This window comes from Schistocerca nitens, chromosome 8 (genome assembly GCF_023898315.1).
Source record: "Schistocerca nitens isolate TAMUIC-IGC-003100 chromosome 8, iqSchNite1.1, whole genome shotgun sequence".
Classification (NCBI taxonomy): Eukaryota; Metazoa; Arthropoda; class Insecta; order Orthoptera; family Acrididae; genus Schistocerca; species Schistocerca nitens.
In genome coordinates this window covers 437,933,383-438,077,561 of record NC_064621.1, presented here as the reverse complement: position 1 = coordinate 438,077,561, position 144,179 = coordinate 437,933,383, and the positions used below count along the sequence as shown (strand labels likewise).

The window sequence follows — 144,179 nt, the reverse complement described above, 5'->3', positions numbered from 1 at the left end:
GAAAACTCAGCTGTTTTACTGGCCTGATTCGGCAACAAGCTTCGCTTTAAGAACGAAACATGCCCTATTGCGTAACGCTTCAGAGAATTTCGATCGTTACCTACAGATTACGTCGTAGCGGCTAACAAGTATGACGTGCTCGAGAAGCCACAAGTGTCAACGCCGTGGTATAGATATAGCGCTATACCCTGAACGGTCTCGGTCAAAATGTAACAACTGATTCACTACTGGAAACTTTCAGCAGGAAACAAAAAGGCAAGGACCGGCTGACAAAGATGCATCTTTAAATGCTACTTTTAAAATAAATAGTGGACGTAATACTATACATAATGTTAAAGCTATTGTACGGATTCTAGCGAACACAGAATGACAAAAGAAAAGTGGAAAACAAAACAAGGCGTTGGCTGCTTCTCGCGAGGACATGTACTGGCAGGATGTTTACTATTGTCGAAAGCTAAGGATGGATAGCACACGTGACTTGCCATTGACGAATTTACACTCGTTCCCTGTTAACGTGCAAGGTAAAAATATGTTGACGAGCGTGATAATGCCATACACGGCTACAATGAAAGGTTACACTTGTTGCACGAACATCTGAGTGGAGGAGACCGCGTACAGATGTTGCAAGACGTATGGTTTCGAGATCTCGTAACTGAAGAAGGTACCTTTCGGAGAGCTCTTCTGAGCTGTTGAACTTCGCAGTGCACCACCGGAAACAGAACAGATCTCAATGACGATGACGCCAGCAGCAATCGTTGTCGCCCGTCTGCGAGGACATCACGCCGCGAAGAAGAGTTAACCTCCGCTGGTGAAGACATGCACGACTACGGCGATGAGAAGCAGTAGCACTCCGAGTAAGGAGCGCAGGAGATGCATTGCGTTGCTGGTGGTATCAGCGCTGCGATCGCGGTACGGGTAGGTGCCTCGCGCCATCATCGCGACGCCCGTCGCCATTAGGTAGACGGCAAGCGTGCCGACCGCCAGCGTGAAGAAGCGCGGCGAAGCATGAGCCTGCGCCATGCGCGACTCCGTGGCCCGGCCGGCGCCGCCTCCCGGCACCCACTGGTGCGCGCGCCTGTCGCGTGGCCCGAGTTATAATTAACGCCCCACACTACCCGCCGACGCAATTATCTGATTGGCTGCCGCCCGGAGAAATAGCTGACGCGGCACGGTGAACAACAATATCGCTGATGTCTCGCCGGCGCTGTGCTGCCCGAGGTCAGGAGAAATCGATTGTCGGACGGGCCGAGTGCGAGTGCGCATGCGCGGAATGCCTTTGCGGAAACGGTGGAAAGCGGCACGCCTGCCTGGCGCGTGACTCGTTGCTTCCACATTTAAAAGCATCTATTCGACACTGCGTAGGAACTTAGCTTGCGTAGCGATGTGAATTAACATCCGCTTGAGAAATATAGGTGCAAACACAATACAGTGCATCTTCACGACTGTAGTGCAGTAGAACCTCGCTAATGCGTCTAGTACAGGACCGGGAGCATGGCCGGAACGCAAAAAAGGCTGGATTATCAGATGAACACTTTTGTTGGCCCTTAATATTACAATGCAGTACAGCATAACTGTAATGTTCAACTTGAAATACTGTCTGAAGCATTGTTCCTTGTTAAAACAGTAACAAAACGAAACAAAAATAGTCACCCACTAAAAAATCTTATACGGAAGTGAAGTTTACAGAAGCTCGCATATTGTAGATTACATCTGTATCGTACGGTAATATAATGGTACTGCGACTGAAAGTTTAACATCTCAACATACCTTATTCCAGTACTGCATTGGCAGACAACTGATTTGCACTTAACTGTTTAAAGCGTGAAAAACTACACAGTAAAAAAAAAAAAAGTTCTTGTTGCAACTAGGGAGATGAAAGCCTGTAATGTCCTTTTGCTTAGCAGACGCCAACTTTGGTTTAGCCGCTGTGTTCCGCCATTTCCTAATCCACTAAATATCTATCGGGGTAGACTAGAGATATGTTGGCAGAAGAGCCCAACACCGTGTTACTAGTGGAGGCCGAAATGCACGCGTTTTAGCTCACGCAGGCTGGCGTGAGGAGGGGACTCTACTGACGTGAGGTCTGGAACATGACAAGGAATTAGAATTCAGAAATCGGACGTAATTAGTTTCATACTTAACTTTATTCCATTAATGATGAACGTCGCTCTTGACGGTACATGATTCACAATATTATCTGTTCAGAATAGTAACTGAATACGGCGCCTTGCTAGGTCGTAGCAAATGACGTAGCTGAACGCTATGCTAAACTGTCGTCTCGGCAAATGAGAGCATATGTAGACAGTGAACTATCGCTGGCAAAGTCGGCTGTCCAACTTGGGCGAGTGCTAAGGGAGTCTCTCTAGACTAGACCTGTCGTGTGGCGGCGCTCGGTCTGCAATCACTGATGGTGGCGACAGGCGGGTCCGACGTATACTAACGGACCGCGGCCGATTTAAAGGCTACCACCTAGCAAGTGTGGTGTCTGGCGGTGACACCACAAGAGATTTTTTCGATGTACTGAAGGGCCACACCAAACGCATCTGTATAAGATACTCGAGTCTTAGATTTATTGTTTTCGTTGTCGTCATCTTTCTCGTCCTCATCGGTTGTTCGGGTTACAGCGTCAGTGAGTTGGTCGTCAGTTAACTCTGCTTCCGTTGTGCAGTCGACATCAGCTGTGCTGATCATGTCGCTGGACTCATCGCCCACTTGTAAAGATAGCATCACATGTTTACGTTTAGTTTGTGCCATTTAGTTTTACATCTTTAATATGTAACAACAGCGTTGTCACTAATTTATTAAAAAGCGTGTGCGCAATAACACTTATTGATCGAGTTTGATCTAAAAGTGCTCGAAATGTTGCACCTAGCTACAATCAACTGTCTGCTGATCCACACCGCAGACGATGAGTCATCGACAAGTCCAGTACTGACTGCAGCAGTGGCTCGTGTAGGTAAACAGTGGGAATGGGACGGTCGGGCTAAGAGGTGAGTCGGACCACCCAAAGTCGGATTAGCGAGGCTGTACCATAGTTCAGCCTACCTACCCATGGAATATAAATGGATAATTAAAGTTGGCCCAGTCCATTAAAGTAAATTTTAAGAGGAGGACTGAAAAGATAAACACCTGAATTATTTAACCACGCGATTTAAGTGTTTTCGATGTATAGGTATGCGTGGTAGGTGTTCAAATAAATTATCGTGCTACCTATATCACTGAGCGATTGTGCTGGGGGCCGAATTTCAAACTTTAAAAAAAATGTGTGAATTCCTAAGGGAGCAAACTGCTGAGGTCATCGGTCCCTAGAATTACACACTACTTAAACTAACTTGTGCTAAGAACAACACACACACACCCATGCCCGATGGAGGACTCGAACCTCGGGCGGGAGGGGCCGCGCAATCCGTGACATGGCACCTCTAACCGCGCGTCCACTCAGCGCGGCTCAAACGTTCAGATGCAGACATAATCGACTCCTTGAGATGTAACACCGCTGTAACGGCAAAAAGTGTTTTGTTGACAATTTTTTGTGACAGAAGCAAATGTGATAGAGAAATAATTACTTGGGGTAGTTTTTGAGAATATACTTAAATACATTACGAAACATTCTTGTCTGAAAATATTATGAAACGACGACACTGGACGCATATTGAATGTGAGACGAACTGTGGTACCCTCTTTAACTGGTGCCAATTTGAATCTGGAAAATAGAAAAAAAAATCTACGTAATCTAAATAAATGTAGCTAGTGAGCATTGTAAGGGGACATTAGAAATATAGATTTGTGTATAATTGGCGACTGTTTGAATATTGTCGTTCGATTGTCACCAAAAAAGGACAGTCATTTGTTAATAAATATTGTTTCAGTTAACTACAGTAATCGAAAATCCCCGACGAGGTACACTTTGAAATACTATTTTCAAATAAAAAGGTTGAAAATGTTGGATTTACACTGCGTGCATTTTGAAAAATCATATACCAAAAACAAGTCGTCCGAAGTTTTGAAATTCTGCTTTTACAAAACTGTAGCTATTAATCTGCTATCGCTGGACTAGCCTGTCGTACTGTTCTCATTGCGATCGAAATCGGATCCACTAGCTTAACAAAGAACGTTGAAATATCGGCCGTGGCAATTCCATGAACACATAAAAATTAAAATTCCGTTCAGCCTCACTCCGAGCAGGCGTACTCAAAATAGTTCAAATGGCTCTGAGCACTATGGGAGTTAACAGCTGTGGTCATCAGTCCCCTAGAACTTAGAAATACTTAAACCTAACTAACCTTAGGACATCACTCACATCCATGCCCGAGGCAGGGTTCGAACCTGCGACCGTAGCAGCAGCGCGGTTCCGGACTGAAGCGCCTAGAACCCGCTCGACCACCGCGACCGGCAAGCAGGCGTACTGCTAGGACGATTTGACGGTTGGTCTCATGCGTTCCGAGTAAGCTTACTGCGTGGTATAACACCTTCTGGGCAGTTTGGGCAACAATAATTATTGTGAAACTTAAAGCGTAGAGGACTTCGTTCTTGCAACGTGATATCTGCATAGTGCATTTTACATTTCACGTATTGAGAAATACCAGCGAAAACGCCAGGAAAGTTTATAATCCTACAGCTCAATCCGTAATTCACTTCAAAGTCCTGGTCACTTTCTTTCAACTTCTGAACAGGGGCATTGACTGATTTATAGCTGCTCTCAGCATCGTGTCTATTCTTTGGACGCTTTCATGACATGCTGCTTCGACGACACGTTGGATGCGTTGTTTTCGTACATTTTCTGCCTGAGTACACTTTCTTGCCCCTCATTCTTACCTGAAAGACGAAACTGTATACTATAAGGTCAGATATAAACTATCAAAAGTCGTTACTGTACACAAAAACTAAGATTCTAAGCGAAAGAATTGACTTTATTGTTCACGTAGTGTCGCTTGCTGACGCCTAGTTAAAATATTATTGTTTAAAAATGCTTCTAACTATACCCAGACACTATGGGGGTTATCGAGTTGGCGCGGGTAGGCCGTTTTGATCATCCGAGGCGCTAGAGGAGTAGCTCTCAATTCCATAACACAATTTTTTTTCAGGAATTAGACTTTTTGCCTCATATTTTAGAAGGTTAAAAGCATCCTGTAAGCCACTAATAAATGGTTCAAATGGCTCTGAGCACTATGAGACTTAACTGCTGAGGTCATCAATCCCCTAGAACGGAGAACTACTTAAACCTAGCTAAGCTAAGGACATCACACACATCCATGCCCGAGGAAGGATTCGAACCTGCGACCGTAGCGCTCGCGCGGTTCCTGACTGTAGCCCCTCCAGCCGACACTAAGAAATGATTTTTTGAAAATCCTACAGTAGTGTTACTCTTTAAGAGGTGCGATCTTAAGTCAATGGTTCGCATCATTAAGACAAGTAACACAGTTATAAATAGACCTCGCATTTTAGGTAAAAAGCTATTTTGTTCCTCATTAAATAAAGGCAATAAAAGTTTCTCATACACGAATTACGCGAATTTATGATCGAAAACGCTAATTTTATAGCACCTATAAATATCTAGTTTCAGGTTAGTACCTGATTGTACCTAAATTTTAAAAATCCAATTAAATAAAACTGTTTATGACTAACATTCTCTCGTGGTCTTCCCAGCTAAGAATTAAGCAAATATTTTATCAAAAATTGTAATTTTATTGTACCTAAAATACCTAATTTCATGTTAGAACCTGATTGTACCTCATTTTTAAAAATCCTAAAAATACCTAATTTCATGTTACAACCTGACTGTATCTAATGTTTAAAAATACAGTCGAATAAAATTTGTATGACTAAAATTACCCTTCTCGTCTTCCTGGCTACGTGGAAAACAGTAATTGAATGACAACTTTTTTGTCTGCATGCGTGAACGCCAATCGTAAGACAGACGACGACAGCATACACCAAACTGTTCCAGGCCGCCCTGCTCCCCAGAGCGTTGTCGCTCGCTCTGAACCGTCAAATGGGCGGGCAGGGCACGGAGGAGCCTTGTGAACTGCCTCGGCGCCTTTCTGCCCTGTCGGAACAGACTGTTGCATAAATTCTTCCACAAAGTATTTCTCATTTCTTTTTGTTTTTAGGTACATTCCGAACAGTGGTCGCATTTAAGCCAGAATGTTGCAGGGATTAAACATCGGGCACATTTAAAAAATAAATCAAACACGAAACAAACGTGAACGGAATTTCATCGTGACCTGTGTCGAGCCACTGTCGTAGCAAACATACCATTCAATGCAGTTGAAACTAGCCATTTCAAAAGTTTTCTACAGAAATACTGTCACCGCAGCATTCCATCAAAATCCACACTGAGAAAGAACTATTTAGGTACTTTATATGAAAATACATTGAGTAGGATAAGGGAAGATATGGGCGATTCATACATGACGATCTCTGTCAATGAGACAACTGACAGACAAGGTCGATATGTGGCTAATATGATCCTGACACTCGCTCTTCCCCCATGAACCATGGACCTTGCCGTTGGTGGGGAGGCTTGCGTGCCTCAGCGATACAGATGGCCGTACCGTAGGTGCAACCACAACGGAGGGGTTTCTGTTGAGAGGCCAGACAAACATGTGGTTCCTGAAGAGGGGCAGCAGCCTTTTCAGTAGTTGCAGGGGCAACAGTCTGGATGATTGACTGATCTGGCCTTGTAACATTAACCAAAACGGCCTTGCTGTGCTGGTACTGCGAACGGCTGAAAGCAAGGGGAAACTACAGCCGTAATTTTTCCCGACGACATGCAGCTTTACTGTATGATTAAATGATGATGGCGTCCTCTTGGGTAAAATATTCCGGAGGTAAAATAGTCCCCCATTCGGATCACCGGGCGGGGACTACTCAAGAGGACGTCGTTATCAGGAGAAAGAAAACTGGCATTCTACGGATCGGAGCGTGGAATGTCAGATCCCTTAATCGGGCAGGTAGGTTAGAAAATTTAAAAAGGGAAATGGATAGGTTAAAGTTAGATATAGTGGGAATTAGTGAAGTTCGGTGGCAGGAGGAACAAGACTTTTGGTCAGGTGATTACAGGGTTATAAATACAAAATCAAATAGGGGTAATGCAGGAGTAGGTGTAATAATGAATAAAAAAATAGGAGTGCGGGTTAGCTACTACAAACAGCATAGTGAACGCATTATTGTGGCCAAGATAGACACAAAGCCCATGCCTACTACAGTAGTACAAGTTTATATGCCAACTAGCTCTGCACATGATGAAGAAATAGATTAAATGTATGACGAGATAAAAGAAATTATTCAGGTAGTGAAGGGAGACGAAAATTTAATAGTCATGGGTGACTGCAATTCGTCAGTAGGAAAAGGGAGAGAAGGAAACATAGTAGGTGAATATGGATTGGGGCTAAGAAATGAAAGAGGAAGCCGCCTTGTAGAATTTTGCACAGAGCATAACTTAATCATTGCTAACACTTGGTTCAAGAATCATAAAAGAAGGTTGTATACCTGGAAGAATCCTGGAGATACTAATAGGTATCAGATAGATTATATTATGGTAAGACAGAGATTTAGGAACCAGGTTTTAAATTGTAAGACATTTCCAGGGGCAGATGTGGATTCTGACCACAATCTATTGGTTATGAACTGCAGATTGAAAGTGAAGAAACTGCAAAAAGGTGGGACCTGGATAAACTGAAAGAACCAGAGGTTGTAGAGAGTTTCAGGGAGAGCATAAGGGAACAATTGACAGGAATGGGGGAAAGAAATACAGTAGAAGAAGAATGGGTAGCTCTGAGGGATGAAGTAGTGAAGGCAGCAGAGGATCAAGTAGGTAAAAAGACGAGGGCTAATAGAAATCCTTGGGTAACAGAAGAAATATTGAATTTAATTGATGAAAGGCGAAAATATAAAAATGCAGTAAATGAAGCAGGCAAAAGGGAATACAAACGTCTCAAAAATGAGATCGACAGAAAGTGCAAAATGGCTAAGCAGGGATGGCTAGAGGACAAATGTAAGGATGTAGAGGCTTGTCTCACTAGGGGTAAGATAGATACTGCCTACAGGAAAATTAAAGAGACCTTTGGAGAGAAGAGAACCACTTGTATGAATATCAAGAGCTCAGATGGCAACCCAGTTCTAAGCAAAGAAGGGAAGGCAGAAAGGTGGAAGGAGTATATAGAGGGTTTATACAAGGGCGATGTACTCGAGGACAGTATTATGGAAATGGAAGAGGATGTAGATGAAGATGAAATGGGAGATAAGATACTGCGTGAAGAGTTTGACAGAGCACTGAAAGACCTGAGTCGAAACAAGGCCCCGGTAGTAGACAACATTCCATTAGAACTACTGATGGCCTTGGGAGAGCCAGTCATGACAAAACTCTACCATCTGGTGAGCAAGATGTATGAGACAGGCGAAATACCCACAGACTTCAAGAAGAATATAATAATTCCAATACCAAAGAAAGCAGGTGTTGACAGATGTGAAAATTACCGAACTATCAGTTTAATAAGTCACAGCTGCAAAATACTAACGCGAATTATTTACAGACGAGTGGAAAAACTGGTAGAAGCGGACCTCGGGGAAGATCAGTTTGGATTCCGTAGAAATGTTGGAACACGTGAGGCAATACTAACCTTACGACTTATCTTGGAAGAAAGATTAAGAAAAGGCAAACCTACGTTTCTAGCATTTGTAGACTTCGAGAAAGCTTTTGACAACGTTAACTGGAATACTCCCTTTCAAATTCTGAAGGTGGAAGGGGTAAAATACAGGGAGCGAAAGGCTATTTACAATTTGTACAGAAACCAGATGGCAGTTATAAGAGTCGAGGGGCATGAAAGGGAAGCAGTGGTTGGGAAAGGAGTGAGACAGGGTTGTAGCCTCTCCCCGATGTTATTCAATCTGTATATTGAGCAAGCAGTAAGGGAAACAAAAGAAAAATTCGGAGTAGGTATTAAAATTCATGGAGAAGAAGTAAAAACTTTGAGGTTCACCGATGACATTGTAATTCTGTCAGAACCAGCAAAGAACTTGGAAGAGCAGTTGAACGGAATGGACAGTGTCTTGAAAGGAGGATATAAGATGAACATCAACAAAAACAAAACGAGGATAATGGAATGTAGTCAAATTAAATCGGGTGATGCTGAGGGGATTAGATTAGGAAATGAGACACTTAAAGTAGTAAAGGAGTTTTGCTATTTGGGGAGTAAAATAACTGATGATGGTCGAAGTAGAGAGGATATCAAATGTAGACTGGCAATGGCAAGGAAAGCGTTTCTGAAGAAGAGAAATTTGTTAACATCGAGTATAGATTTAAGTGTCTGGAAGGCGTTTCTGAAAGTATTTGTATGGAGTGTAGCCATGTATGGAAGTGAAACATGGACGATAACCAGTTTGGACAAGAAGAGAATAGAAGCTTTCGAAATGTGGTGCTACAGAAGAATGCTGAAGATAAGATGGGTAGATCACGTAACTAATGAGGAGGTATTGAATAGGATTGGGGAGAAGAGAAGTTTGTGGCACAACTTGACTAGAAGAAGGGATCGGTTGGCAGGACATGTTTTGAGGCATCAAGGGATCACAAATTTAGCATTGGAGGGCAGCGTGGAGGGTAAAAATCGTAGAGGGAGACCAAGAGATCAATACACTAAGCAGATTCAGAAGGATGTAGGTTGCAGTAGGTACTGGGAGATGAAGCTTGCACAGGATAGATTAGCATGGAGAGCTGCATCAAACCAGTCTAAGGACTGAAGACCACAACAACAACAACTCGCTCTGTACCTCATCTGATCTCAGCAAGGAGGTAAAAAAGACTAACCAGGAAACAATTGCTAACTTTGTTAATAAAACTTTCAAATTACTTTTCCCCAGCAGTCTAGATGAAAATAAAGTACTTGTAATCTGCACTGACGCAGCCGCATACATGATTGCTGCTGTTAAATTGCTGACAGTACAGGGTGTTTCAAAATGAATATACGGGTTTTAAGGCTTTGTAGCACATATTACATTCACCATACAATTATAAATATTACACTAAATGAAAGAGAAACACAAACAGTTCTTCTTACAATTATTCAGTGTGAACAACGATCAAATGTAGAGTAGATAGGCGAGTTGTTCCGAAACCTTGATCAATGTGTCAGGAGTAACTGTTACAATAACACTGTTAGGATAGATCAGCTGGTATTGCAGGCACATACACATAATCGCGTTAGGTCGTGTGTGGACGTGGAGGTCATGCATAAAATGCTGTGTCAACTGGCCCCTTGCGTCCATTTCACCGGTCGGATACAACGTCGTTTAATCAGTCGAGCAATGAGTTATGCCAGTGAGGCGGCGCACGATCTTGCTCCCAAATAAAGATGTGTTGTACAGCTTCTTCCCATTGAGGCACGAGCCATAGCTGTAGCACATCAAGATAAGAACCATCAGTTACAGTTGATTTACCGATAAAGAAAGGGGCTAAGTGTCAAAGGTACCGCACTCGTTCTTCAGTCCGGAACCGCGCTGCTGCTACGGTCGCAGATTCGAATCCTGCCTCGGGCATGGATGTGTGTGATGTCCTTAGGTTAGTTAGGTTTAACTAATTCTAAGTCTAGGGGACTGATGACCTCCGCTGTTAAGTCCCATAGTGCTTAGAGCCATTTGAGCCCGCACTCAAAAAGTGTTCAAATGTGTGTGAAATCTTATGGGACTTAACTGCTAAGGTCATCAGTCCCTAAGCTTACACACTACTTAACCCAAACTATCCTAAGCACAAACACACACACCCATGCCCGAGGGAGGACTCGAACCTCCGCTGGGATCAGACTGAGCCCGCACTCGTTCAACGCATTTGTCAGTCACCCTTTGTCATTCCATACTCTTCCCATTGCGCACAGGTATAGGAATAAAACTGTTTGAGTTGGTCTTTCATTTGGTGTGTTATTTACAATTGTAAGTTGAGTGTAATAAATGCTACAACGCCTTGAAACCGGTATGTTCATTTTGAAACACCCTGTATTTTACCCAGCCTTGCTCCAAATCACATGTCTTGCCCATGCCATGAATCGTGCAGCTGAGACTATACCTATCGAATTTTCACGTGTAAATAAACTAGTTTCAACCATCAAAAAGGTTTTTATTAAAGCACCTACAAGAATCCAGTTCTTTCGAAAGGAACTTCCCAACGTACCACTTCCAACAGAACCCATACTTACTCGCTGGGGAAGGTGGCCAGAGGCCGTGGTTTATTACAGCGAGTATTTGGGAGGCATTAAGAACATTGTTCTTATATTGCGGGAGGAGGCATTGAGCTGAAGATCTTCTTTCCAACGACATTGCATACATAAAATCTCATTGTGCATTTTTGGTCCCTATTATTAAAGTTCTAGAGTGTTCAGGGAAACCAGCCTACACGCAACTGCAATTGATAGAAGAGGTGGCAGAAAAAGTCAGGTTGGTCCCAGGTTCTATTGGTATGGAAGTTAGTGAGAAACTGAAGACAGTGCTACAAAAAAAAACAGGATTGACCACCTTCTGCACAGTGGCTGACATATTATGAGGTAAATCAACAGAACACGAGAATGCGGTCCGACTGCGCCTAATACTCCCATTCTCGGCATATAAGATGCTATTAACAGACAAGAGATGCAGTTTCTCAACGGAAAATCTGTAGACAGTGTTATTTATTGTGACTGTAATTAGGGACATGGACAATAATATAATGTGGATTTTTGTCAGTCTATTCTTTCTAGACAATTAAATGTCAGTTTTTGGTCACCTATTTTCTGATTTTTATAACTTACTTTTTTAAGTGATAGAACATATTTTAGGTACCTAATTTAAGATTTTTAGAACCTAAAAGTCCGAGGTCTAGTTATAAACTGCGAATATGTCTTGGGCCAGCATAACGCACGGCATGCAAACACCCTCGCTACATTCATCCAGTATTCGGGAATGAGAGCATTTAGCGACTTCCAGTAACCATTACATGTAATTTCAAGCCTTTGCGAAACTTTTTCTCGCTGACGTCCCCAACAAGATAATGAAAGGAAAATAGTTTATCGCTCTCTACATTTTCATTGTTTACACAATAAAACTGCCGCCAACAGGCATGACGTTTTGATTTATTTCTTCTTTACTACTAATTGTGTTTGCAATACATTTTGCAGACAGTGTCCACATACAACAGTGAATGTACCCGCAAAATTATATCTTTGTACGATTCACTGTTCAGGGGATTGACGTCATACACGTGGAGATGCTTCAAAAACTAGGTTTTGCTTAAAACAGAGAGCAAATTACTCTAAATGTACTCGTCGAGTGTTTGATAATGAGATCACTTTGCGACTTGTGAACATAATTTAAAATCTTTTCTAATTTCTTTGTTCATGTTCATGCTTAACGCCAAATATTCCACAGATTAACTCATTTGTAGGATAATAAGAAGTTTATACATGGGGGATTTACTGCTATAGTGCCACACGTTGGCAGTAAGGAATGCTTTTACTTTTTTACAAAACATTATTGTATACTAGGGATAAACCGAAGGAGCTAACAGCGTTGTAAACAGCCTGGCCTTGTAATAGGGAGAACGGAGCTTCCAAACCTCATCAGGCCAAACAGTACCTCGGCCAGCAAGGTCAACGGATCTCTTCCCAATAGAGAACGTTTGGAGCATTATGGGCACGCCCTACAAGTATCTCATGATTCTGACGACCTAACGCGTCAGTTGGACAGAATTTGGCACGATAACCCTTAGGAAGACATTGCATGGGGGCTTAATTAAAATAGAATGCAAATAATTTTAATTTTTTGATTCAGTAGCTGTCTGTTCGGTTACGAAGTCTCGTAACGGTTGGCCCTGACTAGTATTATTACGCTATCTGACTGCATAGAACAATAACAAGAATGAAATGGAAATTTTCATTAACACAATTAGTTAATTAAGTCCCCAGCAACTATAAAACCTACGAAACCAAAGCACAAGTATAACTGTTCTGTGTGTGGAAGTATGACTCAACGTACGCATCTGGCACGGTTCTTCTTCAATAACACAAGAAATTTTAAATATCATTTATACTGAATTAATTAAAGAAAATAGAAATACCATAATTACTCAAGAAAACCAGAATTACACTCTAATACAAGAACACAAGCCAGATGCTTTGTTGACTGAACCTGTAATGACGCATTATTCAGGACATTGAAATAATGAGAAAGAAAAGAAAAGTAGTTTGTTACCTTAATTTATATTGATGAAAAGCACTCTAGACATTACAATCTCTCCACACCGACTCGCTACTATCACATCTCAACAAGAACTTTTCAGTATCACATCTCAGCAAGCACTGCCTACTAGCTCATCTCAACAAACACTCCTCACTACGACATCTCAGCACTGACTACCACGAGCTCTCCCCAAGCACTGCCCACTACGAGTTCTCAATAATCACTGCCAGTGGAGGCGGCAGAACAATACTCTCTAGCGCGATCTCTGGCGCTGTGGCTCAGTGTAGCCACCTTTCAACATCTAACAACTCTATTAGTCAATGCCAAATTTAATAACTGCTCTCATAAGGACCACAGGTGGACCAACGCGTTATTGGCTTGCTCGGTTAATGAAGCTGTTTCTCTTGAATAAATCACCAATTTTTTCTGAAACTGTAATCATTTGTTTGTCTGTACACGGACATCACATCTACCGATTTCCGCCCCATTCGGATAATTCCTTCGTGCTGCATCGTTTCTTTTGTCTTAGAGTACATTATTCGTCCCATCACCAGTACACCAATGGGAGCCTGGCACTGTCGGTTTGCACGATGTTGACGCTTCCGCTACCTAAAGCATTGTGCCGGCCAGTCCTCAACGAGTGAGATATGTGGGTGACATTCAGCTTCGCGTGCCTTACGATGTGTGATGAAAGTAGTCGAATGACGGGCAGACTGAGGCTGGACAGTTCCAGGATACTTTTTAAAAAGTGTCGGCATGGTATGATTATACGCAGTCAGGAGCATGAATTCGTGTGTTCCCCGAGGGAGTATTTTGAGAGAGAGAGGGATGCAGGCGCACCTCGCCTTCCTTTGGACAAAGTACGATATACGATATTCCGTATTGCTATGCGGAGTTCCTTCGCATGTGCGTGCATGTCCTAAGGAATAGGCACTGAGGCGACTACAGCCGTTATGAAATACGGCAGTTGCGATTATGGACAACCGTTAGCTGTAGAATTGAATGACGACAGTAAAAATTTGGGCCGCGCCGGGACTCGAACCCGGATTTCTCGCTTAGTGCGAGCGGTCGCCTTACCATTTGGTTATCCGAGCGTGACTCACAGCCAGACCCAAACTTCCACACGTTGTCAACCACGTGACTTTCGCCAACACCGTAAAATGTCTCTCCTGTATATACATAATGGATGTTAAGACACATGGTTGACGACTTGTGGAAGTTTGGGGGTAGCCGTGGCTCGTGCTCCGATAGCCAACTGGTAAGCCGACTGCTCTCGATAAGTGGGAAATCCGGTTCGAGTCCCGGTCCAGCACAAATTTTAATTACATTATAAAGCTGATGGTTATCCACATTCCCAACTGCGAAGACAATTATTGTATTCGGATAAAGTGGTGGAGGGAACTGCAGTTTTCTACAAATCAGCGAACCATCAGTGATAAGAATCTAGAAGGAGAAATTTGCAAAAGAAGAATGAGGCGAGTTATCTAAACTGGAGACACTTGGGAAGAAAAGGCGCCTCGAGAAGTGGGTCAAAAATGTCGACTATTTTCAGAAAGATGGGATTCGTCGCCGGGTATATGTATATTATTCAAAGGAGGAGTATCCGATATTCAAAAACGTACATGATGCCTTTGTAGCAGCGGACTTATTTCAGGTTAGTAAATCGTCCCTGTTACGAGTCGTAAAAAAGTTTGGATTCCGGTGCAAACACATTTCTGGCCGCAAGTTATTAATGGAACACCAAGACATTGCAGCCTGGCGATGGTGCTTTCTTAGAGTTAGTAGGGACAAATTTTGATGATGTTGTTTGGCTTGATGAAACATGGGTGAATGTGGAACCAGTAACAAAAAATTTTTAAAAAATAAAGAAGGCTGGACAGAGGATACCATCTGCTGTAGTACGGCGGCTCCGATCGGGAGAGGAAAAAGAATAATTATAGCACATGCTGAAAATTCAATAGGGTTCATTTCTAATTATCTGCTGTTATTCTTTTCAAACAAGGCCTCCGACTACCACGAAGAGATGCATCACTGTACTTTAGTGAAATGGTTTGAAGACACTGTTTTTCAATACTAAACGAAATACTCTATAATTGCCACGGATTACACTGCATATCGTTCAGTTCTACAAGACAAGGTACCCCACAAAGGCAACGAAGAAAAACAACATTGTTTACTGGCTAGAGAAACTCATGATACGGTTTGACAGTAACTTCACAAGGCCAGAATTATTAGAACTCGTGTCGCAAAACAATCCAAAAAACCCAGATTACATTGTGGATGAAACGGCAAAAAAATATGGGCATAATGTGCTCGGATTGCCTCCCTACCATTGCCACTTCAACGAAATAGAACTGGTTTGGGCTCAGCTTAAACGTCATGTTGCTGCAGAAAATAAAAATTTACGTTGACCGAACTGGAATTGTTTTTGAAGGAGGCGGTTGAGCAAGTGAGACGAGAAGACTGGCAAAATGTAGCGAATTATGTGGGAGGAGTCATACAGGAACCGTGGAACAGTGTAGGTGTGTTACAACAGTGCATCGAAGACTTGATAATATCTACCACTACGAGCAGCGACGCCGATAGTTCCACTGACTACGAATCCATCGGTGTCTTCCTATTGTCTGATTATTGTGTAGTTAATAGTGAACTTTAATTAATGTCTTACTTCCATTAAGTCTTGCATTAGTCACTTTATTTCGATCAGTTTCTCTTTCCCGTTAAAAGATTAGGGAATACTGCTCAGTCACCTCCCGTCATCCCTTAGTAAGTTAGACTGCATTTTAAATATATTTTATTTTGTGTGGGCACAAAGAAGTTATTTCACGTGTGTAATAGTTTTCGACATACGTAATAACAAGAAGGAAACTTTTCCGAACGCAAAAATTTCTGCTGTTTCAATAAGCAACATAGCACTGACCCTAATCAACGTTGAGAAAATTTTTTTGACATGCTTAGAGGTACCTCTGAGAGCGATACTATACGTAAATTTTAGAATTTTTGCATTATTTTTGTAGGAAATAGAGATTTTAAACTTCTTACTTGCTACGAATTAAAATCAACACAATTGCATATGAAAATAAAATGATAGTAAGCCATTTATTTTCCGGGATATCCCCTTCGGGATTCGGCCACCGTATTGCAAGTCTTTTAAAGTTGACGCCACTTCCACGAGTTGCGTGTCAATGATTATGAAGGACACGCAACACCAACTCCCCTGCAGGGAATGGAACACAGGCCCCTTTGCTTGGTAGGAGGTGACGCCACCGCTGCGCTACGGAGGCGGACAGCGCAATTGCATAAAAACTCCGTTTTCGGAAGCATATACTGTGCATAGGAAACGCAGTGCAGTACGAAAATTTTAAAAGGTTCGTTACCAAGCGAGATATTTTAGTAATCAACGAAAAAAAGTATTGCTGTGAAAGCACTAGTTTTCTGAGATATGACGTGATAAGTTTGAAGCTGTTTACCTACAGAAAAATTTAATCTGTTTCAAACAAATTAACGTACGTCTCTCTCTCTGATTAAAATAAAGGACAAATTTTGACATGCTAGGAGGCAGTGTAGAGGTCTACATCGTATGTGAATGTCAGATTTTTTTATTTGATTTTTGTGGACGATAGAAACCTGAAAGTGATTTTCCATCACCGCGGAGTGCGTCGGGCTATGGTGGCTGCCTGCAGACAGTCTAGGCGCGACAACATCGCAACTTCGGAGCTTAAACGTCAAGTGACAAATAGTTTCAATCAGACTATAGGTGAATGAAACTCTAGTATTGCTAATCCCTCTGCCAAACGTTTAACCAATGTATCATCTCTCACCATATTCGCAGTACCCGCCAGTTGTGCTCATTTGGACATGGTCGGATGGGCGAATCTGAGCATATAAAAATTGCTGAAGTGTATTTATTGTTAGGGTAGTGGGGGAGGAAGGCGCAGTCCGCGCAGGATCACATAGGCTTTACTCTTCCCAGTTACTGAAAACAAGAGAAATAAAATCCTGACCACTTTTGCTCAGTTGGTCAGTTTCAGAGTGTACATGGCCTAAGTAGGTAGTGGTCCAATTGTTTTTCTGTTTTATGATGAAGAGACTTGTTATTCATAAAACGCACGGTAGCGCTTTCATTAGTGAAATGAAATTTTATTTACTGTTGCCTCCACATTTTATGTGAAACTAAAACATACATTTTAAGAAATATTACATAAGTACATGTTGCTTAATAGAGGCCCCACAGTTCAACATGCCTACGGCCCACACAGGTCCTTAAACTGGCATGACTTTAGGTTAAAAACAATCCTACTGCGTCACTAGAAATGCTGTTACTTTGTTATTACATTAGGGAAGTGTAATTCTATGCATGCTGGATGATTCTGTGATGTTACAAACTTTCAGGGGTGACGGAGAAGAGTGAATGTATCAATTTGAAGTAACTGACCCTATCCCGGAAACGACGGAGTGGAAAGCTGTAAGCGAAGATCGTTCTGATACCTCTGACAATGGAATACACTGATGAGCCAGAACATTATGGCCACCTGCTTAATAGTTGTGTCTCCGTCTTTGGGACGAAATACATCACGGATTCTGCGTGTCAGGGATCCGACAGTTTGTTGGTAGGATATGTGGCATCAGATGTCTATGCACAGGTCATGCAGTTCTCGTAAATAACGGAAATACGCGGTGATGGCACCCGATAGCGATCCAGATGAATTCCACAGGATTTACGCAAGCGAATATGGTCGCCGAGACATCAACGTAAGTTCACGACAACGCTCCTCAAACCACTGTACCGTGGTTTTGGCAGCGAGACGCGGACAATCATACTGCTGAAAGATGACATCGCCATCGGGTAAGACATCAAGCATGAAGGGATGCAGGTAGTTGACAGCTGTCAGCGTGTTTTCGATTACTACCACAGGTCCCATGGAAATGGAAATGAGCGTTTGGTGTCATTGGCCGGGAGGCCGCTAACAGGGCAGGTGTAGGTCTTATTACATTCGACGCCACATTGGCCGACCTGCGCGCCGGATGGGGATGAAATGATGATGAAGACAACACGACACCCAGTTCCTGAGCGGAGGAAATCCCCGACCCAGCCGGAAATCGAACTCGGGCTCCTTAGGACGGCAGTCAGTCACGCTGACTATTCAGCTATCGGGGCGGACACAGGTCCCATGCAAGCACGGGAGAATATTTCCCATAGCATAACACTTCTCCCACCAGCCTGTGTCAGTGGCGCGCTGTACGTTTCGAGCCGGCGTTCACGTCGATGACGCAGTTTGTGGAGACGACCATCGACATAGTGTAGCAAAAATGTGATTTACTGGAAGAGCCGATACGTTTCCATTGATCGACGGTCGAATCCCGATGGTACCGTACCAACTGCAATCGTAATTGATGATATCGTTGGGTCAATGTGTGAACACATAGGGGATGGTCTGCTGCGAAGCTCCATGTTCAATAGTGTACGATGAACGGTGTGTTCCGAAACAATTTTGGGTGTACCAGCATAGTGGCCTTTCGGTAGATATCACTTTTTATCCTACTTTACAGAACAGACAAGCCTCCGAACCCCACGCTCTGTGAAGAGTCGTGGACGTCCGACCATTTAGCGCCTAGTGGTAGTTTCACTGCCCTTCTACCTCTTTCTGTAGATGGTCACAGTAGCACTTGAACATTCGACCAGCTTCACCGTTTTCGAGATACTCGTTCACAGGCTCTGCGTAATAAGAATATGCCCTTTGCCAATCCGCTTAATGGATTTCCCCATTTGCAGCCCGTATCTTCTCTGGGGTGATGCCCCGTCCATGTCTGCACTGCTTACATACTTTTGTTACTAGGCGGCTTCCACCGTCGTGGTCGGCAGTGGTCATAATGATTAGCTGATCAGTGTACATGTACCCATACTGTTGTTGCTAAGATTGTAGGGTAGTAATCTTTCAGAGGTGGTCGTATAGACCGAAGCAAGAAAAAAAGTATAGTAAACATAAGCTCTAGAATGCATATGTTAAGAGCTATGAGCACTTTGTCTTCGATACTGTGAAACTCATCTATTCTTCAGCAAGGTCTTTGGGTTCTGTATTTTTGGAGGAGGTAATATGGACCAAAACAAGGAAGAGATATCCATAAATATGAGCACTAAAATGTATAACTTATGACTACAGGCTGCTGAAGCGATATGTTTCATAGTAGTGAAGAGGAAGAAGCGCTCATACCTCGTTACATTTGCATTATAGAGCCCATGTTTACCAGTCTTTTCTTTCTTATTTTCGTCCACACTGCAACCTCTTAAATTTGCGCACCCTACGATCTTAGCAACAACGGTACTGGTACATATATTTTTCACTTTTAGAGGAATCAGAACGACTTTCGCTTATAACTTTTCGACTCGGTTGATTCCGGTGAACCTAGGTCCCTTAACTCGAATTGATACATTTACCCTTCTCCATCATCAATAAAGATTTGCAGCATCATCACCGAATCACCCTGTATTTGAAAAAAAATATTACATGAATATATGTTGCTTATGGAGGCCCAACTGTTCGTCAGTGCGACGGGCCTCGCAGGTGCTTAAACCAGCATTACACTAGGTTGAAACTGTCCTACAGAATCATTAGAAATGCTACTTCTGTGTTATTAAAAGTGTCGAATGTATTTCTATGGATAGAGGCTGCGCAGATAAGAGAAGTGCTATCCTCATCCGCAGATAATATCCTTAACCATACCTTCAAGTCTTTCGTCGCCATCTGTGGATATTAAGATATTGTAAAAAAACTTTAATTCATTCAGTACATTGGGGATCTGGGAGTAGATTTTCTCCAGGCTTTAATTTTCGTCTGCTGAAGTAAGATTTCGTTAGTTGGCCTTTGTGGCCGAGCGGTTCTAGGCGCTTCAGTCCGGAACCGAGCTGCTGCTACGGTCGCTGATTCGAATCCTGCCTCGGGCATGGATGTGTGTGATGCCCTTAGGTTATTTAGGTTTAAGTAGTTCTAAGTATAGGGGACTGATGACCTCAGATGTTAAGTCCCATAGTGCTTAAAGCCATTTGAACCATTTAAGATTTCGTTAATTTCAATTCCATAGACTAAAACGTCCTCCCCATGAACCATGGACCTTGCCGTTGGTGGGGAGGCTTGCGTGCCTCAGCGATACAGATAGCCGTACCGTAGGTACAACCACAACGGAGGGGTATCTGTTGAGAGGCCAGACAAACGTGTGGTTCCTGAAGAGGGGCAGCAGCCTTTTCAGTAGTTGCAAGGGCAACAGTCTGGATGATTGACTGATCTGGCCTTGTAACAATAACCAAAACGGCCTTGCTGTGCTGGTACTGCGAACGGCTGAAAGCAAGGGGAAACTACGGCCGTAATTTTTCCCGAGGGCATGCAGCTTTACTGTATGATTAAATGATGATGGCGTCCTCTTGGGTAAAATATTCCGGAGGTAAAATAGTCCCCCATTCGGATCTCCGGGCGGGGACTACTCATGAGGATGTCGTTATCAGGAGAAAGAAAACTGGCGTTCTACGGATCGGAGCGTGGAATGTCAGGTCCCTTAATCGGGCAGGTAGGTTAGAAAATTTGAAAAGGGAAATGGATAGGTTAAAGTTAGATATAGTGGGAATTAGTGAAGTTCGGTGGAAGGAGGAACAAGACTTCTGGTCAGGTGACTACAGGGTTATAAACACAAAGTCAAATAGGGGTAATGCAGGAGTAGGTTTGATAATGAATAGGAAAATAGGAACGCGGGTAAGCTACTACAAACAGCTTAGTGAACGCATTATTGTGGCCAAGATAGATACGAAGCCCACACCTACTACAGTAGTACAAGTTTATATGCCAACTAGCTCTGCAGATGACGAAGAAATTGAAGAAATGTATGATGAAATAAAAGAAATTATTCAGATAGTGAAGGGAGACGAAAATTTAATAGTGATGGGTGACTGGAATTCGAGTGTAGGGAAAGGGAGAGAAGGAAACGTAGTAGGTGAATATGGATTGGGGCTAAGAAATGAAAGAGGAAGCCGCCTGGTAGAATTTTGCACAGAGCACAACTTAATCATAGCTAATACTTGGTTTAAGAATCATGATAGAAGGTTGTATACATGGAAGAACCCTGGAGATACTGAAAGGTATCAGATAGATTATATAATGGTAAGACAGAGATTTAGGAACCAGGTTTTAAATTGTAAGACATTTCCAGGGGCAGATGTGGACTCTGACCACAATCTATTGGTTATGACCTGTAGATTAAAACTGAAGAAACTGCAAAAAGGTGGGAATTTAAGGAGATGGGACCTGGATAAACTGAAAGAACCAGAGGTTGTACAGAGTTTCAGGGAGAGCATAAGGGAACAATTGACGGGAATGGGGGAAAGAAATACAGTAGAAGAAGAATGGGTAGCTTTGAGGGATGAAGTAGTGAAGGCAGCAGAGGATCAAGTAGGTAAAAAGACGAGGGCTAGTAGAAATCCTTGGGTAACAGAAGAAATATTGAATTTAATTGATGAAAGGAGAAAATATAAAAATGCAGTAAATGAAGCAGGCAAAAAGGAATACAAACGTCTCAAAAATGAGATCGACAGGAAGTGCAAAATGGCTAAGCAGGGATGGCTAGAGGACAAATGTAAGGATGTAGAGGCTTATCTCACTAGGGGTAAGATAGATACTGCCTACAGGAAAATTAAAGAGACCTTTGGAGATAAGAGAACCACTTGTATGAACATCAAGAGCTCAGATGGAAACCCAGTTCTAAGCAAAGAAGGGAAAGCAGAAAGGTGGAAGGAGTATATAGAGGGTCTATACAAGGGCGATGTACTTGAGGACAATATTATGGAAATGGAAGAGGATGTAGATGAAGATGAAATGGGAGATACGATACTGCGTGAAGAATTTGACAGAGCACTGAAAGACCTGAGTCGAAACAAGGCCCCCGGAGTAGACAACATTCCATTGGAACTACTGACGGCTTTGGGAGAGCCAGCCCTGACGAAACTCTACCATCTGGTAAGCAAGATGTATGAAACAGGCGAAATACCCTCAGACTTCAAGAAGAATATAATAATTCCAATTCCAAAGAAAGCAGGTGTTGACAGATGTGAGAATTACCGGACAATCAGTTTAATAAGCCACAGCTGCAAAATACTAACACGAATTCTTTACAGACGAATGGAAAAACTAGTAGAAGCCGACCTCGGGGAAGATCAGTTTGGATTCCGTAGAAATTCTGGAACACGTGAGGCAATACTGACCTTACGACTTATCTTAGAAGAAAGATTAAGGAAAGGCAAACCTACGTTTCTAGCATTTGTAGACTTAGAGAAAGCTTTTGACAATGTTGACTGGAATACTCTCTTTCAAATTCTAAAGGTGGCAGGGGTAAAATACAGGGAGCGAAAGGCTATTTACAATTTGTACAGAAACCAGATGGCAGTTATAAGAGTCGAGGGGCATGAAAGGGAAGCAGTGGTTGGGAAGGGAGTAAGACAGGGTTGTAGCCTCTCTCCGATGTTATTCAATCTGTATATTGAGCAAGCAGTAAAGGAAACAAAAGAAAAATTCGGAGTAGGTATTAAAATCCATGGAGAAGAAATAAAAACTTTGAGGTTCGCCGATGACATTGTAATTCTGTCAGAGACAGCAAAGGACTTGGAAGAGCAGTTGAACGGAATGGTCAGTGTCTTGAAAGGAGGGTATAAGATGAACATCAACAAAAGCAAAACGAGGATAATGGAATGTAGTCGAATTAAGTCGGGTGATGTTGAAGGTATTAGATTAGGAAATGAGACACTTAAAGTAGTAAAGGAGTTTTGCTATTTGGGGAGCAAAATAACTGATGATGGTCGAAGTAGAGAGGATATAAAATGTAGACTGGCAATGGCAAGGAAAGCGTTTCTGAAGAAGAGAAATTTGTTAACATCGAGTATAGATTTAGGTGTCAGGAAGTCTTTTCTGAAAGTATTTGTATGGAGTGTAGCCATGTATGGATGTGAAACATGGACGATAAATAGTTTGGACAAGAAGAGAATAGAAGCTTTCGAAAGGTGGTGCTACAGAAGAATGCTGAAGATTAGATGGGTAGATCACATAACTAATGAGGAGGTACTGAATAGGATTGGGGAGAAGAGGAGTTTGTGGCACAACTTGACCAGAAGAAGGGATCGGTTGGTAGGACATGTTCTGAGGCATCAAGGGATCACCAATTTAGTATTGGAGGGCAGCGTGGAGGGTAAAAATCGTAGGGGGAGACCAAGAGATGCATACACTAAGCAGATTGAGAAGGATGTAGGTTGCAGTAGGTACTGGGAGATGAAGAAGTTTGCACAGGATAGAGTAGCATGGAGAGCTGCATCAAACCAGTCTCAGGACTGAAGACCACAACAACAACAACAGACTAAAACGTGGAGGCCGATCATGACGTCATATTCTAGATACGTTATTTAAGTTACAACTATCTGCTGAAATTACTGAAATAATTTTTGTGAAACACTAGGAAGTCAAATGAAGTCGTGTTACAACTTATTGCCACACCTTTGGTTTTGTATACAGTTCTCAATATAATAAATGTTGCATTGTGTTTGTGCTAATATACAGAGGGTGACGGGTATAAGTGCAGTAATTTTTTTGTGGCTCCGTTAATATGTACACACATCAGTGTTGGTTCTTATTTCTCTGCATCGAACAGTCCTCCTGCAAACACGACACAAACTTTACGACCTGATGTTTTCTGAATGGTCGCAGCTGCACCATTAAGTGGACTTCACCTGTCCATATAGACTACAGTTTTGCGTCGACGTATTCGCACTTCAATACCTAACTGTTGCCCGGAGGAAACTAGGCATCAATGGCTTGCTCTTTCTACACGTACTTGGAGATAGTATCTGTGGTGTCACCGCCAGACACCACACTTGCTAGGTGGTAGCTTAAATCGGCCGCGGTCCATTAGTACATGTCGGACCCGCGTGTCGCCACTGCGTGATCGTAGACCGTGCGCCACCACACGGCAGGTCTCGAGAGACTGACTAGCACTCGTCCCAGTTGTACGACGACGTTGCTAGCGACTACACTGACGAAGCCTTTCTCTCATTTGCCGAGAGACAGTTAGAATAGCCTTCAGCTAAGTTAATGGCTACGACCTAGCAAGGCGCCATTTGTACCATTGCATGTATCTCAAGATACTCTCACTTGTATCATCAAGAATGCTGTATACCAAAGGACGATATAAAAGTTAAGTGTTCTAGTAGCTACGTTCTTTTCTTTATCACATTCATTACGAATCCTGTTCCAGACTTCGCGCCAGTCGGCGTGTGTGTACGTGTGCCCTTTCGGCTACCCGTCACTGTGGACTGGCTGCCTTGTCAGTCCACTACAGTATCCATCCTAAAAAAACGTACGACTTGTAATAGCTATTATTATTAGTCTGAAAATGACGTAGATACTGATTTAATGTTGTTCAGTACACCGTCCTCAGCTAACAAATGGTTCAAATGGCTCTGAGCACTATGGGACTCAACTGCTGAGGTCATTAGTCCCCTAGAACTTAGAACTAGTTAAACCTAACTAACCTAAGGACATCACACACATCCATGCCCGAGGCAGGATTCGAACCTGCGACTGTAGCGGTCTCGCGGTTCCAGACTGCAGCGCCAGAACCGCGCGGCCACTTCGGCCCTCAGCTAACACCCCCTTGACATATCTGTACTTAAACCCGTTACATCCTATGAGTATTTAAGAGTTTCTGGTTTCATAGCGCATGTTACGTGTAATTATGTTGTATAAAACACACATATAGGAGTCATCATGTCAAGGTGTGAAGATTACAATGGATTGAGCCTTCTAGAACAGCCTTGATGTTGCTTTCTGTCAACTTTTGGTAATTACCTGAGCTCTTTAACTTAAACTCAACATGAATGACTCAGACGTAAGGCAGTTGCTGACACGACGGAACAAGGACGTGCGTATGATTCTGCAGAAAACTCTAAGAGCTCCGCGGCGTGGCCGCGCGGTTTGTGGCGTCATGTCACGGATTGCGCGGCCCCTCCCGCCGGAGGTTCGAGTCCTCCCTCGGGCATGTGTGTGTGTGTGTGCTGTTCTTAGCATAAGTTAGTTTAAGTTAGTTTATGTAGTGTGCAAGTCTAGGGACCGATGACCTCGGCAGTTCGGTCCCTTAGGAATTCACACATATTTGAACATTTGAACGAAACCCTAACAAGATGGACTTGTTTCAGACGCCTACAACGCAACTATTATACAATCTCCAGGACACTATCCATTCAAGCCTTAAAAAAATAATGGCTTAAACTGTAATCATTATTATTATGGATGGCATGTAATGGAAACAGGCGAAAATCGTAGTATCTGCTCCGTCCTTTAACATTTACCGCAACTTAATTATTATTGCGGGTATCGGGACCCACGCAGTGCTTCATCTATGTTCATATTCATTTACTCACTTCTCTGTTATACCACATATGGTACCGAGCGAGGTGGCGCAGTGGTTAGCACACTGGACTCGCATTTGGGAGGACGACGGTTCAATCCCGTCTCCGGCCATCCTGATTTAGGTTTTCCGTGATTTCCCTAAATCGCTTCAGGCAAATGCCGGGATGGTTCCTTTGAAAGGGCACGGCCGATTTCCTTCCCCATCCTTCCCTCACCCGAGCTTGCGCTCCGTCTCTAATGACCTCGTTGTCGACGGGACGTTAAACACTAATCTCCTCCTCCTCCACATATGGTAAAAGTGCTTATAATACAGAACCACGAATATGTGAACATTTTACTCTCACGTGGGATAGTACAAAGTATCCTTGTTCCACGGCCATCCCTGGATACGCCATTCGTTAAACTCAAATTTAAAATGAATTATCTACTGAATTTCTTTCTTTAAATGACAATCGCTGTTGTAATTTTTTTTTAATTTATCTATCGCCTTCGGACATAAACCACTCTGCCAGTCTCCAACACATGATATGTTACAAATTAAAAGGCATATCCAATCACATTTATCTATCGCCTTCGGACATAAACCACTCTGCCAGTCTCCAATACATGATATGTTACAAATTAAAAGGCATATCCAATCACATGCACACACACATACATCCAACTAGTATTGAATATTTACATTAAGTGCATACATAAAAATTAAATCTTGATGCGTTCGGCCGCCAAAAAGTTATAGAGTATGTATGTGTTTACAGTGGCGCATCACGCCCCACGAGCAGTGTCTTTACTCTGTCGTCAACGAAGCACCGAGCACTGCAGCAATTCGGTTGTCGCCATTCGGTTGTCGCCTTATATCGCAGTGGGAAACCGAAAATGATGTGGGTAATGTCATTTCCCGTTCCACAGTCACATAGAGGTGAGTTAGTTGTAGCCAATAGAAGTTCTGTCTAAACCATCCGTGGTTAAAGCGGAGGCGGAACATGGCGTGTCTGGGTTCTCGCATACGTGCAAACTGAAAAAAAGAAAAAAAATGAACCAAATGGCCATTTGCACATCATTACGTGTTCGTCAGTAAACGACTCACTTGTGAATTCATGTCCATATTGTACTACGAAAAAAGTGGTGTACCACTTGCAAGACACTAATGTTCAATACTAAAGTTTCGGCCTATGCACAAAAAATGATGTTATGCTGTGAGAAGGAAGTAAGGAAGGCGTCGTGTTTTACAAAAATGTTTTCCGAGAACGTGACTATAATTGCTGGCATTTACTGCCGACAAGTCGGACGATTTGCTGTCGCACGTGAGAAAAAACGACCTGGTAAACTATGCCAGGTGTTGCAAGCTACACGATAGTGCTCTTTGAAAAATGACGAAAACTTGGACTGGTCGGTGATTCCAACCCCTACCCCCCCCCCCCAACCCCTCCCCTATTATCCCGACATCGCCCCCACTGAGTTTCGCCTTTCCCGTTCTATTAAGCAGCAATTTTCGATGATACTCCTTCGATAACGAACATATTTTCAGTCTTTACTCGACATTTTCTCCAACGTCAGACATAAAATCGAGAGAGGAAGCCAGTGTTTTAGATGCTTATAAATAACACTTTATAAATGCCAATCTGTGTCCAAGCAACCAGCAAAGTTATTTGTAAACTTTTAGCTCAGAATTTCCAAACAGCTTGACAAGTGCTACTGTTGCATGACGGGGATTTGACTGAAGTACCGATCAACATGCACAGAGGGCTTATCGTATTAGCTTATCGTATTATTAGATTATCGTATTATCTTATGAGCTTCATTTGTCGTGATGGATCACACTGGATCCATGTCAGTACAGTAACTTCCCACTTACTCTTTGAAAATATCTAACGAAAAATATTTAATGATGGAAAATTGCGGAAAGCATCTAAAAAAATGAAAATTGCTTCCTTTGGAAATTTCTAATTAAAGAAATTTTGATTATTGACAGTTTAGAATGAAACTAACCTTGTCGCGGACATCTCCACTCACAGTGGTTACACATTAATTATCGAGAATGTGTTCACGTCTCATTCAACTCACTGCACGCAACAAGGATATCTCCTTCCAAATGAGTTCTGTAATTAGGCCCTGAAGATGCCTTGCTTATGACGAACGCTCGGTTTTGTTCTATAACAACATAGAGAAAAGTGCTGCGCTGCGTGCTATAATTAACCGCTTGTCAAGAAAGACAACAACCTATTCACTAGTCGTTTTGTTCATTTGCTAACAATGTTCTTAGTATTCAGTGCGTTTAAAATGTTCGTCATTTAAGAAAAAGGACAGGAGGATTATAAATGAAAAATAAAATGAAATCAGAATTTATTTAAGTTTCTCAGAACCGCAAATCTAACATTTAAACTCCTTTTAATAATACTATTCATTCTTTTTAACACCAAGCATTATCCATACAACTATACAATAAAGACAAGTCGACTTGTAATATTGTTGCCAAAAATATCAGAAAGTAGCTGACCAGTTAACTTCGAATTTTTGTACGACATTCTAATAAACATTGTGGCTGACATAGGCTACACATTTTTAGCATATATGGTACAGAAAGATATATTTTCAAATATATGTGTATATCTATACCAAAAATCTCGACGAATTCTTGACTGACTTACTTCAAATTTTTACATAATACTCTAATACGCATTCTGACTGTATTTTTAGCATATATGGTATACAAATATATATTTAAAATCTATACTATTTTATAAGAACAAGTCAATGTTTAACTTTCTTACCAAAAATATCGAAAAATTCGAGACCAATTTCCTTCCAATTTTCACACAGTACTCTAATAAACGTTTGGACAGCAATAGGGTACATATTTCTATCCTTAACAGAAATCTCGGAAAGTTCTTGACCATTTACATCAGATTTTTACACAATACTTCAATAAAACTTTGGATGGGCATTTTATTCGATACTCTAATATGCTTTCAGATAGACACATTTACCATCACCGCTTTTAATGTAACTCTTACTTTGTGTCTTTAACTGAAATTTACTTAATTCTGATCTCAGGAGGCACATAAAACACCACTGCATTCTAGTTACTTCATGTGTGAGAATGATTAACGTAATAACTGAGGCCCAGAAATTGTCGTTGATTTATTCGCTGAATTCTGTCTTCAATAAAACTGTTAAATTATTAGAAGATCTCAAACATATCTTAACTATTACTTTCAGAATAGCAACTGCCCACAGTCTGCATGGAAACAATTCGTTTGGTTTAATTCGCTGACCGCGTTAATATCAACTTTAACTGTATGAATCTTAAAGTTCGAAAAGACGATCGGACTCCTGAACAAATAAAAGTGACTGCAGGTTCTGTCAGATTTAATTAATGACAGTTAATAATGTCGTAATTGACAACTGGGGTTAAACACCACACCGCAAATGGAAAGCTTCCGTATTTAATTGTCTTACGTTTTGTAATAGGTTTGAACTTTCATGTTTAAATAATTGGAAAGGAAACTCTGAAGGATAAAATCTTGTTAAAATTAAACTACCTCGTTTTAGTTGTACCACACAGGTATCTACAAAATGCAGTGCAACAACTTACGTTAAATACTATCACATCACCAAAATGAGAATATAAATGGAATGGCCAATTACGCCTTTATTTGTTCCTGTTGTATCAGAGTACATATGAGGATTTTCCCCTTTCCTTCACTTTACAGTGATAGTAGTACAGTCTTTATGGTGGTCTCCATGAACCATGGACCGTGCCGTTGGTGGGGAGGTTTGTGTACTTCAGCGATAGAGACAGCCGTAGGTGCAAGCACAACGGATGGCTATCTGTTGAGAGGCCAGACAAAAACGTGTGGTTCCTGAAGAGGGGCAGCAGCCTTTTCAGTAGTTGCAGGAGCAACAGTCTGGATGATTGACTGATCTGGCCTTGTAACATTAACCAAAACGTCCTTGCTGTGCTGGTGCTGCAAACGGCTGAAAGCAAGGGGAAACTTCAGCTTTAATTTTTCCCGACGGCATGCAGCTTTACTGTATGGTTAATGATGATGGCGTCCTCTTGGGTAAAATATTCCGGAGGTAAAATAGTCCCTCACTCGGATCTCCAGGCGGGGACCACTCAGGAGGACGTCGTTATCAGGAGAAAGAAAACTGGCGTTCTACGGATCGGAGCGTGGAATGTCAGATCCCTTAATCGGGCAGGTAGGTTAGAAAATTTAAAAAGGGAAATGGATAGGTTAAAGTTAGATATAGTGGGAATTAGTGAAGTTCGTTGGCAGGAGGAACAAGATTTTTGGTCACGTGAATACTGGGTTATAAATACAAAATCAAATAGGGATAATGCAGGAGTAGGCTTAATAATGAGTAAAAAATAGGGTGCGGATAAGCTACTACGAACAGCATAGTGAACATATGGGGTGTTCAAAAAGTCTCTCCGCAGTGCTGTATGATTGTTTACCGCGCGTGCCGTATGCCGCAGTGAATATATCGAAATGAAACTGTGAAATACAAGTTATTAGTTTATTGAATATTCATTTTTACTTACAAATTTTCACATTAAGTGTTGAAAGTGTCCCTCCTGTTGTTGAATACACAATTCAATTCGTCTAATCATGTTTCCAAACACGAGCTGTAACATTTTTTCCGTAACAGAAGCAGTGAAAGTGGATATTGCAATTTTCAATTTATCGATGGATTCTCAACGGTTTTTATAGACAGTTGCTTTCGCTGTACCCCAGAAGAAAAAGTCAGGTGGTGTTAGGTCAGGCGATAGTAGAGGCCAAATTCCATGTGAAATTATACGATCACCAAAAACGTCAGCAAGCAGTGACATTGAAACACGGGCTGTATGCCCGGTTGCACCATCTTGTTGAAAATAACCGATCAGTATTTCACTTAACACAAGTTCTCCTATGAATGGGTACAGAATATCACTGCAGTATCGTTGTTCGTTTATTGTTTCGTTGAAAACTATGGGACCCACAATCCGACGTCTAGAAATTGCAATCCAAACTCGTATTTTCACAGAATGAAGTGGTTCCTCATGAATAGACAATGGATTTGCAGTACTCCACAGACGAGAATTTTGCGAGTTCATGTACCCGGATAAATGAAAGCACGCCTCATCAGTGAAAAACGTTTCATTAGGAATATCCCTTCCATTTTGTAGAACGAAATTTTTGAACCGTTGACGATAATTCAGTCTCTTGCCATGATCAATATTTTTCAGTTCTTGCACGACTGTCACTTTATGTGGGAAAAGTTCTAATTTTTTCCTTACAGCTGTGTGGGCCGTTCCGACACTAACATCGATTTCCTGGCCGAGTTTTCTTACTGACTTGTTCGGACTCATGGGCATTTTATCGGAAATATCGAGTAGTTTATCCTCAGACAAAACGCTAGGACCACCACGTCTCGGTGCATCTGTCACTGAACCCGTACTTCGAAATTTGTTAATCAAATCTCGCACAGTATCGCGAAGTGGGAGTGTTGTCTCCGGGAAAAATGAATTAAATGTTTGACGAACTAAAACTGTGTATTTACCGGCAGCTTTGAACACTTGTTCGACTAAAAACACACGTTCTTCAACGGTCAGAATTTTAAAAGTGACAAAAACGAAACAAACGAACAAAGGAACTAAACTTAAACGTTCACGTCAACACGTGACACACACCTACGATACTACTGAAGCTGGCTGAGATATAAACGAAACAGTGGAATGTTGGGAGAGTCCACTTGAAGGGATGTAACCCAAGTAGGCGAACAACCATACGGCACGCGCGACTAACAATCATACGCCTCTGCGGAAAGACTTCTTGAACACCCCGTTATATTGCTGCCAGGATAGACATGAAGTCAACGCCTACCACAGCAGTACAAGTTTATATGCCAACTAGCTCCGCAGATGATGAAGAGTTTGAAGAAATGTATGATGCGATAAAAGAAATTATTCAGATAAGGGAGACGAAAATTTAATAGTCATGGCGCATTGGAATTCAATAGTACGGAAAGGAAGAGATGGAAAAATAGTAGGTGAATATGGACTGGGGGTAAGGAATGAAAGAGGGAATCCATTACCTGTTCTCAAATTGTTGGCTCAGATGTGAAGGGGTTACGATGTGTTTTGTGCACATTACGGCGATTCTGACGTGTGGCGGTCAGACATGGTCGACCAGAACCTAGATGACGAATATACCTGCCCATACATTCGCACGCAGTGCAAATTGGGCCACTGTCATATCCGAATGCCCCACAAATTTGGATATTACATGATTCGACCAGCCAACCAAATGGAGACCCCAATGAGGCCCCTTTCAAACTCTTTCAGGTGATGATAACCCTGTCTCACACGAGTAGGCCATATCTCTGCGTCCTTTACAGTGATCACTCACATCTGACGCTGTTCAACCAGTTATATACCGTCCAGGCCTGGTAACAATACTAGACACGAACAAGACTCATGCTGTCTGGTGCTCTTTCTACATGTTACAAAGAATAATATACACTGATCAGCCAGAACATTATGGCCACTGACCAACTAGCGATGTAAACCAGACCAGGCGATAGCAGCGTCACCTCGCAAGAACTGACTGCTAGTCAGACACATACACTGTGCATGTAGTATCAGTGAGCGTGCTGTCCATGTGTAGAATGGGGAAGGCGCGTATTCTATCTGAGCTTGACTGAGGGCAGACTCTGATGGCTCAGAGGCTTGGATGAGCATTTTGGAAACTGGACAACCTGTCATGTGTTCTAGGGGTGCCGTGGTGAGCGTCTTCAATACTTAGCGAAACCAAGGTGGAACCATAGTCACCGCTCATTACAGATGTCGGACGTCGTAGAGGGTCAGGTGGCGAACTGTGGCGTAACTAACATCAGATATTAACGCTGGGCAGAGTACAAGAGTACCTGAACACACAGTGCACCGAACGCTGCTAACGATGGGACGCGGCACTGACAACCCATGCATGTGCCAATCTGAGCACCACGACATCGGCAACTACGACTGAAATGTTCACTCAACCATTGGCACTGTACGCTGGCGTAAGGACAGAGCATTGTATGGTCTGATGAATCCCAATACTTTCTTCAGCCTGCCGATCGGAGAAAGCGAATCTGTAGTCTTCCAGGAGAACAGCTGCTTGACGTGTGTACAGCGGGAAGGACACAAGATGGCGGTGGCTCCATTATGGTCTGGGGAACATTCACATCGGCATCCGCGTGAGCTCGAGAAAAGGTAGCATGATAGCCAAGGAGTATTGTACACTGGATGCAGACCGCGTACACGCCATCATGACGATCATGTTTCCTGACGGCAGTGGCATTTTTCAACAAGATAATGCGCCACCTCACGAGGCGAGGAGTGTGAGGAGCTGTTTGAGGAACAGAGTGGCGAGTTCCAGTTGATGTGCTGGCCTCCCAGCATCACGCCAGATCAGAAACTGATGGAACACATCTGGGATGTGATTTAATGTCGCATCGGAGCTCATCGCACCCCCCCCCCTCCACCCCGGAATTTACGTGATTTAGGTGACTTGTGTGTGCAGATGTGTTACTAACTCCCTCCATCGACCTACCAAGGCCTCACTGCTTCCATGGCACGACGCGTCGCCGCTGTTATCCGTGATAAAGGTGGACATACTGAAAATTAGGCAGGTGGTCATAATGTTCAACTCATCAGTGTATGTACCACACAATGGTATGTACGTGTACGAAGTTGCATTGCCATGCTACTATATCTTCTGGGTGCTTTACTTTGTTTTTCAGACAATGTATTCTAAAACGAAGACATTAAGCCCTCATATAATGACGTACTCAAAATCAGCCTTGGTTCCACCAAGTCAGAGGCGTAGAATCTTCACCTCAATAATCAACCGCCTGAGATTCCATTACACACACCTCTAATACTAGCACCTAAAGAACACCCTTTTAACTGACGCTGTGAAGATTCTTAGAGGGATGATACTACCATGCCACTTGCACCTACAAAATATGAAAGCTAATGCCACTTGTTTTTTTAAACTCCCTATTTCAGTGAAAACACTGAAAGCTATGAATTATGTCCGTATCCAGAAAGAGGTTGATGGTTTCCTAAGGATAAGTTATATCCTCTTTCAACACCCTTAGCTTCAGTGTTTCACAAGCCAATTTTTGTTTTAGTTGTACAGTGAGATAATGAGTCTTCGAACCCAAAAGGTTTTGTTTTGAGTTGGTGTTACTCCTCCGATGAGGCAAGTAATTTGGTTGGTATTATGTGTTAGAATAACTTCTTCTCTTCATTTAGCGTTTGTCCCATCTGGGGGCAGGGTCCGCTGAGTGGATTCGCTGGCTGCATTTTGTTTTGTCGTGGGCCTTGTCTAGGTAAAGATTTACAGTCTTCAGGACATTGCACAGAGTGTCGGCCCATCGCTATCTGCCTCATCCCTTGGGTCTCTTTCCCATGACTTCCACTGCGTATGCGCCTTTGCAGCGGTATTGTGTTCTGCGTGCAGCACACGACCAAACCATCGCAGATGGATTTATCACATTTGCTTCTGGATCGGTGAGATCCCATAAAGTTTCCTGACAGCGTCGTTCGAAACGACCCAGTCGAGTGATGCCACCTGTCCATCTAAGCATCTTAGTCTCCGTGACCCGAGTGGTCCATCTGCCTCTTTTGCACCCGGCCGACACTCGGTGCCGTAGAGAGCAACAGGACGGATGATAATCCAGTAGATTTTTTGGCTTCAGGCGATCCTTAATACGACGATCGCACGTGACGCCTGTTTTCAATCGCCACTTCAAAAAAATGGTTCAAATGGCTCTGAGCACTATGGGACTTAATTCCTCAGGTCATCAGTCCCCTAGAACTTAGAACTACTTAAACCTAACCAACCTAAGGACATCACACACATCCATGCCCGAGGCAGGATTCGAACCTGCGACCGTAGCGGTCGCGCGGTTCCAGACTGTAGAGCCTAGAACCGCTCGTCCACTCCGGCCGGCCTTCGCCACTTCATCCAGGCTGCCTACGTCCTTGCGCTAACCAGATTAGCTCATGGGGTACCCGATCAAAAATCTTTTCGGAGTCAAGAAAAACAAGGCGCAGAGGCTTAATCTTTTCACATTGTGTTTCTACCAGCAGCCACGCAGCAAGGATTGCATCAGTTGTGCCATAGTTTCTCACAAATTCAACTTGGTTCCTTGTGACCTGAGGTATCTCTCGAATCCTTTTGTCGAGAATGCGTTAGAGAATCTTCATCGTGTGGCTTAGTAATCCGATCGGGCGGTAATTAGAACACTCAGCAGGGCTTCCTTTCTTTTTGAAGATTAGTACAGTAATGCGCAGCTGGTAGTATGTTGGTCTTCTACCTTCTCTGATGATATGGTTGAAAAGATCTGTTAGCCAACATGCCCCATCGCACCTAAAGAAGACGATAACTCTGCTGGGATGTCATCGGAGCCAGTGGCGTTCACTCTGTGTGTTGGTACAACTGTTTCAGATACTTTACGTTAAAACTTTACTGGACTGTATTTTCGAATCAGACAATTATTACAATATACGGAAAAGACGATCTATGGATAAATAAGGAATACTGCAGTACTGTATCAGATAGTTTACTGGAAATGTTGCAAAATTGAGCGTGGCCAGCAATTTTTGTTTTTCAAGATTGTAGCAGTACCTATTGCACAGAATGAAGTGCCTTTGCATTAGACATATAAGATGAAGCAGTAATTGCTGCATGATAGTTTCGCTGATGAATAAATCAGCTGGAGCAGCATACTGGACAGATTATATGGTTGGGTGGTCTCTGTTCTTTTGGACGTGTCCGAAAGAACAGACACCACGCTGTCATCTAATTATCACCCATAGCTGGGCTATGGGTCCACCTTTTTCAGTGCGGACGCACAAATACGACCGATATTCTGTGAGAATATCAGAGTAGCGAACATAGAGTCAATGGACAGGGACTGCAGGAAGGTGGTGCTCGGTGGCGATGTGGATCGGCCGTGAGGCGTGGCGAGATAGTCTGCGCAGTTGCGATAGAGCTGTGTCCCTGATGATGCAGTGATTAATGCACCTGCCTAGTAAGCAGGGGATCCCAGGTCGGTACACATTTTCACTCGTCTCCGCTGATTCCGCGTAATGTCCCGCTGGCGATGATGTTTGTTTTGCATCTTGTGTATCGAACTGTCCATTTGTTTGCGTAATAATTGAGCCAGCGTCCCTCCTTAACGAGTGAGATGTTGAGTTCATAAAGAAGGTAAGATGAACTTTCCAGAATTCTGTTGTTAGGTTCCCTAGAGAAAAAAAGCAGTGTGGTACTAAAGCTTGTTGTGAAATGACTAAGGTATTTTATTGTCAACATATTGTATTTTTTGTTTATCGGCCTCCTTTTTCCGCAGACGCAGCTATAGAAGTGATGTAGGCTGTAATCCGTATTCTGCGACTGTAAAATATGTATAACAGACTTTTAATGTCTTATTTAGATCACACGTAGATCGCTTTATTTCGAAGCATCTTCAGTGGTCAGTGGTCCGGTTTTTCTTGCAAATATGTTCGTCAAAATTGTAAACAGTTCTCACATTTTACACCACTACTAGTAAATGGTATTAAATTACAATGATTACTAACGATTTTTTGCTTTCTACTGCATTCCCAATGTTCATCCACACATTGGTGAACGATTTTTCAGAACATTGCACTTCACTGATATTTGAGAGGTAGAGAGAGAGAACTATGAAAACGTGGAAGAACATTAGGAATGAAGTAAGAACCAAAAAATCTAATTGTAATTTAATACCGTTTAATACCAATACGGATATAAGATGAACATCAACAAAAGCAAAGCGAGGATAATGGAATGTAGTCGAATTAAATCGGGTGATGCTGAGGGAATCAGATAAGGAAATGAGACGCTTACAGTAGTAAATGAGTTTTGCTATTTGGGGAGCAAAATAACTGATGATGGTCGAAGAAGAGAGGATATAAAATGTAGACTGGGAATGGCAAGGAAAGTGTTTCTGAAGAAGAGAAATTTTTTAACATCCACTATTGATTTAAGTGTCAGGAAGTCGTTTCTGAAAGTATTTGTATGGAGTGTGGCCATGTATGGAAGTGAAACATGGACGATAAATAGTTTAGACAAGAAGAGAATAAAAGCTTTCGAAACGTGGTGCTACAGAAGAATGCTGAAGATTAGATGGGTAGATCACATAGCTAATGAGGAGGTATTGAATAGAATTGGGGAGAAGAAGAGTTTGTGGCACAACTTGACTAGAAGAAAGGATCGGTTGGTAGGGCATATTCTGAGGCATCAAGGGATCACTAATTTAGTATTGGAAGGCAGCATGGAGGGTAAAAATTCTAGAGGGAGACCAAGAGATGAATACACTAAGCAGATTCAGAAGGATGTAGGTTGCAGTAGGTACTGGGAGATGAAGAAGCTTGCACAGAATAGAGTAGCATGGAAAGCTGCATCAAACCAGTCTCATGACTGAAGACCACAAGAACAACAAATAGCAATAATGTGTAACACGAGAACTGTTTGCGGTCTTGACATACTGATTTGTAACGAACACCAACTTGTTACAGACTTATTATTTACGTATTGTAATCTTACCCTCCCTCACATCATTTGTTGTTAATCACTCTCTTGATAACTAAATCTTTTAATAAGCGTTGAGAGTAGTAAGATTTACAATAAGCATTTTACTTATGTTCTTTTCCCGTAGTTGACACCAGTTCTTCACGTCTAGGGGCTGATTCTTGAAGTTGAAATTTTTGACATTTCCAAATGACACGATAATGCCAAAGTAAGCCTGCTCCGTAATTTCTGTTTCCGTAATCTTTTATTCTATCAGATTTTTCTATGTCACACTGTCTTTACTATTTCCACTTCAAAACCTAAAATTACATTTTTATTGCCAAACATAAAAAGACATCCGACCACATCAGCGGCTACTACTCCACTCTGCGGTACTAAAATATTCCAGAGAATTTACAAATTTTCTTGACAAATGACTTTTTATTAATTTGTATACCATTGTTTTATAAACGAATCCAGAAATGAACATAATAAATATCGTCCGATTGTGCAATTAATAATAGGAATTTTATGTGTGCAAGATATTTCGTAATTTCAAATGTTTCTAAAAGAAAAGTAATTTTAACTGTACATACAGAGCTAGTACGTATCGATTGCAACAACGAAAATAAAGTAATTTCTTTTCATACATTTTTGCCTGAAATATACCACATTGTATACAAAATCATATGAAATTCTTTCAGAAAAACAGCTGAGATAATATTAACTTGCTTAAAAAGCAGAAAGAATTTTTGGTATCGATAACTTCTGTTGAAGAAGAGTAACCCTTGAGGAATGTGTCCCTTTACAGTATGTTAAATTTTTTATCAGACCCGTGCTGTATATAATCTACAGCTTAACAGGTATTATTTAAGTCCTTCTATAAATTAAGTTTTAATAATAATGTTGAACTTCCTATATAATTTACCATACACTTTTATTTTATTTTGTGATATTTTATTTTGAATGTTATGTTTATTCTTTCTTGGTAAATGTGAAGTTCAGTCTAGCTAGGCCTTATTCTACGCCTATGAGCAAGTCTGTTTGTGTTGTAATTATCAGGGTTATTTTTTTATAGTTGATAAATGTCCAAATGTGGTGTAATTAAAATCCTTTGTGACTTGAACAGGTTTTTGCAATGGGCCAGATTACTAGTTTGGTTATTATTGTTTTAGGCTCTTTCCGTGGTTTGAAAACTGTATTCATTTTTTGCGCATTTATTGCCCAGAAAACAATTCTGTAGGTAGGAATTATGTGTGTATATGCACAGAAAATAACTAAAAGGGGCTGTGTAATTTTTATTTGCAGCACAACGTAAGATTTGTTATATAGCTCGCAACTGCAACCGTTAACGAACGTGCAAGTGACTAATCTAGGTGCAAGCGGGAAACAAAACGTTCTCGTAAGCTACACGCCACAGTGAGGGGAAAAAGCAGGCGACCAGCTGCTTCGCGATAGCTAGCCAGCCTTATCACCGCCGGTGTTCCATTTTGTGCTCCGGATCTGGTTCGAGCCACCAACAGGCACGTGCCTGGGCGAAACTGCTTTTCCGTGTGCGACCTGGAGTCTCGTTTGACGTCGCCTCACTACGGCCACAAAGGGAGGCCTCCCGGGAGTCTCTGAGAACGAGGACTCCGGCAAGACACACACACCAGTAGAAATCACCGACAAAAAATTAGGAACAGCAAACTAAATTCAGAACTCGTAGATCACGAATAGCCTCAAACTGCTAGCAGAAAAGCAAAGCTTAAGGAGGGAAGTAACTTCTGTATGATGTGTCACTGCCAAGTAACATTGCGCTATGAAACTCGGAAAAAAAATTAGAAATTTGAGGTAAGTTCCTATGGGACCAGACTGCTGAGGTCCAACGCCAGGGAGAGGGGCGGGAACGGGTGGGGGGGGGGGAGCGAACCGTGGCAAGGCGCCTGAGACCACGCGGCTACCACGCACGGCTGAAACTTGAACAATACATAGAAAGTACTGCTATAGTATAGTACAAAAGATAACTAAAAAATACGCAAGACGAACAGAAATGACGCTTATTCAAAGAAAATAATTACACTGAAGTCACCGCGTTTCATGAGGGTCTCCTGAAAATTACAAAAGATGGGACATAGTTCTTAATAGGCTCATGTTTGACGGTGCTGGGCGTATCCTCATACGGCGAGAAGTTGGGAACACGCAATGCACCCAGAAACATTGTCGAACTTGATCGATTTGGTGGTCCAGGCGTTATGCTACCGGGAGGCATGAAGTTGCATAAGTGTACTGATCCCCGGCACAGTACACATCTACATCTACATCATACTCCGCAAGCCACCAAATGGTGTGTGGCGGAGGGTACTTTCGGTACCACTATCTGATCCCTCCAACCCTGTTCCACTCGCGAATAGTGCGTGGTGATTGTCGGTAAGTCTCTGTATTGGCTCTATTTTCTCGAATTTTCTCCTCGTGGTCAATACGCGAGATGTATGTTGGGGGAAGCAAAATGTTGTACGACTCTTCCTGAAAAATGCTGCCCCGAAATTTCAACAGTAAATCTCACCGTGACGCACAACGCCTATCTTATAACGTCGGCCAGTGGACTTTGTTTAGCATCTTCGTAACGCTCTCTCGCCAGCTAAACGATCCCGTGACGAAACGCGCCGCTCTTCGTTGGATCTTCTCTACGATGAATCGCAGTCTGGTATCTGCTTTTACCACTATCTGATTGTTGTGGTAATTCCACTTAAGGTCGCTCTGGATGGTTACGCCTAGATATTTTTCGGCAGACATTGCGTCCAGCTGTTTGTCATCAACAGTGTAGCTGTAAAGTGTGGATTTCTTTTCCTATGTATGTGCAATGTGTCACATTTATTTACGTTCAAGGTCAACTTCCAGAGCCTGCACTATTCATCAATTCTCTGCAGGTCGTTCTACAAACTCTTACTATCTTCTGGCGTTACTACTTTGGCATAGGCAGCTGCATTAACTGCGAATAGCCTTAAACAGCCTCTAACTCTTTCTACTACATCGTTTGTATACATCGTAAACAGCGACGGACCTATCACACACTTCCCTGTGATACTGCCAAGTAACATTGCGCTATGAAACTCGGAAAAAAAAATTAGAAATTTGAGGTAAGTTCCTATGGGACCAAACTGCTGAGGTCCAACGCCAGGGAGAGGGGCGGGAACGGGTGGGGGGGGGGGGGCGAACCGTGGCAAGGCGCCTGAGACCACGCGGCTACCATGCACGGCTGAAACTTGAACAATACATAGAAAGTACTGCTATAGTATAGTACAAAAGATAACTAAAAAATACGCAAGACGAACGGAAATGACGCTTATTCAAAGAAAATAATTACACTGAAGTCACCGCGTTTCATGAGGGTCTCCTGAAAATTACAAAAGATGGGACATAGTTCTTAATAGGCTCATGTTTGACGGTGCTGGGCGTATCCTCATACGGCGAGAAGTTGGGAACACGCAATGCACCCAGAAACATTGTCGAACTTGATCGATTGGAGCAGGAACGGGAATGGCTAGTAGCAGCAGGAGATACCCTCCGCCATGTACCGTATGATGGCTTGCGGAGTGTATGCGTAAATGCACTGCGACCGTAGAATGGTGTAAAGCTTCCCTTGAAAACTACACGGGACTTGTACTAGTGGATGCTGTTTTGAATGTCAGCGGTTTTCCTACACCACATTGGGCATGCTAATGTGTTGTGCTTCTGGTGTTTTCATATTTTAGACCACCCTCTGTATGTTGGCAGTGACGCATCATGCGCGGCCGGCCGGTGTGGCCTTGCGGTTCTAGGCGCTTCAGTCTGGAACCGCGTCATCGCTACGGTCGCAGGTTCGAATCCTTCCTCGGGCATGGATGTGTGTGATGTCCTTAGGTTAGTTAGGTTTAAGTAGTTCTAAGTTCTAGGGGACTGATGACCATAGATGTTAAGTCCCTTAGTGCTCAGAGCCATTTGAACGCATCATGCGAAAATTGCTTTCGTCCTTAAGTTTCGCACATAATTCTATTCAGCAATATGAAGAAATCTTATGACGACATGCCAATTAAGAACAAGTGGGAAGCAAACGAATACAGTATACGAGGGTTAGAACTTTAATAGTGGAAACTATTTATTTACAGCTCTTAGAAAATAGATACGTCTTTCAAAGTTTTACTGACCTTCAGAGTAGTCACCAGCATTGTGTATAACCCGTTGCCAACGATGTGGAAGTCGTAGGATACTCGTAGCAGTGCCAGTTGTGTTGATAGTTCTAGCGGTGTGGTCTATTGCCCGATGAATTTGTAGCAGTTCTGGAGCGAATGTCGTGAAGTGTTTCCTCCAGTTTAGAAATCGAGATGAACTCACGAGGATTTAAGTCAGGGGAGTGCAGTAGGTGGTATAACACTTAGCAGCTCCATCAGTCAAACAAATCAGTTACAGCTTGAGCATTGTCCTGCAAAATGATGGTCAGGTCCTGCAGAAGGTGTCATCACTTCTGTCCCTATGCCGTTCATTTTTGGAACACAGCATACGACCAGCTTAGAGACAGAAGTGATGACACTTTCTGAAGGACCTGACCATCATTTTGCAGGACAATGCTCAAGTACGTACAGTGCAAGCTGTAACTGATTTGTTTGACAGATGGGAACCTGACTTAAGCCATCGCTAAAAGTTCAACTCGATTTCTAAACTGAATGAAACACTTCGTGGCATTCACTTCAGAATTGCTACAAATTCGTCTGGCAATAGACCGCGCCGCTCGAAACTGTCAAAACAAATTGGCACTGCTAAGAGTATCCTCCGACTTCCACATTGCTGGCAACGGGTTATACACAATGCGGTGACTACTTTGAAGCTCAGTAAAACTTTGAAACAAGCATCTATTTTGTACGAGCTGTAAATAAATAGTTGCCACTATTAAAGTTCCAACCCTCGTATTATGCAGTTTATGTAACTACATTTAAACAACTTGCTGAGGTGAATAAAATCAGAGCCAAAATAAACAGATTTGGCAAAAAGTTTGTCGCCGCAAGAGACACCCCTAGCTGGGCTCGTTCGAAGCAACCCAGAGGCGTGCTGGTAGACTTGTCACCCGTAGCTTGGATAAACTCGCAAGTGTTGCAGAGATGACTCGTAACTCAAATGGGAAGCACTGGAGAGAAGACAACTTTCTTTTTGCGAAATGATGCTGAGAAAATCCGTCATTTATGGGTGGCTGTAGAACAGTTCTGCTGCTGCTGACGTAACATTTTCGAGTTAGGACTACGAAGGCAAGAGAAGAGAAATTTTAGCTCTTACGGAGAGATATAGATACTCGCTTTCTCTTCGCTCCGTTTGCGATTGGAGCAGGAACGGGAATGGCTAGTAGCAGCAGGAGATACCCTCCGCCATGTACCGTATGATGGCTTGCGGAGTGTATGCGTAAATGCACTGCAAGTGCATGGCAGAAGGTACTTAGCGCGGTACCACATGTCAGAGCTTCTGTCAGTTTCAGTCGCACATAATCGCCATTGTTAACAGAGAGATATACGATAGTGCCATCTCCATTGCCATTATTGGATCTGTAACAAGCGTGTGGGGCCCACAGTTACGCTATGAGTGTGCGAGAGCATATCACACACATATGCAGCAAGGTGTACGATTGGAATTAATTGGAGTCTTTGGAACAGTGCCAACAGCAGCATTGTTAGTAATTCTGGGAACCAGTCCTGCTTATATACGGGGTGTCCAAAAAGTCTCTCCGCAGTACCTTATGATTGTTAGCCGCGCGTGACGTATGCCGCAGTGAATATACCAAAATGAAACTAAATGAAATACAAGTTGTTAATTTATTGAATATTCATTTTTACTTACAAATTTTCACATTAAATGTTGGCAGTGTTCCCCCTGTTGTTGAATACACAATTCAATTCGTCTAATCATGTTTCCAAACAGAAGCCGTAAAATTTCTTCTGTAACAGAAGCAGTGAAAGTGGATATTGCAGTTTTCAGTTCATCGATCGGTTTTGGTCGGTTTTATATACAATTGCTTTCGCTGCACCCCAGAAGAAAAAGTGATGTGGTGTTAGGTCAGGCGATCGTGGAAGCCAAAGTCCCTGTGAAATTATGCGACACCAAAAACATCAGCAAGCAGTAACATTGAAACGCGAGTTGTAGGCGCGGTTGCACCATCTTGTTGAAAACAACCGTTCAGTATTTCACTTAACACAAGTTCTCCTATGAATTGGTACAGAATATCACTGCAGTATCGTTGCGCGTTTATTGTTTCGTTGAAAAACCCAGGCAGGCAAACAATCATACGGCACTGTGGAGAGACGTTTTGAACAGGTACGGGCCTGCGTGCTACTGGTTCCAAAAAGATGACTCCAAGAAGGTAAGACTGTTAACTGGGAACCACATTACGAAATAAATTAATTTAAAATCCTGAAGAACCAGAACATGAAAAGGTAAGGTTATATTAATGACGTCTTTCACGTTACAAACTGTCTCAGACATTCGTCAAGAAATGAATTGCAATGTTTTTCTGACATAATGGTATTGATCGTATCGTCTTTAACTCAACAAAATTCATAAAAGACTGTGCAGAGGTCAGCACATTACAACAGGTTAAATTGTAAGGTCCTCTAAATACAAGGGACGCTCAAAAATTTTCCGTTTGAGGTCGTTGCTGCAGCGTACATGCAACGTAGCGCAACTCCGATCGATCCAGGTATATTAACACCGTTGTGTAGACAGAAGATTAATGGCATTCGTGAAGTAAATGCGGAAAACTAACTGTACCGACGTTATTACCACATGTGTCCAAACAGGATCAGCGTGGTGCTATTCTTTCCTAGACTGCCGAAGGACAAACACCGGCAAACAGCCATCGGAGAATGTATGGGGCAGCCATGTCTACCGAAATCCACCGTCGTGGACTGGTGCGCCAAGAGATGCTCCGGCTTAACTATAATACACGCTCTTTTATCCCAAATGTCGTAACACAGAAGTTAAGCCACCTCAAATGGGAGACGCCAGAGCACCCGCCTTGTAGTCCTGATCTGTCGCCATGCGATTATCACACCTCCGATCGCTGTTTAAAAATAATAGCTCCATGTAGTCATAGAGTCGAGCCGCGTTCATCTGCTTTCAAGCCCTGTAGCTAACTCACTGCAAATGATAACATGTAGCTGTTATTCTGCATTCAGACAGTCTATGCGTTGGCTACAACTGCTAATTAATAAAACACACAGAAATATCAATGTGCACGCCCCCACAAATCACCACAATAAAATCTACCCTGAAACAGTGGACAATTTCTGGGAAACACTAGAAGAAACAACAAATAAAGTACCTAAGCACCATGTGAAAATCTTAGTAGGCGATTTTAATGCACAATTAGGGAAGGAAAAAAAATTCAGATATACCACTGGACCCCACACCAAACACAAACGTACCAACAAGAATGGTGAAAAACTAATCGACTTCTGCAGAAACTTTGGACTTAAAATAATGAGTACCCAGTTTCAAAAACCTGCACATAAATTAACCACATGGAGATCACCCAGTCTTAGACAGGGTGAATACCAAATAGACCATGTCGCAATTTCCAAAGAAAACATAAAAGAAATTCAAAACATCAGAACCCGCAAAGGTGTCTTTGAATCAGATCATCATCTTCTCCAAATAAAAACAAAATTCCAACCCAACAGAATGCTAAAAAGGCCACCCAAAAGTACCAAACCAGATCCGGAATATCTGCAACTGAACAAAGAAAAAATCATCATGCAAATTAATCAGGAAAAATCAACAGACTGGAAGAAACTAACAGAGAAAATTCAGGAAGCCCTCAAATTAGGACAACCCCCTCGCAACAGGAAACATCGCTGGTGGAATGCAACCTGTGATGAGGCAGTTGACAACCGAATAACTGCATGGAAAAAATTTAGCAGTCACAAAACTGAAGAAAACTGGGAGAACTTTCTTAAAATCCAAAAACAGACCTCAAAAATAATTAGAAAAGAAAAACGGGATATGACAACAACAGACTCTCTGAAATCCAGCAGGATTTCATCAAAAATAATACAAGAAATTTTTATAAGACTTTCAGAGAAAACTTACAGGGATACCAAGCGCCTAGCTTGTGCTTCAAGAAACCCGATGGTTCTTTGGAAACCAACACGAAAAATAACTGCAAAATCTTAGCCCAATATTTCAGTTCCCTCCTCAACTGCGAACCACCCCAAGAAAAACTTGTCTTCTCTTCTCCAGTATTCACACACCCAGACTCACATGCCCCGGATCTTGAAGAAATTATGGAGATAGTCAAGCAGTTGAAAAATAACAAAGCACCAGGAGAAGATGGGATCATTGCTGAGTTCTGGAAACTAAACGATCCTATACTTATGCAGAAATTACACCGTATAATATCAGACATATGGATAACGGAGCAGATACCAGAGGACTGGAAATGCGCTCTAATTCACCCGCTACACAAAAAGGGCGACAAGACAGACATGAACAATTACAGAGGAATTTCCCTGCTCACAGTCGCTTACAAAATCCTTTCCAAAGCGCTTTTAAACAGGATAGAATCCTAAGCAGATACACTAATTGGTGAATACCAGGCCGGATTCAGAAAAGGACGGTCATGTGCGGAACAGATCTGGTGCTTAAAGACAATATTACAAATGAGGAAATGCAGAAACACAGTAGTTACATTCATCGACTTCAGGAAAGCATATGATTCAGTGGACCGTGGAACCCTGTTTAAAATCATGGAAGAATTTGGGATCGACCGAAAGACACGAAAAATCACAGAACAGACACTTACAGGAACAACGGCCAAAGTGAAATTCATGGGCGAAGTATCAGAACCCTTCGAAATCAAATCTGGAGTCCGACAGGGGGACGGACTATCCCCAATCCTTTTCAGTATTGTTCTAGAAAAGATAATCAGGAATGGGAACCTCACGTAAAGGGTATCCAACTTGGTATCAAGAAAGAGAACCGAATTAAAGTCAAGTGCCTTGCTTTCGCTGATGATATTGCAATTATCACCAATAACAGAACAGAAGCGATTCACGCAGTGGAAAAACTACATGAAATTTCACAAAAAAACGGACTACAGATATCTTATGAAAAAACCCAATATATGGAAAGGCAGCCAGAAAATAAATCCCCTTTAATAACAAAATATGGTAAAATTGCACAAGTCTTCCATTTTAAATACCTCGGTGAAACTATACAGTCCTCAGGATTAAACCGAATTGCCAATGAACAAAGAATCACCAAGCTCCAGAAAGCCTACAAGCTAACATGGACGCATTACAACAAGAAGTGCATTTCGACAGACGCAAAATTAAGGCACTATACAACAGTGATTCTTCCAGAAGCAATCTATGCAGCTGAAACAATGGTGATTGATGGTCATTCTAAAATTAAGGAAATAGAAAAGCAGGGAAGAAAAATTCTCAGGAAGATTTACGGTCCAATCAACAAAAATGGCATTTGGATGAAGAGACCACAAAACGAGCTCTATAGAAAGATCAACTAGTAACAGATGAAATCAGAAAGCGCCGAGCCAAATTTTATACACACATCTACAGGATGGAAGACTCCAGAACAGCAAAGAAATTATTCAATATTATAACAAGGAGTAAATGTGGCACGGAATGGCTGAAAGAAGTCCAGAGGGATCTACAGCAGATCAACATAAAAAATCTCGAAGATCGCACCGAGTGCCGGCATAAAATCACAAGTGTGAAGTTTGAGGAAAGAACATCGCGTCAGCCTGGTAAAAAATGGACAGAGGAACGGAAGAAGGAGCATTCTGAGAGGATGAGGAGGTTTTGGGAAGCAAAGAAGAAAAACATCCGAAGATGAAATTATGAATTCAAGTTCAATCGCTCTCCTAAAGGGGAACAATCGTTATAATAATAAAAATAATAATTTAATAAAAAGGGTTCTATTCTAACGTCCGTGTCTGATGTAGACGACGGAGAACTATAATGAATAATATTTATTCGAGAAAGGAGATCTCAAATAAATTGAAGTTGTCCTACGATATTCAAGTATAATATAGTAGACGGAAAATACCTTTATCAAATGCAGTCAAGTTACGTTGAGAGCTTTACGAGAATGGTAGCAAAATCCCCAAGTCCGAAAATTAAATTAATTTCCTGATCAGAATACACGAAAAATTCATCAGCTAAAAATAGTTCAGAGCTCAGCATGATGATTCACCAATTAACACACACCATACGAAGAATAGTAACTCGTACTCTGTCTATTCTCAGTTCGTAAATCAAGCGGCGAAAGTTAGCATCCTACTCTGGAGCACATTGAGATCTCTCAATATAAAGTCCCTTCAAAAGTTAAAGTATTGTAGCGGGCGTTCGTCGCCCGGAAACAAACACCTACACAACTGAATCACGCATGTTACTCTAGACAGGTTTGCGTTATTCCAGAACTTGCCACAGAGTGTCCTGAATCACTTGCTTGAGCTCTTCGCTCGATAAGTCCCCGTCTCCACTTGACTCCCAAAAAGTACAATTATTGCCTGCTTATCCATTGGCTGAAGACCATCCCCACCAAAAATTCGTCATGGCAGACATGATCTGACTAATCTTGACCACTTCCTAGACTCCAAGACTGGGTTTGTGAGCATGGATTGTCTCACACTTCAGTCGCCGGATGTCAAAATCATTGAGCCTTTGTGGTCTACTCTGGAAAGAAGAGTGCTTCATCGCTATCCACTTCCATAATCGACACCTGAGCTTCCCTCAATTTGGAGAAATAATGGTGTAAAGCTTCCCTTGAGTACGACACAGGACTTGTACTAGTGGATGCTGTTTTGAATGTCAGCGGTTTCCCTACACCGCATTGGGCATGCTAATGTGCTGTGCTTCAGGTTTTTTCATATTTTAGACCGCCCTTAGTATGTTGGCAGCGGTTTCTTGAGGTGACTTACTTTTTGCCAAATGTTATAAACATTCTGTCACATTCAGATAATTTACAATAATTCTGTATAAAGATTTGTCCATAAGTAAATATGTCAGTATTCTTTCGTAAGTGCACTCACGTTAAAGGAAAACAAATTGTCGTTAAATATTATTTAAATAATTATTTACGCCTTCTTAACACTGTCAGGTACTGTACGGCCTCCAAATAGAAAATTTATGATCGCCCCATATAGTAATATTATGGGAAAAAATGCTGGTTCTCTTTTGAATTGTGGTGTCCACTGACACATATGGCTGACCATTTTTAAGTTAGCAGTCTTTTAATAGCACTTACAATCGAAATTTAAATAACGTTACTGGCAAAATAGTAAACTGTTCATTAAATAAAAAGACAAGTACGACAAAATATGAGGTACTGTATAAGTGTGGAGAATACGATGTTCTGACAAACATTTGCATAATAAAGTAGATATTAAAGGTGTAATAAATCAAAAAATAAAATAGATACAGGCACATAGCTTTCAGAGATGATAGCTGTAGTACAATGCTGTCATCTAAGATTCAGTATGGTGGAGTAGCATAAAGCGATTAAAAGTGATTAATTCAGAGGATCGTTGTGTAAATGTTTATTCACTATGAAATATTAATTTCTGTAGTTTTGAAGATATCGAAATTTCTTCGTGTCATTAATGTGCCTCATTTTTGTGGGATCGCCGTTGTATTCAGATTTGTATTAACATCTAACTGTAAATTATTTTAGTCTCTCAGAGAACTGTAAGAAGCCGTAGTTCAGCTTTTCTCAAATCCCGCCATTTCTAGGAGCATAGCCGGTCCTCTTAACCGATCGAGTGGTCGTCCAAATCCTCCATGCCGTGGTTTTCTCCGTTTCCGGTGACGCTGCTCGTTTCTGCACCCAGCCTGTTGCAAACGGTCTACCAGCTGGGCTGGCCGCGGTGCGCCCTGCGTCCTGGGACAGCTAGCGTTCTACAAATTCATCTTACCTTCTGCCAGTCGTAGGCGTCCGATTAGCTCGCCTACACATGCATAACGTTACATGTTTTGCCGAACGGGTATCTTCATCCTGGTGCGTCGGTGGGTTTATTGCCTCAGTGGCCATGGTGATTTTGTCTGAATGTCGTACCGATTCTGGAATGTACGGCCTTCTAATAGAAACTTTATGATCGCCACTTATAGTAATATTGTATGCAAAATTGCTGAAAATGTGGACTTCTATAATGCATTGAGGAATCCCGATTCATGGCCACTTAGAAATAACATAGCTAACCAAATTTATCGGAGAGGAATTTCACTGAGGTGTTAACATAGCTGTGGTTCCCTACACCATTCCTACCCCTTCTTTCCCTCCCCTCCCGCCCCCCCCCCCCCCCCCCAAAAAAAAAGTTGCAGCAGACGGGTGTATATTTTTATGTACGTATACGAGGTTTGTGAGAAAAGTAGTGAGACTAAAAACACTGCCAGAGATCTGTCAACTCTTTCTTATTCTAGTTGTATAGATCAGTGAATTCATCCTTTCCAGATGCTCCATCCAGCCATCGTGCGATTTTTGAGAACGCCATAATTGAAGCTGTGATCTTGTGTATAACGAAACTGGAACAGCGAAATTTAGAACAGCGTTATGCCATCATGAGTTTTGTTAAACTTGGGGAAACCGTGAGTGTGACTTCTGAAAAGTTGAAATATGCCTGTGGGGGAACAATCCCAACAAAAGCACAAGCTTTCCACTGGCGGCCGGCCGGGGTGGACGAGCGGTTCTAGGCGCTACAGTCTGGAGCCGCGTGACCGCTACGGTCGCAGGTTCGAATCCTGCCTCGGGCATGGATGTGTGTGATGTCCTTAGGTTCGTTAGGTTTCAGTAGTTCTAAGTTCTAGGGCACTGATGACCACAGATGTTAAGTCCCATAGTGCTCAGAGCCATTTGAACCGTAAATAAATATGAATATCCTATACTTTGGGGAAAACATGGCGGACTGTTCTGCTCAGGTTATACGAGTCTAACATTTGGAAGTTTGGGTCTGGCCGTTAGCCGGGCGTGCATAGCCAAAGAGGTTTGCCTGCACGGTAGCTCAGCGTGTTCGGTCAGCGGTTTAGCTGCCGTCTGTAATACAAATAAACAGAGTTAATGGATCAACGATGAACTTGAATAAGCGTCATAGGACGTCCCTCCCGAACAAATACAACGAACAAAATGGGATTAAAAAAAGGTTAAGGCTCCCACTCGCATAAAGATGTTCAAATAAATTGTACTTTGAATATTCTTTATTTTTAAACTTCGTAAAACTAGATAACATTACAAACACATTTATGGTAGTTTTTTGTGTGATATGCTGGGCTGCTTTGAATGATTCATTTGTTTGCAAACGTCTATATTTTTCAAAGTGTAACACGTACAAATACAATGACGGGGAAAAACATCGCGACACCAAGGAAATGTGCGACATAAACGAAAGTTCGTAGACGTGTTTCTACATCTGAAAGGTTATGTCTGTTCAGATTACGCGCCAGTCGCAAAAGAGTGGCTTCATTAGCGCCACTATGAGGATTCAAATCAGGTTCGCTTTAAATTCATGCTTTAGTTATCATTGAGATTGGATGTAGTGTGTTGATGTTAGTCTAGAATGCCTAGAAGGCGACAACGACGCCATTTTCAAAACCTCACTGAGTTTGAACGAGGTCGTGTAATAGGGCAACGAGAAGCTCGATGTTCCTCCTGAGATGCTGCAGCAAGACTTGGCAGGAATGTAGCCACTGTACGTGACTGCTGGCAGCAGTGGTCACGGGAATGTACGGTCGCGAGAAGACCAGGCTCTCCCGACGGCCACGTGGCACTACTGACAACGGAACCTCCCCATCGCAGCCCCCTTAGATTTAGCTATAAGTTGGCACAGTGGATAGGCCTTGAAAAACTCAACACAGATCTATCGAGAAAACAGGAAGAAGTTGTGTGGAACTATGAAAAAATAAGCAAAATATACAAACTGAGTAGTCCATGCGAAAGATAGGCAACATCAAAGACTATCTGAGCTCACAAGCGCCGTGGTCCTGTGGTTAGCGTGAGCAGCTGCGGAACGAGAGGTCGTTGGTTCAAGTCTTTCCTCCGGTAAAAGGTTTATTATCGCAAAGTTATGATCTGTCCGTTCGTTCATTGACGTCTCTGTTCACTGTACCAAGTTTAGTGTCTGTGTTTTGCGACCGCACCGCAAAACCGTGCGATTAGTAGACAAAAGGACGTGCCTCTCCAATGGGAACCGAAAACATTTGATCGCAAGGTCATAGGTCAACCGATTCCTACACAGGAAAACACGTCTGATATATTCTATACGACACTGGTGACGGCATGTGCGTCACATGACAGGAATATATTGTCGACCCACCTTACTTGTACACTTGGCGAATGGGTAAAAAGATTCTTCTACCTTGCCCGATTTAGGTTTTCTTGTGGATGTGATAATCACTCTCAAAAAAGTGATGAAAACGTTAGAGTTTGTCACATAAACTGCAACAAATGAATGCAACAGTTTCACAGTCGCACAGTTTTCCCTGTGCTCTGTCAAAACATGTTTTTAACGTTTTCAAATTTTTGCGTGTGTAGACCGTGAAATCCTGCATATGTCCAAGCAAATCTGAACATGTCCTGGAATTTTGGAGAGCTCAATTGATTGTATAAAAAATTGAATCTTTCACGCGAGGGAAGACTTGAACCAAGGACCTCTCGTTCCGCAGCTGCTCACGCTAACCACGGGACCACGGCGCTTGTGAGCTCAGATAGTCTTTGATGTTGCCTATCTTGCGCATGGACTACTTAGTTTGTATATTTTGCTTATTTTTTCATAGTTCCACGCAGCTTCTTCCTGTTTTCTCGATAGATCTGTGTTCAGTTTTTCAAGGCCTATCCACTGTGCCAACTTATAACTAAATCTGAGGGGCATGCGATGGGGAGGTCCCCTTGTGAGAGGGCAGACCATCGTGTTTGGCGTACGGCTCTTGCGCACAACAGCAGCAATTCCAGCAGCAGTTGGCACCACAATGACACAACGAACTGTTACAAAACGGTTACTTCAGCCTATCTCCGATGCAGACGCCCCGTAGCGTGCTTTCCAATGACACGAAACCACTGGCATTTGCGACTTCAGTGGCGGCAAGTACGAGCTCATTGGAGGGCTTTCTGATGAAAGCTGGTTCTGCCTCGGTGCCAGCGATGGCCGCTTGTTAATTAGAAGGAGACATTTGAGGGCCAGCAGCCAACTTCCCTGCGTGCTAGTCACACTGGACCTACACCTGGAGTTATGCTCTGGAGTGTGATTTCGTGTGACAGCAGGAGCACTCTCGTGGTCATTCCACGCACCCTGATTACAAATTTGTACGTCGGTATGGTGATTCGACCGCCGTGCTCGATTGGAGTCAGATCGGGTGATCGAGCTGGCCGAGGCAACTTGTCGACATTCTGTAGAGCATGTTGGGTTACAACAGTGGCATGTGGGCGAGCGTTATCCCGTTGAAGAGACATATTCTTCTGGGTTCAATAGAGGGGTGACGGCAGCGGGATCACGCAGAAACGTTTGCGCTGTGTATTGGGGTATTGCCATTGGACAGAGTACAGCAAAAAAATAAATAAATAAATAAATAAATAAAAATGGTTTTCTCGTTTTAAGAAGGATCGTTTTGAAATTAGTGACTTTTAGGAAGACCTTCGGGGTTTGACGAAAATCATTTAAAAGCATTATTCCACAATGATCCAAGTCAGTGTACTGGAGAACTGGCGAATGTGATGAAGTGTGATAATTCCACCATCGTGAGACATCTGCATGCAATGGGGAAGGTTTTGTACGGGTACCCTATGCTACAAGCCAAAATCACAGAAATCAGCGGGCGGCCATTTGTGCATCTCTGCTTGCTCGCCGTCAACTGGCTCGTGAACGACACAGTTATGCCGATACTGTATCATTACTGGTGACAAGAAATGGTGTCTTTATACTTACTTACGGAAAAGAAGTGAATTGTTGAGGCCAAACAAAGCAGGAATTGCCAGTACAAAGACCTGCGAGCATTCGCGGAAGATAATGTTATGCGTCTGGTGGTTGGTTGGTTGGTTGTTTTGGGGAAGGAGACCAGACAGCGAGGTCATCGGTCTCATCGGGTTAGAGAAGGACGGGGAAGGAAGGCGGCCGTGCCCTTTGAAAGGAACCATCCCGGCATTTGCCTGGAGAGATTTAGGGAAATCGCGGAAAACCTAAATCAGGATGGCTGGACGCGGGATTGAACCGTCGTCCTCCCGAATGCGAGTCCAGTGTCTAACCACTGCACCACCTCGCTCGACGTCTGGTGGAACAGCCACAGTGTCGTGTACTACAAATTGCTTCCTCATTGTTTAACCATCACTACTGACATTTACTGTGAACAACTGAGACGTCTTGCAGACGCAGTCCAAGAACAATGACCATGCAGACTGCGTGAAGTAATGCTTCTGCATGATAAAGCCCGCCCAGATTCTGCTAGACTGACAAAAAAGCTATACAGGAATTGTGGTGGGAAGTCATTCCGCACACACTTTATTCACTTAATCTTGCGTCCTCAGATTTTCACCTTTTCCGCTCTCTGTCGAAAAACCTTCAAAGAACTTCCTTTCCGGATAAAAATGCGCTCCCAACAGATTAGATTACATTACATGTACTTTCATTCCAATTGATCCGTCGTGAGGAGGTCCTCCAGGATGTAGAACATGCCAGAAAAACAATAATACAAGACAAATATTTACAACTGAAACAAATAAGCTAATGTACCTTCCACAGGTCCCAAGTAGAATGAGCGTCATTTTTTTTAATAAACACTATATGAAAGAATCATTTACAAACACAAGACCGCATTAATGCACTGAATTTAAAATTTAAAATAAATGTTTTTTTTATTTATAAGGTAATAAACATATAACAGAATTACTGCAATACTTATTTACAATGAACGTATTATTGCACTAAATGGTGTAGAAGTTAGATTGTACTATATACATATATATCAGCTGGTTCTACTGAGAAATTCATCAATGGAGTAGAAGGAGTTGGCCACCAATAAATCCTTTAGGCTTCTCTTAAACTGAATTTCATTGGTTGTTGAGCTTTTTATGGTTGCTGGTAAGTTATTGAAAATGTGTATTCCTGAATAATGCACACCTTTTTGTACAAGAGTAAGTGACTTTAAATCCTTGTGAAGATTATTCTTATTTCTAGTATTGGTTCCATGAATGTTGGTTTGAAAAAGTGATATATTTTTAATGACAAATTTGTTAAGGAATAAATATATTGGGAAGCAGTAGTTAGTATCCCTAGTTCCGTAAACAGGCTTCTGCAGGATGTTCTTGAGTTCACACCACATATTACTCTTATTGCGTGTTTTTGTGCCCGGAAAACTTTAGCTTGGCTTGATGAATTACCCCAAGCTCGGTGAGCTTTCTGCCTCAAACCCACGTGATTTCTACAGTCGCGAAGTTAAAAAGCCAGCGCAGCGTTGACAGACTGTTGTAAACAGTGAAGGAGAATATATTATTGATGAGTAAAACCTCTGTTATGTGCGTCTGTTGTGTTTATTAAACTTACAGAGAAACGCTACGAACTTATGCACCACTGAATTGCAATTTCGTGGACGATATGCTAAATCATTATACAAAGTAAACGGTAATAGCACTCAAAGATTAGGCCTTAGGCCTGCTCAGACTGGCCGTCTGTTGCCTACAGGGCAGTAGGAAGATTGATCTATAATCGATCAATATGTGATCAGCATGTCATCAGTCCGTCCAGCCGTTAATGTGTTAAGTACTAGCGTATAAAATTCCTTATTATTTTGTTAAAATCTTTTATATACTTGGGGTGCTCAAAACGTAAAGCAGGACATTGCTTTTCTCAGACAATTTCGGTTGAAGAAATGCAGAATTTGCTGTATATTTTCATGAAGTTCCAACAGATGGAGGCGCTACTCATAGCCTTCAAAATGGCGTGTGTAACGGAGGTGCGTTCCAACCAGACAGCTATCATTTGGTTTCTTTTTCCAAAAACCAAAGCAGCGCAGATATTCTACGGAGACCTCGCAGTGAACAAACGCACGGTGAGACGTTGAACGAGACATTTGTCATTACTGCAGTTAGGTAGCACAAACCTGTCCTATCTCCCACGTGCCGTCTGGCTGCGCTCAGCTGTGACTCCTGCAGTGTTGGAACGTGAGTGCACTTCCGTTCGAGGTGATCGACAGATCACAATCGTACTCCGCGCTGCACAACGGGACATCTCTGTTGATAGTGCTGACACACTCGTCCGCGAGTTGGGGTGTGCCCGCTGGGAAGATCATAACGAAAAATGAAGAAACATCTGTGTGGAGTTGCTTGCGCGTCGCGAGACTGATAGTGAGAATTTTTTGTAGAACATCGCCAAACGCAATGAAATATGAGTTGATCGCTTGAACACGAAACAAAATGGCAATCGGTGTCGTGGTGCCATATCATCTCTCCTCCGAACAGAAGTTCAAACGCGCAACCTCGACCGGTAAAGTAATGGCGACGTTCTTCTGGGACTCTAAAGGGGTTATTCTGTTTGATGTCCTCCTTCGTGGTGCCATGATCAACTCTGCAGTGTATTATGCTGCGCAAGGCCGAGAGGAGCTCACAAAACCTCGTTGGACTGTTCTTCAAAAATGGTTCAAATGGCTCTGAGCACTATGGGACTCAACTGCTGTGGTCATAAGTCCCCTAGAACTTAGAACTACTTAAACCTAACTAACCTAAGGAGAGCACACAACACCCAGCCATCACGAGGCAGAGAAAATCCCTGACCCCGCCGGGAATCGAACCCGGGAACCCGGGCGTGGGAAGCGAGAACGCTACCGCACGACCACGAGATGCGGGCGACTGTTCTTCCTCACCAACTCTACAGCCCGGACCTCTCACCTTCCAACTTCCATCTTTTGGTCCAATGAAGGACGCACTCTGCGGGAAGCGGTACCTGGATGATGGGGAGGTTATTGATGCAGCAAGACTTTAGCCCTGACGTCTATCAGTAGAGTAGTACCATGCAGACATAAACGCCCTCCCAGTAAGCTGGCGTCAAGCTGTCACATTGAACGAAGATTATGTTGAAAAATTGTGTTTTGTAGCCAAATAGTGAGCATTAACATGGTATATTGGGATCCGGAATAAAACCAACTTGTTTTTAGAAAAACAAATGTGTTGCATTACTTACAGAACGCACACCATATATTTGGTGGTGAGGAGGGGAGAGGGGTTTCCGCTGTGAAAGGCAGTCATCACTGTTGTTACTGAATATCTTCCCTCACACACACACACACACAAAATAGCTCTGAGCACTATGCGAACTGCTGTGGTCATCAGTCCCCTAGAACTTAGAACTACTTAAACCTAACTAACCTAAGGACATCACACACATCCATGCCCGAGGCAGGATTCGAACCTGCGACCGTAGCGGTCGCGCGGCTCCAGACTGTAGCGCCTAGAACCGCTCGCCCACTCCGGGCGGCACACACACACACACACACACACACACACACACACACACAAGTAGTAGGGAAAGGCAGGACAGGTTTAATTTGGATATCAAACTGATATTGCCGATGACATTGTAATTCTGTCAGAGACAGCAAAGGACTTGGAAGAGCAGTTGAACGGAATGGACAGTGTCTTGAAAGGAGGATATAAGATGAACATCAACAAAAGCAAAACGAGGATAATGGAATGTAGTCGAATTAAGTCAGGTGATGCTAAGGGAATTAGATTAGGAAATGAGACACTTAAAGTAGTAAAGGACTTTTGCTATTTGGGGAGCAAAATAACTCATGACAGGCGAAGTAGAGAGGATATAAAAGGTAGACTGGCAATGGCAAGGCAAGTGTTTCTGAAGAAGAGAAATTTGTTAACATCGAGTATAGACTTAAGTGTCAGGAAGTCATTTCTGAAAGTATTTGTATGGAGTGTAGCCATGTATGGAAGTGAAACATGAACGATAAATAGTTTGGACAAGAAGAGAATAGAAGCTTTCGAAATGTGGTGCTACAGAAGAATGCTGAAGATTAGATGGGTAGATCATATAGCTAATGAGGAGGTATTGAATAGGATTGGGGAGAAGAGGAGTTTATGTCACAACTTGACTAGAAGAAGGGATCGGTTGGTAGGACATGTTCTGAGGCATCAAGGGATCACCAATTTAGTATTGGAGGGCAGCGTGGAGGGTAAAAATCGTAGAGGGAGACCAAGAGATGAATACACTAAGTAGATTCAGAAGGATGTAGGTTGCAGTAAGTACTGGAAGATGAAGAAACTTGCACAGGATAGAGTAGCATGGAGAGCTGCATCAAACCAGTTTCGGGACTGAAGACTACAACAACAACATTCAAATCAATTAAACTGGTCAGTTAAGTATCCACCCCCCCCCCCCTGCCACGGCCCACATCCCCCACCACTGGGTGACGTCATGTGTTTCCCCAGCGCCGGCCGCGGTGGTCTAGCGGTTCTGGCGCTGCAGTCCGGAACCGCGGGACTGCTACGGTCGCAGGTTCGAATCCTGCCTCGGGCATGGGTGTTTGTGATGTCCTTAGGTTAGTTAGGTTTAAGTAGTTCTAAGTTCTAGGGGACTTATGACCTAAGATGTTGAGTCCCATAGTGCTCAGAGCCATTTTTTTTGTTTCCCCAGCTGGCATGTGGGTCCCTACCGCCTCCCCCTCCCCAACCCTTCTTGTCTCTCTAGCTACCCTATTCGTAGGGATTTCGAATTTTAGTGGGAATTTGGCCGAAATTTCTTGGTCCCATGGCTGTGCTGACGTCCCAACTCACTCTCCACCCAGGGATTGGCAAGTAATTAAAAATGGTGGTGACTTTTCTGAGACTTGAACCCTGGTCTTCTGAACGTAAAGCCCAAGCGCATGCCTAACACATGTAACTGCCCACATGCAGGGGAAGAAAGTTAAGTTAGTGTACTTCATTTATTTTGATTGGGAAAGTGAAGTAAAGATCAGTCCTGATTACGTAATTAATCACAAAGATAGGTCCTAATTACACAAATATATGCATAAAGCTACACAAGGATGCCTAAAATCGCAATATAACTCAAAAATTTATAATGCCATACAACTGGTATTACCCACCTGGGAAAAAATTCACAATACCATTCGAAACTAGCGGCAGACGTACTCAAACTCTACCCTTCACTTACAAGCTGGCGAGGAAAAGGATGGAGTGGAAGGTACTATATTTTTGGTGGGAAATATGTTCAACTGTCGCTGGTGTTGGACAGAGAGGAATTTAATAAATGTGTTACCTGTAAGCGTACAGCTGAGGACTGCGTCTGTCGCTGTTTTGATGTCAGAGATCGCTACAGACACCACTGCTGCATTGTTCAACAATTACTCTGTAACGCAGGTTCTCAAAATTCAGGAACGCCAATATACACTATCGTAACTGATGGAAAATTCTTCACTATTCTAATTACAAAACGAAATTTGCGTGAAAAAATCCAGCACTCGTAAACAATGAGTCATAATGCAATGACTGTACTGGGATTGGGAATAATCGCCGTAAGAACACAACTATCGCAAAAACCGACCCCAGAAGATTCCGTCAGGAGAGAGGGGCTGCTGTTGCAGCTGTGTCCTCCTCGATGGGCGGTCACGAACTAACCACCTCGGAGGCAGTCTTACTCCCCATCACCCCTCATCCCTTTCTCTTCTCACTGTAGCTAGGGATAGAGGCCTATTCTGTCTTGTCGCTGATATCCACAATCATTTCCTTCTGGAGGCATTGATATACTGTCTCCATTTTGTGGTTCAAATGGCTCTGAGCACTATGGGACTTAACATCTATGGTCATCAGTCCCCTAGAACTTAGAACTACTTAAACCTAACTAACCTAAGGACAGCACACAACACCCAGCCATCACGAGGCAGAGAAAATCCCTGACCCCGCCGGGAATTGAACCCGGGAACCCGGGCGTGGGAAGCGAGAACGCTACCGCACGACCACGAGATGCGGGCCCATTTTGAGGAACTCAACCACAGATAGACAAACGACGAGAACAGGACGCTTCATGTAATCTCTTGAACATGTTTCTTGGAAAGGCTGGCCACCCCTGGAATAACAACAAATTTCTGGAAAGCTCTCCAGATCGCTTTTTCAAAACCTTCGCTGCTTGGAGAACAGGCAGCCGCTATCATCTATGACGACCGAACACCCCCCCCCCCTCCCCACCATATCTTGGAGCAGAGTCTTCAATCAACTTCGGCATACTGCCCAACCGGCAGTGGACAAGTGCACACGCACACGCTCGCTGGGCACATCCAGTACGCCTTGGGGCGATGATCTAGGCAGTAGCCCTTCACCAATACAAAACAATATAACGCCAGCTAAACAATGTGAGATAAATGATGTTAAAATGTAGCCACGCCCTAGTCAGACCACAGCTGCGTCGGGCGATCAAACACACAGCAGGCCCGCCCCCAACAACAGCCGTTCTGTTAGGAAAACACATCACTGTAACAATTGCATTTCACGTCAATGCATCCCGTATCAGAGAGCATTTATGAAAAAAAAAAAAAAGAAAACACACTCACACCTATAATATTTGTCCTCGTTCCACGAAAATAGGCGCAATTCCATTTCATTTAGTTTTATGAACAAAATCACTATAGTGTGAGACCATTCATCGTGTCCGAATTACAGCCGGCCGCAGTGACCGAGCGGTTCTAGGCGCTTCAGTCTGGAACTGCGCGATCGCTACGGTCGTAAGTTCGAATCCTGCCTCGGGCATGGAAGTGTGTGATGTCCTTAGGTTAGTTAGGTTTAAGTAGTTCTAAGTTCTAGGGGACTGGTGACCTGAGCAATTAAGTCCCATAGAGCTCAGAGCCATTTGAACCATTTTTTGTCGAAATTATAAATTGTCGTGCACCAGGACATTACATTCTTTTCAGACAGTTGAATTATAAGCATAGAACAGCATCTACAGAGTCATTCTTTTACGTTCGACTGCAGGATACAATTCACATCTCTTTCTCCCCAGATGGCTCTGAGCACTATGGGACTCAACTGCTGAGGTTATTAGTCCCGTAGAACTTAGAACTAGTTAAACCTAACTAACCTAAGGACATCACAAACATCCATGCCCGAGGCAGGATTCGAACCTGCGACCGTAGCGGTCTTGCGGTTCCAGACTGCAGCGCCTTTAACCGCACGGCCACTTCGGCCGGCTTTCTCCCCAGAAACCTCCCGTTATTTTATGACATACAACGAAATTAAAAAAAAAAACTGCAGCACAGCCACTGACTACAGAGGACCAAACTGCAGAGGTCGTCGTACACCACCTATTCATGTTCATCCTGCGTAAAATATGAAAAAAACTTCACTATATTGATGCAAAAACTACCGGTCACTCCAGAATGTTCTCGTTATTTCGAAACCGTCTTCAGAGTAAAGAAAAGAGAGAATTTAAACTCCGAAGAGAAAAAAACATCTATGTTATGCGATTTCTTTCAGCTTGATGGACAAATTACATGGTTTCAGAGCGTTCGTATGCGTTCAAATCAGTGTCTGTAAATAAATCAGTGTGTATTACAAACGTTTCAGACACATGAAATGACATTACAGAATACAACCTTTCACGCCATTTGTTCATTTGTTGGAAAAACACAATCATTTTACGTTCTACAACAGCAAGCTATAATTCAAGAAGACATTGCTGTTTTGTACACTATGGCAGGTCCTGGTTTACCAATGCTATGCTATATCACTCTGGCGTTTACGAAATGAATCGTGAGAGCCTGTCTTGTAATAGAACGTCCTATAAGATTTTACCGTATCTCTCTCTTCGGATACACTGAAAACAAATACTGTTCGCATGTTCACATTTGTCAATTTTGCTCCATAATGTCCCTCTATCGTTCTGCCTGTAAAGTTTCTGTCATCCACCAGACAATAATTCTCAGTAGCAGCAGATTCTTGCATTCTACTGTAGTTTTGCAAGCAATTTGATCAACACAGGTTGTTTCACCCAATATACTAACATGTCGGAAAAAACATTGTCATTTGTAGGTTCACAACGAGCTATAATACAGTTGGTTTCTACTTTATAATTAGAGGTTATGAAGTATGAAGTAAAACAGTACTTGTGGAAATACATATTTTTAAACACGCAGTCGCGACCATAATAATAAAAATAAATGATGACTAACTGACAACCTCAGCTGCCGACAAGTGTTGTTGATATACCTCGATGTGGACAGCTGAAATTGTGGGCCCCGACCGGGACTCGAACCGGGGATCTCCTGCTTACATGGCAGACGCTCTATCCATCTGAGCCACCGAGGACACAGATGAATAGGGCGACTGCAGGAACTTATCCCATGCACGTTTCCCGTGAGACTCACATTCCCAACTGTCCACAATTCTACATGTGTATTGTACCTTATAGACATTTGCCCACCCACCCATTACTCGCGCACGCTTTGGCGATTCCCGTAAGAGTTTGGGCAACCTGTGCGCATTCGCACAGACGAAGGTCAATGGCTGGGTAGCCTTTAACTATATATACGAAGACAGTAACTTGTTCTCGAAAGAACAGTTACTGTTGATGACCGTGCAGCTTTTCCCTGGAATAAATGACAAGATGGATAGAGCGTCTGCCATGTAAGCAGGAGATACCAGGTTCGAGTCCCGGTCGGGGAACACATTTTCAGCTGTCCACATCGAAGTATATCAACAACACCTGTCGGCAGCTGAGGTTGTCAGTTAGTCATCATTTATTCCAGGGAAAAGCTGCACGGTCATCAACAGTAACCTTTCTTTCGAGAACAAGTTACTGTCTTCGTATAATAAAAATAGTCATTATTCCATGATAATAGATAAACCGATTTATATTAGATTAGTTTTATGAGCAAAATCGGTATCGTTTTGAGAGATCTATCTCCATCCAAATTTTTACCAGTTATACCACTCCTTGTAATAGAATCTCCTATAAGATTTCACTGTGTACCTCGCTTTAAATGTATCGGAAATTAAATACCATCTTCGTGTTGATATCGAGCATATTACATATACACGTATCGCTCACTGTAGCAGGTGGCCGCTGGTCGGAGCCACTTGCACAGACTTGCGTATAGTTTTGTCGACTCTACTGGAGGAAGACCATATCCAACGGACTATTAACCACATGAGAGGGTTCCTGTATTGTTCATTCATAAACAGATTAATACATTGCTTTTCAGCTATAACACATGTGAACAGTGTATGACAACAACTTTGTACCGCGACATACACTTTGTTTTTCTAACATGACTTCGAGGTTTGTGTGAGGTGATAAACTGACATTAACATGTTTTGATCCATTGTCTAGTGGATGACAGAAACTTTATAGGCAGAACGATAGAGGGACGTTAGGGAGATAAACTGTCAAATGTGAACATGGAGACAGTATTAGTTTTCAGACTATCGGAAGATACACGGAAGCTATATGGTAAAATCTTATAGGAGGTTCTATTACAAGACAGGCTCTCACGATTCATTTCGAAACCGCCAGAGTGATATAGCATAGCACTGGTAAACCAGGACCTGCCATAGTGTGCAAAACAGCAATGTCCTCTTGTATTATACCTTGCTGTTGTAGAATGTAAAATGATTGTGCTTTTCCAACAAATGAGCAAATGGCGTGAAAGGTTGTATTCTATAATGTCATTTCATGTGTCTGAAACGTTTGTAATACACACTGATTTATTTACAGACACTGATTTGAACGCATACGAACGCTCTGAAACCATGTAATTTGTCCATCAAGCTGAAAGAAATCGCATAACATAGATGTTCTTGCCGGCCGGAGTGGCCGTGCGGTTCTAGGCGCTACAGTCTGGAGTCGAGCGCCCGCTACGGTCGCAGGTTCGAATCCTGCCTCGGGCATGGATGTGTGTGATGTCCTTAGGTTAGTTAGGTTTAATTAGTTCTAAGTTCTAGGCGACTGATGACCTCAGAAGTTAAGTCGCATAGTGCTCAGAGGCATTTGAACCATAGATGTTCTTTTTTTCTTCGGAGATTGAATTGTCTGTTTTCTTTACTCTGAAGACGGTTTCGCAATAACGAGAACATTCTGGAGTGATCGGTATTTTTTGCAGCAATATAGTGAAGTTTTTTTTCGATTTTACCCTGGATGAACATGAATAGGTAGCGTTGGGGGCGGGCCTACTGTGTTTGTGGTCGCCCGACACACCTGTGCTCTGACTGGGGTGGGTTTACATTTTAACGTTATGTATCTCACATGGTTTAGTTGGCGTTACATCGTTTTGTATTGGCGCAGGGCCGATGTCTGGACCAGGTGTGCCCATCCGTCGGCAGGAGGGCGGCATGCCGCATTTGGAGAAAGACTCTGCTGCCAGATACGGTGGGAGGCTGCAGTCGGCATAGGCGGTGGCAGCGTCCTCCTCTCCAAGGAGCGGACGTTTGATAAAGCGATCTGTAGAGTTCTCTAGAACTTCATTTTTTTCCAGGGGTCCAGTCTTTCCGAGAAATACATTTAGCGGATTACATGAAGCATCCTATTCTTGTCTTTTGTCTATCTCTGATGGATTTCCGCAGACTGCAGACAGTATATCAGTTCCACCAGAAGGATCTCTTTGTGGACCATAAGCACAAGATAGAACAGGCCTCTATCCCTATCTATGGTGAAGAGAAGGAGGGATGAGAGATGGTGGGGGGAGGGGAGGGTAAGACTGCCACTAAGATGGTTAGTTCGTGACTATAGTATGAAGGCTTTCACGACCGGATGACATAGCTTCTGGTGAACCTTCCGGGATGTAAGGTCGTGGTCCATGAAACTCTTCAGCTCCTAACGTTTCGTCCAGAGCTGCGCTGGACATCTTCAGAGGGGTGTTTCTCCTCCGGTGAGTCTTGCCGACTGACGGGTCGGACGTCTGAGAGCGACTTATATATCGTAGAAAGTGGGCGTGACCAGAGTTACACGTGATATGCAGAGATAATCTTTGTCAGAGATAAAACTTAACTATCGATCGTAATCTCGTCACGGATAAAACTGTCTAGCAATTCTGTAGTGCTACTGTCCAAATATCACTAAGTTTCATGGTCTCTTCTTTCCGATTAAAATTATCCCTATGTTTATATATTTCAATTGCTTCTCTACAAAGCCGTGGGTAATAGTTCGTCGAAACAAAAATTTTATCTACGACGACGAATAAAGTGACCACGAATTGCCTTGCACCATTCTTCTCCTGTTCATAAAACAGGGCACTCTGATTTAGGTTACATCTGTAGACACCACTGTTGGTGATGCATACTAACTACAGAAACAGATTAGAACTATGTCAATACTTCCATCTTTACACAAAATGTTTAAGGGAATGACGACAATGAAAATTTCAGACCGGGACTCGTACACGAATTTCTCGCTTTTCCTGAGCGGTCGCCTTAACCGCTTTAGCTATCCGCGTACGACCCACGGCCAGCTGGCCTTTCATACGTCGTCGTTTGTGCGTCACTGTCTGTACTCGTACAGGGGCCTGGCCGTGGATCGTGCACGGGTAGCCAAACTGTTAAGTCGACCGCTCGAATAAAGCGGGAAATCCGGGTTCGAACCCCGGTCCGGCACAAATTTTCAGTGTCATCATTCCCTTATACAGCTGACGGTCGTTGCGTTCATGTATTTCATAACGGCTGTAGTCGCCGCAGTGTTTGTTTCCTCGCAAATGCATGCAGGTCCGAAGGAGTATTGCATCATTCTTCTTAACAAGACAGGCACGGCAAAATCTCTTTCGTCTTTGGTGGGTGTTGGGAATCTCGTTCTTCAACACTTGAGTGGAATACCGGAGTTCAGATTGTTCCAGAAGCACACCAAGTTGCTATTTTCGTCCATGACAGTTTAATCCAGCGCTTTTTTTCTGGGGGTACGCAACGTTAAGCAGTACTGACATGCTTCTTCTTACGTTTTAGGAAGTACTGTATTTATTTAGAGCAAAACGTAATATAAATATCCTGGTGATGGCACTGTCTTCGCGAATGAAATTTCCACTTTTATTCCTTATAAGCTGGACCACGCTTTATTGTTTCGTATGTTGGTATCGGAAAGAGGGAATTGCGCTTAGTTGACTTGCCATATCAGTGTTCCTTGTTCTATGGTGTTTTCACCGTTACAAACAGGTATTTGTAAGCTGTCGATCTATCTTAAATCAGTGTAGTCATTCTCAAAAATGATAAAATGAGTAGTTTATTTATGCCGGTTGGTAAAGAAAGGAAGGCCGAAGAAATGGAAATAGTCGAATCTGCAGATGGTCAAGACAAGAAAGATTCTAATTATGACTGTCTCGAATATTGGGCACTACTGTGGAAAAAAAGACTTTTGCGAGAGGAACGAGTGGCTGTATGTCAATAATAAAATGTGCACTGATGTCGGAAGTCTGGCCGTCGTTAAAAAAATGGGTATGAAAATTTCAGCGAAGTGGGAAAACGTAAAACAAGTCATTTTGGAGAATCCCGGGCCGCGCGGAATGGCCTCGCGGTTAGAGGCGCGATGTCACTAACCGTGCGGCCCCGGCCGCCGGAGGTTCGATTCCTCCCTCCTCCCTCGGGCATGGGTGTCTGTGTTGCCTTTAGCGTAAGTTAGTTTAAGTAGTGTGTAAGCCTAGGGACCGATGGCCTTAGTAGTTTGGTCCCATAGGAATTCACACACGTTTGAACGTTTGGAAAATCCCGGAAACAACAGTTAACGTCAGTCAAAATAAATAAATAAATAAATAAATAAATAAATAAATAAATAAAAGATTCACGATCAGAAAGAGAGTGTGGGGCACAAAGCATGCCAAAAAATGACATCTGAAGGAAAAAAATAAAACACTGGAGAAAGTTTTCTTAAATACTTTGTCTCATAACAGAGAAGTAACACAAAATATTTTCCGAACCCATTGTAAAGTTACCAAGAAAAACTAAACATTTAAAAACTTAGGTGGCGAAATAAATTTGCAGGAACAAATTGGCGTAGACATGAGTTGTGTCCTTCATTCTACAAAAGCATGCATTGACACTGTGAGCCATATCGCAAATGAAATGAGAGAAGCGTTAATTTCTATTCAGAAAAGGCAATGTCCTGGCTGACTCATCTCCCAGCCTAAACCGCGAAGGGTAGAAATTTGAAATTTTGGTAAGGTTTGAATCTTATGTTGTAGGCTTTGTTCAAGAAGGGATTTTTCGAAATCCCAACCGTACGGGGGTGAAATAGGGTATGAAGTTCTTTTTAATGTCGCTATTAAGGCAATTTTGAAGGTTGATCTGCGAAAATTGGCATATAGTTTCTCGGCCATAAATAAAGAAATATGTCTTTCAGCATTTTCGGAAATTTAATCCTTTGGAAATGAAATAGCGGGTGAAACCTATTATGAAAATATATCATTATTAAAGAACTAGTTAAGTATTTTTAAACCTACATCTATGAACATTGATATTTGACTTCTGGGTTAGAAATAACAAAATACGTGTTTCAATGTTTCTGTAAATTCAAGCCCTAAGGGAGTGCAATAGGGGAAGAAAATTTTTAAGAAAATATTTCGTCACATTAAAAAAAATTTATAGCTAAATTTATGAAAATTGGTATTTCAGTACTCGGTTAGATATAAAGAAATATTTGTTATGGGATGAAAGTTGCTATGGAAATATCTCCACAAGAACGAAAAAGGCATGCTTAACAAAAACAATGGACTCCAGCTACCAGAATCTGTTTTTAGTCAGAAGTACATTTGGAAAGGCCATGCTTTAATTAGCGTGAAAAGCTTAGAACGTATTGCAATTTGTGAACAACATATAAACTAGATTAAATAAAAACCAAAAAAATCTCTGCAGACCATACAGCTGCAGACGTTAAGCTAGTACACAACATAGTATAGTCCGAGAAAAATGTGTCATTGGTGAATCGACAACTGTAACACATCTACACTCATTGTTGTTATTCGTATAGTTCGCCAGAACCTTCAGCCCCAATGAGCCTTTTTTTAGATTTAATAGAAGTATCACATGTAACTGAAAATGGAATACTAAATGGTTTAATTTGTCAGCTTGAGGACTTAGGACTTTCTGGAGATAACTCAGAGGAATATTTCACTTGTGATGGTGCAGCTGTGCTATTTGGTGCAAGTAATGGTGTCAGGAGGCTAATGAAAGCGAAGTTTCCTAGTATTATTTTCTGTCGTTGTATGAATCATTGTCAGTGAACAATGTGGCAGGTGTGAACTGCTTCAAGAGTTTTGTGAACAAACTTTTCATAACTTTTCATGCTTCATCTTGAAAGGTCTCTGTTGGATTCCTTTCATGTTAATTTCTTAAATCTGCTGTCATTTACGGCATAAATTTTACTTCTAAATTTACTGTGGTGTTTCTGACTATCTGGGAGGAGTCTGAGCAGTGAAACGTGTTACTTTTACACATAAACAAGAACGATCTGTCACACTACTACACTTTAAAACACAGTTTATATGTAATTCATGTCACACAGTCTCATACGGAACCTACATCCGCTTTCTTTTATATACTGTATATGATAAGATACTGTCATCCCCCTTCCCTTCTGTGTGAGAGGATGAATGAGCAAATATATTTCTAGTTGCATGCTGGATGGTAGCAGACAAGCCTGTCTGCTAGAGAACAGTAGGACCAACGTCGGAATAGGTAGCTACGCTTTCTAAAAGCAAAGAGGTTTCTATCCTTAGTATGGCCCTGTCCGTCCCTTGTCATGTTGGTATAGGAAGCTGCCTCTCTGGTCACTTCCGTTGGTATTTGTGAGGCACCCCTCAGGAAGGGACCACAGCAGTCGGACCGCGGCGAGCGTCTGAAGTGGTAAGATCTCCGGCTAAGCGCGTGTCGGCTAAGTCCGCAGGACAATGGACTTCTTAAGTTCAGCCTAACTGAAAATTTAATCACCTTTATTTCAGGTTTAGCTCTAAAATATCTAATGTTATCTTAAATTGCAACGCAGTGTAATTCGCGTGTGAAGTTCAGAATATCTTCCGGTAGTTGCTTTGCCGTTACTTTGTGAGTAAAGTGGAACCACGTGTTGATCAGTAACTCTAACTAAGATCTCGTCTTGACAATATTTTTCAATATAGCAACTTTTCTGTATGTTCAACCCACGTGGGGTGTACTTTGTGAGACCAGTACCACGTGCTTATACAACTGTTTGACCCATCAGGTTAATAGTAAGACGATAGTAACCAGTTCGAAGTTTTTCTTTAGTAAATTGCGTTTCGATGTAATTTATTTTAATTATCAAAATTATTGTGGAGTTACACTCTTTGTGTAAACCAAGTTGACCACGTGAAGCATGTGGTGAAAGCACCAAAGTAGCCCTCAGCTATTCTTTTCGGGAAGATTTCACAGAGAGATAGTATGAATTTAGTGTACCAGTGTGTGGTAATTTCATGACGGACAGGATTGCGCTACGAACGTAACTTCTTTGGGTGAAAATTGAATCGGTTGGTTGTGGTTAATTTTCTCTTGCGTATGTTTCAACGTTCTTTGTGTGTTATTTTATAAATGCAGTGTTGTATGCAGTCTCCCAATCTTGGCTCCATATTTGATGTGTTCCGTAAGATTACAGACCCACATTTTCACAGTCCTAAATAGGGCACCAGCTTAGTTATAAATCAAGTTTAATATGCTGAAATTTCAATGATCAATGTTAAAATAAATTTCCAAATATAAACTGATTTATTTCTTTTTATTTAAATTCTCTTTTATATATATATATATCACCGGTTGTCGTATGACTATTAAAAGATTATAATTAATGTTAGTCTGGTTGGGAATTTGGTAAGCTAGACTGGATACCTGGTGAAACAGTTGCTCAGTAATGCAAGGTTAACTTCCCCAGACAGCTCACAGCTTTTAACCCACTTTTATTGTCTATCAGCACCGCTTTCATAGCAAATAAAAGCAACAAAGTTACAATCTAAGAATTCTAGGGAACTACAGGCTTGTGCGGCGACTTTAGAGGTTTAGATTCTTAAAAGTGGCAGAATTTTAGCATTCGCTGGATTGTGACTGTCTTCCGCACCAAAGGCGAAATAAGACAGTGAAACAAGCAAAGCAGATCGCTTTCTTTACGTGGTTCGTTTGTGAAAAATAACGCATTCGAGTTTGTTCTTGATTTTGGCCTTATGTGTGATGCTCTCCAAAAATTCAGCAAACTAGGTGTAGGTCTACAACAGAGACTTATTGACCCGTACAAAGCACACAGGAGAATACAGTCCAAATTTCTGATGGGAGAATTGGAAATCCTGGTTGATACCACAGTACTTCTCTTCAAAGTAAGGAGACTATGAAGTTCAAAACGATACACCTACACAAAAATGAATGACACAGTCCTGTAATTATTTCATCTGACTTTTATAAAAGTCGGAAAGAAACGGTTAAAAAGTGACTGCTTCAAGGTGATGATGTGATTTGTCTGAATGAGCCAAGGTTTTAGATTACAATTATTGGTCAGAAATTCCGATATCTGGTGAAGAATTAGGAAATTAGCTCGCAAATTTCGCTTAAATGAAAGAGAAGCAATTCGTGGATTCCGTTAATATCTTCAAGAAAATAAATTCCAAGGTATAATGAGCTGTGAGGCGTACTTTGCGCATAACTGCAACATCTTCCAGAGAATGTGAAAGGACGGGGGGTTGGGGTGACAAATGAATCTTATAGTTAATTCATTAGGTCATCTACGCTTGCGCGGGTAAGCTTTGTACTGTTGTTCAACAGGAAGATACGGCATCCTCTCATTCATTTCAAACCTAGCAAATATGTAGATTCGTGGCTGCTCCAAGATCACCATTCTGCAGTTGAGAGAAAAAGCAAGAAGCGATCTAGAAACGATGTGGTTACATCGGAGGATATGTTAAAATTGTGGAAGTTGTTGGAATAACATCTTCTTGGAAGTTCCGGCACCTTTAATTTTTCAAAAAGAAAAGAAAAGACGCTGGTTTAATCTAATATTGTTTTTGGGATCGTGGTACCATCAAATTGACAGAAAGCTTAAGAACTCAATGTTTTGTCGACGACACATTGTATTGATTTGTGACTCAAGTGGTTTAATTATATTTCGAAATTTTCTGCCAGGTTAAAACTGTGTCCTGGACCGGGACGCGGACCTGGAACCATTTCCTTTTGCGGACAATTGCTCTACCAATTTATGTATCCATACACGACTCAGAACCTCTCCACACAGTATTACTTCCTCCAGTAACGCCCCTACCCTCCAGACTTCGCAGAAGTTTTCCTGCACACTTCTGCGGGACTAGAACTCCTAACAGATAGCTTACTGAGGAAATATTGCTAAGCCACAGCCTAAGGGATTGTTTCCTGGGTCATTTTTTTTTTATGTTGTCGATACGTATGTGAAGAGTGGAAATGGAAAACGTACAAACTTACATTTTTTCGAAAAACGCGTTTTCAGTACTGTTGTGTTCTCCGTACCCTGTTTCATTTGCATCGACGTCAAAGTCCGCAAGACACGTATCGTTGTGTGGTGGGTACTTCTGGTATCACTAACTGATCCCCCTTCCCTTTTCCACTCGCGAATGGTGCCTGGTAAGAATGATCTGTGTGTACATCTACATCCATACTCCCTAAGCCACCGTACGTTGCGTGGCGATTCCTTTCTTGTCTCACTCACAAACAGAGAGAGGGATAAACGACTGTATGTGCCTGTTTATGCCTCCATGTGAGCCCTAATTTCTTGTGTCTTATCTTCGTGGTCCTTACGCGCAATGTATGTAGGCAGCAGTAGAATCATTCTGGAGTCAGCTTCAAATGCAGTTTCTCTAATCTTTATCAACAGTGTTCCTCGAAAAGGTCGAGTTCCCTCCAGGGATCCCATTTAAGTTCTCGAAGCATCTCCGTAACACTTGGGTGTTGTTCGTACCTAGCAGTAAGAAAACTAGCAGCCCGCCTCTGAATTGTTTCGATGTCTTCCTCTAATCCGAATTGGTACTGATCCCAGACACTCGGCCAATACTCAAGAATAGGTCCCACGAGCGTCCTATATGCTCCCTTCTTTACGAATGAATCCTATTTTCTAAAAATTCTCCCAATAAAACTAAGCCGACCATTCGCACTCCCTACCACTATCCTCACATGATCGTACCATTTCATACCGCTTTGCAATGCTACGCCCAGATATTTAAACGGCGTGACTGTGTCAATCAGGACGCTATTAATGCTGTGTCCGAACATTATGGGTTTGTTTTTACTACTCATCCGCACTAACTCGCAATAATTGTCTGTAAGTCTCTTTATTAGCTCTAATTTCTCGAATTTCTTCGTCGTGGTCATTTCGCGAGACATATTTCGGAGGAAGTAACCTGTTGTTCCCGGAAAGTATTCTCTCGAAATTTGAAAAGTAAATCCCTCCGTGATGCACAACACCTCTCCTGTAACGTCTGCCACAGGAATCTGTTGATCATCTTTGTAATGCTATCGCGTCGATTAAACGACCCCGGGACGAAACGCGCCGCTTTTCGTTCGATCTTCTCTCTCTCTCTCTCTTCTATCAGTTCTATTGGTAAGGGTGCCAGATTGAAGAACAATTCTGAAGAATCGATCGAACAAACGGCTTGTAAGCCACTTCCTTCAGGAATGAATTACATTTCCTTAAGATTCTTCCTATGAATCTCGTCTTGCATCTTGTTTCCCTACTTTTGTTTTATGTATTTAGTCCCTTAAGTTCACTCTGGATAGTTACCCGTAAATTATTTACGATCCTGTCCAGTAATTTGTCATCAATTGTGTGGTAGTAGAGTAGTGGATTTCTTTTCCTATATACAGGTATGCGCAATATGTTACACTACTGGCCATTAAAATTGCTACACCACGAAGATGACGTGCTACAGACGCGAAATTTAACCGACAAAGAAGAAGATGCTGTGATATGCAAATGATTAGCTTTTCAGAGCATTCACACAAGGTTGGATCCGGTGGCGACACCTACAACGTGCTGACATGAGGAAAGTTTCCAACCGATTTCTCAAACACAAACAGCAGTTGACCGACGTTGCCTGGTGAAACGTTGTTGTGATGCCTCGTGTAAGGAGGAGAAATGCGTACCATCACGTTTTCGACTTTGATAAAGGTCGGATTGTAGCCTATCGCGATTGCAGTTTATCGTATCGCGACATTGCTGCTCGCGTTGGTCGAGATCCAATGACTGTTAGCAGAATATGGAGTCGGTGGGTTCAAGAGGGTAATACGGAATGCCGTGAGGGATCCCAACGGCCTCGTATCACTAGCAGTCGAGATGTCAGGCATCGTATTCGCATGGCTGTAACGGATCGTGCAGCCACGTCTCGATCCCTGAGTCAACAGATGGGGACGTTTGCAAGACAACAACCATCTGCACGAACAGTTCGACGACGTTTTCAGCAGCATGGACTATCAGCTCGGAGACCATGGCTGCGGTTACCCTTGACGCTGCATCACAGACAGGAGCGCCTGCGATGGTGTACTCAACGACGAATCTGGGTGCGCGAATGGCAAAACGTTATTTTTCCGTATGAATCCAGGTTCTGTGTACAGCATCATGATGGTCGCATCCGTGTTTGGCGACATCGCGGTGAACGCACTTTTGAAGCGTGTATTCGTCATCGCCATACTGGCGTATCACCCTGCGTGATGGTACGGGGTGCCATTGGTTACACGTCTCCATCACCTCTTGTTCGCATTGACGGCACTTTGGACAGTGGACGTTACATTTCAGATGTGTTACGACCCGTGCCTCTACCCTTCATTCGATCCCTGCGAAACCCTACATTTCAGCAGGATAATGCACGACCGCGTGTTGCAGGTCCTGTACGGGCCTTTCTGGATACAGAAAATGTTCGACTGCTGCCCTGGCCAGCACATTCTCCAGATCTCTCACCGATTGAAAACGTCTGGTCAATAGTGGCCGAGCAACTGGCTGGTCACAATACGCCAGTCACTACTCTTGATGAACTGTGGTATCGTGTTGAAGCTGCATGGGCATCTGTACCTGTACACGCCATCCAAGCTCTATTTGACTCAATGCTCAGGCGTATCAAGGCCGTTATTACGGCCAGAGGTGGTTGTTCTGGGTACTGGTTTTTCAGGATCCATGCACCCAAATTGCGTGAAAATGTAACCACATGTCAGTTCTAGTATAATATATTTGTCCAATGAACATCTGTTTATCATCTGCATTCCTTCTTGGTGTAGCAATTTTAATGGCCAGTAGTGTAACTCCCTTGGAAAATGCCTTTCCGAGATTGATGTCTGAAATACTCCTCAGAGATACTGACAAAGGGGAGAGTGAGTCAGTAATTAAATCACTGAAGACTAAGGACTCTCTTGGATATGATGGAGTGCCTAACAGAATATTAAAGTACTGTGCTGCACATGAATCCCTGTACTTAGCCATATTTGTAATTTTTCCGTTAAGAGGGGTCAGTTTCCTTAATGATTAAAGTACTCAATAGTAAAGCCGCTTTATAAAAAGGGAGAAATGAATTATGTATACAATTTTAGACCTACTTCTACATCAGTGTTTGCTAAAGTTATTGAACATGCTGTGTATGTAAGGATAATTGATCATTTTATTTCACATAATTTGATGCCAAATGTACAGTTCGCTATTAGAAGTGGTTTAACACCTGAAAATGCCATATTCTTTTTCTCTCTGAGATAATGGATGGATTAAATAAAAAGTTTCAAAGGTTAGACATTTTTGGTTTAACAAAGTCATTTGATTGTCATCACAAAATATTGCTCCAGAAGTTGGACCATTGTGGAAGACGGGGTGTACTACATAGTTGATTCACCTCTTACTTTAACAACAGACAGCAAAAGGTCATTATCCAAAGTGTGATGCGGGGTCTGAGTGGGGGCAGTCAAATGGGGGGGGGGGGGGGGGGGGGTGCCCCAGAGATCAGTGCTGGAGTGCTGGGGCCACTCGTATTCCTTATTTGTATATATGACATGCCCTCTAGTATTACAGGTAATTCTAAAATATTTCTGTTTGCTAATACACTAGCTTGGTAAAAATGATGTTGTGTGCAACACTGGCACTGTTTCAGAGAGTGCAGTTCATATAAACTAATGCTAAATTATAGTGAGACTCAATTTTTAAAGTTCTTAACACACAATTCAACACAACCCGACCCCTTAATTTCACAGAATAGACATATGATTAGTGAAACTGAATAGTTCCAATTTCTTGATATTCAGATAGATTTTAAACTGTCATGGAAAGCCCACATTCAAGATCTTGTTCAAAGACTTAATGCTCCCATTTTCACTATTCGAACTCTATGTGAAGTAAGTGATAGTTCAACAGGAAAAGTAGTCGTCTTTGCTTATTTTCATTCGCTGACAAAGTATGGTATTATATTTTATTAGATTTTGGGGTAATTCTTCCCATTCTGGAAGGATATTTTTGGCTCAGAAACAGGCGAACCGGGCAATAAGTAGTGTAAGTTCACAAACACCTTGTCAACACCTGTTCATTAATCTGGGTATTCTGACAGTGGCCTCTCAATGTACATATTCTTTACTGTCGTTTCTTGTTAATAATATCAGCTTATTCTCAAGAATTAGCAGCTTTCACTCAGTTAATACTAGACAGAAATCCAATCTGCATTTGGATCGCACTTCCTTGACTTGTGCAGAAAGGTGTGCAGTAGGCCTATACTGCTGCATCCATTTTGAATAAGCTACCACAAGAATTCAAAGATATTAGCAGTAATCCACGCGCTTTCAGATCCAAACTGAAAAGTTTCCTCATGGTTCTAATGTGTCGAGGAGTTCCTTGTAAAATTAGTCTGATTCCTGTGTTATATTGGTGATTGCGTTTACATAAACTTATGGCTTTTCTTTTCTTGGGTTCATAAAGCTTTTATTTTATCTGTTATTACTTTTCTGTTGTAATTTCATGTACCGACACCTTCCATGACCTTTGAGATTTGCTCCTCAATTTGGTCCTACGGAACTAGACGTGTAAAAGAAATTAAAAAAAAAAATCTCTGCTGGTGTGTTTCCACTACTACGCGATTATTAGTTACACGTCCCTAGATTTGATCGAGGTGCCAAACCATGGAGAAAATCTTTTAAACATGCCTTAGTACATAGCATGAGATATTTGTGCCGACCTGCGCGTCCCTCTGGAGTCCCAAAATTTGAAAGTTTTGGGGAAGTGTTTTTTGTTGACTATAGTTCTACTAATTAAAAACCTAATGCAGTATTTCTGTACGTTTATTGCCACAAATAGGAGGTAGTGACTCGGTATTAAGGGCACTTGAAACAAAAATTTTCTTCTTGCTATTTTGTCCAAAACCGACATTTTTGAGACAATGACTGTGTACAAAATACAAGTTGATTGTCGCAAAGAAGAAAACAGCAACCAGCCACTGCTTTTTATTTACACAAATAACGCCGTTATCGATTTCGAACCGACATGCTCATCTTCAGATAGCTGTTCGCGTTTGTATATAATTTGTTATTTTTGACGTTAGTTGTTGGAAATAAATAGCCAACAGCTACTGTAAGCTTCAACAAATGTAATATAAACTGGAACAGCTGTTGAGCCTATCGTTTCGAAGTCGGTAATGGTGTTACTTTTGTGAACAAATACCAGTGACTGGTTGTTTTGTTCTTCTTTGTGAGAACCAACTTGTAAAAACTTTCTTGTTGGCACCTAGTACCGTTCAAGACTCTGGTACGGCGCTTTGAACCTTCTTAATAAAGTATTTATTTTACAGTTTGTCTCATTATTTTATGCGGTAATGCGGTGAGCAGCATAGGAATACCTTCTCTGTTTTTTGATACAAATAATTATGTATAAAGAGAGATAAATTGTTTTTCATTCTCCTGACAAATGTGAGATTTGGCACTTAGAGCTTTTCATTTTCCACTCTTCGTAAATGAAAGTACGACACCGAAACTACCGGTCTTTCGGAGCTATTAGTTCCTACTTTGAGGGAGAAAGAGATGAGCTTGGGGAAGGTTAAAAAAAAGGGGCAGACCCATTGTTAAGAGGGGCCCACCTGTTGTGAGGGCCCTGCTTCGTCTATCAAGTTTTTATATCTTTACTAGTATTATCCAATATCTGGATCTTTCTCTCTTTTGCAACCCATTAGAGACTAATTTAATAACTGGTTTCCTATTTTGTTTACACACTATTAGGGTGCTAACAATTTCACCAGGACTTTTTTGTTTCCTGTGACTTGAGCAGTACTTTATTACTTTTGCATTTTGACCTTATTCCTTTGTGCTTGCTGATAATGTCCTCGGCCTTCGCATTTAAATTCATTAAACTCACTGACATTTCGTCAGAACTACTGAAACCCTTGGGAGAGTCAATCATGACAAAACTATGGAAGATGTATGAGACAGGTGAGGTACCCTCAGACTTCAAGAAGAATGTAATAATTCCGATTCCAAAGTAAGCAGATGTTGACAGGTGTGAATATTAACGAACTGTCAGTTTAATAAACATGGTCAAAATACTAACATGAATTCTTTACAGAAGAATGGAAAAAGAAATGGGGAAAATTAGTTTCGATTCCAGATGGGGTAACATACAAGGAGCGAAGGGCTATTTACAACTTTTACAGAAACCAGATGGCAGTTGTGAGAATCGAGGGCATGAATGGGATGCAGTGATTGAGAAGGAAGTGAGACAGAGTTGTAGCCTAACCTCAATGTTATTCGATGTGTAGGTAGAGCAAGCAATAAAGGAAATCAAAGAAAAATGTATAGTAGGAGCTGAAGAGCAGGGTGAAGAAATAAAAAACTTTAAGGTTTGCTGATGAGATTGTAATTCTGTCAGAGGCAGCAAAGATCTTGGAACAGCATTCTATGGGTTGCATGGTGTCTTGAAAGGAGGATATAAGATGAACATCAACAGAAGCAAAACAAGGGTAATGTAACGTAGTCGATTTAATCAGGCTATGCTGAGGATTATGACCTGAGACACTAAAAGTAGTAAGTGAGTTATGCTATTTGGACAATGCAGTAATTATGATGGCTGAAATAGAGAGAATAAAAGATACAGAGAGACACTAAAAGTAACTTTAGTTACTTCGGTGCAAGAGAAAGACAATGCCTCTGAAAAAGGTGTGTCCAGTTCGCGAATGCAAAATAGATAAGCAAAACACTCCATAACATTTCCAGTTACATGTAATTACTATGAAGGGATAGACTTTGAGACTAGCAGTACAATTTTCGAAACAATTGAAGACCCAAAGTAAAAATGAAACTAATTCTAGGTTTGTAAACCGGCATATTACAAGAACAATTAAAGAGGTTCTCTTCAAAAGATTAGTAACATAGGACTGTAGGCAACAGCAGTGGGCTGGGGTAAAGATGGATGGTGATTTCAATTGCCTCACATATGCAAATGACATAGTACTAATAAGTGAATAAAAAAATGAGTTGAAACAAATGTATCAGAAAATGGACAACTAAACGCAGAAAGTTGCGTTAAGGCTGACTCAAGAAAAAACAGGGTTTGTGCAGTTAGGAAGAAGACAAGAGTAGGAGGAATTTCTTGAGATAGATGGCATGAGGTGCAAGAGAGTTCATCAGTTCAAATAGTTGGGATCTTGATTTACGATGTGTCTTATTGGGTACTCATGTCTCTGCTACACACAGCATTGCACATTTATTTACTGACCTACACCTATCTTCTAGCCTTCAGATTTATTATTCCGTCACACAACACACGTCATGACCTTTTCCAGTTCAGCTAACTTATCTGCATTCTATGGGCTGACGCCACATGTCAGTTGCTATTACTAGATTTTGTTGATTCCTAGTAGTTATAACTATCGACTTGCTTCAAGTTTCTGTTGGTCCATTGTGGACATTAGACAGCGGCTGGTCAAGTATTTAACAATGAAAATCGCCAACAGCCGTGTTGCTGAGATGTTATTTTATTTTATTTTTACTACCAGTTTCGATATTCCATTATCACACCCCATATCCATTGCAGTACGAATGAAATGTGTGTATTCCCTCAGGGAGACGCCCAGCTTAAAATTAATATCAGCGAACTTGAAGATGAGAATCTATAATACAGTGATATGCCCTGCAGTCACTTAGGGTTCAGTAACCTGGACCATGACTAAACGAGAAAAGGAAAAACTATTAATATTTGAAAGATGAGTAATGAAAACGATATGGGAACTACTCTTAGATAAAGGGGTAAGGAGGGGGAGGAAAAAATCTACCTCTTGATGTAACAACCAACAATCCTACAGAAGCTGACGAGTGGAAAAATCCAGTGGGCTGTCCATGTAGCCCATATGCCAGAAGAAAGACAGGCGAAGGAGGCACTTGAGGGGAAACCAAACACCAGATGCCTCATACAACGACCAAGGCAGCGCTGGATGGACGACCTGCGAAGGAGCTGGCAGCCCTGAGGATTGAAGACACCTGGAGGAACGAGCACAAAACAAAATGAATGTGAAAGCACTGCTTGGTCTGCAGAACCTGTGATCGCTGTGTATGAATACCAGTGTCTTCACGGATACTACTCACAAAACAGTCATGGGTCGTACCTTTGACTCTACCATTTGGGACCCACACCAAATAAGGCTAACAGGGAATACTAACCCAACCTTAGAACTGGCTTGCCCAGTTTAAAGTAGACTCTGTGTCATGGCACAACTTGGTATTTTTCACGTAAATAAATCATTGCCGAAGTGAAAGAAGCGATGAATTAATTAAATCATAGGACCCATATGACAGTGAATACCAGACATGTACGTATGTTCGTAGTCCAGTATTTGCTGAATGAGCCACTGATCCTGACAGGTACTACCAGTTACACGTAGACTTACATAACTGTTTACTAGTGGGAACTCATTTCTTTCTATAAACTTCATGTTTTTTGGAATAATGAAGTTGTCAATGTCTCGACATGAGAAAAGGGAGCAGCAGCGTCCAAATTTTGCAATGAAAAAGCCACTTGAAGATGTAACAAGTTGATTTACCTCGCAGATGTGTTTTTGGACCTTTCCTTTTCATTATTTATGTACACGATTTACCCACAGTTGTTCCGTGTGATGCATTGCTATAAGCAGATGACATAACCCTCATCACACCTAATACCAATATTGAAAATATGCAACACAGCATGGTAGTAGCGATGGAGAAGTGTACTACCTGATTTGAGGTACATTTACTGCAAAACAAGAACAATAAAGCTGAAAACATTGGGTTCAGTGCGAATACTCCCAGTCATGACAACAAGAATTAAGACTTCACATAGAGCAAAAGCTCAGTATGGATACCCACACCGGTGGACTAACAGATTTCACCTTTACAGGCTGACGAGCATAACTTCTATTACATGAGTATTTTATTTTCTTCTACTCCCAGAAGAGTAGTGGAGTACATTTCTAGGGTAATTCTGTAGGCTCAACGATAGTATTTAAGTGCAAAAGAAGCTACTAGGTACATTGCAAGACTTAGGTCATGCGAGTCGTATAGGTATTGTTTCCAGCTACTAAGAAGTTTGTACCCTGGCTGACAAAAACAAAAGAAGAAGAAGAAGAAGAAGAAGAAGAAGAAGAAGAAGACGCAGAAGGGGAGCATGAAACTAAATGAAACCTCATGGGTTGAGAGGGCATGTGATGTTATTTTAATAATTACAAAATCGATTCAAATTTATAAAGAACTTGGGAGTATGTGCCCACTTATAAGAATGTAGTTGCACTGATTCGGTTGAGAAGGGCATCATAAAGCCATTGTATCCTCTCCTGAGGCTATCTGGCCCACAAATTTGTAACTGGTTCTTGGTAGCCTGGATACTGGCTGTGGGATGGAATGATGGAACTGGCATCTGAGCCAGCCCCATACATTTTCTATCAGAGACAGATCTGGGGATCTAGCTGGCTATGGGAGTACCTCAACAGAAAGCAAGCAGTTCATTGAGATACATGCCAAGTGTGGGCGCTCATTGTCCTGTTGAAAAATGGCACCATGACACCTGAGAGATAACACACGACGACTCTGGATGTTGTAACGTACCGTTGTGCCATTGGAGGTCCCTCGATCACTACCAGTCATGACCTGAAGTCATATCTGATGGCTCCCCGCCCCATGTCGCCAGGAGTAACACGACTGTGCCTCTCAGAAATATTGAAAGAATGAGACCTCTCACCAGGACGCCGCCATACTCACCAACGACGGTCATCCCGGTCAGTGCAGAGCCGCAATTCATTGCTGAATAAAATGTGATGCCATTCACTGCTGTCCGTGGTTCCCAGTCACATCACCACTCCAAACGTATTCAGTTGCGTTAATGGGAGTCTATGCATGGGGCGGTAATTCCTTAGTCTGACTGCTACTAGTCTCTGGGATGACAGAATGTTGTAGGGGGTCCATTACTTGTTCTCGGATGATGACAAAGACTACCAACTTTGGGTTACTGTCACATCTGAATGCTCCAAAAGTCTGGATACTGCTTGATAAAACCAGCGTCAAATATAGGTCTACAATGACGTCCCTTTCAAACTCTCTCAGCTGCTGACAACGCTGCCTCATGCGAGTATGTGCATCTCCGTGTTCTCCAGGTGGTCACTCGACATCTCACGCTGTTCACGCTCGTTGTATACCCTTGCAGGCCTGGGGACAACACTAACGCACTTTGGTGGCCGTCTTATCTGTCACAAAGAATTGCAATTCTAATCATTTACATACTTGCTAGCCAACGGCCTTGCCCCAGTGGTAACACTGGTTCCCGTCAGATCACCGAAATTAAGCGCTGTCGGGCTGGGCTAGCACCTGGATGGGTGACCATCCGGTCTGCCGAGCGCTGTTGGCAAGCGGGGATCACTCAGCCCTTGTGAGGCAAACTGAGGAGCTACTTGATTGAGAAGTAGCGGCTCCGGTCTCGGAAACTGACATACGGCCGGGAGAGCAGTGTGCTGAACACACGCCCCTCCATATCCGCATCCAGTGACGCCTGTGGGCTGAGGATGACCCAGCGGCCAGTCGGTACCTTTGGGCCCTCATGGCTTGTGTGGGAGGAGACATACCTGCTGCTGGTCTGTGTGTGTACAAAGTTACCGGATCAATGATATTTCCGAACGGGGGCAAAAACTTGATAGTGGTGCCCCCAACCCCTCGAGCGTTGAAGACAGGACTTCAAAAATTTGAAAAAAATATTTGTTAAACATATGTTAGTTTTGTGGAGCACATCTTTCTGAAGAGTTTCATATATAAAACATGTACACTATGTGATCAAAAGTATCCGGGCACCTGGCTGAAAATGACTTACAAGTTCGTGGCACCCTCCTTCGGTAATGTTGGAATTCAATATGTTGTTGACCCACTCTTAGCCTCGATGACAGCTTCCACGCTCGCAGGCATACGTTCACTCAGGTGCTGGAAGGTTTCTTGGGGAATAGCAGCCCACTCTTAATGGAGTGCTGCACTGAAGAGAGGTATCGATGTCGGTCAGTGAGGCCTGACACGAAGTCGGCGTTCCAAAACATCCCAAATGTGTTCTGTAGGATTCAGGTCAGGACTTTGTGCAGGCCAGTCCATTACTGGGATGTTATTGTAGGGTAACCACTCCGCCACAGGCCGTACCTTATGAACAGGTGCTCGATCGTGTTGAAAGATGCAATCGCCATCCTCGAATTGCTCTTCAACAGTGGGAAGCAAGAAGGTGCTTAAAACATCAATTTAGGCCTGTACTGTGATAGTACCACGCAAAACAACAATGGATGCAAGCTCCCTCCATGGAAAACACGACCACACCATAACACCACCGCCTCCGAATTTTACTGTTGGCACTACAAAAGCTGGCAGACGACGTTCACCGGGCATTCGCCATACCCACACCCTGCCATCGGATCGCCATACTGTGTACCGTGATCCGTCACCCTTTACACAACTTTTTTCCACTGTTCAATCGGCCAATGTTTAAGCTCCTTACACCAAGTGACGCGTCGTTTGGCATTTACCGGCGTGATCCAAGTTTTCTCACCTCCCGCTTAATTCTCATAGTATTTGCTGTGGATCCTGAAGCAGTTTGGAATTCTTGTGTGATGGTCTGGATAGATGTCTGCCTATTACACATTACGACCCTCTTCAGCTGTCGGTGGGATCTGTCAGTCAACAGACGAGGTCGGCCTGTACGCTTTTGTGCTGTACGTGTCCCTTCACGTTTCCACTTCACTATCACATCGGAAACAGTGCACCTAGGGATGTTTAGAAGTGTGGAAATCTCGCGTACAGAGATATGACACAAGTGACACCCAGTCACCTGATCATGTTCGAAGTCCATGAGATCCTCACAGCGCCTCATTCTGCTCTCTCACGATGTCTAATGATTACTGAGGTCGCTGATGTAGAGTACCTGGCAGAAGTTGGCAGCACAATGCACATAATATGAAAAACGTATGTTTTTGGTGGTGTCTAGATACTTTTGATCACATAGTGTAAGTTCGAGGAAATGTAAGACATGTTACTCGGCCTTAAGTGTACCAAAGTGCAGTGCTCCGCCTCTTCACAAAGCATTCTTCTATCGCACGTCACCGTATTTCGCTCTGTGGAATTCATACGTGTGTGACTTGTAATGGAAGCCATCAAGCCTATATTCAAGACAGTGGAAATTAAAATGTCCTGTGGTGCACCCCTCCTAGCAGTCGGCTGGTTTGACATCCTAGCCCCCTTTAAGGAAACTCACAATTAATACTGGCTGGGATTATTTGTAACCGGAGAATAAGAACAGAAAATTTGCACTCTTTATTGCCTATTAGTTAATAAATTTGTCTTATGTGCGACATAAAATTAAATATAGGGAATAAAAAACCAGTAAAGACATGAGACATGCAAGACATTACACATTTCTTCAATCCTTAGTTCCCAGCATTTTTTCTCTCTAATCTTCTTGTAGCTTTACAAGGCGTGCTTTCCTTTCTGCGAATGAATCCATTACCTCATCAAAGTTCGTCAAAGGTTTCACTAAATGAAAACTCAAAATATCGTTATCTAATACTGAAAAAAGCTGTTAATACGAATATTACCCAAGATTGGTGTCGTTTCCGATTTGATTACGTCCGTTTTGTCACTGTCTGCTAGATAAAACGATATAGGCCTCTCCAATATTGCGGCAGTTGAAACGCACGCCAAATAAGCGAGACAGTTTCGGCACAAATGGTAATTTTTATCTACCTAATTTACATAAATAACACGACAGAATATAATTCACGAAGCGCCAATATCAAATGTCTTAGAATGGTTCATTCATTACAGTAGCAATGGCTGTTATACAGAAAATACCCTTGCTAAATTATTGAATACTATTTGTGCATACACTTTTGCAGTTCTTGACCATATATAAATCATGTTTCTGTGATGTGTTGATTATTAAATATATTGAGGGTATATATCACAGTCTAACATAACAGTTGCGTCACTCACTGCTGTAAAAGTTACCATTTGACAAGAGAGCTTTTGTGAAGTTTGGAAAGTAGGAGACGAGTTACTGGCGAAAGTAAAGCTGTGAGGACGGGGCGTGAGTCGTACTTGGGTAGCTCAGATGGCCAACCGGCAAGGTAGCTCAGCGTGTTCGGTCAGAGGGTTTAGCTACCCTCTGTAATAACACAACTGAGTGAACGGATGAACGAACAACCTGAACGAGTGTCGTCGGACATCCGCCACGAACAGTCAACGAACAATATAGAACAAAATGAGATTTTTTTTTTAAAAAAAAAAAAAGATGGTAGAGCTCCTGCCCGCAAAAGGCTAAGGTCACGAGTTCAAGTCTCGGTCCGGCACACAACTATAATCTGCCAGGAAGTTTCGTATCAGCGCACACTCCGCTGCAGAGTGAAAATATGATTCTGGCTACATTTGCTAATTTCATTTTATTTTGTCTTAATTACATCAGAGAACTGAAATAATTAAAAAATTGTCTCTTGTGCATGTTGTCCAGCGTCATAAACACCCTTTTAATAACAATGCTGGCTGTTCCCCTGCCAGTACGAATGAAGTCTCCGGTGGACAGAAAGAAATCACCAGAGGGAAAATATTTTAGTGTCTGTAGTAGCTGGTTCATTGGTAGAACACAGTCATTTCTGAAAGCAAGAAAAGAATGACGAGACAATTCAAAAGAAATTTAAAAACATAATACGCAGCCACTCCTTCCACTGTTGTGATTTATGTATATCCAATAACTAAAGATACCTGTTAACTGAATGAAAAGTATCTATGTTCTTGTCACACAGAGATAATTACTTTATGATAAATATATATCTGGCTGTGTGTGTTGCTGAGAAATGCAACAGCAGTCTGCTATTGCTTTCTTTTTTTGAAAAGAAAAACACTACTTTCCTATTAATCTTACTGTGTTAAACTTAGCCTGAGTAAGTACAAATAGTTCACTGGCTTCAGTTAATAATGGTACGTGGGAGATAAACTTCTTACTCTGAAGCATTAATGGGCTTGTAATCCTAAAATTTTCAATAAAAGGTAGAAAGTTGTTTTGGCACTGCTGTGTTTTTTACAAAAAGGGGCATTCCCAATAGAAAACAGAGTGGAACAATATTTTCTGCTGTTGATGAGATTGGGACACTATTGTTTTGCCAAAACGTTTTGCAACATTAAAAATCGATGTTTCGTCAAAAACAGAAAAAGGTGTTAATGCAAGTTGTACACATAGTAGGTGTGGTTTTTCAATTGGGTTTAAATCTATAATGGCACTGTCTGATACAAAAAAAAAAAAAAAACTGTAGTAGTTCTTTTCGCTACTGCAGCAATTTTAACACACACCAGATAAACAAGATAATTTTTGTACGAATCCTCATTTTAATGTGGCTGATTACATAAATAACGTAACGGAATTCACGAGGTACTGAAATGGAATGCATATTGCTACAAATAAACAGTATTATTTAAGAAAACAGAGAAATAGTCTCACCTGTACGTCATATGTTCCAGTTTCTCACAAGGCTGACAAGACGAAGTACGGCTTCCTTTGATAAGCAAAATCTGGATATAAATTCGGAATCGGTGTCGTCACTCCTTCTTTTCCTTCCTCATTCTCATGAACAGTTCAGCCAAAATCTTGGCATTGCTGACTGTATCTGTCACTACCCCTGCCATCTAGAAAAATTATTCCCCAGTTAAGCTCTCTAACCAGCCAGAAACCGCCGGTTAAGTTATCTGGACTTTATTCCCCGGTTAGCCTTTATTCCGGGTTCGTACAACGCTTCTCTGCGCTATTCCGAGAATAGAGCTTAACCGGCTGCTAACCGGAGATTGTACAACTGGCCCTCATTAGTGTACCGATACCTGTTATTCCAGTTAGCCGTTTAGTTCAACTCTGGAAGTCTGAATCTACGGATTTCGCTAGTAATTATAACAACGCTGATCATTCGCTCACTCAATCAGCCACATAAACGAACAGCGATTAGCATTCACCCGTTCGGGTTTATTATGCTCAGCTATTATACCCCCGCCCCCTTTTGTCTGCGGGAAAGTTTTTTATTTCTAGATGCGAGGAGGATTCCCTGGTAGAGACATCATGTACACTATGCACGCATTCAAAAATCAACTTATGATTCGTTCAGAAATCAGCTTTGAATGTTTTCAAAAATGTTCAAAAACCAACAGGGGTACGTTTCAAATCATATTGATAATCGACAGACTAACGTCCACTGTATGCTAGGCGCTTTGTGAAATAAGGTTTTTTTCTTCAAGAATATGAATTTGGCGCACTCTGAAATTGACGCCCTGGGCAGGTACTCCGGTTTGCACTTCACCCCCACCCCCCAAAGATCCGGGCCTGTTATCAGCTTGTACGGTACATTTAACCAAATACTATAAAAATATGTTTTACCAGATATTTGCGCTTTGTCAAGCGCAATAAAAATGAGGCATCAAGGGATCACAAATTTAGCATTGGAGGGTAAAAATCGTAGAGGGAGACCAAGAGATCAATACACTAAGCATATTCAGAAGGATGTAGGTTGCAGTAGGTACTGGGAGATGAAGAAGCTTGCACAGGATAGAGTAGCATGGAGAGCTGCATCAAACCAGTCTCGGGACTGAAGACCACAACAACAACAACCTCCAATAGCAAAAGAATAGTTCCTTGTGGGAACTGTCCCGATGGAAAATTCTTTATAAGTAAGGACGATAATCGAATTTTACGAGTAAGATCGACGAATATATGGATTATAGGTTAGATGGAAACGGCTGAATCAGCGATTTAAACTCCAGGATGGTATGTTCGATGTGTTAACTTTGCTGGTTACATATTCCCCAAGGCCATTAATTTCGTCTTAGAGCTGCCACAAAAATTTGTTTCTTCTCTTGACGCGCCTTGGACATTATAGGTCAACTTTTTTTTTTTTCCTTTATTGAGTTTCGATTTCCCCTGAAGGGGGCGGGCTGGCAGCAGCGTATTATGCTGCTCTTCAGCCTGCAGAATTTGTTTTAAAAAGATGAAGATCATAAAAAATAACAGTTGGCGAATAAATCGGTGACTTAAAGGTAAAATGGCAGAAAATTCTGGAACTTAAAACATAAAACACAGGGTTGATGATGCTAATAAAATACACAGGAAGCCGAAAAATAATAGACAGACAATTAAAAAACACGGCGACAGTCTGGTTTCTGTTCCCAAGAGATATAAAATGCACACCCAGCGACAGCATGATTTCTGTTTGCAACACTGTGGAAAGACGCACAACACTGAACACTCACTTAAACATTGCACTAAAAAGTTGGCACAAATATGACATACCACAGCCGAGAGCAGGTGGGGGGAAACTGGACAGATGACGGAAAAAAAGGGGGAAGGAGGGAAAAAGTGAAGGGGGGAGGGGGAAAGGAGCCAATGGAAGATGAGGATCCATAAGAGGGGTGGGGGGTGCTGAGCAGACGTGCCAGGGAGTGGGGAAGGCAGAGGAGGGGAATACAAAAGGCCCCGGGGGGGGGGGGGGGGGAGAAAGGAGATAGGGAGCGGTGAGGTGGGAGAAAACACAGGATGGGGGGAGGGGGGAGGAAGAGGGAGCCCAGGGAAAGGACAGAGGAAAGGAGGGGGGTGAGGATCAGAGTTGATAGGAGGGATAAATGGAGGGAGAGAGGGCCATAGGTCAACATGCTTACATAGTATTTATTACAACATTCATTTACCACGAATGGAAAATACGAAAAATTGGCTCACCAAAGAAAAGAAAGGCACATTTTATATCGAAAAAGAACAGGAACACTACAGTATATGTACATAAGTAACACTTCGCAAAAGTGTATCATGAATGTACAGAAATATTTCTCGATACACACCAAACTCACAGAGGATTACAAATGTGAAGAGCACAAATACCACAGTCTAACACAACAGTTGCGACACTTCGCCTCGATTTTGTTGCCTACTGCACCAGCAGCGAGCCAAGCGGCCAGTAAGTAAAACTGTTGAGTGCCATGGGATCGCGAAAGCGAATAGTAGTCCTTTATTTTGGTTCGTACAACGGCTTCTACAGACGGGAACGTCCGTAGCGCAATAAACTGCTGTAACAACAACAAGAAGAAGACATCACATGTCCTTTTTTAGGTTTCTTAAGGACCCTGAGAGTTATATACCCCATGTTACTAAACTGTTTTGTCAGGATTCGCTTGCAAACTACATGTATATTAATGATTAATGTTTCGTTTTAGTAGCAGAAAATAGCTAGTGAATAGTAAAGGAAAAGATCTTATGAAAAAAGACCCTGTTTACCTTTATAATAATGTTAAGTTTTGTTCGCTACAATTCGAACTAAACCAATTCATGAAATCAAACAAATAAGCCACTTCAACTGACGATGAAGAGGAAATTGCCACAAAGGTTCGACAATCCGTCTAAAGCTGTAAAACAGTCCTATGGCACACACGCCTGCTTTGAGGATGAAGTGGTTAGATTAAGTGCAGTTATTTGTGTCTTGCAAAACCGCGTGAAATGTTAGAGTGTGCAAATCGCTAGACTTCGTGCAAAACTATTATCGGACAAGGGAAGTGCATATCATTTTGAGTACAAACACGAACAGAAACTGTACCAGAAGGATCAAATGAAGAAGGACAAACAACTTTTGAAGATTATACGATCCCGATATTTAAAAAAAATGCCTTTCACTTGTTGTTAAGCCAGATTAGCATGCAATTGAAGGAGAAATGTGATGCAAGATGAAAAGAAGTAAATAAGCTGTTTGCTCTAAATTTATTATATTACAGCACTCAGGCATACCACACACATTTTGTCAGAATGTTTTATGCTCTCATCAGTGCGAACATTACAGAGGCATGTGGAAGGCATACAAATAAAATGTGGGGTAAGTGACAGTATATTCCACCTTTTAAAGTAGAATGTACAGCATTTCTCCGATACTGATAAAATAGTGAATATGCCATTGGATAAAATGTCTCTAATGACAAATTTAACTCGTGACAACACTTCTGACAGTGTTATTAGCTTTGAGGACTTTGGGTTTACATGCACAGCATATTTCTCCCACCATTTGATAGTTGCTTGTCCCACTTAGAATAATATAAAGATGACAATGGCTAAAACGCGGTAGGACTACGGAATGACAAACGGGGCGTCCATCTCTTTTGCACGTAGAGATATATGTCTGTGCTTCTTACATGTGAATCTGGGTGTTTATATTCTTTTGATATCAATATGGTAAGCTGCAGTTCTATCCAGCATCACAAGTGTTTCTTCACGAACGTGTTGTAGCTTGCCACTGGATTCAAGATTTTTATCCCTACTTGCACTTATTTTAAAATCATTTTTAGAAACATTTATGTCTTCTGATATTACACATACTCTTGGAGGCAAAAAAAAAAAATTCAAATATTTCGTAAATCACTTAGGAAAGGGATGAAAAACAAACATTATGCTTATGACGCATTTGAATTTCTACTTTCTCGCCACTTGGAACGCTACTGTCGCTCCAGCTGATAAAACGTAATAACTTTTACAGCAGTGAGTGTCACGACTGTCACGTTAGACTGTGAAAATACAGAAGGGTCAGTCGAGGCACATTGCAGTTTTGCAGCTGTCGCAAATTGATATTTGTGTGGAAAGTTTTTTTGCAAACAAATCACTAACAGACTTTCGTAACACACAGGCCAACCACTATTAACGTGCACTGGTGCCTGTGCAGCTGCTAATTCTATTTTACATTACGTTTTAAAGTAAGTGTACTACTTTCAGTCTCTGGTGCAGACTTGGACCACTCGATCCCAAAAAGCCCGGTATGCCATTATTGTATTCACATTTTGATGATCCCCCTATGTTCTGAAGGAATCTGCCCGTGGTGCTTAGAACTCTTCGTGCTGCTTTGAAATATCAGCCAATGTATGCAGTGACCATTTGTGTTGGGCTACAGTATCAGTTACGCCAGTCCGCCCCTGGTAGCTGAGTGGTCAGCGCGACAGAATGTCAATCCTAAGGGCCCTGGGAGTTGTGTTATCCAAATCATCATCATTTCATCTCGATCGACGCGCAAGTCGCCGAAGTGGCGTCAAATCGAAAGACTTGCACCCGGCGAACGGTCTACCCGACGGGAGGCCCTAGTCACACCACATTGTTGTTGTATTGGTTACGCCATGTATGTTTTATTGTTGTTATTATCGCTTTGTTGAGAGCTAAGTTGAATTTCTAACATTTCTAGATGGCTGAGGAACGTTTCCCTGGCACAATATCTATTACTTTTTCAATGCCTAAAGGGCACGTAACAGGATTGTGTAAGTTTAATAAGTGCTGTATTTCATAGCCCCCCCCCCCCCCATGAACCACATGAACCATGGACCTTGCCGTTGGTGGGAAGGCTTGTGTGCCTCAACGATACAGATAGCCGTACCGTAGGTGCAACCACAACGGAGGGGTATCTGTTGAGAGGCCAGACAAACGTGTGGTTCCTGAAGAGGGGCAGCAGCCTTTTCAGTAGTTGCGGGGGCAACAGTCTGGATGATTGACTGATCTGGCCTTGTAACATTAACCAAAACGGACTTGCTGTTGTGGTACTGCGAACGGCTGAAAGCAAGGGGAAACTACAGCCGTAATTTTTCCTGAGGGCATGCAGCTTTACTGTATGGTTAAATGATGATGGCGTCCTCTTGGGTAAAATATTCCGGAGGTAAAATAGTCCCCCATTCGGATCTCCGGGCAGGGACTACTCAAGAGAACGTCGTTATCAGGAGAAAGAAAACTGGCATTCTACGGATCGGAGTGTGGAATGTCAGATCCCTTAATTGGGCAGGTAGGTTAGAAAACTTGAAAAGGGAAATGGATAGGTTAAGTTAGATATAGTGGGAATTAGTGATGTTCGGTGGCAGGAGGAACAAGACTTCTGGTCAGGTGAACACAGGGTTATAAATACAAAATCAAATAGGGGTAAGGCAGGAGTAGGTTTAATAATGAATAAAAAATAGGAGTGCGGGTAAGCTACTACAAACAACATAGCCGGCCGAAGTGGCCGTGCGGTTAAAGGCGCTGCAGTCTGGAACCGCAAGACCGCTACGGTCGCAGGTTCGAATCCTGCCTCGGGCATGGATGTTTGTGATGTCCTTAGGTTTAACTAGTTCTAAGTTCTAGGGGACTAATGACCTCAGCAGTTGAGTCCCATAGTGCTCAGAGCCATTTGAACCTTTTTGAATTTGAACAAACAACATAGTGAACGTATTATAGTGGCCAAGACAGACACGAAGCCCATGCCTACTACAGTAGTACAAGTTTATATGCCAACTAGCTCTGCAGATGACGAAGAAACTGATGAAATGTATGATGAGATAAAAGAAATTATTCAGGTAGTGAAGGGAGACGAAAATTTAATAGTCATGGGTGACTGGAATTCGAGAGTAGGAAAAGGGAGAGAAGGAAACATAGTAGGTGAATATGGATTGGGGGGAAGAAATGAAAGAGGAAGCCGTCTATTAGAATTTTGCACAGAGCATAACTTAATCATAGCTAACACTTGGTTCAAGAATCATAAAAGAAGGTTGTATACCTGGAAGAATCCTGGAGATACTAAAAGGTATCAGATAGATTATATAAAGGTAAGACAGAGATTTAGGAACCAGGTTTTAAATTGTAGGACATTTCCAGTGGCATATGTGGACTCTGATCACAATCTATTGGTTATGAACTGTAGATTAAAACTGAAGAAATTGCAAAAAGGTGGGAATTTAAGGAGATGGGACCTGGATAAACTGACTAAACCAGAGGTTGTACAGAGTTTCAGGGACAGCATAAGGGAACAATTGACAGGAATGGGGGAAAGAAATACAGTAGAAGACGAATGGGTAGCTCTGAGGGATGAAGTAGTGAAGGCAGCAGAAGATCAAGTAGGTAAAAAGACGAGGGCTATCAGAAATCCTTGGATAACAGAAGAAATATTGAATTTAATTGATGAAAGGAGAAAACATAAAAATGCAGTAAATGAAGAGGGCAAAAAAGGAATGCAAACGTCTCAAAAATGAGATCGACAGGAAGTGCAAAATGGCTAAGCACGCATGGCTAGAGGACAAATGTAATGATGTAGAGGCTTATCTCACTATGGGTAAGATAGATACAGCCTACAGGAAAATGAAAGAGACCTTTGGAGAAAAGAGAGCCACTTGTATGAATATCAAGAGCTCAGATGGCAACCCAGTTCTAAGCAAAGAAGGGAAGGCAGAAAAGGGGAAGGAGTATATAGAGGGTTTATACAAGAGCAATGTACTTGAGGACAATATTATGGAAATGAAAGAGGATGTAGATGAAGATGAAATGGGAGATAAGATACTGCGTGAAGAGTTTGACAGAGCGAAACAAGGACCCAGGAGTAGACAACATTCCATTAGAACTACTGATGGCCTTGGGAGAGCCAGTCATGACAAAACTCTACCATCTGGTGAGCAAGATGTCTGAGACAGGCGAAATACCCACAGACTTCAAGAAGAATATAATAATTCCAATCCTAAAGAAAGCAGGTGTTGACAGATGTGAAAATTACTGAACTATCAGTTTAATAAGTCACAGCTGCAAAATACTAACGCGAATTCTTTACAGACGAATGGAAAAACTGGTAGAAGCGGACCTCGGGGAAGATCAGTTTGGATTCCGTAGAAATGTTGGAACACGTGAGACAATACTGACCTTACGACTTATCTTAGAAGAAAGATTAAGGAGAGGCAAACCTACGTTTCTAGCATTCGTAGACTTAGAGAAAGCTTTTGACAATGTTGACTGGAATACTCTCTTTCAAATTCTAATGGTGGCAGGGGTAAAATACAGGGAGCGAAAGGCTATTTACAATTTGTACAGAAACCAGATGGCAGTTATAAGAGTCGAGGGGCATGAAAAGGAAGCAGTGTTTGGAAAGGGAGTGAGACAGGGCTGTAGCCTATCCCTGATGTTGCTCAATCTGTATATTGAGCAAGCAGTAAAGGAAACAAAAGAAAAATTTGGAGTAGGTATTAAAATCCAGGGAGAAGAAATAAAAACTTTGAGGTTCGCCGATGACATTGTAATTCTGTCAGAGACAGCAAAGGACTTGGAAGAGCAGTTGAACGGAATGGACAGTGTCTTGAAAGGAGGATATAAGATGAACATCAACAAAAGCAAAACAAGGATAATGGTATGTAGTCGAATTAATTCGGGTGATGCTGAGGGAATTAGATTAGGAAATGAGACACTTAAAGTAGTAAAGGAGTTTTGCTATTTGGGGAGCAAAATAACTGATGATGGTCGAAGTAGAGAGGATATCAAATGTAGACTGGCAATGGCAAGGAAAGCGTTTTTGAAAAAGAGAAATTTGTTAACATCGAGTATAGCTTTAAATGTCAGGAAGTCGTTTCTGAAAGTATTTGTATGGAGTGTAGCCATGTATGGAAGTGAAACATGGACGATAACTAGTATGGACAAGAAGAGAATAGAAGCTTTCGAAATGTGGTGCTACAGAAGAATGCTGAAGATAAGGTGGGTAGATCACGTAACTAATGAGGAAGTATTGAATAGGATTGGGGAGAAGAGAAGTTTGTGGCACAACTTGACTAGAAGAAGGGATCGGTTGGTAGGACATGTCCTGAGGCATCAAGGGTTCACAAATTTAGCATTGGAGGGCAGCGTGGAGGGTAAAAATCGTAGAGGGAGCCCAAGAGATGAATACACTAAGCAGATTCAGAAGGATGTAGGTTGCAGTAGGTACTGGGAGATGAAGGAGCTTGCACAGGATAGAGTAGCATGGAGAGCTGCATCAAACCAGTCTCAGGAATGAAGACCACAACAACAACATATCATATGTAAGTCTTCTGTTACTCATGAAGTATCTGTATCACAACTGGCTTACTTTAATGGCATATTCTGTTGTAGAAAAATGTACCACATACGAATATCAATGATTCTGGAAAGAAAGTGCTTCCACGCGGTTTTATTTCATGAAGCTTATGAACAGTTTCTATCGACTAAAGACCTCTAGTACACGTTTGTGGAAGTTTTGTAGTTTCTGCCCGTGCCACTAAATTGAACCACAGTCTGCTTGCAGTGCCCACTGTGATGTTATGAAGATACGGTCAGCGAAATGGCTACACACAGTGCGCGCTTTGAATGTAATTCAATATAATACCTTATTCTATTTCCTTTTTGGTTTAGTAAAAGTAGTCACAAATGTGATTGATATATGTTTCTTTCCAGAATTATCTCTTATTGTGAATACAGTGGACATCGAGAGTCGAAGTACACGTACGTTATGTGATCAAAAGTGTCTAGACACCACCGAAAACATAGGTTTTTCATATTAGGTGCATTGTGCTGCCACCTACTGCCAGGTACTCCATATCAGAGACCTCAGTAATCATTAGACATCGTGAGAGAGCAGAATGGGGCTCTCTGCAGAACTCACGGTCTTCGAACTTAATCAGGTGATTGGGTGTCACTTGTGCCATATCTCTGTACGTGAGATTTCCATACTCCTAAACATCCCTAGGTCTACTGTTTCCGATGTGATAGTGAAGTGGTAACGTGAAGTGAGACATACAGTGCAAAAGTGTACAGGCCGATCTTGTCTGTTGACTGACCGAGACCACCGACAGTTGAAGAGGGTCATAATGTGTAATAGGCAGACATCTATCCAGACCATGACACAGGAATTCCAAACTACATCACGATCCACTAAAAGTACTATGACAGTTAGGCGGGAGGTGAGAAAACTTGGATTTCATGGTCGAGCGGCTCCTCATAAGCCACACATTACGCGTTTAAATGTCAAACAACACCTCGCTTGGTGTAAGGGGAGTAAACATTGGATAACTGAACAGTGGAAAAACGTTGTGTGGAGTGATGAATCGTAGTATTTAATTTGGCGTTCCGATGGAAGGGTGTGGGTATGGCGAATGCCTGGTGAACATTACCTGCCAACGTGTGTAGTGCAACAGTAAAATTTGGAGCCAGTGATGTTATGGTGGGTCGTGTTTTTCATGGAGGGGCCTTGCACCCCTTGTTGTTTTGCATGGCGCTATCACAGTACAAGCCTACATTGACATTTTAAGAACCACATGTCTCCTTCAACTGTCGATGAATTTCAATTGGTTTCACACCACGCAAATTCTGAAAACGAATGATTGCACACTGTTCAAGTAAGGAAAAAGTCGCCATTTTAAGTATTTACAACAGTTCTCATTCCCGCTGCTGGCGGTAAAATTCCATCTGCCGTACGGTGCTGCCATCTCTGGAACGTATTGACAATGAACGCAGCCTCATTTTAAAACAATTCACATGTTTATATCTCTTTCCAGTCCGGAGAAAAAAAATCGGAGGCCTTAGAACTTGAATGCACCTCGTATGTGAGGGATCTTGCACTTAAATGGAAAGATAGCAAGTCTATTGTTTTGGTATCATCTTGTGTTGGGAGTGAGCCACAAGTTACTTGTAAGCGATGCTCTAAGGCTCAGAAAAAGTATTGATGTACCACAACCAGCAACCAGCTATTGTGAAGAGTTACAATTCTAACATCGGTGGTATTGACCTATGTGACAGATTCATGGCCTACTACAGGTTAAATACCAGAACAAGAAAATGGAGAATCAGACTATTTAACCATTTTACTGATTTAGTTATTATTGATTGCTGGATTATATACAAAAGAACCTGTGCAAAAGAAGATGAACCAAACTGAAACAGACGGTCCTTAGTAAACTTCAGACTGAATTTGGCTAATGTACTGATAAAGTGTTCTCATGTCAGAAGTTCCTCACAACTCTCCAGAGAAATAACCTTGGATGAACAGGAGATCACAGACAGTTCAGAATAAGACGATTACAATACACCAAAAAGAAGAAAAGTTGTTTCCATGCCAAGGAATACAACTTGATGTGACCGGATTGATCATCTTACCCAATATGTAGAGGCAAAAAATGCTTCTAAATGTCGCTTTGAAGGTTACAAATCCCGCGCAAGAAGTGTAATGTTTAATTTATGTGTGACTAAAAACAACTGTTTCGCAAAACTTCATCATCAAAAACTTTAATTTTTTTCAATGTATTATTTATTTACTGGTTAACACCTGAAGTTCACATATGTGTACCTCAAATATGTTAGGCTGTACAAAAAATAAAAACACAAATAATGTAATCCTGAATGTATTTATGTGTAATACTAATAAAAATATCACTAAAACAATTTTCCTCACTTATTTCATTTTCGGGACCAAAAAACCTTGCTTGATGTTGCACATCATCAAGGAGGCCCGTGAAACAATTGGGTTTGCTGAGCCTGGTTTAAAGATTAATTTAAAAAATTAAAGATTTTAATAAACATTTTAACCCCACAATTTTGAATAATTTTCAAAAATTCTCAATATTAATTTTATTTCATTTTGTTTTTAGATTCATCTGGAACACATTGTCTGTCAAAGGTTCGAGAAATAGAAGAGACCCATATTAAAGAACTTAATAAGTCTAAGAAATTTTATAATGTATCTTCGTCAGGTAGAGGAAATTTTGGCGACTGATTTACTGAATGAGAACGAAAAATAATTTTTAAATTGCGCCCATTTAAAAAACAAGGACAATTTCCAAAGGGTTCAGAAACAAGCTGATCTTTTTAGCCTATCATAGCCCCTTATTTCAGTAAGACTGGTATAAAAATTTCAAGGCCATGGCTATGTTATTCTGATGTTTTAAACAAAGCATATTGTCACTTCTGTTGGTTGTTTACAGATGATCAAAGCAAATCATACTCCTCCACATGGGTTAACGGTGTTTCAGTTAGAAGCAATTTTACACAATGCGTATCTGACCATGAAAACTTGCAACAGCATATTAACGTGGCTCTATCTTTTAATGATCGGTTATAAGGGAATACCATCGATACTTTCCTGCAAAGTGAAATCAATTATAAAATTATTTTCTGGCGAGATGTATTGTATTGTGGTATTAATGTCATAATTACTTTAACTTCATGCAATTTACCTTTAAGAGGCCATAATTCTTACTCTGGAAATTGCATGTCAATTTTATGTTTACAGTCGAACTATGATCCCATTTTAAAAGAACTTTTAAAGCCAAAAAGTGAAATAAATTACATAAGCCCTACGATTCAAAATGAGATTGTTAATTTACTTGTTACGCAGTTAGAGAAAATATTGCTTTAGAAAGGCTCGACTTCTCGCGATTATTTCGGATACAACTCAAGACCTGTCAAAAGCTGACCAATTTCCTGTAGTCTTTCGATACATCTCAATAGCACAAAATGATGATCATGTGTCTAAAGAAATAAAAATCTAAGAGTCCTTTTCAGGATTTATATCAGTAGCTGTTTGTAGCGCAGAAGGGCTTAAAACTGAAATGTTTAATACTATAAAAGAATATGGAATTGATTCGTCCAAATGAAGAGGCGGTGTTACGATGGAGAAAATGTTGTCTGGTGTGTATGGAGGATTACAAACCCTTATAAAAGAACATGCGCCAAATGCCCATTATATTCATTGTGCGGCACATGCATTAAATTTAATTTTAAATGATGCTGCGAAACGTGTTGCTTGAAGTGACAGTTTTTTCGATAATTTGGAAATAGCATATGCCGATTTTGGCGATAGTATAAAACGCTGAGTAGAATATTTAAAATATAAAATTACTCTTAAGAAGATATGTTCTACTAGATGGTCTTGAAGACGTGACACTTTATCGGTTACAAAGAAAAACTGTTTATTAATAATGAAAACTTTGTATCAGATAAATTTAATTTTCTCTAAAAAAGACGACCATGACGAATGTAAAATTATAATTAATATTTTTGAGAACTACAATTTTATAGTGCTTGTCGCCTTTTTAATTCATTATTTGAAATTATGAATCCATTTTCTAAGGCTCTACAGCATAAAAACAATGATTTACAGAAATCTAGTATTTTACTAAGTAATGTTTTGAATAAACTGAGCTAAATAAGAAAGTCATTCTGTGGTTTGCTAAACGAGTCTAGAGACCTAGCAAAAGAGTGGGGGTAACAACTGTTTTCAAAAATAGAAGACCAGAAATGACGAAGCGATATTTTGATGAGTTATCAGCAGATGAGAGAATTTCAGACCCGGATTCGTACCTCAGACTCAATGTGTACTATTCCTGTTTGGATATATTAATTTCTCAAACCAAACAAAGATTTCAAAGCCCCTGGCCTTATTAATCCATTGATACAACTGGAGAAACTATTTATCATTTTCAAATGAAATAATAAAACAGAAAGCAGGAAAACTGAGTGCAAAATGCAGTAAATGCATGTCATTTGTCTGTATGAACAATTAATTTATTTGAAAACGTGCTTAAAAACTGAAATTCATAAAATCCATTCAATTAAGGAACTCACGAAATTATTACTGACTAAATTCAATAGCCTTGCATCCAGTTTTCCATTGGTAATAACAACATGTTTCCTAGCTTTTACCCACCCTGTAAAAACTACAACAGCTAAAAGAAGTTTTTCGAAATTAAAACTGATCAAAAACTATCTTAGGATTTCTACGAGCCAAGAATAGCTTTCAGACTTGTCAGTGCTGTCTGTAGAGGCAGAACATATCGAAAAACTAAAATCGTCTTGAGCTATGGAAACTAAGTTTGCCGAAAAATTGCGAGAAAAGTATATATTTGAACTGTTTGGCTAACTTGGGTCCTAGGAGCATTAATTGTAAATAATTACTTACCTGAGTAACCTATACTTAATCAATAAATATTTATTGTATTCAAAATGAGAGTTTTTGTTTCTTTGTGAAAAGTCTTTACCCCCCATTTGAGCTTCGCCACAGTCGGGTAAAAGGACCCCATGAAAAATTTTGATACAAGGTCCATCTATGGCAAGCTACGTTACTGATGCAGTATCAAATTTTAGCAACATTGCTACTTAGTTGAGTGTTTCCTATGAAACCAGAGCGAAAATCAATAATTTTGCGATTAAAAAATAAGCGTGTCGTGTAAGTAACATCAAAAATGTGCACATGAACATCGAGATCAGCTCATTAGTTACAGAACTCTCATGTTTTTTGTTCTTTTAATGTTGAGAAAAGAATGTAAAATTACTGATTTTCCAACACTCACTTCGTCATATTGTGGCGATGAGATACGAAAAATGTGTGTCTTTCATGAACATAAATCAATATTTAGGCTGTACTAGTGAAATCTTTCAATCAACGCTGTATTACAAATCTGTGAGCGTACTTGTAAAAATACAGGATGTCTATAAAAGAATACCCCAGTTATAAATTTTAATAGTACCACCTGTAAGCGTTGCAAAACGTTGAGTCAAGATTATAAAGGATAACTCAGTTTTATGTAAGTGCATGCGCGATCACTATTTTGTTGTTTTCCCACTTGCAGCGCCAAACACGCAAAATAACTAATCCTGAGAATAAAGCGTTCTTTGTTGAGCAGTTTGTTAAGAGTGAATGCGTAATTTAAGTTGAGCGTGTGTTTCGTTTAAACTTGAATTGTGATCGCGCTTGTGGCAGAACATTCCGTCACATCTAAACGACCAAAAGTGTCTGAAGAGGATGTTGACCATGTCAGAGCATCTTACCCTCGTAGTCCTAAGAAGTCTCTTTGGCAACCAAGTCTTGATGTTCAGTTGCCAAAGCGACAGTGTCAGACGTTTGATGAAAATGTTCACACATGCGTCCATACTGATTACAGTAGCCGCGTGGTCTAGGGCGCCTTGTCACGGTCCATGCGGCTCCCCCGGTCGGAGGTTCGAGTCCTCCCTCCCTCGGGCATGGGTGTGTGTGTTGTCCTTAGCGTAAGTTAGTTTAGGTCAGATTAAGTAGTGTGTAAGCTTAGGGACGATAGTCACAGCAATTTGATCCCATAAGACCTTACCACAAACTTTTTTTGATTACAGTTGGTGCATGCTTTAAAACCAGATGATTATAGTGAACATACGTTATAACTTTGCAAGTGAAGTGTTCGAGCGGGAAGATGACTTTCTTGGACGTGAGGTGTTCGGTGATGAGACTGCTTTTCATCTAAGTGGGAAGGTAAATACCCATAATGTTTGTGTCTGGGGATCAGAACATCAGAACATCCTCATGAATTTGTACAATTTCATGGAGATTCCTCCCCCCCCCCCTCTCCCAAAAAAGAAGTATCTACACTTTGTCTCGACTTCAACTGTACAGACCATTTTTTCCCACAGAAACTACCATAACACGGGTGGTTTATCTGGGTAGGCTGAAAGAATGGCTTCTTCCCCAATCAGAAGGTGAATCTGGAAACTTCACTTGTCAACGAATGGAACCCTTTTCCATTAGCAACTCTTTGTACAAGACTAGTTGAAACATGAAGACCTTGGCCGTTGGATTGGTCGCAATGCTCAATTCGACAATATTCTTTTCCGCTGGCCTCCATATTCACCTGACCTCACGCCACGTGATTTTTGCCTATGGGGCAATGAGCTGCCAGGGCTGAGACACAGAAATGGAGAGGCTATTAATTCCATTACTCTGTACTTGGTAACCAAAGCGTTGGAATAATTGGATTTTAAGTTGGATGTGTGCTGCATAACTAAAGATGAACATTTATAAGAAAAATTAAGGTTAGGTTACCTTCAATTTGATGCTGATTTATTGTAAATAGTCTAAATTAAGCTGTTATAATATATAAATGAAACTGAGACGTTCTTGTATAGACAACCTGTACACTAAACTATGTGAATGAGATGAAAGCGGAAAGAAAATCCACTGAAGGACCAAAGAAACTGGTACACCTGCTTAACATCGTGTAGAGCCCATGCGAGCAGGCACAAATGCCGCAACACGACGTGGCATGGACTCTACTAATGTCTGAAGTAGTGCTGGAGGGAACTGACGCCATGAATCTTGCAGGGCTGTCCATAAATCCGTAAGAATACGAGAAGGTGGAGATCTCTTCTGAACGGCACGTCGGAAGCCATCCCAGATTGTTGTTGTTGTTGTTGTGGTCTTCAGTCCTGAGACTGGTTTGATGCAGCTCTCCATGCTACTGTATCCTGTGCAAGCTTCTTCATCTCCCAGTACCTACTGCAACCTACATCATTCTGAATCTGCTTAGTGTATTCATCTCTTGGTCTCCCCCTACGATTTTTACCCTCCACGCTGCCCTCCAATACTAAATTGGTGATCCCTTGATGCCTCAGAACATGTCCTACCAACCGATCCCTTCTTCTGGTCAAGTTGTGCCACAAACTTCTCTTCTCCCCAATCCTATTCAATACTTCCTCATTAGTTACGTGATCTACCCACCTAATCTTCAACATTCTTCTGTAGCACCACATTTCGAAAGCTTCTATTCTCTTCTTGTCCAAACTATTTACCGTCCATGTTTCACTTCCATACATGGCTACACTCCATACAAATACTTTCAGAAATGACTTCCTGACACTTAAATCTATACTCGATGTTAACAAATTTCTCTTCTTCAGAAACGCTTTCCTTGCCATTGCCAGTCTACATTTTATATCCTCTCTACTTCGACCATCATCAGTTATTTTGCTCCCCAAATAACAAAACTCCTTTACTACTTTAAGTGTCTCATTTCCTAATCTAATTCCCTCAGCATCATCCGACTTAATTCGACTATATTCCATTATCCTCGTTTTGCTTTTGTTGATGTTCATCTTATATCCTCCCTTCAAGACACCATCCATTCCGTTCAACTGCTCTTCCAAGTCCTTTGCTGTCTCTGACAGAATTACAATGTCATCGGCAAACCTCAAAGTTTTTATTTCTTCTCCCTGGATTTTAATACCTACTCCAAATTTTTCCTTTGTTTCCTTTACTGCTTGCTCAATATACAGATTGAATAACATCGGGGAGAGGCTACAACCCTGTCTTACTCCCTTCCCAACCACTGCTTCCCTTTCATGTCCCTCGACTCTTATAACTGCCATCTGGTTTCTGTACAAATTGTAAATAGCCTTTCGCTCCCTGTATTTTACCCCTGCCACCTTTAGAATTTGAAAGAGAGTATTCCAGTCAACATTGTCAAAAGCTTTCTCTAAGTCTACAATTGCTAGAAACGTAGGTTTGCCTTTCCTTAATCTTTCTTCTAAGATAAGTCGTATGCTCAGTATTGCCTCACGTGTTCCAGTATTTCTACGGAATCCAAACTGATCTTCCCCGAGGTCGGTTTCTACTAGTTTTTCCATTCGTCTGTGAATAATTCGTGTTAGTATTTTGCAGCTGTGACTTATTAAACTGATTGTTCGGTAATTTTCACATCTGTCAACACCTGCTTTCTTTGGGATTGGAATTATTATATTCTTCTTGAAGTCTGAGGGTATTTCGCCTGTTTCATACATCTTGCTCACCAGATGGTAGAGTTTTCTCAGGACTGGCTCTCCCAAGGCCGTCAGTAGTTCCAATGGAATGTTGTCTACTCCGGGGGCCTTGTTTCGACTCAGGTCTTTCAGTGCTCTGTCAAACTCTTCACGCAGTATCGTATCTCCCATTTCATCTTCATCTACATCCTCTTCCATTTCCATAATATTGTCCTCAAGTGCATCGCCCTTGTATAGACCCTCTATATACTCCTTCCACCTTTTTGCTTTCCCTTCTTTGCTTAGAACTGGGTTTCCATCTGAGCTCTTGATGTTCATACAAGTGGTTCTCTTATCTCCAAAGGTCTCTTTCATTTTCCTGTAGGCAGTATCTATCTTACCCCTAGTGAGAGAAGCCTCTACATCCTTACATTTGTCCTCTAGCCATCCCTGCTTAGCCATTTTGCACTTCCTGTCGATCTCATTTTTGAGACGTTTGTATTCCTTTTTGCCTGCTTCATTTACTGCATTTTTATATTTTCTCCTTTCATCAATTAAATTCAATATTTCTTCTGTTACCCAAGGATTTCTACTAGCCCTCGTCTTTTTACCTACTTGATCCTCTGCTGCCTTCACTACTTCATCCCTCAAAGCTACCCATTCTTCTTCTACTGTATTTCTTTCCCCCATTCCTGTCAATTGTTCTCTTATGCTCTCCCTGAAACTCTGTACAACCTCTGGTTCTTTCAGTTTATCCAGGTCCCATTTCCTTAAATTCCCACCTTTTTGCAGTTTCTTCAGTTTTAATCTACAGGTCATAACCAATAGATTATGGTCAGAGTCCACATCTGCCCCTGGAAATGTCTTACAATTTAAAACCTGGTTCCTAAATCTCTGTCTTACCATTATATAATCTATCTGATACCTTTTAGATAGATAAGCTCAATAATTTTCATGTCCAGGGATTTTGGTGGCCAGCGAAAAGTGTTGAAACTCAGCAGAATGTTCCTGGAGCCACTTTGTAGCTATTCTGGACATGTGCAGTGTTGCATTGCCCTGCTGGAATTGTCCAAGTCCGTCGGAATGCACAATGGACATTAATGGATGCAGATGATCAGACAGGATGCTTACATACGTCTGTCAGAGTCGTATCTAGGCGTATCAGGGGTCCCATATCACTCCAACTGCACACGCCCCACACCGTTACAGAGCCTCCACCATATTGAACAGTCCCCTGCTGACATACAGCGTCCATGGATTCATGAGGCTGTCTCCATACTCGCATACGCCCATCCTCTCGACACAATTTGAAACGAGACTCGTCCGACCAGGAAACATGTTTCCAGTCATCAACAGTCCAATGTCGGTGTTGATGGGCTCAGGCGAGGCGTAAATCTTTGTGTCATGCAATCATCTAGGGTACACAAGTGGGTCTTTGGTTCCGGAAGCCCATATCGATGATGTTTCGTTGAATGGTTCGCACACTGACACTTGTTCATGGCCCAGCATTGAAATCTGCAGCAATTTGCGGAAGGGTTGCACTTCTGTCACGTTGAACGATTCTCTTTAGTCGTCGTTGGCCCCGTTCTTACAGGATCTTTTTCTGGTCGCAGCAATGTCCGAGATTTGATGTTTTACCGGATTCCAGAAATTCCGGGTACATTCTTTAAATGGTCGTACGGGAAAATCCCCACTTCATCGCTACCGCTACCACGGAGCTGCTGTGTCCCATCGCTCGTGCGCCGACTACAACACCACTTAAATCTTAGTAACCTGCCATTGTAGCAGCAGTAACCGATCTAACAACTGAGCCAGACACTTGTCTTATGTAGGCGTTGCCGACCGCAGCACCGTATTCTGCCTTTTTACATATTTCTGTATTTGAATATGCATGCGTATACCAGTTTCTTTGGTTCTTCAGTGTAGTATCAATGGACATACCAGTATTCATGGTATCCCTATGATAGTGAACATTTCAATGCAGGAGGTCGCAGAAAAGAAAACAACACTTTTAACGATACCCTATATGTCAAGAAGTCAGTCCAACGTGGAAACAGTAGGACTGATCGTTTCCATGCGCCACGCAGAAGCTTCGTGAGACCCGATAAGTTACGGCCAAATGTATTCAACAGAACTCACGTATCTGCAAGTTAACAAACGACAGTATTATACAAGCAGATACTCTGAACGAAATTTCCCGACAACGAGCGGAAGACAAAACTTTTCGAGTTTTGCTATAATTGTTCATCTTAACGACAGTTCGAAGGATATGAAAGAACAGTTAAATAATTTGAGTGAGGCATTCCGTGCATAGTTTCCTCCTGAGACTCAAAAAATTAGGCCTAACGTGTGAGAGCAGAAAACGGAAAGCAACGTCACTGCTAACAGCTCAGATAAATATGATACATTGCGTATCCCAGGAAAAGTGAATGACGCACAAACACGAATCTAATGAGCAGGGAACTATGCTAAGAAATTCTGTGTCTACTGCAGCTGTGACAGAAACTAAAGTTCTTATGTTAAAAAACGTGAAACAGAAACTTGTCATATGAAAAGCTCTCTTCTGACGTTCATTGTTAAAGTTTAACAAAGTTACCAGAGATTTTCATATTCAAATCAAACGCCTGGGGAAAGAGTATTCACCAACAATTGCAAATGCAAATAGCTGTAACAATACGGAAAAGATTAATATTTTCTGAAATGCTGTAAATGAGAGATTAGGAACTCAGTACACGATGTGCAGTAGTTATTTGACGCAAAGAATATTTAAATAACTTTAAGAGTAATCCCAAAACGTAAACATTTGTGTTTTCCCTCCAACATGAAAACTAGTCGTATGAATTAAGGTAACATCATAAGTAGAAATACACTACTGGCCATTAAAACTGCTACACCACGAAGATGATGTGCTACAGACGCGAAATTTAACCGACTGGAAGAAGATGCTGTGATATGCAAATGATTAGCTTTTCAGAGCATTCACACAATGTTGGCGCCGGTGGCGACACTTACAACGTGCTGACACGAGGAAAGTTTCCAACCGATTTCTCATACACAAACAGCAGTTGACCGGCGTTGCCTGGTGAAACGTTGTTGTGATGCCTCGTGTAAGGAGTAGAAATGCGTACCATCACGTTTCCGACTTTGATAAAGGTCGGATTGTAGCCTATCGCGATTGCTGTTTATCGTATCGCGACATTACTGCTCGCGTTGGTCGAGGTAGAAAAAAAAAAAGGTTCAAATGGCTCTGAGCACTATGGGACTTAACATCTGAGGTCATCAGTCCCCTAGAACTTAGAACTACTTAAACCTAAATAACCTAAGGACATCACACACATCCATGCCCGAGGCAGGATTCGAACCTGCGACCGTAGCGCGGTCGAGATCCAATTATTGTTAGCAGAATATGGAATCGGTGGGTTCGGGAGGGTAATACGGAGCTCCGTGCTGGATCCCAACGGCCTCGTATCACTAGCAGTCGAGATGACAGGCTTCTTATCCGCATGGCTGTAACGGATCGTGCAGCCACGTCTCGATCCCTGAATCAACAGATGGGGACGTTTACAAGACAACAACCAACTGCACGAACGGTTCGACGACGTTTGCAGCAGCGTGGACTATCAGCTTGGAGACCATGGCTGCGGTTACCCTTGACGTTGCATCACAGACAGGAGCGCCTGCGATGGTGTACTCAACGACGAACCTGGGTGCACGAATGGCAAAACATCATTTTTGCGGATGAATCCAGGTTCTGTTTACAGCATCATGATGGTCGCTTCCGTGTTTGACGACATCGCGGTGAACGCACATTGGAAGCGTGTATTCGTCATCGCCATACTGGCGTGTCACCCGGCGTGATGGTATGGGGTGCCATTGGTTACACGTCTCGGTCACCTCTTGTTCGCATTGACGGCACTTTGAACAGTGGACGTTACATTTCAGAAGTGTTACGACCCATGGATCTACCCTTCATTCGATCCCTGCGAAACCCTAGATTTCAGCAGGATAATGCACGACCTATGTTGCAGGTCCTGTACGGGGCTTTCTGGATACAGAAAATGTTCGACTGCTGCCCTGGCCACCACATTCTCCAGTTCTCTCACGAACTGAAAACGTCTGGTCAATGGTGACCGAGCAACTGGCTCGTCACAATACGCCAGTCACTACTATTGATGAACTGTGGTATCGTGTTGAAGCTGCATGGGCAGCTGTACCTGTACACACCATCGAAGCTCTGTTTGACTCAATGCCCAGGCGTATCAAGGCCGTTATTACGGCCAGAGGTGGTTGTTCTGGGTACTGATTTCTCATGATCTGTACACCCAAATTGCGTGAAAATTTAATCACATGTCAGTTCTAGTATAATATATTTGTCCAATGAATACCCATTTATCATCTGCATTACTTCTTGGTGTGGCAATTTTAATGGCCAGTGGTGTATAGAGGTAAATGTATACAAAATTACTATGCCATTTCGCAATTTTATAAGCTAAATTAAACCTGCAGTCTGCAATTGCTGTAGTCAGCGTTACCAAAGTTGAGTAATATATTTTACTATTCACAATTTTGCGATACTTTCATTGTGCTGTGTGCTGCCCTAGAACCTTTGCATCACTCCTACCAGGTCACGTGCATTAGTCTTTTTCAGCAACAGCGAAATTTTCATCAAGGTGGACACCCTCAGTTTACAACATATACTACAGCATTTGCGTGCGATTTTCTGTTGAATGTTATCGTTTCTTCGTAGCAGGGAAAGCAGGATTTTCTATGCAACGTGTTTTACGTGAGAGAAATATGGAACCACTCAATGAATCCTCCGGTCAAGACTGACAACAGCAATAATGACCCTATTTCGAGGTATTTAGTGATCAAGACGATAATTCGGAGAAGGAAACTGAAAGTGATGAAGATACGGCAACTGATGACGATGGAAAACCGTACGTCTTCCGCAATAACAGTTTTTTCCATGGAGAAAACGACAGATGCCAACTATCACAAGAACAAGACAATGCGATATCGTCTTGCAGTTGGCTGGACTGAAAGTGGTGCAGAAAAGTCTCAGAGAAACGGCTGCTGTTTTGGAGGTACAAGCCTAAAACACACAAAGAATTGTCTGAAAAACGAAAAACATGTGCCTTTTGTCCTCTTTGTTTGAAAAGGAAAACAAGATATCCGTGTCAACAGCATCGCATTCCAGTTTCTTTGGAGTGTTCTAGAAAAGCATGCAGAAAATGCATCTAGGGTGAAAGAGATTAAAATCTGATTCAGTGGCTCATAAGAATTCATACTTACTTTCTGCTGCACCATTTAAATCTACAATGTAGCAAATTTTCTATTTCCATATAATTATGCAGTGTAATGGTCACTCTGTATTGAAATATTGAGCAGTAAACTTAATTTCACATATAGTACAACTTCTCATACTGAAACGTGTTTTTCCATATAAAATGTTTAATGAGTGACTTGATACAGGTGTCAGGATTTTCAAGAATTGCACGTTTGCAATCCGCTGTACAAATTTAGTAGCATTTATTTTCTACGTTTTCGGTTATAGTGACCATTTTCATAGGAAGTAAAAAGCAGTACATTGCATGGATATGTAATCCAACTTTCCATTGGATAAAATGAAAACCTAGAGAATCATAAAATGTTTACAGACCACATACAACAGGCGTTGATTGCGATAATAGCACAAAATTGACTTCATCATAATTAAACAGAACGATGATTAAGTGATGTGTAGCGCTACAGAGTATAGGCAGTGCTGACGATGAATAATCACACAACACAGATACAATATAGCACAATTTTACTAATAAAAAGAGCACTCACTTCAGAACCATCCTGACTCAACAAAGTCATAAGGCAGACTAAATGGACATGTATTCCAGGCGTGTTGTCATCTGCAGCAGAGTAGTCATCGGGTGTCGATGTACGCTAGATGGTGTACAAGTGATAATCATGGAGGTGGGCCGGCACATGAGGGGGCGGCCATAGTGTGAATGTGTGGAGGCATGTGAGATTGCAGGAGTGGTGGGTGTGTCACCAGTGCCAGATAGTGCCAGTGACGGTGTGAGTACAGTGATAAGAATCAGACAAAACTAGTAATGACTCAAGAACCAATCAAGGCTGGCCAGCTGGCTGTGTCTGTTGACTGCAAGCCGCCAGAAAGTAACAGGTGGACAACATGAAAGAAAGGCAGGCAATGAAGATGGCACAACAGAATAATAAGTCCAGAGAGCAAACTAACATCAGAAACTAAGATGTAGCAAATTTAGAACGAAGACAACCATGTGTAGTGAGATCAATACTATAGCGCAAAGAACTCACAACTGACTGTGCAGCCACTGCACTGCCAACTTTAAAAGGACGCTGTAGGCGCCAATAGGCTGGCATGGTGGGTGTGCCTTGTGGCAGCACTCACGGCAGAATTGGCAGCGCTGCCTAGCAACCGTCATCGATTTACATACCGTTGCGGACCTTCAAAATCGTCGGGCTGGGATACCGGTTCCCTGCCCCCTGAAATGAGCATGTAGGGCTCGTAGCGCACTGGACAGTGCTGGGGAAGGAGAACTGGCGTCATGGGTTGAGGCTCGGCATAGAAACCCGTTAGCAGTGAGGAAAAAATTGGAGAACCTGGCTACCTACTGTGGTGTTTCCGCGTGGGCAGTGAAAGCGTGTGCGATGACAGCTGAGAGAGCAGAGGCTACCTTCAGATCTCCACTTCATGCCTGCAGTCTCAGGAACAAGAACAGTGAGAGTGGCTTCAGCGATGGTGGACGCCATGCAGACCACACTTGTCTAGTTAGAAGGAGTGTCCGTGACTGTGTCGCATAGATCACAGGAAGGGCCACCAAATTCAAGATGAGTGCAGTTCCAGGAGTGACAGGGGTGTCCAGGGGGCGAAAGACTGAGGTAGAGCAGCCTGGTGCCAGACACAAACAGAAGAGCTGCCCACCATGGCTTCCACATTCTCGTTCAGTCCTGGCCAGTAGGCATATCGCCTTGCAGGAACGTTTATCCACAACAGCTGGTTGAAACCTGAAACTGATATCAGGGAGATTTCTGCGGAAAATGTAATTGTATATCGAAATGATAGGCAAATGGGAAATGGAGGTGGTGTATTTGTCGCAGTAGACAACAAGCTTAAATCCATCGAGATAGAAATCGAAAGTGCATGTGAGATTGTTTGGGCAAGACTTAGTATCAGTGGTGGGAACAAAATGATAATTGGATCCTTCTCTCAGCCAACAGACTCATCTACAGATGTAGCTGAAAACTTTAGAGAAAACCTCAGTTCACTTGTACGTAAGTTTCCCAATCATATTGTAATCATCAGTGAGATTTTAATCATCCAACAATTAATTACGAAAATTACATTTTTGTTATTGGTGGGTATAATAAGACATCCTGTGAAACTTTGCTAAATCCCTCTCCCATAACTAGAACAGATAGTGAGGAACCCAACTCATGATGGAAATATAGTGGATGTAATGGCAACAAATAGACCTGACCTGTTTGATGATGTCCACATCGAAACTGGTATCAGTGACCATGACGTTGTGGCAACAATGGTTACCAAAGTACAAAGGACAACTAAAATAAGCAGAAATATACGTGTGTCAGTAAACTATATAAAAAAATCAGCAGTGTCACATCTCAATGAGGAACTTGATACTTCAGCATGCAGAGGAACTCTGGCTCGAGTTTAAAAGAATAGTTGACCATGCACTGGGTAGATATGTACCCAGTAGACCAATTCATAATGAGAGAGAACCTCCATGGTGTACAGTCACTTTAAAGAAACTTCTAAGGAAACGGGGATTACTGCATAATAGGTATAAAACGAAGTGTTGAGGTGTAGATAAGGAATGCCAAATGAAACGTGTTTGGCTGTCAAGAGAGCAATGCATGATGCCTTCAATGACTACCATAGCAGAATTTTGTCAAATGATCTTTCACAGAACCCAAGGAAATTCTCGTCATATGTAAAGGCTGTTAGTAGCACCAAAGTTTGTGTCCAGTCCCTAGCAAATGATACAGGAACGGAAATAGAGGGCAGAAAAGCAAAAGCTTAAATGCTTAACTCCATTTTCAAATGTTCTTTTGCAAAGGAAAGCTCAGGAGAATTGCCTCAATTTAATCCTCATACCTCTCGAAAGATGAATGAAATAATTATTAGTGTCAGTGGTGTTGAGAAACAACTGAAATCGTTAAATAGCTCCAGGGCGAGATGGACTCCCTCTCAGATTCCATACTGAATTTTCGGCTGAGTTAGCCCCCTCTTCTAACTATAATCTATCGTAGATCCCTCAAACCAAAAGCATAGCCATTTCTTGCGAAAGGGTACAGGTAACACCCATCCACAAGAAGGGTAGTAGAAGTGATCCGCAAAACTACCGTCCAATATCCTTGATATCGATTTGCTGTTGAATCTTAGAACATATACTAAGCTCAAACATAATGAGGTATCTTGAACAGAATGACCTCCTCAGTGCCAACCAGCATGGATTTCGAAAACATCGATTATATGAAAGCCAACTCTCACTTTTCTCGCATGACATACTGAAAGCTTGGATTAAGGCAACCAGGTAGATGCAGTATTTCTTGATTTCCGAAAAGCATTTGATTCAGTACCACACCTACGATTATTGTCGAAAGTGCGATCATATGGTGTATCAAGTGAAATTTGTGACTCGATTGAGGACGTTTTGGTAAGGAGGTCACAGCATGTTATCTTGGATGGAGAGTCATCATCAGATGTATAAGTAGCTTTGGGTGTGCCCCAGGGAAGTGTACTGGGACCCTTGCTGTTCATATTGTATATAAATGACCCTGCAGGCAACATTAATAGTAAAATCAGGCTTCTTGCAGATGATGCAGTTATCTATAAAAAAGTAATATCTGACAGAAGCTGCATAAAATTTCAAAAGAAAACAACCAGTTTTTGAAAATATAATGTAATTGGATAGACAAAAAGTCTACTCACCAAGTGGCGCCAGAACACGCACTTAAATTAAGTTGAAATTAGGCAAGCTTTTGAAGTAAGTGGCTCCATTTTCAGGCAGAAGGGTTGAAGGGGAAGGAAGGGGGGGTGAAGGAAAAGAACTGGAGAGTTTTAGGAAAAGGTGTAGATTCTGGAAAAGTCACCCAGAACTGCGACTCAGGGGAGACTTATTGGAGGGGATGACAAGGAAAGACTGATTGTTGGGGACTGCACCAGACGAGATTTCTAAACCTGAGAGCTTAAAGGTGGAACACTGGGTAAGATGCAAGACAGAGATTAATGCTAAAACATCATGTATGAGTAAATAAGAGTGAAAAGCTAAGTGCATTGAACATAACAGAGGTGGGAGGGGCACGGCAAAAAATAGACAGGTAAGAAAATGAAAGATGTAGAAAACTAAAATGGAGTGGAGAAAGGAGTAGTTCCTGTGCAGAAATGCTGAGACATTAACGTAAATTAAGGCCAGGTGCGTGGCGAGAACCGACATGCTGTAGTGATAGTTCCCACCAGCAGAGTTCTGAGAACTGGTGTCTGGGGAGGAAACCAGGTGGCGTGCATGGTGAAACAGGCACCAAGGTCACATTTGTCATGTTGTGGAGCACACTCTGCAACAGGATATTGTGTGTTGCCAGTATACACCCTCTGCCTATGCCCATTCATCCTAACTGATAATCTGGTGGTAGTCATGCCAACATAAAAGGCCGGATAGGGTTTATATTGTATTAGGCATATGACGTGTGTTGTTTCACAGGTAGCTCTCCCTTTGATATTATATATTTTGCCAGTTACAAAGCTGGTATACAAGAATGCATAGGGCAAGTATTGCAGCAGGGATGGTCACAGGGGCGGGAGCTATAGGGTAGGGAGATTGGTAGAGAAGGAGTGTCGGGTCTGACAAGAATACTGCAGAGATTGGGAGGGCGTTGGAGAGCTATCCTAGGTGTGATGGGCAAAATCTCAGACCAATGGATCTCATTTCAGGCCATGGTTTTAGGAAGTCATGGCCTTGTCAAAGTAGCTGCTTAATACCTTCCAGACCAGGATAATGATGAATGACCAACGGTGTGCTCCGAAATTGTCTTTTGGAGGGATTAACAGTACCAGGATTGGACGTGAGGGCCTGAAAAATCTGCTTTTGAACCAGGCTGATGGGGTATTTATGTCCAGTGAAGCTGAGGTGAGAATGGTGGTGTATTGCTGTCAAGAGTCTGCATCCAAACATATACATTTGTCTTTAAGCCAAGGCTGTATGGGAGGGAATGTTTGACATGGAAAGGATGGCAACTCTAAAAATTAAAGTACTGTTGTTTGTTAGTGGGTTTAATGTGGACAGAAGTGTGTAGCTGGCCTTTGGTGAGGATGAGGTCGACATCAAGGAAAGTAACACGGGATTCAGAATAGGACCATGTGAAATTTAATTGGGAGAAAGTATTCAGAGATTCCAGGAATTTTAACAGATCAGTCTCACCATGAATCCATAGGGTAAAGATGTCATCAATGTATCTAAACCAAACTAGGGGCTGAGGACTTATGGATCCCAGGAAAGCCCCCTCCAAGCGATCCATGAGACGGTTGGCATAGGAAGGGACAATCCTGGTTCCCACGGCTGTACCCCTGATCTGTTTCTATGTCTGCCCTTCGAAGGTGAAGTAGTTTTTGGCATGTATAAAGTTGATTAAGGTAAGTAGGAAGGATATCGTAGGTCTGGAATCAGATGGGCGCTGACTGAGGAAATGTTCACCACTAGAAAGGCCATGTACATAGGGGATGTTGGCATAGAGGAATGTGGAATCAATGGAAACAAGAAAAGTGTGTGGTGGGAGTGCGATGGGCACAGATTTCAGACGATCTAGGAAGTGGTTGGTATGTTTGATATAGGAGGGAAGTCTTTGTACTGTGGGCTGCAGGTGCTGGTCAACTAAGGCAGATAAACATTCAGTGGGTGCTTTGAAGCCAGTAACTATGGGACAGTCACGATGACTGCGTTTGTGAATCTTAGGAAGAAGGTAAAAGGTGGGCTGCATGGTTTAGGTGGGGTGATAAGTTCTATGGATTGCGATGTTGGTTCTTGTGAAGGGCCTGAGGTTTTTAGGAGAGAATGCAGGTCAGTTTGAATCACAGAGTTGGGATCTTGATGGCAGATGCTGTATGTGAAGGTATCAAACAGCTGTCACAGACCTTCACTAAGACACTCCTTTTGATCAAGTACCACAGTGGTGGATCCTTTGTTTGCTAGGAGGAAAATGATGGATTCATTAGCTTTTAAGGAATGCACAGCCTGGATTTTTGCAGAGAACAGTTTAGAGTCATGTTGTAGGAACCTGAGGAAGGGTTGTGAAGCAATGCTGGATGTGAGGAATTCTTGGAAGGCTTGGAAGGGATGATTTTGACATAGTGGTGGTGGATCAAGTTGGGATTGAGGTCGGAACTGTTCAGGGCAGGGTTCAATGTCAGGTTTGCTGTTGGAAAGGTTTTGGGATGCAAAGTGATATTTCCAGTTGACATTATGTGTGAATGAAAGCAGGTCCATCACTAAAGCAGACCCTTGGATAATACAGATAATTCAGGACAGAGTGCTTTAAACGAGAGGTTGAGGACGCTGTGCTGTTGAGACTGGTTCTTGTGATTGTGAGTTACTATTGGTCTGGGAGGCAGTAGTGAAGGCTGTGGGATATTAAGCAGCTTGGCCAAGCTCGGTTTGTAGGAGAGAAGTGTTGGTTGATGGTGTGGCTGTTTAGGGAACTGCAGGTACAGTAAGGTAGTTTAGGAGAAAGTGGGATAGCTTTTTGAGGTGAAGTCTGGCATATTGTTGCGGTCTGAAGTTGGCTTGGCGGATGATAGGAAACATGAGGGGCAGATAGCTGCAGGTTTTTGTAGAAGGAGAGAAGTCTGGCGGAGTGGAAATTGGCTGATGAGGCATCTGGTCACAGATTAGGCGGGCAAGGGCAAGAGATTACTGTATTTGAACTGTAAAAGAGGCTGGTGTAGAGTGAGATTACATCCACAAACAGGGACTTTAAACAAATGTTTCCTTTAGTTTTCATAATGCAAAAGCATGTTTTCGAAAAGAACGGATGTAGTATGTGATGAGATTCATCACGGCAAGAGAGGATGGTTTGGTGTGTTAGAAATCATAGTAGTGGCAAAAAAGATAAACAGAAGGTGGATAAAAGACCGAAAACCGGAAGAAAATCAAAGGAAAAATTCGGATAAAATCAGAAAAATTCGTAGGAAAATCATGAGAACAGACAGTGGTTAACAAAAGGTAATGAGTGGGGGAGAATTTTTCGCCAAAAAAGTGGTCTATATGATACGAAAAAATGACTGGAAAAGAAAAGAAATCGATAGCAAAGGTCGTGAAAAGAAACAATTTTTTTAAAAAATTGGGTGAACAGAAAGAGGACGTCATCCGAGAAAATGTAATCCACTTATCTTTGCAATTAAAGTATTGGTAATACAGATAAACTAACGAACCGATTAGTACAGAAGGTAGAAAACAGACGACAGTTTGGAAAAGATAGATGACAACAAGGTTACGGCATATAAGAAGGAATGATGGCCACATAGGCTTATATAACAACGAAAACAGTCAACTTTTGACAGTAACTGTAATTGGAGAGATAAAAAATCTACTCACCGATCTGCAACAGAACACGCACAGAAAAGAGGGTTATAACTGGGCAATCTTTCAGAGCAGACTCCTTCTTCAGGAAGAAGGATTGAAAGCGAAGGGCCGGCCGGAGTGGCCGAGCGGTTCTAGGCGCTACAGTCTGGAACCGCGCGACCGCTACGGTCGCAGGTTCGAATCCTGCCTCGGGCATGGGTGTGTGCGATATCCTTAGGTTAGTTAGGTTTAAGTAGTTCTAAGTACTAGGGGAGTGATGACCTCAGCATTTAACTCCCATAGTGCTCAGAGCCATTTGAAACAATTTGAAAGCGAAGGAAGAGGGTGAAGGAAAAGGACTGGAGGGGCCTAGGAAAAGGGGTAGATTTTGGAAAAGTCACCCAGAACCGCAGGTGAGGGGAGAAATACCGGACAGGATGAGAAGGAAAGACCGATTGTTGGGGACTGCACCAGACGAGTTTTGAAAACCTGAGAGCTTCAGGGTGGAAGACAGGGTAATATTGTCACGTAGAAGAAGGTGTAATTAGATGAAAGACGAACACTGACTTCACTTAACGAAGGTTTATTCAGCACTTGCACATACAAGAGCGCAGAGCGAACTGCCTCCGGCCAGAACACATACGGTATATACATGGTGATCAAAAAGTCAGTATAAATTTGAAAACTGAATAAATCATGGAATAATGTAGATAGAGAGGTACAAATTGACAGAGATGCTTGGAATGACATGGGGTTTTATTAGAACCAAAAAATACAAACGTTCAAAAAATGTCCGACAGATGGCGCTTCATCTGGTCAGAATAGCAATAATTAGCATAACAAAGTAAGACAAAGCAAAGATGATGTTCTTTACAGGAAATGCTCAATATGTCCACCATCGTTCCTCAACAATAGCTGTAGTCGAGGAATAATGTTGTGAGCAGCACTGTAAAGCATGTCCGGATTTATGGTGAGGCTTGGCGTCGGATGTTGTCTTTCAGCATCCCTAGAGATGTCGGTCGATCACGATACACTTGCGACTTCAGGTAACCCCAAAGCCAATAATCGCAAGGACTGAGGTCCGGGGACCTGGGAGGCCAAGTATGACGAAAGTGGCGGCTGAGCACACGATCATAAACAAACGACGCGCGCAAGAGATCATTCACGCATTCACGCGTCTAGCAATATGGGGTGTTTTTTTTTTGTTCTAATAAAACCCCATGTCATTCCAAGCATGCGTGTCAATTTTTACCTCTCTATCTACATTATTCCGTGGTTTATTAAGTTTTCAAATTTATACTGACTTTTTGATCACCCAGTACACAGTTACAGGACACTCCAGTACAATGATTCTTGACATTTGTGGATGCTTCTAGAATGTACTCGAACCGAATATAGAAATTAAAATTTTACAGTTCAGGTGAGTTTTGAACTCACAACCCTCCATGGAACAGTGTAGTAGCATAACCACTACACCGTGGTGACTGTGCTACTCAGCTGCTTCTGTGACATTTACTCTCTCCTCAAGAGAACAGCGTCTTGGTGTTATAAAAACCGTGAAAACAGGTTACTCATGTGGAATTGATGGAATACCAGATGCAATTATTAAAAAATGCTGTCTTGCCTTAGCTGAACCCTTGACACATTTGCGCAACAGCTCACTGGCATCAGGAACCTTCCCTTCATGCAAAGCTGAAACCACTGTTCAAAAAAGGAAACCCAGAATGTGTTTCAAATTATAGACCAATAGCCCTACTGCCTGTATTTTCTAAAATTTTAGAAAAAGTTTTTATAAGAGATTGATTTCCTAAATAAAAATAAAATTCTCTCTCCTTCACAGCATGGCTTCAGGAAAGGCTATTCAACTGAAAGTGCAATATTTGAATTTCTTAATGAAATCTATACTAAACTGGATGCAAGTGAGTTTGTGACAGGCATATGTCTTCATTTATCTAAAGCTTTTGACGTCATTGACCATAATGCCCTACTGCAGAAGCTTGACCAGTTAGGAATTAGAGGTATATCCAATGAGTGGCTCAAGACATACCTATGTGGTCGCAAACAGGTGGTTGAAGTGCAATATACTGACCATAACAAAATCAACTACTACTATTCAGGATATGAAAATGTGAAATATGGTGTCCCTCAAGGATCAGTATTGGGACCCATTCTGTTTCTCCTCTATGTCAATGATCTTATGTACAACAAGTATTGCCAAACTACCCTCCAATTTGCAGACGATACAAGCTTCCTTATTAGTGGTAAAACAAAAGAAAAAATAAAAGACTCCGCTATCCAAACAATAAACAGTGTACAACAGTGGTTCAGCTACAAGAAGTTAATTATAAACAAAGAAAAGACAGTAGCACTGAACTTCTGTAATGTAAAAGGAAGACACCACCCAAACATAGAAATAGAACTTAGGGACAGAGTTCTTGAAAGTGTTGACAGCACTAAATTTCTGGGACTCTGGCTCCAGAACAACACAAAATGGGATGTACATATTGAATATTTGCAAAGAAAACTAAGCGAAACCTGTTACATGATACGGATCTTAAAAACTTGTTGCAGCAAAGCCAGCCTGTTAAATGTATACTACTCCTATTTACATTCTGTAATTAAATATGGCATAATCTTCTGGGGCAATACAACAACAAATATTAAACTTTTCAGGATGCAAAAGAGAATACTAAGAATTATTGAAGGGGTAACCAATACGAAATCGTGCAGACCCATATTCAAAAAACTGTCAGTTCTTCCTCTTCCTTGCATTTTTATCTATGAAACAACAGTTTTCATCAAACAATATATCGATAGACACTCAGATATCTTATTAAAAAATGAAGATATACATGCACACAATACAAGGTAAAAATCTGACCTTCATGTGAAACAGGTGAGAACATCATTGTGCCAAAAAGGGACAATACATACTGGGATAAAGATTTTCAATAATCTACCTAAACATATTAAATCAATAGGTAAACTCTGTAGTTTTAAGGCTGAAGTAAAGGAATATTTAATTGATCATTGCTTTTACAGTCCGACAGAATATATAAAAGCCAAACAACAAAAATAAAGATGCATTATTAATATTCTACTTTGTATGTTGCCTGTAATGTTTGTTGTATTTATGAATCTGTGCTACATTACTTCAATATCTAGTCCTTAGGATTGCAATACAGACTGTATTTTATCTTGTAAATACCTAACCATGTCCAATATCCTTGTATATATTCTATACATATAGGATTTGAAGGACTAAATAAATAAATATCCTCCTAGTCCAGGAACGAGTCATCGGTCTTGCATACTCCGACTCCCGATGACTGATGTTCGCCCTGGTGGTGATCTTCTCAGAACTTCCTTTGCCGCTACGCTCTTCATCACCTTTCCGCTTGTTGCCTGTCGCTGGAGCTTCGAATTTACCCTGGGTTGCTGATCCTTATAGGGGTTCATCGAAGGACGTGGACCATATCTATGACCTTTCGTTATCTTGTGTCAGGGTCAAAATCTTCAACTTCATAAGTAACATCAGACAACTGTTTTACAACCTTATAAGGTCCAAAGTAGCGCCTGAGGAGCTTCTCAGAGAGACCAACCTTCCGAACAGGAGTAAAGATCCAGACGAGGTCACAAGGCTGGTAGACAACAGGGCAGTGGCTCGCATCATACCTTCAGCGATCGTTTTCTTGAGCCTGCAGCGTGCGGAGTCGAGCTAACTGCCGAGCTTCCTCAGCTCTGGTTAACACCTGGCCGTTGTAGTCGTCGTCCACGTCATCGGGATGTAACGAAAACACTGCGTCCATCATCGTAGTCGCCTCACGTTCATGCACCAGAAAAAATGGCGTAAATCCTGTGGTGTCTTGTTTGGCGGTGTTATAGGCAAACGTCACGAAAGGTAGCACCTCATCCCAGTTGCTCTGCTCAAACTGACGAACACCGATAGCATGTCAGCCAAGGTCTTATTAAGGCGTTCAGTAAGCCCGTTAGTTTGTGGATAGTAGGCAGTCATCAAGTGATGAGTGCTGTTGCATCGACGGTTTATCTCTGTCACAAGATTCGATTGAAAAACTTTCCCTCGATCCGTAACTAACGACCTTGGGGCACCGTGTTTTAATACAATGTCTTCCACGATTAATTTGGCTACCTCGAATGCTTCGGCTGCTTTCAGGGCTTTTGTAATGGCATAGTGTGTCAGATAATCAGTGCAAACAATAATCCATCTATTGCCACTAGAAGACGTTGGAAATCGTCCGAGGAGGTCCATCCCAACACGCTGGAAGGCGTTTCGGCTGGTGGAATTGGTATGAATCGGCCAGGTGGTTTCTGAGGAACTGCCTTTCTCCTCTGGCACTCTCAACAGTGCGACACATAAGTGACGCACACTCCTACACAAACCTGGCCAGAAAAATCTCTTGCAGATCCTATCGTATGTCTTAATAAATCCTAAATGTCCGGCCTCAGGCGTGTCATGGAATTTCTGTGGAACATTTAAGCGCATCTGTTTAGGAATCACTGGTAGCCACCTCTTTCCAAACGGATCAAAGTTTTTCTTGCAAAGTAACCCATTAACTACCTTAAATTGTCCTTTCACATCCTCTCACCGATTTAAGGCAAGCATAATTTGAGGTATCTTGGCGTCCTTCTTCTGCTCAGCAGAAAGATCCTGGAGTGCAGCGAGACAGTCACTATCTTCATCAAAGTCTTGATGGTCTTGCACAGGGTTCCTTGAGAGACAGTCGGCATCTTGGTGTTTTCTTCCGCTTTTGTACACTATGGTAATGTCATACTCTTGAAGACATAGTTCCCACCTGGCAAGTCATCCTGTTGGATCCTTAAGACCTGTCAACCATCAAAGTGAATGATGGTCTGTAACAACTTTGAATGTCTTTCATAGAGATACTGTCGAAATTTGCACATGGCTCAGACCAAAGGAAGACATTCTCTTTCCGTAGTTGAGTAGTTTCTCTCGGCTTTTGTAAGTGGCCTAGAAGCATAAGCTGTAACCTTCTCTTTTCCATCCGAAATTTCCACCAGAACAGCACCGATCCCATACTCACTGGCATCTATGTGTAGTTCTGTAGGTGCTCTCTCATCATACAGACCAAGTACAGGGTCAGTTGTCAGAGCTTTTCGCAGCACATCGAAAGAATCTTGTTGAGCACCACTCCAGATAAATTTAGCATCGTCTTTTAACAACTCTTGGAGTGGACTGGCTTTGATACAAAAGCTTTTGATAAAACGACGGTAATAAGAACACAATCCGAGGAAGCTTCTCACATTTCTAATACACTCCTGGAAATGGAAAAAAGAACACATTGACACCGGTGTGTCAGACCCACCATACTTGCTCCGGACACTGCGCGAGGGCTGTACAAGCAATGATCACACGCACGGCACAGCGGACACACCAGGAACCGCGGTGTTGGCCGTCGAATGGCGCTAGCTGCGCAGCATTTGTGCACCGCCGCCGTCAGTGTCAGCCAGTTTGCCGTGGCATACGGAGCTCCATCGCAGTCTTTAACACTGGTAGCATGCCGCGACAGCGTGGACGTGAACCGTATGTGCAGTTGACGGACTTTGAGCGAGGGCGTATAGTGGGCATGCGGGAGGCCGGGTGGACGTACCGCCGAATTGCTCAACACGTGGGGCGTGAGGTCTCCACAGTACATCGATGTTGTCGCCAGTGGTCGGCGGAAGGTGCACGTGCCCGTCGACCTGGGACCGGACCGCACCGCAGCGACGCACGGATGCACGCCAAGACCGTAGGATCCTACGCAGTGCCGTAGGGGACCGCACCGCCACTTCCCAGCAAATTACGGACACTGTTGCTCCTGGGGTATCGGCGAGGACCATTCGCAACCATCTCCATGAAGCTGGGCTATGGTCCCGCACACCGTTACGCCGTCTTTCGCTCACGCCCCAACATCGTGCAGCCCGCCTCCAGTGGTGTCGCGACAGGCGTGAATGGAGGGACGAATGGAGACGTGTCGTCTTCAGCGATGAGAGTTGCTTCTGCCTTGGTGCCAATGATGGTCGTATGCGTGTTTGGCGCCGTGCAGGTGAGCGCCACAATCAGGACTGCATACGACCGAGGCACACAGGGCCAACACCCGGCATCATGGTGTGGGGAGCGATCTCCTACACTGGCCGTACACCACTGGTGATCGTCAAGGGGACACTGAATAGTGCACGGTACATCCAAACCGTCATCGAACCCATCGTTCTACCATTCCTAGACCGGCAAGGGAACTTGCTGTTCCAACAGGACAATGCACGTCCGCATGTATCCCGTGCTACCCAACGTGCTCTAGAAGGTGTAAGTCAACTACCCTGGCCAGCAAGATCTCCGGATCCGTCCCCCATTGGGCATGCTTGGGACTGGATGAAGCGTCGTCTCACGCGGTCTGCACGTCCAGCACGAACGCTGGTCCAAGTGAGGCGCCAGGTGGAAATGGCATGGCAAGCCGTTCCACAGGACTACATCCAGCATCTCTACGATCGTCTCCATGGGAGAATAGCAGCCTGCATTGCTGCGAAAGGTGGATATACACTGTACTAGTGCCGACATTGTGCATGCTCTGTTGCCTGTGTCTATGTGCCTGTGGTTCTGTCAGTGTGATCATGTGATGTATCTGACCCCAGGAATGTGTCAATAAAGTTTCCCCTTCCTGGGACAATGAATTCACGGTGTTCTTATTTCAATTTCCAGGAGTGTAGTTTTAGGAATAGGAAATTCCGCTATAGATCTCACCTTATCTGGGTCTGGCCGCACACCTTCGTTTGACACAAGGTGTCCAATTATTTTGATTTCTTTTGCTCCAAAGAGACACTTTCTTGGATTAAGTTTCAGTCCGCCTTGTTGGAGACACTTTCTTGGATTAAGTTTCAGTCCGCCTTGTTGGAGACACTTAAGAACGGCTCTCAGTCTTTTTACGTGTTCATCAAATGTCTCTGAGAACACTATAATGTCATCTAAATAACAAAGACACATCGTCCACTTCAGGTGACTTAGAAGATTATCCATCATCCGTTCAAAAGTTGCTGGCGCACTACACAAACCAAACGGCATTACCTTAAACTCATACAGACCCTCAGAAGTGATGAATGCAATTTTCTCACGATCAGCCTCATCTACTTCGATTTGCCAGTGTCCCGAGTACATGTCAATGGTTGAGAAAAACTTAGCCCCCTTCAGAGAATCTAGTGTATCGTCAGTTCGTGGAAGGGGGTAAACGTCCTTTTTAGTTATCTTATTAAGCCTCCTGTAATCAACACAAAAGCGCCAACTGCCATCCTTCTTCCTGACAAGAACCAGTGGTGACGACCATGGGCTCTGCGAAGGTTGAATGATGTCATTCTTCATCATTTTCTCTCCTCGTCGCGAATTATTCGACGTTCCGTTGCTGACACACCGTATGCTCTCTGGCTTATTGGTTGATGGTCTCAAGTGCTAATCCGGTGCTTCACCGTCGATTTGTCTAATTTGCTCTTCACCTGTGGATTGAAGCATTCAGAAAGCTCTTGAAGAATGGCAATTAGCTTCTTCTGCTGTTCCTTAGTGAGATCTGGTGATAGTCGAGCTATAAAATCTTGTCTCATTGTGGTAGCGCCAATTTCGCCCCCAGACTCGGCATGGGAGATTTCTATGATGCTCAGCTATTCGGCAATTAACGGCTCAGCATTTGCTATGCACATGCGTCTTGGAAGGCTCTGTGGTTCTCGGCGACAGTTAACTATCCACAATTCACCGAATCCGTTCTTCAACGAGATGACAGAGGCTGGGGTGACCAAGTTATTCTTCAGTGATATGCTTCTCTTACATTCCACTACAAGGTCCATGGGTTGATGCATGGCATGACATGTGACAGTTACCTTTCTAGCGTTGACTGCAGGAATGATCACTTCATCCAGCACACTTAGTCTCCACACACTCGAATGCGCATCTTCCTGTCCACAATATCTCATCTCGTCTAGCATAATCTTCGAGAGACCACAATCTGTAATTGCCTTAGAAGCTTTCAAAAAGTCCCATCCGAGAATGACGTCATGACTACACTCTTGTAAGCCTATGAATTCTAAGGGCTGTGTATGGCTGCTTCTATCCACGCAAATGAACATCTTCCTGTAGGTTTTAGATTAGCCACCTTCGGCTGAGATGTTTTGTTGTTGACGAATACGGTTTTCTGCAACTGGTGACGGTACTTCTCTGAAATGACTGAATATGAAGCTCCAGAGTCCGCAAGAGCTTGGGCTGGTCGGCCATCCATGAGGATATCGACGTAGTTTCCTATCATGTTTGTAGTGATCGACGGCGGAGGATTTTTCTCTTCGGCGGCCTTACCTCCAAGGAAGGTCGCACCCTTTAGTTTTCCAGGTTGCGGCGGCTAGGTGATCGGCTGGAGCATCTAAACGGCGATTGAGACCTTGATCGGCATGTTGGGGAGCGTCCTCTCAAGCAGCTAGCTTGCGGCGAGGGTGACCTACGTCGTGCTACACCCGCATCTTCTTGTTCATCTTCGTCGTCCCAGAGTTGGCGTCGGGTAAGATCGGTTTACTGTCTTCTGGCGCGGGCGTCATCAAATATCCGCCGCCTTTCTCCACAATAGCGCACCACATGTCCCGGGCGTGCGCAGTGGAAACATACCGGTTGGTTATCCTGGGTACTCCAGACGTCAGTATTCCTTGGTGCCCAAACAGGTTCCTCATGCAGCATTGTAGGGTCGTAACTCCGCCTAGGTCTCGACTTTTTCACCATTTTAAAGGGAAATGAAGGACGAGAGATTGGTTTCAATGTCTGTTCCAATTCCTCCCTTATGACCCTCCATGTGACAGCCTAGCATCATAACCACTACACCACAGTGACTGTGCTACTCAGCTTCTTCTGTGACACTATGCAAGACAGAATTACTGCTAAAGCATCCTGTACGAATTAATAAAAGTGAAAAACTAAGTGCATTTTACAGAACAGAGGTGGAAGGGGGACAACGGAAAATAGACAGGTAAGAAAATGAAAGATGTAGAAAACTAAAAAGGAGTGAAGTAAGGATTATTTACTGCGAAGAAATGCTGAGATTGTAGATATTAACGTAAATTAAGGCCAGGTACTGCTAATCCCTCCAAAACACAACTTTGGAGCACACCACTGGTCACTCAGTATTATCCTGCTCTGGAATGTATTAATCAGCTACTTCAACAAGGCCATGACTTCCTAAAATCATGCCCTGAAATATACAGTCAGATCTTGATAACATTTCAAGGTGGTGCAGAGATTGTCAATTTGCTCTAAATGTTCATAAATGTAAAACTTTGCATTTCACAAAACAGAAAAAACGTTGTATCCTACGACTATAATATCAGTGAGTCACTGTTGGAAGCGGCCAACTCATACAAATACTTGGGTGTAACACTTTGTAGGCATATGAAGTGGAACGATCTCGTAAGTTCAGCCACCTATTGGTGGAATACTGGGGAAGTGCAATCAGTCTACAAAGGAGATTGCTTACAAATCACTCACGTGATCAGTTCTAGAATATTGTTGAAGTGTCTGGGACCTGTGCCAGATAGGACTAACAGGGGATAGTGACCGTATACAGAGAAGAGCAGCTTGAATGGTCACAGGTTTGTCCATGGGAGAGTGTCACAGAGATGCTGAAGGACCTGAAATGGCAGACTCTTGAAGATATTCACAAACTATCCTGAGAAAGTCTATTACCAAAATTTCAACAACCAGCCTTAAATGATGCCTCTAGGAACATATTAAAACCCCCTATGTGTTGCTCATACAGGCATCGTGAGGATAAGATTAGAATAATTACTGCATGCACCAAGGCATTCAAACAATCATTCTTCCTGTGCACCATATGTGAATGGAACACGAAGAAACCCTAATAACTGGTACAATGCAATGTACCCTCTGCCATGCACTTCAAGGTGTTTTGCAGAGTGTAGATGTAGATGTAGAGCAGGTGTAGATTTAGTCATACCCCAAGGCCCACAATGGAGTAGTTGCTGAACCTGCTGCACAGGGTAGGTGGGATGATGACAAGCTGAGTATCTCTCTCCAGGTCAAGCAGGAGATCATTGGAGACAACTGACAAATGGTGGGAGAGATGAGCCCAGGCCTGAAGCTTTAGATGGATTTCGGAAAAAGAGTTGGACACCCATGAAGCACATAGTGCTGCATTGGCCATGAAGCACACAGTACGTGATACACCACAAAATAGGGTCGCTGCATGTGTCTGTAGCTGTCTGAGTAGCTGTGATGCAAAACTCATCCAAGTTGTGCCATCATTCCTCGGTGATGTGGAAACAGGAGATTTCCTGTTGGTCAAATGTTGGGTTGAGCCTGTGGGCAGACAAGAAAGGGCATTTGCATTTGCGCGTTGTGCTGTGGGCTTGTATTTAATGTCATAAATGTAGGAGCTGAGGAAGAGCACTCAACACCAGAGTCACTCTGCAGTCCACTTTGGAAGTTGAGAGCAAGGCACAAAGAGATCCACTAGTGGCTTATGATCCATAATGCGGATCAGCTTGGTCCCAAATAGGTAGTCATGGAATTTCTTAATAGCAAAGATAATCACCATAGCTTTCTTTTCAACCTGCAATTAGTTTTTTTGAGTGGGTGACAGCATCTCTGATGCATAGGCAGTCAGTTGCTCAGTACTGTCATCATTCCTATGTGCAAATACTGCACCAGTGCAATAGTGAGAAGCATCAGTGCCCAAAATCAGTGGACACGATGGAGTAACATGCATAAGGCAGGATGTTGAGCACAACAGACATTTCAGCTGAGTGAAAGAATGCTCACAGGAAATGTCAACCTGTATGGAATGTTCTTCTTTTGCAAATGGTTGAGTTCATGCATAATGTGGGTCACTTGTGGGAGGAACTTAGAATAATAATTCGCCTTTTCCAAGAAGTCTGCAGCTCCTGTATGTTTTGGGGTGGGATAAAGAGTCAATGATAGAAATGTTACAGCCAGTGGGTTGGATCCTGTTGTTGAGCTATTCCTTAAAAAACTGGCATTTTTGTTAGTAGCACTTGAGCCCTGCATTATGTAACATAGTAAAGAGGGTCGAAGGTTGCGCAGTTGATCCTGATGTGTGGTGCCAAAAACAAGATAGTTAGTACATGACTACCTGTCCCAGTTACCTCTCGAAAACAGCTAGAGTGGAAGAGATCTCAAATGCCTATGCCTGTAACTACATTAGCCAAAGTACATGTCAATAATCATAAGGCATTGCCATTCCCCATCCAGGGAGAGCTGTGTCAATAACGTCTTAGAAAAATATTCACCTCCAACAAGTTTCGAGAAAAGGTCCTCTGGACCTGGCTTGAGGTAGGTTTCCACTTGTGCCTGGGCATTGATTGCCAATTTAAAATCATCACATAGCCAGAGAGATCTGTTTGGTTTCTTGACCACTACCAGGGCTGGGCCCAAGTGGTAGTTTTGCCTCAGCTTTGTGGAAAAGACCATGTTCTTGCTTAATGGCTGCCTGTAAATAGACAGGTAGATGCTGCACTCGGTGGTAACAGGGCACAGCAACTGGATGTAAGGAGATATGGGTTGGAAACCTATGGCGCACCCCAAGTCAGATTCATGTAGAGGCATGAGATGCTACAGAGATGGTCGATCTCCTGGAAGGGGATCTTGTCAGAAATGAACTGAACCTGATTAGTCACAGAGAATCCACACAGCAAGAAGGCATCAAGAGCAAATGCATTGTACACTGAGTGACGATTGACAACAACAGAGCTGAAACTTCCTGGCAGATTAAAACTGTGTGCCGGACCGAGACTCGAACTCAGGACCTTTGCCTTTCGTGGGCAAGTGCTCTACCGACTGAGCTACCCAAGCATGACTCACGCCCAGTCCTCACAGCTTTAATTCCGCCAGTATCTCGTCTCTTACCTTCCAAACTTTACAGAAGCTCTCCTGCGTACCTTACAGAACTAGCACTCCTGAAAGAAAGGATATTGCGGAGACATGGCTTAGCCACAGCCTGGGGGTGTGCTAGTTCTGCAAGGTTCGCAGGAGAGCTTCTGCAAAGTTTGGAAGGTAGGAGACGAGGTACTGGCAGAATTAAAGCTGTGAGGACTGGGCGTGAGTCATGCTTGGGTAGCTCAGACGGTAGAGCACTTGACCGCGAAGGCAAAGGTCCTGAGTTCGAGTCTCGGTCCGGCACACAGTTTCAATCTGCCAGGAAGTTTCATACTAGCGCACACTCTGCTGTAGAGTGAAAATTTCATTCTAGAAACAACAGAGTTACTAGCTATAAGATCTGTTACTATGTATTGTTGACCAAGAACTGATCCTAGAGAGGAATTGTATTTTCATCATAGGTGACCAACATATGGGAGGGTGGGGTCAAGTCAATGGAATGAAGAAGAGCATACATTTGGAAGTTAATCAAAGAAACAGTAGCTCCAGCATCCATCTCAAGGCACACGGCATGGTTTGCAATTGTAAGATTGATAAGCAGCTTATTGATGGAAGGATCGCCTTGAGAAACAAGTGCCTGAAGTTCAATCACCATCCTGTGAAGCATGCAGGAGATGGGATCTGACTGTCCCGACAACTGATGACAGAGTGGAGATACCAATTTTTCCCACAGCGGATACAGTGTGCACAGTGATCTGGACAATCTGCATGTGGGCATGCTATGAAGCAATCGAGACATGATGGGAACTCCACTGCTTATATTGATCGGACATGACAGGCTGTGCAGAGACCAGTGAGATGTTTGAAACTGGTGAATTGTGATGGCATCACTGGCAGAAAGACTTACAAGAATTCTGTCCCCAAGATGATGGCAGGACTACTGCTACCTGGGGTCAAGGCATAGTTTTCAAAATATTTTCCAAGGAAGGGCTGTCCAGTTTGAGGGCTGCCGTTCAAACTTCCAGATCAGGAGCCAGTTGGATAACAACATCTCAAGTCAGAAAATCTGCAAGTGAAGTTTTGCAATCCGGGTTTGTACAAGTGAAATCACATCAACAACTCAACCCTTGCAATGCCATCACTCACAAGTGGTACAACTGACCAGGTTGCTTATGGTACTGATGGAACTCGAGGCACATTGCAACCACGTGGAACCTGAATCGTGCTGCGAGGTTGATAGCTTACACCCAGCAAGATGAGCACCTACTTTGCTCAACTCTTCCCTGCATGGAAAATGGCTTATCTGTTTAGAGTATGTTTTTCAAATATTTTGGGTGCTTGATTGTAAGTAAAAGTTGAAACTGTTGTTTTCTTGTCATTTTCATTTTAAGGACTTGTGGCTTATGCTGAACTTTAATTTTAGATTTCCTCATGCTGCTATGTTAAACTTAAGGAAGTGAACCCACTTTTGTCAGTGGCAGTGATTTGACCATTGCAGCTGGTAGTATCTCTCTACTTAGATAGCACAACTGCTTTTTAGCAGAATTAGTAGGATGTTTTATACGATACTCAAGCGGTGCTTATATGTGTAAAATTATACATGGACTGTACAAGGAAGAAGCACTTAAAAATGCTAGCAGGGTCAAGGAACCTTTTGAGTTGTGGATACTACTTTGAAAGCAGCTTTTGCATTTATCAAGATTGTGGTGATATTGAAAGTATAATTAACCTTAGGATCGTGGTTACTCCCATGTTCTTACTCACTCCAAGTGTGATATCTTTTAGAGCTGGGCCAAAGGTTTTAGTTCTGTTTTACTCTTTCACTGTTTTAGAGAGTGTTTACTGTACATGTTGTAACAGTGGACTTACTCTTGCTTGCCTTGTGTCCAAGGTCTATGCCTGAGGTCTGTTGAGCCACTGGTAGGCTTGTGCCCTGATCTGACAACAGGCTGGTCAATTGTATTTTTTAATATTTATCTGTTTGCTCATTTGTAAGTCTTTTAAAATTGTGAGGCATGTCTAAAGTGTTTTGCATTTGCCTTTTTAAGTTCATTAATTTCCTTAGAACTGATCTTTAATATTTTTTAAAATTGAAAAGAAAACACTAATGATTGTACCTCAGTACTGTTTTGAAATAAAATCACACCGACTGATAAATTTTTGGGGGAGGTACTTAATAACAAATTATGTTCCATGTTTTCTCCAGCCCTTTCTCTAGGACCTGGATATTCATGTCCTCTAACTAGCTACATGTCCTTGTTGCCTGTTTCAGAATCATTGTGAATAATAAATGGACAGCAATGAACACATATCCTCAAATGTGGGCACAACTGGATTCGGGACTGGAGCCAACTACCTTGGAAAGGAAAACATCTACAGCAAAGCCCAAGACAGAAAGAGCAATCATTGGAGTGTGTCATCTGAAACCTGAAAAGTGACAAAGTACTGTTTCAGTGGCTGCAAATACTTGTCCCAATCTTTCTTTGCATTGTTAAATGGCGGAAACACGGATGGGTTGCACTCTGACTGGGAATTCACAACAGTTTGAAAGGGTTGGGAATCCTGAACCTGTAAGCAATCCGACAAAAGTTGCAGCTGTTGTTGGATCTGCTGTTGCTGTTGCTGAAACAGCCTTTGGGCCTGCTGGAGGAGCTGTTACTGTTGTGGTTCCATGAGTTCCACAACTTGGCTTCAACAGAACACAGCTAACCTTTCTACCTCATCATCATTTACAATGACTAGAATCAGACAAAACTGGCAACAACTTGAGAACCAGCAGAGACTGGCCAAGAACGTTGACTGTAATCCACCAGAGAGTACTGAGTGAGGTGTCTCAGTCATTACCTCTGTCAATGCACATTCAGGAGGACGAAAGTTCAAATCCACATCTGGCCATCGAGTTTTAGGTTTTCCATGATTTCCCTAAATAGCTCCAGACAAATGCTGGAATGGTTCCTTTGAAAGGGTGTGGCCAATTTCCTTCCCCTAAGCTTGACACATTCCAAACTTGTGCTCAATCTCCAATGACCTCGGTGTAAATGGGGCGTTAAACCCAATCTTCCATCCTTCATTGCTTCCTTCCACCAGAAAGTAACAGGTGGACAACATGAGAAAGACAAACAATGGGGATGGCATAACAGAATAACAAGTCCTGCAGGCAAACCAAGATTGGAGACTAAGTTGAAGCTAATTTGGAACCATGACAAAGTTGTGTGGAGAGATCAATAATGTAGTGCAGAGAAATCACAACTGACTGCATTGCTGCTGCATTTTCAGCTTTAAAGGGATGCCTTGGTCACTGATAGGCCAGCATGTTGGGCATGTCTTGCGCTGGTATTTGCAGCAGTGACAACAGCATCTGCAGATGTAGCTGAGTTGTCTAGCAGTTATCATTGATGTCCATACCATCCAGTGGGCCTTCAAACACACTGTGGTGGGATACCAGAGGGAGATTTGTTGGAGGCAAGCATGGGGCTATGATTGTGAGGATAACATCAATGGAAAAGTAGGAGGCAAGAGCGGCAGTATCAATGTCGTGTAGTAATTTGATGGTCTTGCGGATGTGCCATACAATGGAGCCATCTACAGTCAAGAGGTATGTGCACTGAGCTTGATGTTGAGTTCTTTGGGGATGAAATCATAGATGCCTAATCACAGTATGATGGCTGATGGTATCATGCCGTTAGTGGGAGGATTGACAAGTATAGCATAAGGGAGTGTTTGGCAAGTGTTGTCATCTGGTGAGGCATCTTGTAGTGTCTATACAGGTTTTTGAGTTGGCTAACAGCCACTATTGTAGATTTCCCCTTTAACAATTTGTGGAAGCTAAAATCATATCTTCAAAGTGCCTTTTTGGGGCTGGGTACAGGGGAGTGTGTAGATCGTACAGTGTCATCCTGTAACATTACAAAGTCACAATATTTAAGTGTCTTATGTCAAAAGAATTTAGGCACTGAGTTTGGAAGTGGCAGATGTATGCAGAAATGAGCAATGTGTTGCTTGACTTGAGAGACCAGGTGGGGTATGCCTGGGGACATAATAGATGGTTCTTGGAGCACAAAGTTGGCCAGTAGGGATAGCTTTTGACCATATAAGATTTCAGCCAGTGAGGCTCAGATGTTGTATTTCTGTGCTGCGTACCCATGGTAGTGCCTCAGTCCATAGTCACTGCGGCATATGAATGCCACCTTTAAGATGCAAGGCCACTGTTTGACTAGACTGTTGCTTTGTGAAGAGTACACTGTGGTTCAGGATCACCTAGCACCTATCACATAGTAAAGTTCTGGGAAGAGGGCAGATTTGAACTGCCAGCCCCGTTTGATTGTGATGGACATGGGGCAGTCAAAGTGTGAGATCCACATTACAATAAATGCTTTGGTGGTAGATTCAGTCATTATATATTTTAGTGGTAATGCGTCAACCTATCATGTGACAAGATCTGTCACTGAAAGAATATAGCAGTAGCCATTGAAGACAGTTAGTGGGCTTATGAGGTTGATATGTATGTGTTGAAAGTGCCCTTTTGGGATTTCAAAGTGGTTACATGTTATGTGAAACTTCACTCTTTTGACACCATACATATGCACGAGCCCAAAGTTTACAGTCTTTCTTCATGTTAAGCCATATGAATGGGCTGTCACCAGGTATGTGGTTGGGCGAATGCCAGTGTGTGCTTAATTGTGGAGTTGTTTGAACATGGCTCAGTGGAACTGTTGCAGTAGAAGAAGGCAAGTCTGATTTTCTGAAATGTCACAAAGGTATAAGTTGAGGTTTGATCTGTAGGTTTGTGGAGGGCTCATGAATGAGGGCTTGTAACTGTTTGTCTTGGTGTTGCACCTCAGCAAACTGTTCACAGTCAGGGTGAGATAATAAGGTGCTGTGTGAGAAATACTCTGCCAATACATTCTCTGCGCCTTTCTGGTGGCGGATATCTATGGTAAACTGAACAAACTGTCTAAGTGCTGAAACCATTGAGGAAAAGTGTCCTTGGGTGGGTTTCAAATAGAGTAGGTGGGCAGATGATAATCAGTGTAAATAATCAAAGGACCACCTTCTATATCTTACCTGAAGTTGCACACTCCTTCACACAGTGCTAATAGTTCCCTGCCAAATGCAAACAACTTGATTTTGTGATGGCAAGAGCTTGCCCAAGAAAAAATGGAATAGCTGATGAATGCCCCCCCCCCCCAACTTTTGTTGCAGCACAGCACTGATAGCCTAATCACACGTGTCTGCTGTTATGATCAGCTGTACATTCATGGAGGTGGTGTGCCAAGGTGATGGTCCAGGTAAGTCAGTCTTTATTGCATTCAAATGTGGGTTGTGTTGTGATTGTCCACATGAGTTTGCATTTACCATTGGTATCCTTGCTGGTGAGGGTTTGTGTTAGCAGCTCTTGCAGGGAGGCTGTCTGTGGAAGTGTCTTCTGTAAAAATTTTTCATGCCTAAGAGCCAATGTTGTTCTTGATAGTCTTGTGGTGGTGACAGTTGCTGAATAGTCTCCACACGTTGTGGAGTAGGATGAACACCCAAAGCCTTTACAAATGTCCAAGGAAGATGACTTATTTCTTTGAGTCAAAGTTGGTACCCAGAATTTAATCAGTTAACATCAGTGGTCAGCATCAACTCTTACACATAAAAAGTTGGAACCAAGTTATCAAATAGTTAATACTTCAACATCAGTTCATGTGAGCACTATAGGTAAAATTGAGTTGAAGAGTGTCATTCATTCTGGTCACATTTTGTATCAGAATTTGCAGCAACAAGTCACCCAGTTAACATCTCAATGTCAATCCCTGTAGTCAAGATAAGTAAAAGTTAGTCTGTACTCAGAAATCACTTCATCAATGTGTCAGTGACAAGGCCCGTGATCAGAATTTTTAATTGGTCTTCATCTTAGTGCAAAATTTGTAGATAAATAATGCACTAAATGAAAAAGTTTGAATATAGTCACCAACTCAAAAACATCTATGTGTAAATATGTGTATAAATCTTGTGTGAACTTATTTGTATAATCAGTCAGTGCTGTCTAGAAGTGTGAGAAGAGGCCCAAGCACTGACCTTATTACAGAACTATTTATGAATTATTTTGTCACTGTCTAAAACCCATTACATTCAGTCACTAAATTGGTTTAACAGCATTTCTGTCTTGATGGAAAATGAACTGATCAGATGAGTAATAGTAATGGAATTCTAATGAACAACATGCTAATTTTATGGAAAAGTATAATGAGAAATTGTCATCAGTCACATGTATATTAATCTGAACAAATGTGGAAGTGTATCAAACTCAAGTCAGTAATATTGCATTTTTCATTGAGCTATGAGATCACCGACTATATAAATTTCAGGGTATGGGACTTCGATTTGGCATGTGCCACTGAGGCCTTGCAGTGACATTGCTAAGTTCGTAAAATTATTGGAAGAAAGGAAATTTGTGGCACAACTTGACTAAAACAAGGGATAAGTTGATGGAACACATTTTATGGCACAAATAAATAGCTACTTTGGTAATAGAGGTAAGTGGGAGGGGCAACACTTGTAGTGGGAGACCAGGGCTTGACTGCAGTAAGCAGGTTCAGGTGGGTACAGGTTCCAGTAGTTATGCAGAAACTAAGAGACTTGTACAAGGCAGACTAGCATACTTAGGATTGAAGGCCACAACAGCAACACACAATAAGGAATAGCATTAAATTGTAGAGTGGTGGTTTATACAGTGTACAGATAAGTTTTGGAGCTGCTTCTTTTTTGAGAATGAACTTGTTTCACTTCCCTTTCTGAAGGCTCCCTTTTTTGATGAGTTTTCTGCAACACAGTGGATAAAAGAAATAGCAATGTGCTAAAGAGGAGAATATTCTGTATGTTGATTGACACAGAGTTATTTTAATGAAGAGCTGTCTAATTACGCTGTTCCCCATTAGATTCTTGAAAGTTCAAAATAATACAAATGTAGGCCCTGTTAAGCAGTAGTATATGAAGTATACAGTATCGTTTGTAATGACTCTAAGATCATCAATGTACACTTTTGACCAAACATTAAAATATTATTCACAAAAAAACTTTTATTCGTAAAAACTTCAGATGGGTACTGAAAAAATAATCAGGAGGGTTCAGCAGATTTTAAGTAATCTAAATATAGAAGTACACTGAGATCTAAGAGCTAAATGCAATACTCAGTAATTTGTGGATGGAATACAAATGTCAGAATGAGTAAAGGCTACCTCCATTGTTCACTGAAGGCATTACATGATGGACAGCCACATACAAGGTGTGTTCAAAAAGAAACCAAACTTTTGAAATAGCACGCCAACGAGCAGAGAGAACACACTGTGGCTACTGAGCGTACCTAGCGGCAGGTTTAGGCAACAAACTGCTACCTGCCTTATGTCACTCGGACAATTAGCAAGCGAACCACAGCTGCTGAAATAAGAATGCAGCCTGCTCATCAGATTAGTGCAATGAAGGAGCTTGAAGAACAAAAGAAGAATGTGTGTGTGTGTGTGTGTGTGTAAAATTCTTCTACAAACTTGGCAAAACGTTCACAGAGACATTTCAAATGCTTTAGCCAAGCATATAGGGAGGACTGTATGAGGGCTCACACAGTGCTAAAGTGGTTTAAATGTTTTCAACAGAATGTTGGTCTGTGACAATTCCAAGCTTGGATATCATTCCACGTCAACAGATGATGGCTATGTGGATTGCGTTTGTGTTGTGATTCACAGAAATTGTTGTTTAACTGTTTGGGAAGTTGCTGAGGAGGTGGGCATCAGCATAGGATCATTCCATCAAATTTTGAGTGAAAAACTTGAGGTGCTTCGAGTTAGTGCAAAATTCATACCACATTTGTTGACTGAAGATCAGAAACAGACCCATGTTGAAATGTGTGAGGAATTGCTTTCCACTGTTAATGACAATGAAAATTTTTTTAAGAACACCATAAAAGGTGATGAGACATGGGTGTATGGTTGTGATGCTGAAATGAAGATGCAGTCACCTCAGTGGGTGGCCGAAGGGTCACCTCATCCAAAAATAGCACTCATGAGTCAGTCAAAGATCAAGGTTGTGATGGTTGTGTTTTTTGACTGTAAAGGCATTATCCATTGTGAATTTGTGTGACATGGTCAGATGGTAAACAAGGAAGTCTAGCAGAGAATCCTAGTGCACATGAAGGATGCTGTGTGCAGGAATAGTCCTGAATTGCGGGAAAACCAGAGTTGGATGTTGCATCATGACAATGCACCAGCTCATGCATCACTCCTTGTATGCAGCTATCTAACATAACACCACATTCCCATTGTGCCCCATCCACCATATTCTCCGGACCTAGCTCCAGCAGACTTTTTCCCAAACTGAAAAACACATTGAAAGGACATCATTTCCAAACCTTAGAGGAGATACAGGGCAATGTGACAAGAAACCTGCATGCCATCCCATAAAATGTGTTCCAGGAGGCGTTTCAAAACTGGAAGAAAAGATGAGAACTTTGTATTGCCAGTAGAGGGGACTAATTTGAGGGGGATGGTGTTTAAAACACTGTACAATAAGCAATAAAGCTGATACAGTGAAAGTTCAATTTATTTTTGAATGCACCCCATACACTAGAATGTGAACACAGTAATGCAGCTTTTAAACTTGTCTGCTTTAGTGCACAGAGAGCTTCATTTTTTGGGCATGGCTAAGGTGTGTGTGGTTGCCTAGGGTGCAGCAATTGGAGCAAACACGAAAGCCAGACAGCCTTACAGACCCATATCTCAACGAGAGAAGTGTCCATCATCCAGGTCAGAAGAGAGCTATGCTGAACACCCTGATTCATAGAGCCAGGACAATTCAGACAAGGATCGCTTTAATCTCAAAATTACCCATCTGATGATGGTATTCAGATGGACGGGTAGTCAGTCCATGGCATCAGGTCAGGTCTGTCAAGGAAACCAAAGTGCAATGACATTCAACCACTCCAGGAGGCCCAATCAATAATGTGGCTTCCATTCTGCAGTACCACAACAATCTTTCAGCCACACAGAAAACTTAAAGGAATGTTGTGACCTGTTAAAGATAATCTCAGCCTTAGAATATAAAGGATTTATAATATTCCTTGCAAGAGTTGCACCAGTTACATGGGACAGTCTATAGACTACTGTCAATTGCTGTGTTGAACATCAGCAACACCTTAAACAGGGAATTTGAAAAATCAGCAGTGATCAAGCACATTCAAATAAATAAACACAAGATTATATTTGAACATACAAGAATTCTGGTTTATACTCCAAACTAATGGGGCACTGTGAGTGGGGTAAATTAGGCTATATGATAATGACTTCAACAGATGCACTTTCTGCACCCTTAAAAATACATGGAAGCATGCACCTGATAATGGAAGATCACTGAGAATGACTTCATGTAATTCACGAACTATTACAAGTGGTCATACTGCATTCAATGCTGCACAGTGAGCACAAATGGAATCTGTGGATACAGAGGGTGCCACCCCAGCATACGCCATCTCTATGATGTAATCTATCCAGTCAAATGAAATCCTCTGTGCATAAAAGTATGGGGTCTCAGCAACTTCACAACAGTCAGACTTAGCCCCTGCATTCATTGACATTTTGAGATTTTATCCCAATTCAACATAGCAAGTTAACCAAGAACTTTTTATTCAAGGACTTCATCATGAAGCCATGAAAGTGCCTAGGGGTGGGAGGGGCATGAAAAGGAGACTCGTTTTGTTGTTTCATGCAGTATGAATGTAGGATTTTGTGAGCCTATCATAGAGATGGAAGTCCAGGAAGAGAACAAAAAGGACCAGATGAAATGGGTGGCGCATGTTGTGGGAAGGTGTGGACAAAGAATCTTGCTCATAAACAGATATGTGTAAGAAGGTGCGATGAAAGTGCCCATGGCTGGCCACATACTTGTTAGTATATCTTACCTTCAGACAACCAGTAGCTTGTGATTATGAAATATGGTTCAAATGGCTCTGAACACTATAGGACATAACATCTGAGGTCATCAGTCCCCTAGAACTTAGAACCATGTAAACTTAACTAATTGAAGGACATCACAAACATCCATGCTCGAGACAGGATTCAAACCTGCGACCGTAGTGGTCGCGCGGTTCCAGACTGAAGTGTCTAGAACTGCTTGGCCACACTGGCTGGCCTATGAAATATGTTAGTAGGTTTGTAATGGTAGGGAATTGGGACATATATGGTTTAATGACAACAGAGCCATAAATGTGAGGAATGTTGGAGTACAAGGAAGTGGCATCAAAAGTTGTAATGTGTTAATATCTGTGGAGAGTAAATGGCTCACATTTAGGGAGATAGACCGCTGGTGAAGGGTTGAGTAGGCATTTGGATTCGTGCTGGACTTCTGGGATGGGTTCCCTGCAGCAGATCACTTATGTGGAAACATCAGACACTTTATACCAGATAATCACAGCATTTCATCATGTTGATATGACTGCAGGGAGGATTGTCACATTAAGATCCCCTCAGAGACTGTGGGCAGCTGTTCTTTCATCCATAGGAGGCTGGTGTCATCACAGAGGGATCTAGAAAAGAGGGTGATACAGTGTTGAGACTGAGGAAACATTAGGAGGTTACCACATAGAAGCTGCGTCAGTGTGCAAGGTGATCATTGTTGGACAGAGGCATGAGCCCTGAAAGGCAAATTTCAAAGCGGGCTTTGGTCAATAGTTGAAATGGTAGAGATAGAAACTGGATGCTGGAATATCAGTATTATACATGTTTAAAACTTTTGCTGCCTTTATCAATAAAATTAAAATTTTCTACATAGTTAAGCCCATCATTTTCCGTTTCTACTTCTCTTTGATCCAAGTTTAGGTCTCATTGCTAATGACTTCCAAAGGAGTTCTTTGGAAGGCTAAATAATGTTAAAAGACATTGTCGCGTTCCTATACAAGAGGTGATTCCATCCTGCTAAAAAGGACAATATTGTGAGGTCATGTTTATCAGGCTGCCATTATTTAAGTTGTGGCAACTGAGGCTGCAATTATATAAGTTGTGGCAACTGGCGGTGTGGGAACAAGAAGTGGGTAAAAGAAGTTAGAGGCTAAATAATAATATTTACTGTGCTGCTGTGGTGAGTCCTTGGTAGCAGTTGAAATTTCTCTTGAAGTATAGCCATATAGTTACAATATAGCTCCCTGCTGAGATTAAATTTTATTTTAGGGGTTCCAAAGGCTTCCTCTCTAAACGTTACATCCTTTAGTTAAAGTCCACATCACGTTGGAAGGTGGCCCAGTTTTCAGTCGTTCTGCGCATCCCTCTCCACTAGCCACTGACAGCCAATAATATTCGTTCTCTTTCCGAGTGGCTAGCAGCGAGTTACAGCTAGACAGCGAGAACCTCACTCCTACATGCTGCACTGTTGCCGTACTTTGAGACAACTGAATTATTCATTCAATTGCCAGTTTTTTTGAATTTTTTTCTTTTACAGTATAGGTGTGAATGTGTATCTGTAAAAGTTTAAGTGCAATTAAAGAAAGAAAAGAAAAAAAGCCAGTTGACGGAAATAAATGTGAAGTGTTTCACATTGTAAATGGTCCGCCTAGTCGTTGATATCTGATAATTGCTAGTTGCTGTAATCGCACTATTTCACTCCAATTTACGGAGCTTGTTAGCACTTGATGTTAGGTTGGCGCCATTACAATGCATTGTAGTAATCGCTGCTGCTTGCTGGATCGCTGCTGTGTCTCGATGCTGATGCTGGCTCTAAATCTGGTTGTCTAGGGTAAACACATGAGGTCCCGTGTTTTTCATGTGCTTTTGATGATAAAGAACGAGCGAAACCAACACATATGTAAACATCAAATATTTATTACTTTGGTGGCCATCTTAATTCCACTGTCCACCAAAGACCATAACACAACACAAAGTAGTACTTCCTTTACATGTTCTTTGCATTGTTTTTCCATCCCAAACAATAACACAGAAACACACTTCACCAAAGTGACATTCCGACTGCCCCCGACTGCCCTCCGACTGACCTCCGACTGACCTGTATTTATAACATTGTCAAAGAACTACTAAAAAGAGATATAGTTTATAAGTCACATGTACATCTGTTATCATAATTTGTGCAGAAAAGTTATTAATTTGCATCGAGTGACATAATTTAACATGTTATTAAAATGACAGACAGATTTGTTGACTTGACAGAATAATTCTTTGTTACAAAAAGGTCGTTTTTTAGAAGTTTGTCAATTGACTTCTCTAATTTGCATAAATAAGTAAGTAACATGAATTATTAAGAATTACATTGGTTTTCGTCTAAAATAGGATTGATTACGTGAATACTGAGTGAAAACGCTCCCAGTGAACAAATAGGTTTCACTGGGTGATTTTTATTTAAGGAGATCCAAAATACCTATGTTGGCCACTATTTTTCGTACTTCATATTAATTATTTAAGATGAACTTAGTGTTTTTACATGATGACATTTGCTGTATCAGTGATCAAGTGATATTAACTTTTGTGTGGGTCAGTTATTCAGTATAATTTAATGGGTTGACTGTTTATGGAGACATGTTATGCAATCATTGTTAACATACACAATAACTTTTCTATAATCATAAATACTCATTAAACTGGTTGAATTTGGAAGGGATCGCATACTTCATTAAAGTAAGGCCTTTAATATGTTCCGTTACAATACCCCCCTTGGGTAATATCATTTACAGAATGTTAATGATATTAGCCGACTAGGACAAATGTGTCAATTACTATGCATAATGTGTATATATACAACAACCGTTACACCGTTTCAAAATGACTTTTTCCTGCAAATATTTTAGTTGTGTTGTTTCAAATGCACTTTGTGTTATGGCTCTCAGTATGACAGCATCATAAAAATACTTAGTAATATATGAAAGTAAAAAAAAATGTTAATCTTTGCTCCCAGTGAGCCACATGGAAAATGATCAAAAACAGACACAAATATATCACATGTGATTTTAAGATATGTAAAAAATATATGTAAATTATTTCAAAGTCAGCTCTCATTGAGTCACAGAAGAATCAAGATAATAGAAGGAACATAAATATATTACATAGATGGACAGGTCAGATGTCCATAGGAAAATATTGCAACTGTCTGCTCGTTTTGAGCCACATAAAGGAAATGAAAACAAAGAACATAATTATAAGTATGGACATGATATATAAACACAAACACTAGAGAAGTCACATGTATGAATGCATTTGGGAAAAAAAGGAAATATTTAAAAAACTTGTCTCCCATTGAGACACATAGTCAAGACAGTACAATAACATATTAATACTAAAATTGGACACTTAAATTGGTCACAACATAACACAAACATCAAACTTGCTGAACATCTGATTTGCTGTAGAAAATTGTACACAAATCTTATGCCTAAGAAAACAATAGTAACAAAATGATGGGTCTTGCACAACAATTTTTACGTTGTCTTTTATATTTGGTGCAAGTATGTCCCATATTCAACAATACAAAAAGAAAGTAATAAATGTTTGTCACCTTCTTGCCCATTGCAAGTAAAGACGATGTCTCAAAATTTAATATTCAATAGTGACAATAAAAATATAAAAACATTCTCTCAGAGATCTGGAACTTTTCCAGGGTCTGTAGCATGAGTGGTAGTTGCTATTTGACACACCCAGTAAAAACTTTGCTGATAACATGCTTTATGGAAACTGGGTAAGTAACTGTATTCAAACAGGGAAATGTGCTTAATCATGTTTATATGGTTTCAATTCAGTGATGTTTCTTAATCCAAATAACCTTCTTGATCTGGGAAAGATAAGTCTATACGCATTAGGATGTGGGCTTTCTTTTATTTCAAATGGACCAATGTCATTGTTTACTTTAACATATGGACAACCTAGCTCAACATCTTTGTCTATTTTAGTATTTTCAAACAATAGATCATTTTCAATTTCTTTAGTTCCTAAGTCTAATGTCTCTTTCCTACATTTAGCCACATCCCTCTCTGTTTGCAAAGCATTGACATTTAAATATAAACCTTTGTTTTCATCTGTTCCTCTTAACACTGTGTTGCCACTCAACAAATTATTGTTTTCACCCCATTTTTTATAAAGTCCACTACGGATTCTTATCCACCGTATAGGATACAAGGTTGCACTTACCTTTGCTAATTCTTTCTAAAAGGCATCTTTGTTTATACAGTTTCCATAGTTGTTCCACAAAACTTCTAAAAACTTTTCCCCTTTTTCTTGAAAACACACATTTACATTCCATCCGTTTATATTTTCTTTAATATTATTATTATTACCATTCTCATAGATTAGCGTTTCATAGTTCCCAATAGGCAATAGCTTGTCCTCAGATACACATTCCCTAGTCTGCATTTCACTTAAATTTACCTCATTATTACCCATGTTTGTCACATCACTTATCTTTATCTCATCATCACTTTTCAATTCTACAAATACTTTTATTTCTTCCTCCACACTCTCATCAATAACATCACTTGATTTAGGATCATTATTTAAATGTCCCTCTATTACTTCTTCCTCCTCCTCAACAACAACCCCATCTTCAGTTTCCCCCCTATGTATCTGAATCTCAGCAATTGAGTCTTTGGCTCCATTAAACACTTCGTCATCCCCCTTCTTATCAAATAAACCCCCCAAAATAGATTCTACTTGTGGTGTGTCTGACTTGTTATTAACACCAGTATCTTTTTGAGCCCAACTATGGAACTCTGCAATACCTTCAACTTCTGCACTTTCACTAACTACCTGTGCTTGAACACTGTTTTTATTAACTGTATCACTTTTACTCATAGTATCCCAAAACCTTTTATTAAATTCTAATTTATTCATTCTAACAACATCAGTATTTTCATGGTATTTACTCTTTACATTGTATCCTCTCCTTTTCCAGTTTCGGTTATGTGTTGTCCTGTCATAATATTGTCTAGCCCCAAAACTACGGACATCTAGTGGGACTGTCCACCGTTTCCCGGCTGGTTCCCTCGGTCTGTCTGCTTGTAGTTGTCATTTTGTTCACTAGTTTCAAGAAACCCCCTTCTATCTGGTTCTCTTCCCCAATACCTATTTCTATCATTCCTGTTATCTCTCCTCCATCCTCCCTCCTGTGTATTGTTTCTGAAATCATTTTCATATCTCCTATCTCCCCTATTTGGAGCATTATTTCCAGAATTTTCAAAGTTTCTCCTCCCATAATAATCTCTATTTACATTCCTGTTCCACCCCCCATACTGGTTGTTGCCAGAGCCAAAACTTTGGTTACTTTCTCTTTCCAAGGCCCTATCTAATCTATCTACAAATTTCAGGAACTCTTCCATTGAATCGTCTGGTCCATGGACCAATTCCCACTGCAGTCTCTCTGGTAATCTTCTTTTTAAAACATCAATTTGTGTCATAATATCAAAAGAGTTATTCAAGTGAGCAAGTTTTTTCAATTGATCTCTGCAAAATTTTTGCATTCCCCCTACTTTCCCTCTATACACTGGTCCATTTAGAAATTCTGACTTTAATCTGGCTTGTATGGATTGTGACCAAAATTTGCAAATAAATTTAGCTTCAAACTCTTCAAAAGTATTCCAAGAATCATTATTCTCATTTGCCCAGGATAGGGCCTCCCCTTCTAGAAACCGTTTAACTAACTTAATTTTTATGTTATCTGACATTCCTACAACAAACATATCTTTACATTGGTGAATAAAGTCAATAGGGTGCAGATTTTCACCAGGAAAGCATTTCACTTGGATGTGTCCATACATTGTATTTTGATTGTAAAACATTTGTTTTGACATCAATGAATCTTCCAATTGTGTATATTTAGTGTGTATATTTTCTACTTTTGTATCTACATTAGTGGTATACAGGTTGTATTCTTGTTTAAGGTTTTCTGATGTTTTGTCTATTCTCTGATCTAATCTTTTAGCTTCAGTATCTACTCTGTTGTAGATGACAGCAATGCTGTCTGTGTTAGCTTGTATGTTTTCATTTAAGCTTTCAACTTTATCTTGAAATTCTTTTCTGAAGTATATCAGCTGCTCCCTAGTGTCCTTACTGAGGGTAGTTTTAATTTCCTCACACTTCTCATTGAGATGAGTACTTAATAGATCAAAATCCAAACTTAACTTATCCAGTCTATCTGTGTTTTCTTTAAGTTTCAAACTTACTTGTTCACTTGAATGTTTAAAATCCAAACGTACTTGTTCACTTGATTGTTTAAGTTGCGAGCTTATTTGAGTTGCAAACCCTGCTAGCCGCTCTGTTAAGTTTAATTGTTCACCATCCCCTGGTTCAATTTTCACATTTCCTACGATCTCATCACTCTCAGGTAGAGACATGTTAACAATTAATTATTTTAAATGACAACAACAAAATACCTTGCTTTATGTAGCTATGCTATGATGTCGTGATCGGTGTTCTTGTTGGCTTTCTTCACTTATATTCGGTTTTATCGAAGCTGAAGTCTTGATTGATGAATTCCATTGACATAATCCAGACGTTAATCTTCCGAGCGGTGTGATGAGTTTTTCGTAGTCGCACAAACACACTTTATTTATTTATTTATTTTTGACATATTTTCACTGTTGCCACACTGCACAAATAAACTTTTTTGGAATGCTAAGCACTTACGAAATTTATCGCTGCACTATTATCATCGATGCACGTAAAGATGCCGGACGAGCCCCCACTTTTGTAAATGGTCCGCCTAGTCGTTGATATCTGCTAATTGCTAGTTGCTGTAATCGCACTATTTCACTCCAATTTACGGAGCTTGTTAGCACTTGATGTTAGGTTGGCGCCATTACAATGCATTGTAGTAATCGCTGCTGCTTGCTGGATCGCTGCTGTGTCTCGATGCTGATGCTGGCTCTAAATCTGGTTGTCTAGGGTAAACACATGAGGTCCCGTGTTTTTCATGTGCTTTTGATGATAAAGAACGAGCGAAACCAACACATATGTAAACATCAAATATTTATTACTTTGGTGGCCATCTTAATTCCACTGTCCACCAAAGACCATAACACAACACAAAGTAGTACTTCCTTTACATGTTCTTTGCATTGTTTTTCCATCCCAAACAATAACACAGAAACACACTTCACCAAAGTGACATTCCGACTGCCCCCGACTGCCCTCCGACTGACCTCCGACTGACCTGTATTTATAACATTGTCAAAGAACTACTAAAAAGAGATATAGTTTATAAGTCACATGTACATCTGTTATCATAATTTGTGCAGAAAAGTTATTAATTTGCATCGAGTGACATAATTTAACATGTTATTAAAATGACAGACAGATTTGTTGACTTGACAGAATAATTCTTTGTTACAAAAAGGTCGTTTTTTAGAAGTTTGTCAATTGACTTCTCTAATTTGCATAAATAAGTAAGTAACATGAATTATTAAGAATTACATTGGTTTTCGTCTAAAATAGGATTGATTACGTGAATACTGAGTGAAAACGCTCCTAGTGAACAAATAGGTTTCACTGGGTGATTTTTATTTAAGGAGATCCAAAATACCTATGTTGGCCACTATTTTTCGTACTTCATATTAATTATTTAAGATGAACTTAGTGTTTTTACATGATGACATTTGCTGTATCAGTGATCAAGTGATATTAACTTTTGTGTGGGTCAGTTATTCAGTATAATTTAATGGGTTGACTGTTTATGGAGACATGTTATGCAATCATTGTTAACATACACAATAACTTTTCTATAATCATAAATACTCATTAAACT

The 144,179-nt window shown here is 41.8% G+C and overlaps 1 pseudogene; it reads left to right on the top strand.

Annotated features, from left to right (window-relative positions):
* Positions 1-80,878: 80,878 nt before the first annotated feature.
* Positions 80,879-80,996, top strand: LOC126199839 (5S ribosomal RNA; annotated as a pseudogene).
* Positions 80,997-144,179: the final 63,183 nt, after the last annotated feature.